Genomic DNA, 144,179 nt, shown 5'->3' on the forward strand with positions numbered 1-144,179 from the left:
AATTTTAGCAAAAGTCACTTATTAACTATTTAGGCAAAAAAAAAAATTATTTTAATTTGTTTAATTGACAATTGAGATTAAAAAAAAAAAAAGGAATCCATTATGTTAGGCAATTGTTAAAAAAATCATTTATTTTCTAAATATTTTTGTATTTTGTTAAAAATATATTTTTATTAAAAAATTTATTGACATGAATTTTTTTTTTTTGTATTTTGTTAAAAAAGTCACTATTAGATAATTTTAACATCATTTAATGGCTAATAATATATATATTTTATAATTCAGATTTTAAGTCGTTCAGATTGCTCGGTTTCTCTATTTATCTCAAATTTAATTCAAACATTATAATTTGTCCTCAATTCCGCTCTCAATTCAAAAATATATTACTAAAATCTTAAAAAAATTCGAATGGAATTGGATTGAGCCGTATCAAGTTACACCCTTATATGCATATCTGTCAAGCTATATATGTTTAAAATGCTTATTGATTAAAAGTGAATATAGAGTTTTGAAAGAAGTGTCAATTCAGAAGCCACTTTTGTATTTAAATACAAAATTTCGAATCGGTGTTACATATTCCAGTACTTCATCGCCAAACAAACACATGAAAAAGAAAAAGAAAAAGAAAAAAAAAACAATATTAACATGTCACGTTGGTATAGTCCAAAACAATAGATGGAAAAAAATGTAAGCCTTCTTGTTGAAGTTATTGTCAGCACTCAACCAAGTAGTTTGACTTTTCAAAAGTACTTTTTCTTCACATTCATGTCTTGGCTAGTTGGGACCTCAGATCAGATCTCTGAATATAAGTGGGTTAGCCAACATCTCTACCATTAATTTTTTTTGTTAACTTGATTAAAAGTTTTCTTTAATATCAAGTGTCCCAGCGAATGATTTTGGAGTTTCATTAGAATATCGGTCGACTGGCCAATACAATTTCTCCATAAATTTTTGTCTTGAGGTGGTCATCTGAGATAACATTTGGCGAGACATCCGGCAATGTTAATGAACAGTGATTTGATAAAAGGCACATTTATCTTTAGTTTGATGAAAGAAAAGTGAAATTCTCAATTTGATACCTATTTGATGCAACCGTTAGAGCAAGAAAAGAACTCATTTTTCATCAAATTCAAATTTAATGAAAGATTTGAGTAACCATTGAAGATGGTCATTGAGATGAATGATCTCATTCTCATATAAAATGACAATAAGAGGTGGAAGTGTATGCTACTCATAACTTAATATGCATACAATTTATGAAGCATGGGTTTTTTTTTTTTTTTTGATCGAGAAACTCAGCACCACAACTAAATAGAAATGGGAAAAAGGCACCTAACAAGACCCATAGGTGGTTGGGTAACCCAATTCGTGGGTAAGGAATTGTGAAAATAAGCAAAAGCCACCCAGTGTGCGGCACAATTTGCCATACGAGGACACCATTTAAAACCAAGTTGCCTGCTCGAGGCGAACGATCTAACATCACTAAGCATAGCCAGGAGCTTCCATGGAGGGACTCCTTCAGACACACAAAGATGAATAATAGATTTACTGTCACTTTCAATGTCAACTGCAGCAAGATCAAAAGCAGCAGCCATGAGACAGGCATACGAAATTGCAAGTAACTCGCCTTGAGCAACACATCATAAACGAGTCTTACACACCAAACCATCCACCAGGTGGCTCGTGTGATCGCAGAGAAGCACTGCAACTGTGCCTTTGCCGAGCCTCAAATCCACAGCAGCATCACAGTTAATTTTCCAGTGGCCACTTAGGGGAGGCACCCACGAAGACCCACTGCTACTCACCCCCGACAGTGCACTCTGAGAGAAGTGGGCATTGGACAAGTGGCCAAGAATTCAGCTTCATCCCTCTTTGCTTTCGCGATCACCCTCGCTAGGTCAACCAAACAGTGGTTGAACAGATGCTCATTTCAACTTTTCCAAATGATCCAACCCACCCAAACCGTTGAACATAACACTGATTTCCTCCAGTCAGAAGTCCCCAACGATTCAAAACATTTTCCAAACCAATCTCGAGCCGAAAAACTATCTCGATTATCGCATATGAGGGCAAGATCACACCCAAACCAAACTCTTCTGGACCAGTCACATTCAAACAAGAGATGCTCAAGTGATTCCGAAGATGATAAACACACAGGACAGCGAGCTGAGACCACACACCGACGAGAGAAAAGGTTTTGACAAGTAGCCAAGGCATTATGATAAATTTTCCATAAGCAATGCTTAAGTTTTGGAGGCAAGTGCAAGTTCCAAACTAACAGCCATACTTTCTCAAACCAACTTATGGAAGAAGATGGAACAGAGGATGCCAAGTGCGCTTGATTCACGGCTTCGCGGTACCTAGACTTTACCGTATAATAGCCCTTGGAGTCATGGTGCCAGAGAAGAGTATCATTTTTGTGCGTAACGAAAACTGGAATGGAGAGGATAGCCTCACAGTCTGCTCCAGACACTAGGCTTCGAAGCTTGCTTTCATCCTAGAACTTGCGAGAAGAGTCAATAGCCTCCTGCACCTTTAGCACCGAAATCCCTCTAGGCCTTTCGGACTGAACACGAAAGCCCAGGTTAGAGGGTATCCACTTATCATCCCAAAAGTTGATGGACTTACCATTCAGAACTTGCCACCGCAACCCGCCTGTGAAAATGGTCCTCCCCTGAAGTAAGCTAAGCCAAGCCCAAGAAGGTTGCGCCCCTCGCGAAGCATGACAAAAATCCGAATTTGGGTAGTAGATACCTTTGATAATTTTGGCACATAAAGAGTTCGGGAATTGAATTAATCTCCAACCTTGACGGGCAAGGAGAGCTCTATTGAACGCCCGAAAATCAAGAAAACCCAAGCCGCCCTTACGCTTTGACGTGCAAATTTTATCCCAGATAGTCCAGTGGATACCTCTCCCCTCCGGATCACCTTTCCACCAAAAATTATGAATGTAAGAACTCAGCTTATCACACAGTTTGTTAGGAAATAGAAAGCAAGCCATGGTATAGGTGGGCAGCGCTTGTGCAACCGATTTGATTAGGACTTCCTGTCCAGCTTGGGAAAGTAACTTTGCTTTCCACCCTTGCAGTTTGGACAAAACTTTCTCACACAAGAAATTGTAAGCTTCAGCTTTTGAACGTCCCCAGCACGACGGTAGGCCCAAGTATTTAGCATTGGCTTGCATCTGCGGAATGCCAAGGAGACCACAAACCTCCAGCCGGCGCGAGCGTGAGACATTGCCTGAGAACTGCACACCCGACTTATAAAAATTAACGGATTGTCTTGTTGCTTGCCCATAGATTTGTAACAAATTACCTATCTCCAAACACTCTGCTCGGTTGGACTTGACAAAAAGCACTGCGTCATCTGCAAAGAACAAATGTGACAAAGTAGGACAACCCCTTCGAATTTTCAAACCAGATAGGCGCCCATCATGAACACTACGGTCAATCAATTTCGAAAAAACATCCATAACAAGAATAAACAGATATGGGAAAAGAGGGTCCCCTTGGCAGAGTCCCCGCAAAGGCTTAAAACTAGTCCGTTTGGCCCCATTGACTATCACAGAAAAAGAAACCGTGGTTACACATTCCATCACCCATTGAATCCATTGAGAATGAAAGCCCATCTTACGCAGCAAGGCCCAAAGAAATCTCCAATCCACTCGATCATAAGCTTTGTGGAAATCAACCTTAATTGCCACATCCTCCACCTTTCCTTTATGAATTTTTAGAGTGTGGAAAGCCTCATGGGCGACAATAATGTTGTCCTGAATGAGCCTGCCTACCACAAAGGCCGACTGATTTGGTGAGACCACTTCACTTAGAACACCCTTCAGCCGATTGGCAAGAATCTTTGTGAGGCCACCACCGTTGGAAAGATGATAAAAGTGTCCTGGGAAATATCCCAATATCCCAATGCTGATGATATCCCACAGTATCCCAATGCTGATGATAAAAGTATCCTGGGAAGCCATCCGGGCCAGGAGCTTTTAGTGAACCAAGTTGAAAAGGCTGCTAATTTGATTTCCTCATCCAATACATCTTGAATCAACAAGGCATTCATTGTAGGAGAGATAACATTATGAACCACATCAAGAGCGGTCTCCATATCCCCCCCTACACTAGCGAAAAACAGATTCGAAAAGTAAGTGAACAAGTGAGAATTAATGTCCGACACCAACTGCAAAAGAGTGCCATCTTCACATTTCAGTTGCAAAATCTAGTTCCGTTGGCATCGTTGCTTGAGAGTAGCGTGGAAGAAAGTAGAATTTTGATCACCATAATTGAGCCAGCGCACACGAGATCGCTAATGTAAATACATTTCCTCCCTCTGCAAGGCCATTTCCAGCTCATGGTCCAACTGTTTGTGGCGCACCATAGTAGCTGTAGACACCCCATTTTTGACCGCCCTTAAGACTTGGGCGCTACTGATGGTTTACTCGGTGATGAAGGTGTGCAGGGCAAAGGTTGGGTTTCTTCGGCAAGGAGAGAGTCAAATCTCAACTTCATACCCCTTTTGGACCAAAAAAATCTTGATCGAAAGATTTTAGACCTTGAAACCCTCTCTTTCAAAATGTTTTGAAAATAAAGTTCCTACGATGTTCCGACGCTCGCATTTCGTTAAATGTTGCGCTTTTCGGTAAACCGAGCAAGGACGAAGTCAAAATGAATGAAAGAGAGTTTAAATCTTTGAAAAATCTTTCAAAACACCTTTTTTAGGGGTTTGGATTTGAAGAAAAGAAGAAAAGAGGGAAGAAACCTAGTTGGGGAAGAAAATGGGCATGAACCGTTAAGAGAGAAAGTCGAGCGGCCATCGCTAAATCAGGCTTATCTGTCTATACATTTGGGTTTAAGCTATGAGGCCACCACCATTGGAAATAAGACTTCCGGGGCTTCATTTTATGCACAAGAATCTCCTAAAGCCAAGTCCGGACGGGGGAGATATAGTTAGTTGAAGTAGGGCATCAATCCGGTTGGACCGAATCTACGCGGCTTCACCAAAACAGGCATAACTTTTTGCACAGTTAAAATTTTAATGCAAGGCTGGCGCCATTGGAAAGATAACTTATGGGGCTTCATCATAGGGGATGGCCAACCACCTTGGACCTTTTGACCTGGTCGGTCGACCACTTGAACTGGTCGTCCAGCTCTCTGCAGCTTTGTCTCTGTGAGTTGGTTCCAGCTGTACCAGCTGGAGGACACAGACTGGATCCTCCATACGTGTATGGAGGATCTTTGGCCTTGCTTCTTGGCTTCTTGGAGAAGCTTTGGTCTCCTTGGTCTATAAAGGAAGCCCTCCCTCTCCATTGCAAGGGTTCAGATTTTGTTGGAAGGCATACATATATCTATCTCCATATATCTCTATTTGGTGTTCTAAAGCCCCTTGTTCTTACACCATTGCATATCACCTCTTAGCCTAACACCTCCTCCATCAACCTAAGCACCATGGAGCTAGTTTTCAGACGTTGAAGGTGTGCTATTTTGGTCCAGAAGCTGCTGGTTCCTTTGGCTACAAGGGTAACACTCTCTTTCCCTTTTCTTAGCATTGTTTTGCTTCATCTTTTAGCCATACTTGCAAGCATATTTGGGCTTTGTCATAAACTGAAAAAAGTCTTATTTTGAGGTCCTTAACATGTTTGTTTCAGACCATTTTTCTGTTGGGGGTCATCTACCCCCTTGCATGCTTCATTTCATCTTGCTTTAAGCCATGCATTAGGGCCTTTGTGTTGAGCTTTGTTGGCCCTTTTGACCACTGAAATCCAATGGATTTTCAGTGGTTGTTATGTTGTTTTGAGCACCAAAATCAAAGAGGGGTGACCCTCTCACCCCTTGTCTTGTTTACTAGCATATTTGGCCTAACAAAGGACTCCTTATTTGCATGTTTCAAAGCCACATTTTAGGCCTTTTTTGGTTGGTTTTGTGACTTGCATAACCTCTGTCCAAAGGTGGTTTTTCCATTTTGGGTGTCCATCTTGCATGTGTAGAACAACCCTCTTTGTAGCCTATCAAAAGAGCCTATCATTCTTGCATGCATGGACCATATTTCAGTGGGTTTTTGGGGTTTATTTGGCATGTCATACCTCTGAATTTTTCTGGTTTGGTAGCCTCTTTATTGTCTCACATACTTGTAGTGCAAATCCCCTTTACTAGCTTACATCACATGCTATTTTGGTCTATGATTCTAGCACTTTTTGGCCATGCCTTAAACCAATTTTGTGCATATTTTTGACTGCTTTAGCGCTGTTTTTATGCCTCATGGTCGAATAATGCTTGCTATGCATGGTTGTAGTTCAATACCCTTGCCTAGCTTTGAGTTTTGGGGCCTATTGCATGCTTGTGTTGAGGTGTTTCCATGTTTTGGGGCCATTGTATATCATATTTCAGAGCTTATATGCATGCCATATTCTCATGTTTTCCACTCTTTAAATGCGTTTGAGAGTTGTGCATAAATGCCTCGTTTTTGGACCATTGCATGAGTTTCATTTCTATGCATGTTGAGCCATCATTTTAGGCCATTTTCCCGCTGTCTTGGACCTGCCTAGGCTCTATTTGGGGTTGGTTTTTCCATTTGTGCATTGCTTTGTGCACCTCTAATGTAATCCACTTCACTAGTTTCGGTATTCAGGCCATCTAGCATGCATTGTGTGAAGTGTTTGCATGATTTAGGACAATTGTGCATCATGTTTCAGAGCTAGAAAATGTGTGTTTGTATACCATATTTCATCCCTTGCCATGCTTTGATAAAGTTGAACATGGTGCCTTAGGATTGGCCCCTTGCATTGGTACATATTTGCATGTGTTTTGTTGCCTAATTCCATCATGTTTGGCCACTGATTTGAGTGTGGCTGAGGTCCACTCACATTGGTTTGCGTCCATATTGCATTATGTATGCCATATCATGTCCTGTGCATTGAGTATGCCATTGATAGTTCATAGTATTGCGCATGCTAGTTGCACCTTTGCATATCACTCCTTGCATGTTTGCGTGTCTTAGTTGCCTGTTGTTCAGGATTGCATGCTAGTTGTTGCATTGTGTTTGCATGCCATGCCATTCTAGTGGTTGCATAGTGTTTGGAGTAGGGTTTAGCCCAAACACGGGAAACGAGGTACGTTTCGTACTCAAAGTGACGAAACGTGCTTCAATTCTCGGTCGTCGACACTTTTGACTATCCATGTTTGGAGTAGGGTTTAGCCCAAACACGGGAAACGAGGTACGTTTCAGTATTTATTTTTTAGGAAATTGAATTTTTTTATTATGCGTGTTTTTTTTTTGTTTTTTTTTCACTAATTTTTTTTTTAATATTATAAGCATTTTTTTAATTTTTAAATATACCACACATAAATACACTTTAAAAATATAATATTTGTGAAAAAAATATATTTATAAAATTCACTAAATAGAATAAATATATATATATATATATATATATGAAAATTTAGTACGTTTTCATATTCTTGTGCATTTATTGATTTTTAATTTTTTTTTTTGGATAAATATTTTACTTTTTAGATACATCTAAATAAGGTGCATCTAAAAATATAAATATTAAAAATTACTTAAAATTTTAAAAATTCAGTAAAAACAAAAAAATAAGAAAAATAAAAAACTCAATTTTTAAAAAATTAAATCAAAAAAATCCAAATCAAACAATTTTTAAAAATTTAAAAATACATTTTTTAAAAAAAAATAACCAAACAGGATCTCAATTTTTTACCACCAAAATTTCCCAATGTTCGAATTTCCCACAAAACCCTATCTCTGTGATTTCGTTTTCCCTCTCTTTCTTTTCACGCTCAACTCTAATGCCTTTTCTTCGTGCGATTCATCATTTTCCTAAGTTCTCCCCACACCACCTTCACGTAACTCATCTTCGTGCGATTCGCCGATGAGTATGGAAACTATTTCCCGTCATCCATGGAAACTATTTGTCTCTAAGTCGGAATCACCAATTTCTGATCACTGAATCGCTCAAGTAGAACCTGCAAAGAAGCCGTTTCACTCCGTTTCAACCAAAAATCCCCAGTCTCAAAAATCCCTAATCTTTTGAACCAAAAACCCTATCAAAAATCCCCATCTCTTCTTACGTGCTTCTCTCTCTCTCTCTCGACTATAAGCAGCGGTAGACGATGGCGAGCATCGAATCGACTATGTCGAGCAACGGCAGCGAGCAGCGTAACGGCATCGAGCAAAAAGCATGTCAATACTCCCAAGTCCGATGACAAGACTGCCAAGGATGAACTCAAGAACTTTGATGCCGAGTTCGTCAAAGTCGATCAGGGCACTCTCTTCGATCTCATCCTGGTTTGATCTCTTTCTCCTTCATCTTTTCGATTTTTTTTTTATTTCTATTTGATTTTGACTTTTTATTTATTTATTTATTTATTTTTTGTTTTTGAATGTATATAGTTTTAAAATTAATTGCAAAATTGATCACTCAAAGCGATTTGGTTCTAGAAATTTTCATAGATTGTGAGGATGTCTTGTTCAGAAGTTATTTCAAAATTGAGTATTCATTTCCTGTTTATTGTTCATATGATTGAATGAATGTTTTTTTACTTACACAAAAGATAGTATAAGCTTGTTTATTTGCTTGTAAGGTTCTTGCCTTCTTGGATGATACTGTTAGGGTTGAGTTTCACTTGCCAATCATTATTATATTTCCCTCTAGCATTCATCCTGGAGATCAAATATCCTCTGACATGTATTTTGTATACTAGATACATTTCTTTACAAAATTAGAAACTGTGTGTGTGTTATTTGGTAAGGTTTAATGCAATACCAAAAACATGCTATCTTATGCAGTCAAAGCAGCTTCATTTTTTTTTAACTTTATAGTTTCATAGTTAACTCTTCAGTGCCTTTTTTTTTTTGTTCCTCTACTATCAAATTTATAATCTTGTATTGTTTTGGTTTGTTCTTGCTAATACCAACAATATAGGACATAATTTTCAGTTGATTGAACATTATATTTCGTGAATAGTTGTTGTTCCATTAACTCATCTTTGCTTGTTTATTGAAAAGCATTTCTTTTTGTTAGTGGTTACCTTACACAGGACGTGCTTCCAAAATAGTATGAATTCACTCTGTCACGCTGAACTCTATTATATGGAAACCAGGTATATTCCCATTCATCAACAGAATAGTATATGCAAATATATTTGATTTGTCAATGTTGTTCATATTGGAGATTAGTATATGTTTTGTGATTCCAATTTTGTTTGTGTAATGCAAATATATTTGATTTGTCGATGTTGTTGATATTGGAGATTAGTGTATGTTTTGTGATTCCAATTTTTACCCAATCTTCAACACTTCCACCCTTCACAAACTCCATGGAGAGAAATAGGCTCTCAGATAAGTAATTTTTGTTTTCTATTTCTTTCTTTTTCCCTTCCAAATTTAAAACTTCTATGCAATTTACTAATTGATTCTTAGGACTTTGATTCTACTCGTGTGACTATATAAATCCATTTGGTCTTTTTTGCATGATTTTGTAATTCTCCCAGAAAATTCTTGAGAAAAAAAAATGAAAGTCATCAGTAATGCTCTGAAAATAATGGTGTGTGATAGTCCTAAAATCTCATTTTCACATAAAACAAACAACAAATTAGCACAAGGATAAATATTAGAAAAATAAAAACTGAAAATAAAGATGGATCATCTTAGGTTGCTGTGTTTTATTGTGGTCGTTGTGGTTTTTTGTGTTGGCACTTGTGTGTTCTTTGTGTTGTGAGATTGCAATATCTTGAAAAAGGGTTTTCTTCTCAAATCATCATCAAAGACAAAAAAAAAAAAGTAAAGGTCTTGCAGTGGATACCGATTCAAATCAGGACATTTTGAGATATATGACATGTTTTCATATATGGATCGACTTGAAATAGCGGTAATCCAAGATTGCATTCATATACCGATTCAAAGGATCTCTTAATTGAACAAGAGATCTCTTATCTTCTAAGAGGTTCAATGTACTTAACCCTATTTATTATATACATTCAAAGTTATTGGGGGAAAGAAGGTAAATATTTCTATTCCTAGTGGTTTTTGATATTATACCAATAGTTTGTCCCTCTTGGTGGTTTTAGATTTATGGATTTTATTGATTCAAGTGTTCATTGATGTTAACTGTTTTTCTGATTTGTCACGATAGTTCCTAATTGTTTGTTGTGAATTTGTCTGTTTATTTGGTAGTAAAATTTATTTGGTCCTAAAGATAAGTAAATCATTTGTACTGAATTTGTTGACTTGCATAGACATGCATGAGTTATTTCCACTTCTCAAACATCCAAATGGTAGCAGATCAAAAAAAAAAAAAAAAAGAAAAAAAAAAGGTATTCAAACGGTGCCTTAACTCATATATGAGTTTGGAAACTCAATTCATGTTTCTACATAAATGATAAATAATATTTGAAGTCAATGACACAATATTTTTTGGAATTAATTGAAGAATATTTTTTGTGGAGTTGCCCTAACTGTCAATCTTATATAAACCCCCTATAAATTAGTAGTTAAGTTTCTTGTCTCTTGATTCATATGTAAGGAGTCATCAACATCCAAAATTTACCATTTTGTGAAACACTTGTGCTTAGTGATCAGTAAGTATCTTGTTGCAGAACAATTTCTAAAATTCATCAAGTTAATTAATTATTAATTTGCTATCCTTTCAGGACATTCGATGGTATAGATAAACATTATTGTTATTATGGTATAGATTGTTGGCTGATTATATCTGAAAGGTCGGTTCTTTCTTGATTTGATTTTTGTTTTCTGGTAATGTTTTTTAATCTCAAATTTGTATAAATGTGTATTGTTAGTTTTATTTTGTATTTTCACATAAGGATTGGTTCATTTTATAATTTTTTTTTTCGTGACTGACTTTTAATATTGGCACAATTTACTTTTATGTCATGTAGGCATGAACGAGTTCCAATTTATAGCGATCCCGGGTTTACCCTTGTTGTACAGTGATCCGGACATGTGTCCGTGGATGTTGGTAGTTGTTTATTATCTTGTTTGCATCCTCTTTACTTCATATTTGAGTTATAGGATGTGTTGGGCAGGTTTGTTTCAGGTTGGTTGTGTTTGGAAGCCTAGTGTTGCTGCCCAGATTTTTGGCCCTTCGCTCGAGCGAGGAGTTGGTCGCTCGAGCGAGAGTTGAGTTCGTGTCTGGTGGGTCGAGCCAGAGTGGCTTCGCTCAAGCGAGCGCTTGCACCTGGTTCTGGACCTGAGAGTTGCAATTCTTGGCTCGAGTGAGCTTTTCTTGGCTCGAGCGGTCTGGTTTGTTCTTCGCTCGAGCGAGAGGTCTGTCGCTCGAGCGTGCTTCTGGTTGCAGACCTGAGGATTTGAGTTGTTGGCTCGAGTGAGCATTCTTTCGCTCGAGCGCACTTCTGAGTTTTTGGCTCGAGCGACAAAGGCTTCGCTCGAGCGAGCGTGTTTTATATCAGCGGACAGTAGCGTTTTGAACATCACTTTTTCACTTTCTTTTTTTGATCAAACCCTAGATCCGAGACCCTCTCTCTCTAAACTTATATTCTCTCTAAGAATTGATCTCCCTAGAGTGTGAATCTAGCCTAGGGCCTTTGTTAAAAAGATAGAGGGCGTTGAGAGCTTTGTTTTAATCTGAAAAAGTTTGGATTTGGAGCACGTTGATCTTCGAGTCTTCATCTCCTTTTTGGCTCAAACTTCGAGGTAGGGATATCCTATTCCTCTCTATGAGTTTTGTCTTTAAATTTAAGTATTTTGAGATGTTGGGGTTGGTTTGATAATTTGGTAAAAGTTTAGGGCTTTTGTGCTATTTTACAAAAGTTGGAGTTTTACTCATAATAAACCTAGATGCATGTTTGGCATAGAGAAATGGAATGAATGTTGAATTATTGATGAAAATAGGACCTAAGGGTTGAAATGTTAATTATGGGAATTGACCTAATTACATTGTTTAATTAATTGGGATAATTGATTGAGAAGAATGAGGAAATGAAATGTTGATTGAATATCCATTGTGCATTTATTTTCTGTTTAGAAATAACTGCTTTGGGCTATCGGTGGAGGATAGTCGTGATTGTTGTAGACAATGCATGATGATTAGGCAAACTGAAACTAATCAATGAAGTGTGTCATGGAACTTGACGGTTGATAGAATACATTAACTATATGTATTGAGTGATTGTATATAGAACCAATGTGTTTGTATACGTTATGTGTAGAGGAGGAGATGGGGGATGTACTCCGCGGTTTAGGGGAAGATAGGGGATGTACCTCTAAACCGGATAGTGTTAGGAGAAGATAGGGGATGAACTCCGTAGATACAGCTCATATGCTTGTCTAGAGAAGTGAAGATAGAGCTTATATGCTTATCTTTGTGAAGTGTGGATATAGCTTATATGCTTATCTGTGGATATTGTGGTTATACATATCTGTTGTAGAATGTGGACATAGCTTATTTGCTTATCTGGGAATGTGGATATTGTTGTTATACATATTTGTTGAGAATGTGGATAGTGCTTATATGTCTATCCGTTGAAAAAGGGAAAAATGAAAGGAAACTTGGACTCATAAGTCGTATGACATAAATATGTGATTTATGTGAATGTATCAGTGTTGGCCATCTATCAATTGCTAATCTTTTAGTCATTGTTCATGGTTGGTTTAGTATATTTCTACTGGGCTGTGGCTCACCCTATATGGGAATATCATTTTCAGGTACAGGAAGCATGCCACCTCCAAAGACATAGCTTGGGAGGCTAGAGGCGGGTACACTTTTGTTGTTTTACTTTTGATGTAATACATGTAATTTCAAGCCAAGGGCTTAATGTGTATGAGTTAGTACTCTTTTGTTGTAACCAAGTGTTAACTTGGAAAGCTGTAAGCCCGTAGGGCATTTTGCTTTTGTTGTTAACATGTAATACTTATGTAATGGAATTCTGATAAATGGAAGAATGTGAAACTTTTACATATCAATGCATGTCTTATTTGTTGGGTTTAATGTTATTATTTTGAGGGCGTTACAACTTGGTATCAGAGCGTACCGGGTTCGAATACTTTGGGTACGTGGGAAGTGATTAGGATCACAATGGGTTTGTCTCGCTTGATAGAGACTTAGATGTAGTATCATATGCTGTGTGCTTACTTGATAACATGCTTATATGACTATGTGGGTATGGGATTTAGTTTCTAGGATGTTGTTTGGATCCTTGGGTTTCTGTGAGTCTTGTTGGAAAAGCACTTGATCAATGCTATTTCTAAGCGGAACTCTAGCAACGCCTCGGGACTATCATTATCCAGGAATGAAATTCGTAAGTGCTTATGTGTTTATGTGCTTACGTGGAGTGAATTACAGTTGTCCATGCATTAGGACGTGAGTGATTAGTTTCAGCACATTTGTGAGTGTGCTAATGTTCTGTGTTACCTTTATTAGGATGTCAGGACGAGGAAGAGGTGCTAGGCGTGGTAGACCTGCGAGGCAGGAGGTACCGTTACAGGGTGAGATTCCGGCAGTGTAGAAGGGAGTTGGCCAGGCCAATGTGGCCGAGCCAGTGGGTCAGCAGGCTATGGGTGCCTTGGCCAGAGAGATAGCAGGAGCTTTGGGTATTCTTAGAGCAGGGAATCAGGCAGCTGAGGCAGGGCCTTCTTTCTTGAAGAGGGAGTTCTTCCGGTCTAATCCGGATGAGTTTATCGGGGATCCGAAGGAGCCACTGAAGGCTGATGAGTGGCTAGAACAAATGAGTAAGACGTTCGAGATGCTTGGCATCGAAGACGGAGCACTGAAAGTGACCTTGGCATCCTTCCAACTGAAGGGAGATGCGGGTCAATGGTGGAAGTACGAGAAGGCTCGTGTTGGTGGTACTTGGGAGGCGTTTGTAAATGCTTTTCAGGAGAGGTTTTTGTCTGCAACAGCTAGGGAGAAGCTGAGGGATCAGTTTAGCCAGCTTAATCAGCAGGGCTTGTCAGTGGCCGAGTTTGAGGCTACCTTTACTAGTCTGTCCAGGTTCGCACCTGAACTGGTGGCGTCCGAGGAACGCCGCTGCTATGAGTTTGAGCGGAAGTTGAGGCGGGGCCTCAAGTTGAGGGTTGGTGGGTCTTACATCCGAGAGTATAGACACCTAGTGGACGCTGCAACTCATATGGAGCTCATGATGCAGGAGGAGGATGAGGGGCAGAGAGGCTCCAAGAGGAGCCAAGATGGTCTAGGTGATGGCAGGAGGCAGAGGGGTTCTAACCCTCAGCAGTCTCAGGGTGGTGTTGCTAGATCGACCTTCCCAGTGCCAAGTGCAGGCTCCGGGAGAGGTGGTCAGGGGGATTTCACCTGTTACAAGTGTGGCCAGTTGGGTCACAAGGTTTCTGTTTGCCCGCAGAAGGGTGGGGGTCAGAGAGCTGCTTCTTCTTCAGCTAGACCGCAGAGTCAGAGTTTGGGCAGGGGGCAGCCCTTGTCTTGTTATCAGTGTGGACAGCCTGGGCACCTGAAGAGGTTTTGCCCGCAGTTGAGTGCCACTTCGGGAGCGTCTGGTTCTAGGCAGACGCAGGGTTTTCAGCCAGCTCAGTCTGTGCAGGCCTCGAGGGCCAATCCGGGAGCTTCGTCATCCCAGTCTGTGCAGCAGTCTTTTGCTCCGAGAGGTGAGCAGGTAGACCAGGGGCCTACGGGACGCGTGTATGCTGTTACCGCGCAGGATTTAGTACCAGCTCCATCAGTAGTGAGAGGTACTTTTTTGTTTTGTAACTCGGTTGCAAATGTGTTGATAGACACGGGTGCATCTCATTCTTTTGTATCTGCTGCATTTGCATCTGTTTTGGAATTGGAGTTAGCACAGTTAGCATCTCCTATTTGTGTGGTATCGCCTTTGGGTGGTGAGCTGATCCTGAAACAGGGTGTTAGAGGATGTGATATAGAGGTCGCCGACTATAGGCTTCCTTTTCCGTTTGTTGACATGCCTATGAAGGGTTTTGATGTTATTTTGGGTATGGACTGGCTATCGTCATACCGGGCTGTTATCGATTGCTACCGCCAGAGGGTCGCGTTATGTACCTTGAGCGGGGAGTGGTTCCATTTCTTGGGAGACCGGGTTGGTAGTGTTTTGCCACCGGGGTATGATTCGCGAGGGCGAAGTGAGCTTAGTGGTCTACTTGCTAGCTTTGAGAGTAGTGAGTGTGATGAGACACAGATTGTGTTGCCGAGGGTGGTGTGTGAGTATTCGGATGTCTTTCCCGAAGATCTTGTTAGTTTGCCACCTTACCGTGAGATAGAGTTCTCTATTGATTTAGTGCCCGGCACAGCGCCGATTTCTATGGCACCTTACCGTTTTGCTCCAGCAGAGTTGGTTGAGTTGAAAGTTCAGCTCCAGGAATTGCTCGATAAGGGCTTTGTTCGCCCTAGTGTTTCGCCGTGGGGAGCGCCGGCCCTCTTTGTTAAAAAGAAAGATGGTGCTTTGAGATTGTGTATTGACTACCAGAAGTTGAATCGGGCTACAGTTAAGAATAAGTACCCTATGCCCCGTATAGATGATTTGTTTGACCAGTTGAAGGGTTCTCGTTGTTTCTCTAAGATAGACTTGAGATCGGGTTACCACCAGTTGAGGGTCAGGGAGGAAGATATTCTGAAAACGGCTTTCCGTACGCGGTATGGCCATTATGAGTTTCTGGTAATGCCATTTGGGCTTACCAATGCACCGGCAGTCTTTATGGACTTGATGAACCGGATCTTCCGGGAATTCTTGGATCGGTTTGTAGTCGTTTTTGTGGACGACATCCTTATCTATTCGCCTTCTGAGGAGGAGCACGAGGCACACTTGAGAGTAGTGATTGAGTTATTAGAGCCCATAGGCTGTATGCCAAGTTTGGGAAGTGTGAGTTCTGGCTGAGGGAAGTCAAATTCTTAGGCCACGTGGTATCCGGGGAAGGGGTGTCTGTTGATACATCCAAGGTTGAGGCAGTGCAAGATTGGGCACAGCCTAAGAGTGTGTTTGAGATCCACAGTTTTCTGGGATTAGCTGGGTATTACCGTCGGTTTGTGAAAGATTTCTCCAGGTTAGCGTCACCGTTGACTAGACTGACTCGGAAGGGAGTCAAGTTTGTGTGGAGTGAGACTTGTGAAAAGTCATTCCAAGAGCTGAAAGTTAGATTGACCACCGCTCCGGTGTTGATTATTCCGGAGAGAGGGTTGGGTCATGCGGTTTATTGTGATGCCTCACGAGAGGGTTTGGGTTGTGTGTTGATGCAGGAGGGGAAAGTGGTAGCTTATGGCTCACGTCAGTTGAAAATACACGAGAAGAATTACCCCACACACGACCTAGAGTTAGCAGCAGTGATCTTTGCCCTGAAAATCTGGAGGCACTACCTTTATGGTGAGAAGTTCGAGGTGTACTCGGACCACAAGAGTTTGAAGTATCTGTTTACACAGAAAGACTTGAATTTGAGGCAGAGGAGATGGATGGAGTTCATCGAGGATTATGATTTTGAGTTGCATTATCATCCGGGAAAGGCCAATGTTGTGGTCGATGCCCTTAGTAGGAAATCCATTAGTGATGTAGCTTGTATAGCCATCCGGGAATGGGAGATGTTGGGAGCACTTGGCGAGTTTGATTTGCTACTGGGCGAATCTGTTGAGGCTGCGGCCTTGTTTTTTGTTGTTGCACAGCCTACACTTGTGATTAGAGTGTTAGAGGCACAGAGAGGTGACCTTGAGGTAGAATCCCTCCGAGAGAAAATCTCCAGTGGGAAAGTTGAGAAGGGTTTGACAGTGTATCCCGACCTAAGTGTGAGATACCGAGACCGTTTGTTTGTACCGGAGTCTTGCCCTGAGGAAGTACTCCGAGAGTTTCACCATTCGCGCCTTGCGGTGCATCCGGGAGGTACTAAGATGTATCAGGATTTGGGTCGCCAGTTTTGGTGGGGAGGTATGAAGAGAGATGTGGCGGTTTTCGTATCGAAGTGCCTTACTTGCCAGCAAGTGAAGGCCGAGCATCAGAGGCCAGCGGGTTTATTGCAACCCTTGCCTATTGCCGAGTGGAAGTGGGAGCATATCACTATAGACTTCGTTGTAGGTCTTCCGAGGACGCAGCGGGGTAGTGATGCTATTTGGGTGGTTGTAGACCGGTTGACTAAGTCGGCGCACTTTATTCCTATGCGCGTGAGAGATTCGGTAGATCATCTTGCCGATTTGTATATTCGGGACGTAGTGAGATTGCACGGGGTCCCAGTGACGATCGTCTCAGATAGAGATCCTCGTTTTACTGCTAGGTTATGGCAGAGTTTGCAGAGTGCCTTGGGCACTAAGTTGACCTTTAGTACGGCTTATCATCCTCAGACTGACGGGCAGTCCGAGCGTACTATCCAGATCCTCGAGGATATGTGTAGACACCCCATTTTTGACCGTCCTCAAGACTTGGACGTCACCGTTTGAACACACGGTGATCTTCCATGTTTGTGTTCGTTTGGAGTTCCCGGAGGCCTCGGCTCGCGTGCCTTGCCTCAGGATCTCCGAACTCGACCGTTTAGTGTCTAGTTTTGCACCAAACACTCGCATCTTGCCCTTGAGAGGCAGGGTGGGGGCTTGTAGACCATCCCCACCCACCACCGGCAGTGGCTAGAGGCCACCGGCTGGTGTTTGCTGCCACCGGCAATTTTTATTGCCGGCCGGCACTTTTTGTTACCGGTCAGCACTTTTTAGTGCCGGCCGGCACTCTTTTTGGCCAAGATGGCATTTTGGGCCGACCGATTGCTGTTCATCTGCTTTTGTAGATATTTTTAGACAGCTGTCTTACTTTTGTATCCCTCCATACACGTGTATGGAGGGATCTCTCTCTTATGAAGCTTGTCTTGTAAGCTTTACAAGACAAGAAGCTTCTAAATAGAGGAGGTCTCTCTCTTGTTGCAAGGGTGGGAGATTTTAGACATTGGAGGGAGAGAAAAATACAGACCAAGCTCTGGTTTTAGGGTTAGGATTAGATACACATCCTATCTCTTTTTTTTTCCCTCTTGTGTGTGTAAAATAGTGTTTAGTTCATACTATTGCACACAAACACCTAGTGTTTCACCTTCCTTTGGCTCTTGAGGTTCTAAGGGACTGGTTTTGAAGTTTTGGTGTTGGATCCAAGCTAAAGGAGGCCATTGGAGCACCATTTGTGAAGAAGGCTTCAAGGGTGAGAATCTAGTCCCATTTTCCCCCATTTTTGCATTGATTTTCTACCTATCTTAGAGCTTTTTTTGTGCTTATTGTATAACATAAAAAAGTTCTTTTTTTAAGCCCTCTTTATTGTTTATTAAGAGTGTTTTGTTGTTTGAGGGTGGTTGACCCCCCTTAGGCCTTGAAAGGCCTCATTTTGGGCCATTTTGTGCTAGCTCCGGGATTTTGGTGTTGGGGTCTCTTCACCACTGAAATCTTGAGGGATTTCAGTGGTGAAGATGATGCCTTGAAGTCCCAAGAAGGAGAGGGCCACCCCCTCTCCTTGTTGTCCTTGAAAAGGGCATGTTTTGGCCTCTTGAGAGAGCCTATGCTTGAGTGTGTGTTGAACATGTTTAGGCTGTTTTTCATGCTTATATATCCATAATATAACATGATTTTAAGTTGGTTTTGGTACTCCATGCATGCTTAGCATAGTTGCCATGTAATGCCTTGTTTATGCCTTAATATGCCTTAGGTTGTTAGCCTTTGTGGGAGCATGTTTTAGGCTTAGTCTTGTGAAGATTATGTGCATATTTTGCCATGTTTTAGGTCTGTCCATAAGTGTTTAGGTTGATTTTGGCATGCTTGATATAGCTCCTTTGTATTTGGGCTTGTTGGCCTTGAGTATGTGCATGTGTAGCATGACATCTTTGCATCGATTTGGTGATTTGGGGTCATTTTATATGTTATTTCAGTCCCATTTCCATGCTTGTTTGATTGCCTTGCATGCATCTTTAATGCCTCTTAAGCTTGTGTAGCAATGCTCCATGTTTTGGTGTTTATGCATGCCTTTGTATTTGAGTCACTTAGATGCCATCTAAGTAGTCCTTTAGCTTTGTTTTAACATGCTAAACCTCTGATTTTGGTCCTTCCTTTCATGCCATGTTTGGTCTTGTTAAGTGTAGTTCAATGCCTCATTGATTTGCTTTGAACACTTAGGCCATTTGGTGCATGCTTGGCTTGATTTGTTGCTTGGTTTGGCACCATGTATTAGCATGATTTTCAGAGCTTATGTTGAATGCTTTTAGTCCATGAATGCCTCTTTCAAGTGTGCTTGAATGTTGCTTGCTTTGTGCCTAAGTGTTGGGTCTTAACATGTGTATGTGTGCATGTGTGTTTATCCTCCACCTTTGGACATTAATGGCTACTGTTTTAGGCCTACTTAGAGTTGCCTAATTCATGCATAAGTCTATCTTTGCATCCATTTGCATTACCATATGTATGCTTGTATGCTTGCATAAGCTTGTCACCATGCCATGTTGCATCCTTAGTTTGTATGCTTAGGTTGCATTGCATCTTGCATGCATGCCTTGTTCCTTGACTTGATGATAGGAATTGGGCCTTGTTTGGTTTGATTGGTTTGCATTGCATTTGAAATCAAAGTTGCATACTTGGTTCTTTGGGCCATCATGCATGGAAATGCGTGATTGGTGGTCCGAGAATCGAGGCACATGCCCCTTTGAGTCATTATCATGATAAGGGACATGATTGGTGCATATATGCCTTGAATTGTGCTGCCATGCTTTGCCTTGCCCTCTGTTGCTGTCATTTGCAGATTCTGCAGGAACATTCTGCCGACCGGCAGTGTAAGGTGCCGGCCGGCAACAATTTCTCTGCCGACAGCTTCATTTTGTGCCGATGGCTACACACCAGTGCCGGTGGTGATTCCACTCAGCCGGTGGCACTCCCCAGTGTCTAGGGATGCAGTCCTGAGGTTTTGACAGCCTCTAGAGGAGTGAAGGAAGGAAAACAGAGGCAGCTTGCGCATGGCGGCGCGTTTCCCGAGGCGGTTTATCTGCTTTTCTTAGTTAATTTAATTTGTTGATTAAATTAATTAATTTGTAATTATTAATTAGCTTGCGTAGTTAATTAATCTGTAATATTTATTTGGTCCCTCCGAGCGAGGGCAAATCTGTAATAAGTGTGTGTGGGTGGTGTGTATGTCTTCCAACCTCACTTCTTTCTTCCCTTTTATTTACCTGCTTACGATAGTAGATTAGGGCACGTTTAATTTAGCATGCCTTATGCTATGCATGTGTGCATCCATGCATTTGTATTGCATGCATTAGGCCCGGTACATCACGCTAACTGCATTTGTACTTCAAATTCTAAACTGAATATGTGATAGTTGTGCATTCTCATATGCCATGTTTAGGATAGCCGAGCCTATTCCAGCAACACTTTGTATGCGATGCATTAGGCACTTAACATGGACTTGGATCATGCATGTTTGCTAACGAGTTCTTTGTTTTGGCACGGAGTACGATGTAAGTATTTCCGCTTTAGCATATCGCATGAGTGTGAATGTTGCCATGACAGCATGATTAACATGTGGCTAGATGCTTATGTGTTATAAACTGCTTGGATGCCTGTGGGTGAAGGTTGGATTGTTTGAGTTGGAAGAACTCATTGAAATCCGTGTTTTAGCCTACTTGCGAGTAGCAAATCCAAAACATTTTTCGAAACAAACGGATATGCAATGCTTATTTCCAAATTAGGCAATCTAGTCTATACTTGTTTGCTGCACGCATAACATAGTAATTCTAGGCTAATAATTGGTTTAAGAACACATAACGTTTTCAAAAATAGATATCACGGTTAGTAGAGGCCGGTCTTCGGACCGGGCGAAAGGGGGTGCTCATAGCTGACCTTCCCCGATCGTACCCAAGCTACCGAGCCGAGACAACTCCGGTGATGACGGACATGTGGCCTTCGGCACCGAGTCAAGGTTTCCTAAATTTCCCCATTTTAAAAAAAAATATTTAGGTGGCGACTCTGTATCTGGCAAAGCAGTCCATGTTTGGCACTACTTTTTCAAAAATCTGTTTCTCAAAACGATTTGCCAGATTTGGACTCTTTGGTTCAGATTAAGAACCGTGACAAAAATCGAGTCCGAACTGTAGTAGCAAAGTCCCCCCTCCGCGGGCGCGTCTACAATATGCTTCGGGGTTGTGTCCTGGACTTCAGTGGGACGTGGGAGAGGCACTTGCCCTTGGTAGAGTTTGCCTACAACAACAGTTTTCAGTCTAGCATCGGTATGGCACCGTTTGAGGCCTTGTATGGCCGACCGTGTAGGTCTCCAGTTTTTTGGGCCGAGGTGGGTGATGCACCTTTGTTGGGTCCGGAGTTGGTTAGGGAGACGACGGAGAAAGTTGAGCTTATCCGTAGGAGGCTTGTTACAGCCCAGAGTCGACAAAAGAGTTATGTCGACCGTAGGAGGAGACCTTTGGCGTTTGAGGTAGGTGATCATGTCTTTCTGAAGATATCACCTAGGCGAGGTCTGATGAGGTTTGGGAAGAGTGGGAAGTTATCCCCTCGGTTTATTGGTCCTTTTGAGATCCTTGAGAGGATTGGTGAGGTTGCTTATCGGTTAGTCTTACCGCCGCAGTTGTCCGGAGTGCATGACGTGTTTCATGTGAGTATGCTTCGGAAGTATGAGCCAGATCCATCACATGTGTTGGATTGGACCGATTTAGAGGTAGATGAGGATGCCTCGTATGAGGAGAGACGGGTTCGGGTCTTGGATATGCGGGATCAGGTCCTGCGTGGCAAGACCATTCCTTTGGTGAAAGTCTTGTGGAAACATCACGGAGTGGAGGAAGCCACTTGGGAACGTGAGTTGGAAGTCCGAGAGAAATATCCAGACTTGTTTGTTGATATGTAATCTTGTATTTAAATTTTGAACTATTGTTGAACTTCAGAGCTTTTATATATGTCTTAAGTTGTGAAACATTGAAAATGTTTTGGTTTATTGGAAGGATGTTTTGGAACTTGCCTCATATGGAAGTTGAATGTGACACTATATGTGTTGAATGTATTGTTGAAATTGGAAAGATAATGCGTAATGTTAATGCATGTTGAAAGTACATATGTTGTTTACATATTGTGAAATACCTCTTGTTAAAGGGAGGGGGTGACCAGTAATGGGTCGAATTGTTGAATGTTAAAGTGTAACATTATTTAAAATGGAGGAAAACTTGTTTTGAAAACTTGTGCTTAATTTCGGGGACGAAATTCTTTAAGGGGGGGAGGTTATAGCGATCCCGGGTTTACCCTTGTTGTACAGTGATCCGGACATGTGTCCGTGGATGTTGGTAGTTGTTTATTATCTTGTTTGCATCCTCTTTACTTCATATTTGAGTTATAGGATGTGTTGGGCAAGTTTGTTTCAGGTTGGTTGTGTTTGGGAGCCTAGTGTTGCTGCCCAGATTTTTGGCCCTTCGCTCGAGCGAGGAGTTGGTCGCTCGAGCGAGAGTTGAGTTCGTGTCTGGTGGGTCGAGCCAGAGTGGCTTCGCTCGAGCGAGCGCTTGCACCTGGTTCTGGACCTGAGAGTTGCATTTCTTGGCTCGAGCGAGCTTTTCTTGGCTCGAGCGGTCTGGTTTGTTCTTCGCTCGAGCGAGAGGTCTGTCGCTCGAGCGTGCTTCCGGTTGCAGACCTGAGGATTTGAGTTGTTGGCTCGAGCGAGCATTCTTTCGCTCGAGCGCACTTCTGAGTTTTTGGCTCGAGCGAGAACTTCTTGGCTCGAGCGAGTGTTTTCTGTGTCTGGTCGCTCGAGCGACAAAGGCTTCACTCGAGCGAGCGTGTTTTATATCAGCAGACAGTAGCGTTTGAACATCACTTTTTCACTTTCTTTTTTTGATCAAACCCTAGATCCGAGACCCTCTCTCTCTAAACTTATATTCTCTCTAAGAATTGATCTCCCTAGAGTGTGAATCTAGCCTAGGGCCTTTGTTAAAAAGATAGAGGGCGTTGAGAGCTTTGTTTTAATCTGAAAAAGTTTGGATTTGGAGCACGTTGATCTTCGAGTCTTCATCTCCTTTTTGGCTCAAACTTCGAGGTAGGGATATCCTACTCCTCTCTATGAGTTTTGTCTTTAAATTTTAGTATTTTGAGATGTTGGGGTTGGTTTGGTAATTTGGTAAAAGTTTGGGGCTTTTGTGCTATTTTACAAAAGTTGGAGTTTTACTCATAATAAACCTAGATGCATGTTTGGCATAGAGAAATGGAATGAATGTTGAATTATTGATGAAAATAGGACCTAAGGGTTGAAATGTTAATTATGGGAATTGACCTAATTACATTGTTTAATTAATTGGGATAATTGATTGAGAAGAATGAGGAAATGAAATGTTGATTGAATATCCATTGTGCATTTATTTTCTGTTTAGAAATAACTGCTTTGGGCTATCGGTGGAGGATAGTCGTGATTGTTGTAGACAATGCATGATGATTAGGCAAACTGAAACTAATCAATGAAGTGTGTCATGGAAATTGACGGTTGATAGAATACATTAACTATATGTATTGAGTGATTGTATATAGAACCAATGTGTTTGTATACGTTATGTGTAGAGGAGGAGATGGGGGATGTACTCCGCAGTTTAGGGGAAGATAGGGGATGTACCTCTAAACCGGATAGTGTTGGGAGAAGATAGAGGATGAACTCCGTAGATACAGCTCATATGCTTGTCTAGAGAAGTGAAGATAGAGCTTATATGCTTATCTTTGTGAAGTGTGGATATAGCTTATATGCTTATCTGTGGATATTGTGGTTATACATATCTGTTGTAGAATGTGGACATAGCTTATTTGCTTATCTGGGAATGTGGATATTGTTGTTATACATATCTGTTGAGAATGTGGATAGTGCTTATATGTCTATCCGTTGAAAAAGGGAAAAATGAAAGGAAACTTGGACTCATAAGTCGTATGACATAAATATGTGATTTATGTGAATGTATCAGTGTTGGCCATCTATCAATTGCTAATCTTTTAGTCATTGTTCATGGTTGGTTTAGTATATTTCTATTGGGCTGTGGCTCACCCTATATGGGAATATCATTTTCAGGTACAGGAAGCATGCCACCTCCAAGGACATAGCTTGGGAGGCTAGAGGCGGGCACACTTTTGTTGTTTTACTTTTGATGTATTACATGTAATTTCATGCCAAGGGCTTAATGTGTATGAGTTAGTACTCTTTTGTTGTAACCAAGTGTTAACTTGGAAAGCTGTAAGCCCGTAGGGCATTTTGCTTTTGTTGTTAACATGTAATACTTATGTAATGGAATTCTGATAAATGGAAGAATGTGAAACTTTTACATATCAATGCATGTCTTATTTGTTGGGTTTAATGTTATTATTTTGAGGGCGTTACACAATTTATCAAAATGACCATAGTAAACAATAAGGGTACATACAGTCATATATAGCTAATAGTTCACTCGTGGTTTATGAATTTGCTTGGGAACTTTCATATCAATATTTTTCTTGTTATAAATATATTTTTCATTAAGAAAAATTTAAACACAAAGGTGGTTTGATAACCTATCTGGGGTTCGACTCTTTGTTTCTCTGTCTAACGATTTTTTTGTCCTCTCTTTGATTTCTATTTTGTTGTTTGATTCTTACTTTGGGGTTCAAAATTGTGGCTTTTCAAGTCAGATTTGTAACATTTTAAGCACTATTGAAAAATGAACCTTTCGACTCTTCATCTATACACTCAAAAACCACTAAACGACGTCGGTTTGGCATGAAATTTGGCACACACGACTGCCTAGGCACGAGAGACTCGTGGGAGAAGACGAGGCTCGAATCGGGTTCCCGGTTTAGGAGTTAGAACCGGATTTCACTCTAGGCAAATTAGTTCCTTAAGAAACTTAAATTCGAGGTGTTGAAACTCCAAAATCACCAAATGACGTCGATTTAGCACGAAACTTAGCACACATGACCGCCTAGGCACGAGAGACTTGTGGGAGAAGACGAGACTCCAATCGGGTTTCCGGTTTGGGAGTTAGAGCCGGATTTCCGTCTAGGGAAAATTATTTACTTAATTATCTTTGTAATTATATAGTAGTTAATTTTTTATGTTTTTTTGTAATTAAATTATTAACACATAATTATATTGTCATTAATTATTTTTACTTTTTGTTTTTAGATATTTCTCGAGTAGCAGTTTGTTTCTTGTGGAATACAGGCGTGTGAAGATTGCGATTTACTTTTGTTTCTGTTACCCAGGGAAGAATCATGATGGAAACTTTTGTTTTTGATTTACGTTATTTTGAATTGTGAAAAACATTATGTATTTGAACATTGTATATGTATTATGCAATATTATGTAGTGGGATAATTTTGCTAATGTGTTGTAATAAATGAATGCAAGAAAATTTTTATTATGGATGAATTGTTATTTTTATACTGGAATTTTTATATTATTATGTAATTATTAGTTTCTTTTTCAATTATTTTTTATTTAATACAGGTAATTTTCATATTTTTAATAATTTTATTGCAAGTTTTTTTTTTTTTAGACGGCACCACATTGCCGTCGCAAATGATATTGGCAGAGTTGAGACAAAAGCCTTTTGTGACGGTACTCTTTGCCGTCACAAATAATCTTTTAGAGACAGCATATCATGTTGTCTCAAATATTTTTTTAGCGACGACAGGTATCCGTCGCAATAACAATTCTTTAGCGACGGAATTTTTGCCGTCGCAAATAACACCTTTAGCGATGACAACATAGTGCCGTCTCAAAAAATGACAAATTTATAATGGCAATGGAATTTTGCCGTCGCAAAAAGGCAACTTTGCCGTCTCAAAAAAAAAGGCGACGGCAACGTGTTGTTGCTAAAACCTTTTTGCAACCCCCTTTGTTGTGACCCCCCACTTGCCGTCGCTAAAAGTCATCTGTCGTCGCAAAAAACCTTTTGAGACGGCAATTTGAGTATTTGCAATGACATTTTGCCGTCGCAAAAAAGTCAAATTTTTTGTAGTGAATTGAGAACTTTAGGTAAGAATTTCAATCCTTAAGTTTTGTGTTTGACTCACTCATGCTTGAATTCAAGAGAAGTTAGAGATTAAGAGCAAAATTGAACTTGAAAACAAGAATGGAGATCAATCCTTGCATTGTATGCATAATTCATGATTTTTGAGTTCTATTTTTGCAAATTCTTACATGCAAGTGCATATCTTTGCTCTCTCTTAAGAGCTTGCTATGATTCTCCATGAAAACACTCCATCTATTCATGTTTTGAAAACTTTGTACCTAAGAAATTGCATACATGTTATGTTTTCAACATTTCAAGTTTGATTTTGAACAATTGACATGCTTTTATGCCTTGATTTCGTGAAATGATCTTTAATTCTCCATGTTTTCCAAGTTTAGACAAGTTTTCTCAAGTTTTGGGGCCAAAAAAATGTGTTTTGTTGTGTTGAATTCAAGTTTTGAAGCTTAAACAACAATCTAGAAATTCTAGATTCTGCCTCTCTGCTTGAGCGACGGAACCTGTGCTCAAGGGATTACTTTTGTTTTTGTACTTTCCTTCGAATGACCAAAAGTTGGTTCGAGCATAAAATGCATGCTCCCAAAAATTTGCATGTTTTGCAGATCACTCGAGCGACCGTTGAGCATGCGTTGAGCTGGAAAAATCACACAACCAGTACTTTTGCAAAGTTTACAGACCGCTCGAGCGACCTCTCACATTTTTTAACCCCCACTCAAGCGAGGAAAGCTATGCTCGAGCGAGGATCCTGTCTTCAGCAATTTAACTAAGTGTTGAACATCATGTTTTGGCATTCTCATTGCATCCTAGGCATTCCTAGGCCATGATTAAGACGTAATAAGGAGGTTAAGACTTAGAAACACGCTAAGAATCAAAAGAGTTAAGTTAAGTACTATCCGAGTGTGTGTTTCAATATGTGTATATGTTATGTTTGTGTAGGTCACGCACCATAAGCCATTTGATTAGTCTGCTTTGTCTGTTTGCATCTGAAGCCATCTGTGAGTAATAACTCTGTAGAGTTATGTTTAACTTTAATTATTTTTTGATGATATGAAATGATCTGTTTTCTTAAATGCTATTTTGTGATAGAATGAATGATAGTCCAATATTTTGAAATGTATTCATGGCATCCTTAGCATCATATGATATGTGTCTCTTTATGGGTCATCGAAATGTCTTTATGGCGATCTCTTTATGGGTCATCGGAAAGCCTTAATGGCCGTCCCTTCATGGGTCATCGGAAATGTCTCTGTGCACATGAGTCATTGGAAAGCCTTCGTGGTCGTCCCTCTATGGGTCATCAGATTTGTTAACGCTAATGGATATACCACGTATGACCTTAAGAAATGTATGAATTGTTAAAATGAATATGACTATGTATATGAATTTGTTTCTGGTTTGAAATTTAATTATGTACAAGACATTGTTTATGATACGGACATCATTCATTAAAACCTTTACTCTGTTTTTATTCATTGGCCTTCCACTCACTATTTATCTTATGTATGTAGATGAGCAGGCGTGTGACCAGGCCTAAGTTGCTGCTTGGAGAGTTTTGGGTCAACCAGCTACTATGCCGCCCGGGGAGGTTCCCATATGAGAAGTCGGGTTTTATGAACTTTGTTACTTTCTTTGTTTTTTGTTTTTTTTTTCCCTATACACTGGGCTAGTCCATTTTGTTATTATCTATGTGGTGATACACGACTTATGAAACTTTTGATGTCATTTGTATATATTTAAGTTTAAATTCTCTATCTCATGTATGTCAGCACAGCTCTATGGACAATGTATTTTGTATATTTGCTTCCACAGCCCTTTATATTTTACGTTTTTCAGGTCAGAGGCCTTTGGTTATCCCAGGATTACTGGCCTGTTACGGCGCCAAACCTATAGGGGCGTGAAGGGACTAAATATGGAATGGGTCGGATCCAAGCCTTGGGCCGGCCTAATCCACTTAAGCCCAAATCCAAGTGGGTCAAATGAATATGTGGGCAAGCCACTTAAGCCTAACTCCATGATCAATAGTCTACCCAAGTCCTCAAGCACTTGGGCCCAACTCGCAGTGGAAAGGTTAGTCCAGCCGCGATACTAGGCTAGGCCGAGCTGCAGGGGTTAATATATGGACCGAACGGATGGGCCGAACCCATCGCTAGAACTAAACTTGGCCAAACCCATACAAAAGACATCCGAATGGGCCAGCCCATCTCTACAAACGGTCTTGTGAAAGGCCGAGCTGAGGGAACCTCTCAGAGAAACGTGGAAGCTATGAATGCATGCACATGGAGGATGCCACCTCAGCTAGTCCCCTATCCTTAGAATCACGAGAGCAGTTAACAAAGAGAATGTGATCTGTTATAAACATGGTTACAATGAGTATATTCATTCATTATCAACCACCATGTGGTCCCCTACCTTGAGCAATACTAGAGAAGACTTGGCAGCACCAAAGCTTCATGAAACTCTCTTGGACAACAAGTGTTCTATATAAACTCCACTCACTTCACATTGAAGGTAACCAAGTTGAGCAAAACTATACTCACTTAAACACGACTCTCTACACTTAGAGAGTACTTTCCATCTTCTCCGATCACTCATAGCCTTGACAGTGTTTTATGTTGCAGGTCCTTAGTTCTTGGACAGCCCATTCAGTTGTGGAGCTCCGATTCACTTTCATCTAGTACGGTATTCGGTACGCACAATTGGTGTGGTGAGCGTGGATCTTCATCTTTGAGCTTTGCATCTGATTCCGGCGATGGGAATTGAGGATATTCCACCCTCTGCATTAACTCTACAAATGGAGAAGCCAAAGGATAAGGGCTTGGCACTGCCTATAGTCCTAGAGGAATAGATTGGAAATAATAACCGGACTCTGGAATCTGTTGAGCATCGATAACCCTTTGCTAGTGGATCCTCTCACCATTTTCTACTGGAGAAAGACTACAGAGATCATGTCATCGATTCCATGGGAATGGAGATACAGGAACTAAAAGCACAGCTCAAGATGGTGATAGGCGACCCGATAGAGAAGAAGACTGGCGCAGAACCCTCTCATCTACACCGGAGAAGCCCATCTCTTGATCCACTAGTAAAGAAGGCCCCTAGAAATGAATTTGGACAACAAAGTTAGCTGATTCCGGTGCAAAGTGAGGTACCAGCAGCCACACTCGTGGTTCATGCCGGAAAAGGGCTAAAAGATAGAAAAAAGCTAGCCAACAAACAGAGTATCCTCCACATGATCTACGCACCTGGTTAACCGAGAACAGAGAGAATGAGCACTGACGGGAGCAACGAGCTCAGCACCTTGATAGAACAGTCCATCAAAGGGAACACCGAGTGCTTGATCGACTCGTCTCCTTCCTATTTTCTCCAAGTATTGAGGCAATAAAACCCCCCAAGAAATTCACTCCTCCCAAATTCACACCATACGATGGGAAATCAGATCCACTCACACACATTAGCCATTATTGGCAGATGATGTCTCTGTGGAACCGAAACGAGGCACTAATGTGCAAAGTCTTTCCATCTAGTCTAGGGGAGTCCGGACTCTGATGATTTGATCATCTCCCTGCTGAATCGATCTACGACTGGAAACAGCTGTCCGAAGAGTTCTTGGCCAGATTTGTTTCCAACACCAAAATCCCTACAAAGCCGGACACCTTGTTCGGCCTCTGAAAGGAGAAGGAGGAAACATTGCGTAATTATGCAAGAAGATATTGGAAGGAGTATAATGATTTGGAGGAAAATGTTTGCAACGAGCAAATGGCTATAATGTCTTTTAAGCATGGCTTACGTCTGAAAAGCAAGCTGACACAATCACTCACTAAACGCCCAGCAACAACACTAAAGGATTTACATGCCAGAATTAAGCAATATGATTGTCTTGAAGATGATCAGATCCCCATCGAGATAGCGTTGGCTGAACAGTCAATTCGGGGGAACAAAAGAAGAGCAGATCGAGGGAAACCTCGAGGAATTACAGTGAATGAAGTAAACAAATCTAAATCTCATGAAACAGTTGTTACAACCTTCAAAGAACCTATTTACCTTATTACGGAGAAGATCAAGAGAGAGCCATTCTCTACTTGGCCACCGAAGATGCTAGGAGACCCAGCTTGGCATAACCAAAAGCTCAGATGCATTTATCACCAAGACCAGGGGCATATGACTTAGAACTGCAAAGCTTTGAAGCAACACTTGGAGGATTTGGTAGCTGCTGGGAACCTCCGAGATTACATTGATCCGAATAAAGTGGTGACTGAACAAGGGAACCCCCCGCTAGAACCAAACATTGAACATCCACCTCGATTGATCATAAATGTAATTCATGGCACAACCAGCCACGAGCGTCAAGAGGTGCTACAAGAGGAAATTGTGAAAGCTATGCAGATTCAGCAAGTGATGTTAGTAGGCCCAGCACCGAAAAAGGTAAGAATAATGCCTCAGTCCCCTTTATGTACCGTTTCATTTACTGAGAAAGATTTAGAAAGGTGTTCAACATCCCCACACTGACACATTGATTATAACTGTGGGAATTGGAAAACGATCTAATGTGAAACCAGTCCTGGTGGACCAGGGAAGTGCAACAGACATATTGTATTATGACCTGTTCAAAAAGTTGGGCTTGTCCGAACAATATCTCACCCCAACGGCAACACCGTTGATCGACTTCAATTCCCAACCTGAATGGCCACTGGACAGGATAGTGCTACCAGTGGTAGCTGGAACAAAAACTCTTCAAATAGAATTCTTAGTGATCAACACTCCGTCCCCTTACAACGCAATCCTTGGTCGACCATGGATCCATTAAATGAAAGCAGTCCCCTCAACCTACCGCCAACTCCTTCGCTTCCCAACGGAGCACGGGGTGGAGCAAATTCCAGGGGATCAGGTTGCATCAAAGCATCGTTTCATGGCGGCCATAAAGGCTAAAGAACTCTACAATCGGGTACAAACAATCGAAGTAGCCGAACAACCGTTCCTGGAGGATGTCAAGGTAAACCTAGTAGAGAAGATGGTAGAAGACTTGGAGAAAGTCCTAGTGAAGGAAGATGATCCAGAAAAGTACTTTCTTATCGGTACCTCGCTACGCGCTGATGAAAAACTTCAGTTGCTGGATTTGCTGAGGGAAAATATAGAGGTATTCACATGGTCAGCATATGACACTCTGGGGCTAAATCCAGATTTTTGCTTGCCATAAACTCAACGTCAACCCTTCTGCTCAGCTTATACTGCAGAAGAGCCGAAGATCTTCAGTCGAGCACACCGAAGCAGTAATTACGGAGGTAGACAAGCTCCTAGCAGCAGGGGTAATCCGAGAAATCCAATACCCACAGTGGTTTTCTAACACAGTCGTAGTCAAAAAGAAAAATGGAAAGTGGAGAGTTTGTGTTGACTTCACTTGCTTTAACAGGGCTTGTCCAAAAGACAGTTTCCCTTTACCCCGCATAGACTAACTGGTAGACTCAATAGCATGACAAGAGTGTATGAGTTTTTTAGATGCCTACAACGGCTATCACTAGATACCACTATTCGGCCCAGATCAAAAAAAGACGACATTTATTACTCTAAGAGGCACCTATTGCTATAAAGTAATGCCATTCGGCCTTAAGAATGTCAGAGCAACTTACCAGCGAATGGTAACTCGAATGTTCAAAGAGTAGCTCGGCAGGACCATGGAAGCCTACATAGACGATATGGTAGTGAAAAGCAAGCTTGCAACAAAGCACCTCACAGACCTAAGAGAAGTTTTCAACATCCTGAAAATCCATCGGCTTCGCCTTAATGCCTCGAAATGCACTTTCAGGGTAGGAACAGAGAAGTTCTTGGGGTACATGGTAATGCACAGAGGAATTAAGGCAAATCCGGATCAAATCAAAGAAAAATACAAGAAAATCAAGATACCGACAAAGGCCAAAGAACTACAGAAACTAGGCGGAATGGCAGCAGCCTTGAATCGATTCATCAACAAATCATCAGATCGAATGAAGCCCTTCTTCCAGCTATTGAGGAAAAAGGTTGCGTTCGAATGGGGTCTTGAATGTACCAAAGCACTATAAGACCTCAAGCAATATCTCAGTACACCATCTCTCTTTTCCACTCCAGAACTAGGGAAAGAGCTGTACCTGTATATGGTAGTCTCAAACCATGTAGTGAGTGTAGTATTAATTCGAGAAGTTGAGAGGGAATAAAGACCAGTGTACTACATCAGCAAGACTCTCCTAGACACCGAAAGACGGTATCCACTATTGGAAAAGCTGGCTTATGCTTTGCTCATTGCATCAAGGAAGCTACAACATTAATTCCAAGGTCATATCATTAATGTCCTCACTGAATTCTCCCTCAGATCCGTCTTTGGCCAAGCTGATTTCTCGGGCCGAACTGCAAAATGGGCGGTCGAGCTTGGTGAGTTTGACGTACAGTATCTGCCTAGAACAGCAATAAAGGCCCAAGTCTTCGCAAATTTTGTCGCCAAATTCGCCCCCGCCTAGAGCATCAAACATCAAAACTCCAGCTCGGCACAAGTGCCACACACCACCGAACTAGGAAAACAATGTGCTTCAGACGCATGGAAACTCTTCATTGGTGACATCTGGCAGTTCTGCATTGACGGATCATCAAATAACCGAGGCTCGGAGGCAGGGATGGTACTCATATCTCCGGAAGGATTCATCTGGGAGCAAGCCCTTAGGCTTCGATGGAATGCCTCTAACAACGAGGCAGAATATGACGCACTGTTGGCTGGATTGCGTAGCGCCAAACACTTCAGTGCATATCAGCTCCTTGTTTTCAGTGATTCTCAGTTGGTCGTTAATAAACTCACTGGGGCCTACGAAGCAAGAGATGAAAGAATGGCCATGTATGCAGACAAAGCTAGGGAATTGCTTAAAAAATTCCAGTCCATACAAGTGGAACGAATCAGCCGAGACAGAAACAGTCATGCTGATGCTCTAGCCTACCTCAGTTCATCAGTAAATTCTAAAGATGCCAGAAAAATTAGGGTCGAGTTTGTGCCAGAACCAAGCATTGCGTCTTCAGAGCCAATCCTCTGCACTAACCTAGAGCCAAGCTGGATGGATCCAATACTTGTTTTTCTAAAAATTGGCACTCTCCCCGAAGACAAGAAAGAAGCCAACAGAGTTCGGTACATATCAGCTCGGTTTTGGATCTCACCATCTAGAAAGTTATACTGACGCTCCTACCTCGGCCCATATCTACTATGTGTGCATCCAAGTCTAGTCGAAAATGTTCTCTATAAAATTCGTGATTGGATTTGTGGAAGCCACGTTGGAGGAAGGTCACTGGCACACCGTGCCCTCACTCATGGGTACTGGTGGCCACAAATGCAGCATGACGTACAACAGTATGTTCAGAAGTATGACAAATGTCCAAGGTTTACTCCATAGATTCATCAACGTGCCAAAACTCTTACTCCACTTACTAGCCCATGGCTTTTTGCCTAGTGGGGTTTGGATATTGTTGGACCATTGGCATGAGGCACTGGAAATAGACGATTCTTCATCGCTGTAACCAACTATTTCACTAAGTGGGTAAAAGTTGAAGCCTTGGCTGTCGTAGTCCGTTTTGGCATTCCACGGGTACTAATTACAGACAATGGAACACAATTTGATGGGAAGATTTTCAGAAAGTTCTATGCCGATCTCAGAATCAAGTATCGTAACTCCTCCCCGGGCTAACCACAAAGTAATGGGCAGGCTGAAGCATCAAATAAAACCATCATCAACGGAGTGAAGAAGAGGCTTGAAAGTGCAAAAGGGAAGTGGGTTGAAGAGTTATCCCATGTGTTATGAGCCTACCGAACCACAGCATGACGCTATTGTAGATGCAAATGATGCAGATAATGAGGAAGCTATTGCACCAGCATTATACATGGCAGAAGGCCGAAGAGAAGCAGCACTGATCAGACTTGCAGCCCATCAACAGCAGCTCATCAAGAACTTTAACCAAAAAGTATTCCCCAAGCAATTCACACCTGGCGAATTAGTCTTGAGAAAAGTCATGGACCATAAAAGACTACCTGGTGAAGGCAAGCTAGGACCTAACTGGGAAGGCCCCTACAAGGTCATAATCGTTACTGGAAATGGAGCATACTACTTAGAAGACCTCAAGGGCAGAGCCATACCATGGCCCTGGAATCTAGCAAACCTCAAGAAGTATTATCAATAAAATTGTTCCCCAACTCATCTGTCAAACCATAGTGGCATTTGTTGATTGTTTAATAGGAGTGTATCCCCACTTTTATTGAAATCTTTGCTACAACACTTGTACAGCTTCATGAGCAGCACAAACTATTAATTAGCCCAGTCTTTGTAATTCAAGCCCTGGGGGCATGTTTCAAAATCACAATATTCAGCTTTGGTGTTTACCAAACGGAAATCAGCATTGGTTTTTACCAAGCCGAATTAGCTTTAATGTTTATAAACAGAATTAGCTTTGGTATTTACCAAATGGAATTAGCTTCGATGTTTATCAAACAGAATTAGCTTTGGTGTTTACCGAACGAAATTAGCTTTGATGTTTATCAAACGGAATTAGCTTTGGTGTCCACCAAACGGAATTAGCTTTGATGTTTATCAAATGGATTTAGCTTTGTTTTTAAACAAACAGACTAAGTTTCGGAACGACCGAACGGAATTTGGTTTTGGTTTGCATTCAAACATGCCAAGCAGAATTACTTGGTGGAGTTATGTTTGGCAACCAAAATGGAACTTAGCCAAGTGAGATTGCTTGGTGTAACACGCGCCCGCGAGGGGCCCTCGCTACAGTTCGGACTCGATTTGTGTCACGGTTCTTAATCTGAACCTAAAGAGTCCAAATCCGGAAAATCGTTTTGAGAAAACAGATTTTTAGAAAAGAAGTGCCAAACATGGACTGCTTTGCCAGATACAGAGTCGCCACCTAAATATTTTTTATGGGGCAATTTAGGAAACCCTTACTCGGTGCCAAAGGCCACGTGTCCGTCATCACCAAAGTTGCCTTGGCTCGGGAGCTAGGGTACGATTGGGAAAGGTCAGCTATGAGCACCCCTTCTCGCCCGATCTGAAGATTGGCCTCTACTAACCGTGATATCTTGTTTTGAAAGCATTATGTGTTCTTATTCCAGTTATTAGCCTAGAGTTATTATGTTATGCACACAGCAAACAAGTATAGACCAAATCGCCTAAATTGGAATAACACATTTCAAGTTTGTTTTGAAAAAAAGGTTTCTACTCTCAAGTAGGCTAAAATGCGGGTTTTGCCACCTTCGAGCGGGCTTTTAGAAAAACATGATTTTGCCACTATCTGGTGGGCTTAAAATTCACAGTTTTAATGCGTTATCCCAATTTCAAGCAATTCGACCTCCATCCACAGGCATTCAAGCAGTTATATCACATAAGCAGCTAGCCTCATGGTAATCATGCTGTTATGGCAACACTCACACGCATGCGGTATGCTAAAGCATAAATGCTTACCGAGTACTCCGAGCCAAAACAAAAACTAGTTAATAATCATATGCATGATCCTAGTTCATGTTAAGATGGCTAATGCAACACATGCGAGATGCAACTAAGATAGACTCGGCTAATCTACAATGACATGTGAAATGCTACAACTAGCACATATTCAATTTGGAATTGAAATACAAATGCAGTTAGAATGATGGGCCGAGCCCGGTGCATGCAAGACAAATGTATGAATGCACGCATGTATAGCATGAGGTCTGCTAATTTAAATATGCCCTAGTCTACCATCATAAGCGGGTAAATAAAAGGGAAGAAAGATATGGGGTTGGAAGGCATACACACACTCACGCACACTTATTACACAATTGCCCTCGCTCGGAGGGTCCAAAAGAATAATACAGTCCGAACAACAAATCAACTATCCTAGCTAATTAATTATTACAGACCCTTAATTAATTAACAAAATAAATGCAGAAAGAAGGTGGCCGCAGCCGTGCCTCGGAATGCGCGAATGATGCATGCTCGATCCATCTTGCCCGAAAATCCATAGCCATAGCACTACTGCCTCTTGCTTCTCTGAAAACTGCCAAAGTCCCAGGGTATCTTCAATGAGCATTGCATAACACCACCGGCTAAGTGAAATGACGACCGGCCATGGTAAAATGCCGTCGGCTTCTGATGATATTATCGGCCATTCGCTAATGGCCGGTCGGCACTAAATGTTGCCAGTCGGCAAAAACTTCCTACAGAAAACAGTTTTGACAGCAGCAGAGGACAGGTAGTGCATGGCATAGAATTTCAAGCACATGTAAGCATGGTCATGTTCCCTATCATGTATTGAACTCAGGGGAGCATGGTCCTTGATCCTTGGGCCATCAATTGCGCATGATAGCCTAAGGGACCAAACTTGCCATTCAATGTAAAATGCATGCAACAAACAAATGAGGACCAAGACCCTATCATGTCAAAGTCAAGGGCCTCGGTGACCGAGGGTTGAGATGTGTTTCATCACTTGTAGTATGAACACCTCTCACCCTCACACTAGGTTTGACACCCAAACTAAGCAATGCAATGCATGTTGTGCAAACATGGCTCAAAAATGCAACAAGAAGCTAAGATGCAAAACATGTCAAATGTGATGCAATGCAAACTATCATGCAAACAACATGGTAATGCCACTACCATGCAACACTACAAGCAATAGTACAATGCACACTAGATAGGCAAGTATGTTAAGAGGTGGGCATGCAACAATGCACAAACCATAAGGATACCACAACATGCAATGTCATGAGCATACTACAAGATGCAAATATATGATCCATGGACTTACACTAAGATGGAGGACCCTCAGCCACACCCCAAAATAGTGGCCAAAAGTGATGGAATGATGGGCAAATACTCATGCAAACTTGCATACCAAAGAGCATAAGGCTAAGGCATAAAAGAAGCCTTCTACCACAACTATCATAACCACGCATGGCATGAATGAAACAACCAAAAAAAAAAAAAAAAACAGAGTTTTAATGCATTAAAACACGCCCCAAAACCCTCATGAATGGCAACCCAAGTGACTTAAACATACAAGCATGCACAATGCCCATTGCAAGGCACAAAACTACAACACCTCAAGGCATAAAAGGATGATAAATGCTGTCATACAAGCATGATATAGGGACTGAAATAGCATGAGAGGTGACTCCAACTCATTTAAACAACCTAACCAAAGCATGCTAATGACTCATTTGCTCAAGGCCAAAGTTCTAGAATGCAAAGGAGCTATGCAAAACACGATGAACATGACAAAAACAGTGGCCAACAAACCTAAAGCATGACAAATCATGACCAAAAGCTTCAATAAGCTAAGCCAAATCATAAAGATATACTAGGCTAAACACATGGCACATTTCTAGGCAAGATAAGGAATTACAAAGCAAGTACAAGATACATGCTAAGGGCTACAAATCTGACCAAAGACAGAGATATAACATGACTAATATGCACCCAAAAACCTCTGAGATGGGACCAAAAACAACCAAGCATGCATGTTGCCCTTTTAAGCCAAAACAAAGGTAAAAGAAGGACAAAGGGGAGAGGGGTGTCCCTCCCCTACACAAGACTTCAAAATCACTCCATCACCACTGAAAATCCACTGGATTTCAGTGGTGAGAAGACCAACAGAACAAAGTAAACAAAACTTAAAGAAAAGGGCACCAAAATAGGCCAAAAGAGGCCTAAGGGGAGGAGTTCGACCCCCAATGCCAAAACACCCTTAATGAAAGATGTTAAGCACAAAAATACAAGACTTTTTCATGTTATACACAAAGCCTAAATCAGCATGCAAGACAGGTAGAAAACTAGTGCAAGATTGGGGAAACTAAAGCAAATGTCTCACCCTTGAAGAAACCTTGAAGAACAGATGATCCAGCCACTCTCTACTGATCAAAATCAGTCCAAAACCTCAACAAACAACCCTCAATGCCTCTCAATCTCGGAGCAAGGTGTAATGGTGTGTGTGTTAGTGCAAAAGTAAGGTCAAAATGCACTTTTAGGCTTCCAAACACACCCTAAGGATGAGAGAGAGGGAGATCTAGAGAGAGGGGATGATATATCAGATATATAGATATAGAAGCTCTGGTTTTTTGATTCAAAAGCTCTAACCCCAAACAAAGGGAGAGGATGAGTGCTTATATAGGCAAAGGCCAAGGTTCTAGGCTTCTCCAAGAAGCTAGATGAAAGGGACAAAGGGTTCTTGGCTTCTTGGAGAAGCTAAAACAGCTGGCCAAGCTTCCCCAAGAAGCTTGGCCAAAGGGTTCAAGCTTCTAGAAGGAAAGGGGGGGCAAAGGTTCACACCAGCCAAAAACTGCACGGGGAGGAGTGATGGTGCATTCCAGCTGGCACAGCTGGCATGCACCATGCCTCAATGGTGCAAAGGAGTCACACCGGCCAGCAAAAGAGGTCGCCGGCAAAATAAAGTGCCGGCCGGCCAAATATAGTGCCGACCGGCCATTGATTTTAAGAAACCATGGCCGGTGGCACCCATAAACAGCCGGTGATACTAGGGGAAGGTCGGTGGAATGTGGGGATGGCCAACAAGCCATTCCCCGCTCTTCAAGGCAAAAACACAAGTGTTTGGTGCCAAAACCAAAAACGGAACAGTCCAGTCGAGAGATCCTGAGGCAAGGCACGCAGCCAAGACTTTCAGGAACTCAAGACGAAACACCAACAAAGAGGATCACCGAGTGTTCCAATGGTGGCGTCCAAGTCTTGAGGACGGTCAAAAATGGGGTGTCTACACTTGGTAGAAACTGCACTAACAAACTTTTTTAATTAATCATTTCCTTTGTGAAAATGGCAGAATTTTCAACGTCACAAATGATTCTTTCTTAAGTACAAACACATCAACACTTCAATACTACTCCATACAAAACATAAGTTGCAATTGAATTGGGTAATTCTTTCAGGATCAAACTCCTAACATCAATCCTACTCAGCTCTAGGTGGGGGCAAACAATTATTTTTTTTCAAACCAACCTAGACCTGAGTAACACTTCACTTCTTTCTATATTTTCGTCTCATTTAAAGTTGAAACAAACTTACACAGTTCTGCTACAAAGCAAAGAGCTTCAATGCCAACCTTACTTAGCTCCAAGTGGAGGCAAACAATTGTTTTTCAAAACCAACTTGGACCTAAGTAAGACCTTTTCCTTTCATTACAAAACCAAGCACAATCGTACAACATATTCATTAACCAGACCGAGTAGTTATTCGACCCGGAGGTCCCAACAGTGCTCGGCCAGGGGCAAACAGTACAGACTACATTCAGACATAGAAACAATAAAGCATTAGTTTTCAAAATCAAAAGGAAAATTCCATCATCCAACAAAGGCACAGCTGGCTTCACAAACGACAACAAAAAAAAAAAGATGAAAATTGTATTGGCAAACATAAGGGGGCAACTCGTCAAGAAGCCTGAGCTCCAGTACATCAGAAAGCAAAAAGAAGAAAAATCAAAATGTGAAAAACTTCAAATCGTTTCAAAGATCATTTCAACCATCATCAGCTGGAGGAATTTCAGGAGCAGCATCCACAACCTTGTCTAAATCGTCTTGGGGAGGACAAGTAGAGGCAGTTCCAACTTCCTAGAAAGCAGGAACCTCCTTAACCATATCTACCATAGCTTCAGTTTCTAGGTCCTCACCCCTTTAACATCCACTATTTCATTGGCAGTGTTGCTCTCCAAAGTTTGGTTTGCAAAATCAGTCCCTGAAGAAATCTTTGCTAAAGGAGTAGCGGGAGTAGCAATAGCCTTTGAACTTAAGGACTTTGAGGGAGCAAGAATATCTTGAAATAGAGGAGACCCTTCAGGAATTTGAGCGGCGGTCAAGGCACCCGTCCAGCCCTTCAGAAATCTTGTCTCGCAATACCAGCACCTCTTCTCTGTGAGCGGCTCCAACTTCGTCCCAATCTTGCTGCCAGTGCTTAGCCTCCAAAGTTGAACGTTTAGTGGCCATCACTGCAATAGCCGCCTCTAGTTCAGCAATCTTACTATCAAGCTGGGCCTGAACACCAATAACAGTCTCCTTCGACTTTTCGGCAGAGGCGACAACCTTGTTTAGGCAAAACACCTCTCTCTCTGTGGCCCTTCAGCCCTCTTTCTCGGCCTCTAAATTTGCTGTCAACCTTTCAGCACCCATAGCGGCCTCCAGTACGGTCCGCTTCAATTCCTCAGTCCGGGTGATGGACAGATGCATCCTTTGAATACATTACAGCAAATAACAAGATATTAAAAACATGTAGCAAAAACCATCAAAGAGCACTAAAAGAAATACACAAACACTTACAGCGGTCATCATTTGAAGGGTCCCCTTCAGAATTGGAATATCACGAAGCCCGTTATGATCTGCCATGTCAACTAGCATCAACAGAGTTTTAGTCAAGTTGAAAACAAAGTCCCCAGAAGCGACAACCGAATCAGAAGTAGAAATGGGTCTGCTTGATGCAACATAGGCGGTTCCCACTTTTCAAATGACTCATCCTCAATGGGATCCTCAGAAGCCTCACCAATAATGGCCTTACTAGTCTCTCTTCATCTCTTTTTCGCCCTATTAGCAATTGAAGTAACAGGATCAGTAGCAGCACCAGAATGACCAGAGGCTCCTATCTCAAGCTTCATATCCATAAGACTCTTCGACTTGGCCTTGGCCGAAGAAATCCCCAAAGCTGAAAAAGAACCAAAGGCTTCCGCTTCAAGGTCCACCAGCACCCTTCTTTTGGCCATGTATCCTCCCTCTGTGAAGCTGGGGGCAGGAGAAAGGGTCCTCTCAACAGACAAGCTTTGACCACGACGATGATTGGTAACTAGAGGGGCATGAGGAGTATTAGTTTCAGTATCAGAATCAAGAAGGGAAGTAGCCAACCTAGCCTTTTTTTGGATTGTGATACGTAGGTTGCCTGATAATCCAACAGCTCAGGAGCAGATCTCTTCTTACACCTCAAAACGGCCTTAATCGCCTCTGTATTCTCACGGTTCGATCTGCATTGATAACTAGGGAAGCCTCTACAAAAGAAAGGGGAACAACATTTGCACAATGTTCAAACAAATAGACAGAGATACAAAAATACTAGGGCATTCGATTCAAACCTGGATAGCCATCTTTTTGTGGCATCCATTTGGACTGGAACTTGGTCCCAGTTGGGAACTCCCAATTACCACCCATTTACAGAAAATCATCATTGTGTTTGTCAGAATCAAGCAATCTGGTGACGATGTGACAATCGGCCGAACGTACATGAAGGTAATAGGTACTGTGATCCTTATTGTGAGAAAGAGTATAACAACCCAAGATGTCCCATATAGCCAGATTCAGGCCTAATCGTCTATTCAAAGCATATACACCATACATAACCCGGAACAGATTTACAGAAACCTACATAGGGATAAGTTGGACCTGATGCAGGAAATGGCGGACTAACGGCTCCAGAGGAAACTGAACGCCTCCCTCAATGATAGTAGCAATAGGAAAAGCAACAGTGTGTTTTGTGCCCATACGTTTGGCGTCGACCTTTGCTAACGAGAGGGTAACATCGTTAGTAATACCATAATCCTGACGGAACAAGGCCATGGCCTCAGGGGTGTCCACCAAGGCATGGAACTTACCCATTGTCTAGACCTAACAAAGAAAGAATGAGACTCGGCTAAGCAAGGAATAAGGGAATATCACCAATCGCCATAAATAGTGGCACAAGGGCCAATAAAGGCGATATCAACGGAAAAACAATAGGAAAAAGGAGTTTTAGATGAACGTACAGAGATTCAGCGAAGAAACAAGCAAAGGATGAGGGTCTTTGGAACTGGGACAAGAACGACAGAGTTTGTGACTCTTAGTAATGGCAACAAGCATCTGAGCAAAACACCGCAAGAACCAAGGAAGAAGGATGAAAGGGTTTTGGGATTTTGAAAACTTAGAAACAGACGAAGGGGTTTGAAGCGACGGCCCTAGGGTATTTATTACCCCCGAATGGCGCAATGCTATGAAATCACGTCATTCTGTATGGAATCAGCACACTTTCTCCGCACACCAATCCCACATCACCACATGTCCCAATGAAAAGACGCATGCAGAAGCGTATGAGAAAGGATCGAACTGCCACCAAAGCTGAGCTGGAGTAGATTAGAAGTGACGCAATGGTTGAGGTATAGATTAGTAGCTCCCCCCAAGGCTAACCTTAGCACGAGCTAGGGGGCAAATAAAAGGACTAAATATGAAATGGGTCGGATCCAAGCCTTAGGCCAGCCTAATCCACTTAAACCCAAATCCAAGTAGGTCAAATGAACATGTGGGCAAGTCAATTAAGCCCAACTCCATGATCAATTGTCTACCTAAGTCCTCAAGCACTTGGGCCCAACTTGCAGTGGAAAGGTCAGTCTAGCCACGATACTGGGCTGGGCTGCAGGGCTTATTATATGGACCGAACTGATGGGCCGAACCCATCGCCAGAACTAAAGTGGGCTGAACGCATACAAAAGATATCCGAATGGGCCAACCCATCTCTGCAAACGGTCTTGTAAAAGGCCGAGTTGAGGCACAATGGTACCGAGCTGAGGGAACCTCTCAGAGAAACGTGGAAGCTATGAATGCATGCACATGGAGGTTGCCACCTTAGCTGGTCCCCTATCCCTAGAATCACGGGAGCAGTTAACAAAGAGAATGTGATCTGTTATAAGCACGGTTGCAATGAGTATATACATTCATTATCAACCACCAGGTAGTCCCCTATCTTGAGCAATGCTAGCAGAGACTTGGTAGCACCAAAGCTTCATGAAACCATCTTGGACAACAAGTAAAGTGTTCTATATAAACTCCACTTTCACATTGAAGGTAACCAAGTTGAGCTAAACTATACTCACTTAAACACAACTCTCTACACTTGGAGAGTACTTTCCATCTTCTCCGATCACTCATTCCCACGCCGGAGGGGTCTTTCGGCCAACCCCAGCTGGGCAGCCTTGACAGTGTTCTGTGTTGCAGGTCCTCAATTCCTGGACAGTCCATTCAGTTGTGGAGCTTCGATTCACTTTCATCTAGTGCGGTATTCGGTACGTACGGGGCGGGTTTGGGTCGTGACAAGAATTGTACTTCTTTTTGGGCACAAATGTTTAAAGGGTTGTATTTCCCTAGAACAAATTTTTTGCTAGCAAATCAGAGGACAAGAGCTTCTTGGTCTTGGTCAAGTTTACTAAAAGAGCGAGACCTTATTCAGAAAGGGCTGAGATGGCAGATTCAATATGGTAAAGTTGCTCTGTTTTGGGCAGATCGATAGATACCTTCAGTAAAAGATTTCAAAGTAGTTGCTGCTAAATTTCTTGATTGTCAAGTTACCCACGTCTCAAACGTTATTGGCCCCATTCATAAATAATGGAAGCTAGAGTCTGTTAAGCATCTCCTCTCTAAAGAGGGCCTTCTTGCCATACAGACCATCCCAATATCTTTGGAGGAGAGAGAAGATAGACTAGTGTGGCATCCTAATTCTTCGGGTTCTTACACAATGAAATCTGGTTACAATCTAGCCAAATCCTCACTTGAATCTTTGAGCTCATGTCTTCCATCTACTTCATATATATATCCTTCCGAGTTTTGGAAAAATCTGTGGACGCTTGAAATAGCTCCTAAAGTACAACATTTTTGGTGGAGAGTTTGCAAGAATCTGTTGGCAACAAAAGGAAATCTAGCTAAAAGGAAGTGTTCTGCCTCTAACTTGTGTCCTATTTGTTTAAGGCTGTGTGGTTTGGTTGCAGCTTGAGCCTTCAAATTTACCAAGGATCTATCACAAATGTAGCACAGTGGTATGGTAGATGGTTAACTTCAGGGGCAAGTGCTAGGTTTGGGAAAAAAGCTTTAAGCAAAATAGCACTTGCTGGATGGTTCATTTGGAAAGCGAGGAATGATTTGGTTTTTAACCATGTACCAGTTAACCCTCCAGACAGTATTCATAAAACATCTTTTGCTCGGAATGAATATAATTCCCAACTCTTTGATGATTCTATTTTGATATCTGCTGGCCCATCCAACACAGATGGGGAAGTCTCAGGTTGGAAGCAACTTTGGTGGGAGATTTCAAAGCCAATTGTGACGCATCACTTTCCATGATTTCAGCTAGAGCCTGGTATGCAGCTATTTTGCGAGATTCTGCAGGTCACCTCATTGATGGCATCACTTGTTCTTCTTTCTCTACATCAGTATCTCAAGCGGAAGCATATGCAGTGCGGTTGGCTTGTCAGCTAGCCCAAGCACACAGCCTAGATGTAGTACAAATTGAAAGTGATAACCAAATGATCATCAAACTCTATGTTTCGGAAAAAGTTCCCCCTTGGGACAGTTTGGCTATTTTAGCAGATGTCCGTTGGATGGCACAAAATAGGAGATGGGATTTTGTCTGGACAAGGAGAGCAAACAACAAAGTAGCTCACTGGGTAGCTACTACTCATGCTCAGCAAATTCTTCCTACAAGCTAGGTTGGTAATCCTCCTCATGCTTTAGCTGTTTAACTGTCTATGGATGTATATGAGGCTTTTGACTGATTTTAATATATCATGAGTTAAAAAAAAAAACAAATTGTAGATGTCAACCTTATTTTTAGTCCTGCCACAAATTTCTAGTTCAATTTTTTTTTTTTTTTTTTAATTCCTCAAGTGAGATTTGCAATCCAATCTTGTTTGTTTATAATAAATTCAAGTAAGACTAAGCCCAAATTACCCACAAATTCCATCTTTAAAAAAAAAAAAAACTAGATTGGTTATATAATTTGTTAAAATTAAACTCTAAAATTATTATTAAGATCAAAACAAAATTATTTTTATGATGAAAGAGAGATGAGAATCGAGGTACCAATGCACTATTCCAATAATCTTTGCCATTTATGAGAGAGAAAATAAAATGTTAGAATTTTGTATTGTATTACTTGGGTTGGGTATATAGTATTTAGTGATATGATCTAACGATCTAGATAATTTTAAAGTATCACGTGACTGCATTACAAGAATACTTAATAATCACTCGTTAATTGGGGAGTCACTAATATAGTAAAAAAGTAAAAAAAACTATTATTAATAAGTCAATTATTTTCTCTATATTTTCATACATCTGTTTGTACAAAGTTAAAAAGGCAATTCAAAATAATTATTTTCCCAATAAATGAGATGTAGAAAAAACAAATATAAAATTATGATCCAAGACTCAAGCCGTAGTTCAAAAATAAAAAATTAAAAAAAAACTCAAGCAATGTTTGGTTTGTTTTTCAAAAAAAAAAATAATAAAAAATTAAATTTAAAAAAATGAAAAATAATTTGATAAAACAAATATCAATTTTTTTTTTGAAAAATTATTTCTAGCATTGCAAAATATAAAATTTTATAAAAATAATAAATATTTTTATTTTTTTATTTATTTTACTAAATTATTTTTACTTTTTAAAAAAAAAAAATCTGAAAATTAAACGAAACATGCCTTAATTTTATTTATTTATTTTTAACTAGAGCACAAACACAGTTGCGCTTACAGGATTTTGCAATTAGTTTTTCTAATTCACACTGAATTACAATTTATGTAAAGATTTCATTTGTCCCTTAAACTATCACACTCATGAACTTTAGAGTTAAACAATAATTTTAAAGATTAATTTACTTTGACCTAACTTATTAACAACCTTATAATTGTTTTAATGAAATACCATATGAACCTAGCCCAGTCCAAACATTAAATGGGCTTAAAAATTTATCCTAGCCCTATTTTGGGGGCCCAATACCCAGGCCCCAGCCCTATGATGAATAAATTTAGAATCAATTGAACTAGAGGAGGGATACATCAGAGACTAGATTGGATTCAAAATGAGTTTTTTGGGCCGTAGAGAGATGGTTCGAAATCACACAAATCACATCAACCCCCAAACAACCAACCTTATTAAAACAAAAATAAATAAATAAAATTGTTTCATATAAACAAATATTTATGAAGAAAATTATTAGTGAGATGCCAGAGATGATGTTGCTGAAGGTGGTTACCTGCGGAGCAGCCAGAGGATTGTTTGAGTTCACCATCGTTGGAGATTTCTAGTGAGAGTGACTGGATTTGATGGATAGAGGAAAAAGGAAATAAAAAAATGTTTTGAAAACAATCAAAAAAACATTATTTTATTTTTTTTAATGGCAAAAGTAATAGAAGTTTTGAACGTATCTTTCCTCTTTTCAAGACAAAAATGAATGAACTAGTAGGTATATAACAAGCACAACATTGTATATTAATAAGCTGACAAATAAAATTATGAGAGTGCAAAGTATGCTATATAATAAACTTTATTCATATCACTTGAATTTGTACATATCAACCAAAAACACATAGCCAAACACTACAGGAAATTACACTTTTGGAGACCAAATTTGGCGACTAAAAAAAATTTAGTCACCAAAAGTTGTGGAATTGGTGACCAAACATTATATTAGTCAGCAAAAGTACAAGATTTAGGTACTAATGTTTTTTAGCCGGAGTATATTGGTTATTGGCGACTAAAAAAAATGTAGTCATTAAAAATGTCACAATTGGTGACGAAAACAATTTTTAGTCACTAAATATGCCACAATTGGCGACAAAGCAAAAATTTTAGTCATTGTATAGTTACTTTTGGCTACTAAAATTATTTAGTGGCTGAATGAAAAACAAAAATTTACTTTTAATCTTTGACGACCGAAGGTTTGGTAGCCAAAAATTTATTTTCAGCGACCAACTAATATTTTAGTCACTGTATAATTAGTTTTGACTACTAAAATTATTTAGTCGCCAAATGAAAAAAAAAAATTAATTTTTATCTTTGGCAACCAACAGTTTGGTCGCCAAAAATGCATTTTCAGTGACTAAAAAATATTTTAGTAGCTGTATAATTAGTTTTGGCTACTAAAATTATTTAGTCATCGAATGAAAAACAAAAAATTTATTTTTATCTTTGACGAGCAAAATTTTGGTCGCCAAAACGTCAACTAAAAAAATTTTAGTCACTGTACAGTTAGTTTTTGGCTACTAAAATTATTTAGTCGCCAAATGAAAAACAAAATATTAATTTTTATCCCACCAAACATTTATTTTTAGTGAAAAACAATTTTTAGTCGCCAAAGAACTAAAATATTTGGGGGACACATTTCAAATTTTAAATGGATTTATAAAATTAATTAGCGACTAAAATGTTTAGTTGCGAATTGGAGGGATTTACATAATTTGTTTCCAAACCAAACCCTAAACAAACCAGTGCCTCTCTATCTCATCAGCGTCTCTCTCTTTTTCCCTCTTTGTCTCCGTCTCCGTCTCCGCCGCTCCTCTCCCCTCCCTCTCTGACTGCTGCTCCACCAGCCACGAAAAAGCTCTCCTCAGCCGAATAACTACCATAATTTTACTAAATATCTTTACTCGCCAAAGATACATAGTTTAGCTACTAAAAAAAAATCTAGTCGCCAAAGACAGCCACTTTAGCTACGAAAGAAAAATGGGTTGGCAATCATCAGCTACCATCTATAGTTTAGTCAGTATTTCTCTTACTTTTTCCAACTAATTGAGTTTTGGTCGTTCAAAACATGATTTTGGACGACTAACTTTTTTTTGGTCCCCAAATATACAATCTTTAGCTACTAAGAATAATTTAGTCGGTATTTTTATTTCACTTTTGGTGACTAATTGAATTTTAGTTGCTGAAACTAGGATTTTGGGCATCTAAAATTAAATTTAGTCCCTAAAATTATTAATTTATAGCTACTAAAAGTAATTTAGTTGGCATTTCTCTTACTTTTAGCTACTAAATTTTAGACAGCAATTGTAATTTAATTTTTGGAGGTAAGATTTTGAAAATTGGAGGGATTCCTAAATGAATTAGTGACTAAATTTTGAGGTGGTCGGGAATGGAAGCATAATCCATTCATTAAATAAACCCACGATTCTGTTTTATCTTCTCTCTCACGCCTTACTCTTCTGTGTCTTCTCTCTCACGTCTCACGCCTCTACCCTCCTCTCTGTTACTGTAGCACCATATCAGTTAGACGAGCACACCGCAAGGGTTACACAAGCACCACCGTTGCTTTGTCTCGGGTATTTATGTCCTCTATTTCGCCCCCCCTCTGTGTGTGTGTGTGTATGTGTGTGTGTGTGTCGCTGTCTCCATATCTATGTCTTCTTCCATTCGCATACACCTTCACGCCCAATCCCAAATCGACTCAGGCCCAAATCGATTTAATGCCATACAAAAATTATCCCTTCTCATAAAGATTTATATGTGTATGATATACATTTTGAAATTGTGCTCTCTAATGTTTGTGTTTTGAAGTTACATTTGTATGGCAGTCCACTTCATTTCTCTGTCTGTTACATTTGAGGGGGGTTCTGAAGTTTATTTTGTTTAGGCAGTGTTGTCTTGTCATAAAAAAGTGTTCTGTTGCGTAATTATGGTTTGGAAAGTTAGTATCATAAATAAATAGATAGGTATTGATGCTTTGGTTAACTAGTTATACATAAATTAAAGGATAGTTTCGTAAGTTTATAAGTTTATGGGATTTTTCTTAATGTTCTTGTTCTGCTTTGTTTGATTTCTATGGCTAAATCATCATTTCTCTATTATTATGTTAACTTATTATGTATTGGTTTACTCTTTTGTTTATTAAATTGATTTTTATGGCATGTTAATTTCCAATTATATTTGGTTATTATGAGTCTCTTGTTTTGGCTTTTAGATTTCTGGTTACTTGTTTTGATGTGATTTTATAGGGTGTTAATATTTTATGGGTCCCTTCCTTTCCCTTTCCTTCCCTTCCCTTCCCTTCCCTTCCCTTCAAATTTTTTTTTTTTTTTTTTTTATCAATTTTCTCAACTAATATCGAACTCTATAGAGGGAACTTTTATGTTTAAGGTGAAAGAAAATGTTTTTCTAGAAAATTTTGATATTATGTTTTGCTCTGCTGATTTTGTTTATGTATTAATTTGACTTGTTTAGTTTTTGGCCTCATTGTGAGGACCACAGGATGGAACCACCCATCTTTAGATGAAAAAGACTCATTATGAAATCTAGTGGCACACTAATGAAGTTAATTGCTGATGCATGGCTTAATCAATAAATTGTGGAATGAAACAGAAACAACATAGGAATCTCTGAGAAATGACTTAATTGTTTGAATGAAGTAAAGTAACAAAATATTTTGGAAAGATGGAAGAATTTGTAACGCCCTCAAAATAACAACATTAAACCCATCAGATAAGACATGCATTTACATATAAACTAACCACATTCTTTTATACATTGGGGTTCCATTACATAAGTATTACATGTTAACATCAAAACAAAATGCCCTACGGGCTTACAGCTTTCCAAGTTAACACTTGGTTACAACAAAATAGTACTAACTCGTTTACACATTAAGCCATTGGCTTGAAGTTACATGTAATACATCAAAAGTAAAACAACTACACTATGTCCACCTCTAGCCTCCCAAGCTATGTCCTTGGAGGTGGCATGCTTCCAGTACCTGAAAATGATATTCCCGTATAGGGTGAGCCACAGCCCAGTAGAAATACACTAAACCAACCATGAACAATGACTAAAATATTAGCAATTGATAGATGGCCCACACTGATACAATCACATAAATCACACATTTATGTCATACGACTTATGAGTCTTAAGTTACCTTTCATTTTCCCTTTTTCATCGGATAAGCATGCTAGCTCTATCATCATTTCCACAGATATGTATAAAAACTATATCCCACATTCAGATAAGCATATAAGCTATATCCACATTCTCAACAGATATGTATAACCACAATATCCACAGATAAGCATATAAGCTATATCCACACTTCACAAAGATAAGCATATAAGCTCTATCTTCACTACTAGACAAGCATATGAGCTGTATCTACGGAGTTCATCCCCTATCTTCTCCCAACACTATCCGGTTTAGAGGTACATCCCCTATCTTCCCCTAAACCGCGGAGTACATCCCCTATCTCCTCCTCTACACATAACGTATATAAACACATTGGTTCTATATACAATCACTCAATACATATAGTTAATGTATTCAATCAACCGTCAAGTTCCATGACACATTCACTTGATTAGTTTCAGTTTGCCTAATCAACATGCATTGTCTACAACAATCACGACTATCCTTCACCGATAGCCCAAAGCAGTTATTTCTAAACAGAGAATAAATGCACAAATGGATATTCAATCAACATTTCATTTCCTCATTTCTCACCATTAATTATCCCAATTAATCAAACAATGTAATTAGGCTATTTTTCATAATTACCATTTCAACCCTTAGGTCCCATTTTCAACAATGATTTATCATCAATTCCATTTCTCCATTCCAAACATACATCTAGGTTTATTATGAATAAAACCTCCACTTTTGTAAAATTACACAAAAGCCCCCAAACTTTCTCAAAATTACCAAACCAACCCCAACATCTCAAAATACCAAAATTTAAAGACAAAATCCATAGAGAGGAGTAGGATATCCCTACCTCAAATTCGGAGTCCCAAAGGAGAAGACGACAAAACCCAACGTGCTCCAAAACCCAAGATTTTCAGATTAAAAGGTAGCCCTTGACGATCAACAACTTTTTTGTAAAGGCCAAAGGTGAGCAAATCACTCCTACTAGATCAAAACCTAGAGAGAAGGTAGAGTCTAGAGTGAGAGGCTCAACAATGGTGTTTTTGGAAAAGTAGGAGAGAGAAGAGAAAGTGAAAAAGTGATTTGGAAAGTCACAATTTCGGGACTTTAACCCAGGTCTCCGCTCGAGCGTAAAACACCCCGCTCGAGCGTCCACTCACAGACTTCCGCTCGAGCGGCCAACCTCCCGCTCGAGCGCAGAATGCACTCGCCCAGCACTTTTGCAGAACCAGGCCTCCGCTCGAGCTTCCAACTCTACGCTCGAGCGTCACTCAGACAACCCCGCTCTAGCGGCCAATCCCACGCTCGAGCGTACAACGCTGCACAGGAAAAATACTGAATGGGTGTAATCTCCGCTCGAGCGCCAACACCTCCGCTCGAGCGGACAGGCCAAAAATCTGGGCAACTAGTTTTGGTTTCTAAACTCAACCAACCTGAAACAAAACCGCCCAACACATCCTATAACTCAAACACGAAGTAAAAAGGATGTAAACAAGATAATAAACAACTACTAACATCCACGGACACATGTCCGGATCTCTGTACAACAAGGGTAAACCCGGGATCGCTATAGAATTCATATACTTGATTATCATTACGGCATGCATTTGTTTTGTTCATATTATTCCTGCCCATATCCAAACACGATATGCTATTTACAAATACGATATGCTATAGAATAGAGAAACAAATACGATATGCTATTTACAATTTCATATTCCTAAAGTTTTAAGCTTTTGCCCTTTGTTTATCAAAGGTGCTTTTTGTCAATATTGAGACTTAAAATTGACTTCTTTTTTTTTTAAAAAAAAAAAGAAGCCCAAATGAACCTCTTGGGGGATAATTGCCTTGGAACACAACCAGATCTTTGTGCAGTGGTTATGAAAAGTTGGTGTATACAGTTATGTGATTTCAATTTCGGGGACGCTAAAATAGGTCAAAGTATTCAATTTTAGTCCACTACGTGTACCATGAACTGGCACAAGACAGACTGAAAAGCAAAGGGAAGGGAAGTTCCCTGTCCTTTCTAACCTTCTAATGCACACATTCATGTGGTCATTTAGAGTTTATTTAAGATGTAGTTTGGGTTTATGAAATTTTTCAACATAGTTTTTAAATAAATCACTGATTCCCTTCTATTGGTGGATCATAAATTCAATTCTAGTTCAAATTTTCTATAATGGATTTGTTATATCTATATATTGTATTTCAACCATAGTTCTATGTCAAAACTATGGTGCCTGAATTTCTCTATTACATGAGTAGACACAATGTCCACAAGTTATTGTAATTTACCATGCGATATTGATAAAGTTGGTGTCTTGATGGTGGCAAAGGGAGGGCTTTGATTTATATGTAGTCTACAAGTCTGTATAATGCATTATGTACTTATTTAGATTAGTTTAATAAATCAAATTATTGGGGATTTTCACTGAAAGTAGTCATCTTTTAGGTCTCATCAGTAAATCAACCATGATTAGGTGCAAACTTGCAAACTAGAGTGTGTTTAGGACTTGAATATCAGATCATCTCTTCACTTTTTCAAAACAAAATGAGTTAACATGTGTTGAACCATTTCTGCTAATCCATGATAAAGTAATTTTATTATCCAAATGAAGGAGAAAAAATATCTTCCATCACAGTAATTTCCAGTTAAGGACACTGCATGTGTGCCAAGAAAGAAGTTTAATCGTTTCAAACAGTAATAACGAGTTTCAAATAAAATTATGAATTTAACTAATTCAGATGCAAACCATTAAAGCATAAGGTGTTCCATTAAAATGAAATGACATGATTTGTTTTTAAAGGATGATTAATACTCCATGGAATTTCTCACTTTTGCAAATGATTTTAGGCACTTTTAACTTAGATTTAGATTTAGGGCTCCTGCAAACCCTAAATGGATTTGTTCTGTGCTTAGTTTCTGTAGTATGCATAATATTGGATTTAGTTCCATTTCTTTGCTGCATCATGTTTCTAATGTTTGATTGTAGAAAATAAAATTTACTTTGGGACTATCAATTTTTCGTTGAATGTGTTAAGGCTTCTATATATAATTTATGACGAAATTGGACACTTTATGAGCTGTCAAGGAATTGCCTTTTGTATTTTCTTAGAGTTCTTATGTGTCGGTTGATTTGTGTCAGTTGCTCAGGTATTAAATATTCTGGATCATTGTACATTGCCTCTAGTTGCTGTCCACAGCGATGCATGGTTACTTGCCGTGGCCTTCTATTTTGCTGCTAGATTTGGTTTTGATAAAGTGGTTTTCTTTCCTCTATTATGCTGTGGTGCCTTTGGAATTATAAGTTTTTAATCTGCTAGAATATTCAAATGTGCTGTGATCCATCATAACAGTGTATGAAAAAGTAAGCCTAAATGAAAAGGCATGTGAGTAGAAGCACATGTGACTGAGTTTTTGAATAACCATACTAAATGCAAAACCAAGTCAAGGAATACTATTTATATACATTGTATTTGAGTAGAAGCACTTACTCATTAGCCAAGTTAAACCTGTTTATCTTGCCATTATTCCATCTTCTTAATGTTTTCTCAGTAAGGTTGAGCCACTTGCTTATTATCAAACCAATGCTTATTTAGCATTCATGCACAACAAAAAATTGGTTTGGTCCACATCAGTTTTAGCTGGAGCAATCTTAAACCAAGTGCACTGCTGAAGTGTCTATTAGATGCTAAATGAGAGGAGACCTACAACATTTGGTGCTTATACCATTTCCACTTCAAAGCTTCTAACATCAATTACACCATCATATGCATCTCCACTCCATCTATAACTTTTTGGATGTTTATTTGGGAGATTTTCCACTACTGGCACCAAATGGAAACTTCATTTGCTTATGTTCTTCAGCCACATGTAATGGAAAACTAGGTGCAACTTGGTTGACTAGTTCATCTAAAAAAGAAAAAAAATTAGATATGCTCTGGCCATTAGTGTCTTAGTGCCTTGTAATGAATTAAGTTGCTCATCCCTCTATGCTCCTCAGCCTTGATGGTTCAAGCATATCGGAGATATCTGAGGTTCACATGTTGACATATAGCTCTACTTTGTTTGGTTTAGTGCAAGACATTAAATTTGTATGTAATTTAATTGCTTGTTTGGTTTTCACCTTTGCGTTACTAAAGCTACTGAGTAGGCTGTTTATGCACCTCATGTTCTGTTATATACTTGTTCAGTGAATTAATCTTGAATAAGTTCTATTCCTTTTGTCGTGATTTTTTTTTCTTTCTAATATTTCTAATATGCTTGTCGAATCAATGAATTGTGCTTTAGCTAATTCAATGACACTGATATTTATCTGATCAATAAATCAACCTTTTAGTCTTTCTAGCTACAAGACTTCCTCTGCCATCCCTTACTATTCTAGCAGAAAACCCAAACTTTCCATGGGTGTGTTTGGATTTTGGATTTGGATGGGAGATTTGTGGAGCGAAAAGAAAATAGGAGGGTAATGTGAATGAAATGTAAGTTAAATTTCTTTCACATTTCGCTTCATTTTTCTTTTGTCTCCACGAATCAGGTGTACGAGATAGAGACAAGGGAATTCTAATGATCTGAGATGTAATGACAGCTTCAAGCATAGAGTGTATTGCATTTTTTTCTTTGCCTTGAGGGGGTTAAATGTATGGAAGTTCATAACAATAGATAGCATATATATATATATATATATATTAATTGAAATTGTATTATTTGCATTGTATCTGTCCTTTTACAATGAATGAGCCTCTGTTTGTGAGCTGTGTTACTGATCTGTCTTAATTTATGTATGTAGCTTTCAGCTTTGCTTTAGTAATTGCTTTGAGGGTTGGACTGCTACTAGCTTCATCACTAGTTATTTTATTTTATTTTTATTTTATGGCCTTTACTTTTTTATGTTTTTGGTGTTTTTGTTAGTTGGGTTCTTGCAAAATTAACAACTGGATATTAATTTTGTTTAATCTTTTATTATGTATGGAATTATATTTTTGAGATTGGATTATATTTGGTTTGTATGAAATTTTTATTGGAAATATTAATTTGATGTTAAATATGATTTTTTTTTTTTTTTTTATGGTTGAAAGTGAAATGTGTGCATGTTGTGGAATGGTTGCTAACTGCATCAGTATGTGGATGATTTTATTTATACGCATGGTACAAATTGTATTAATAATGGAATAAATATAGGTGGTTAAGAAATTAATTATAAAAAAAATTACAAAATTTTTGGCGACTAAATATTTTGATAGCCAAAAATGCAAGCAAAGGTTTTTCATGACTAAATATTTAGTAGTAAAAAGAAACAAAAGACTTTTGGCGACCAAATAGTTAGTAGCTAAAAAAAATCAAGATGAGGGAAGACACTTTTGCCGGTTAAAGATTTTAGCCACAGAAGAACATGGCATCCGTTGGCAACTAAAATGTTTGGTCGTAAATCACCATGAAATGAAAATATCTTCACTTTTGGCGACTAAAATGTTTTGTCGTAAAAACTAACAGCGATTAAATATTTTGGTCGCTAAATGTATCATTATTAGTGACAAATGTTTTAGCGACTAAACATTTTAGTCGCTGAAAAAGAATTTCATTTTGATTTAATTACTTTTGACGACTAAATATTTGGTCACCAAAACGTTATGTTTGGCGACTAAGTTCGTTTTAGTAGCCAAAGATAAGATTATTAGCGACTAAAATGTTTTCGTGACTAAATATTTAGTCGTTGAAAGAGAATTTCATTTTGATTTATTTACTTTTGACGCTAAATATTTGGTCGCCAAAACGTTATGTTTGGCGACTAAGTAATTTTTAGTAGCCAAAGATAAGATAATTAGTGACCAACGTAAATTTAGTTGCCATTGACTATTGCCAACAAGGCTTTGGCGACCAACGGGGCAATGAATAACTTTAGTCGCCATTGACTTTTGCCGACTAAAAAACAATCATGGTTACTCATTCGCCCCACCAACCAAAGTCGAATAACATGCATCTTGGTGTCTGTATATCCTTTTTACTAGACTAGTGAAAATTGCTTCAAATCTCTAATTAGGCCACGCATCGACACACTTTTTTCAATCTTGTTATTCAAGTTGCATATTGGTATTTATTAAGGTAAATCACATTTTTTATGTTTCAAATGTTTTTTGGTTCTTTATTTGTGTTTCAACGTCCTTTTAGTGGTCATGGTCAAACACAGACTCAAGATGGGCAAATACACTTTGGTTTAAGTTTCAAATCATAATTTCACCCTTATATTTGAATGTCATGTTTGATTTAAGTTTTCAAAAAATGATTCCAAGGTCGCATTTGAATATACATTCCAATGCATGTTTGGCAGAGTAGAGTTTTTGAATTTTGAATTTGTGGATTGGGTCTACCCGGTTGCTTGCCCAGACATTCCTGGACGTCCGACTGGTCAACCGAAACATTTTTTATTTGCAATTGCAACCTGTTATTTGAAAACAAAAAATTTAGGGTCCGTTTGTTTGGTTTAGTTTTAGAATTATAATTTGAGTATGGAGTTGTGTTTTGAGTTTTTAAATCATGATTTGAAAAGAAAAAATTTGTTTGGTTATGAGTTTTGAAAATAGTTTTGGAATGATTTGTAATTTTTTTTATTTTTTATTGATTGATATATAGAATGTGAGAGGAAAGAGGAGAGATGAGAGAAAAAAACAATGATTGCTTGATTGATTAATAAATAATAAAAAAAAGATAAGATAGGAGTTTTGAAAAGAATTTTAAGTTGTATTTTAAAAATATATTTGGTTAACATATTGCATCCAAATCATAATTTAAAAACAAAATTGAGTTTTGAAAAATAAATGAAACGTTACCTTATATTTGTTTTTGATATTTTTAAATATGAAAATTATTTTTTTAGACCGTTTTTAAACAAAACAATTAAAAAAAATTCCCAACCAAATATACAATCAGAAATAATTATAAAGCACTAGCTGAATATTTTTTTTAATATTTTAAAGAAAAAATATTTTTGATTTTTTAAAATTTTTTAAATAAAAAATTATTTTTTTCAATAATAATTTTTTTGAATTAAATTTTAAAAAGAGTTTGGTTATGAGCTTTGAATAGAATGTTGAGTTATGTGTTTGGTTATGAATTATAAGTTTTTGAATTAATTTTTGAAAACTCTTTTCAAAACTCATAATCAAACAAATTTTCTCATTTCAAAAATTCCAAATTCAATTCAAAACTCATTTAAAAACTCATAACCAAATAAATTTTTTCTTTTCAAATTATGATTCAACAACTCACAAACTCAAAATATAATTCCACTCTCAAATCATGATTTTAAAATTAAACCAAACGCTATCTAGGATTTTCAATATAGTTGATATTAACAAGTACTCTTATGCATTATTTAGGCTTGTTTTAGAAAGTTCGTTAAAAGTTAGTTTTTTTGACTTTTTTTGAAAAAATATGTAAAAAAATATAGAGAGATGATGTGATCAAAAATAAGTTAAAAGCTAAAAATTGACTTTCAGACAAGTTCCCAAATGAAGCTGTAATATCGGAATTAGTAAAAAAAGTATCTTAAAAACAAATAAAAAAGTGTTTTAAAATGAGTGAAAAATATTATAAAACTAACAAAAAAAAGTTTATTGAGTTCTACATTTATTTTGTCTTTTTCTTATGATAGTAAGGCAGATTATTATTAATTTTTTATGTTTTTTTTAGTGTCCCTAAGATACTTGTTAGACCCTTTCTAAAAATGCATCAAACGAGGCGCTACAAATTTTTTCAAAAAATACTTTTGGAGACAAAAATATGTAATTTGAAAATATTTTTTACAAAGGAAAAATTTATAAGTCTGATTTCTTTGCCATAATTTTTTTTTACAACAATTTTGTTGTGTACTTCAACAAATTACATAATTTAACGGTTTAAGTTAAAACTAAAATAACATTAAAACAACGTAGTTTTGCTTTAATTTGAAGCATAGGTTGTTAAATTACCACAAGAAGACTATTATAAAGAAAAATTATTCGAAATCTATAACGTGCATATAGTTATGTATGATATAGTTATGTATAGTTATGCATGTTATTGGGCTGCTGCTACTAGTTATGTTTAATATAGTTATGTATGATACAGTTGCTATGAAAGAAATAATTATAACTTTATTATCAAGTATGGCCCCCTCTAGTTATAATTTTTGCAATTGTTGCTCCACTACAACAAATATAGATAAAGATCACACTTTTTTGGCGTGATGTATGTTTTTTAATCACACATTTTAAGTTTTATTAAAGTGTGGTCTTTAGGAGTGTGATTAAAAATGGTCATTTTTAATCACACTTTTTAAGTGTCATTAAAAAATGCTTTCATCACATCTTTTAAGTGTGATTAATAATATTTAGATCACACCTTTTAAGTGTGATTAAAAATATTTAGATCACACCTTTTAAGTGTGGTTAAAAACATTTAGATCACACTTTTTAAGTGTGATTAAAAACTTTAGTTCACACCTTTTAAGTGTGATTAAAAACATTTAGATCACACCTTTTAAGTGTGATTAATAACTAATAAAACCTGTCATAAATTTTTTTTTTTGACATATTTAAAGAATAATCAATATTATTTTTGCATGCGCATTTGAATAATGTAATACACACTATATATTATATTTTGAATCACAACCATATATCGAATGAAATAATATCATATATTTCATAAATGAAAGTTAAATGTTTAAAAGTATATACAAAGAAATTAATAAAAAAAAATTAACTGTGATTACATACATTAAAAAATAAAAAATAAAAAACTTGAAAAAAGTAAGTTCTTGAATTCTTTGACCATATTTTGCATCTCTCCAAGAAATTTCTGACCTGAAAAATAAAAAAACAAATTAATTTAAAAACTGCCAGAAGCATATGAATAAACTTACTAATTAATTTATAAACTTACATTTAGATCACACCAAAAATAATGTAATTTATCCAGTTGTTAAACTGCCCCCAATCCTTTCCCCACAGCCACCAAAAATGACATAATTATTTTGATTCTCCACACAAATATCAGTAAAACAACACCACAAAAGAAGACAATATGCAACAATGCAGAAAGGATCACATAAATGATAAAATGGAGTATTATATAGACAATCAAAATCATATGATATCAACATATAACTCACTAAAAACTATAAAACAAATAAGGATCAATAAAGCTTATTGGTCTTAAAAATAGAAACCACATAGCCTGAATAATTACAAATTGGTATGGGAGCAATCCAAGTAGAGGAAATAATAAGAGCCCAGCACACTAAATTAAAAAGAAACAACTTGCATACAACCCCCTTATCTAAACCTTCAGCTCCCTAATTTAATAACTTGAGATGAAGCACATCTTTATAGGAATAGGATCAGCCACAAATAGATACTTTAAAGATTGTAACTGTCAAAAATACGAGAATTATATGATTTTCAACCATGACAAAATACTCTATTGAAATAGCAAATTCTCCACGATTAAAGTCTGTCCATGTAAGTGACAAACAATAACAGGTCCTCACTATCCAGCACTTCTCTCTGTGCATGTCAATGAAATCCATCACATACAACATATAAAAGCAATTCGCAAAAATTGAAGTAGGAGACTTGTAATTATCAATTCATTCAATTAGTATATCTTAACTCTTATATGAACCCAATTTTCTGTTGGACCATGACATTATTTGCTGAAATCATATTTTTTTAGGCAGAAAAAGTAGCTCATACGGAGCTCATCAACGATATCATATCTTAGATTCTGCACCATGCACCTCAAATACAACTTAGGCCCATTTGTGAAACCAACTTTGGAAGTATACCAATGTCAAGAATTAACAATTATCTTGCTATGTTTTAACAGTCTTAGACCATGCAACCTTACCCTTCAGTGGGGGCAGGATGGTTAAAATAGTATCCAAATTCACATGTTTTGAGTTCCTATGCGGCCTTGACAAATTCACACTGCAGCTATGATGTGGTCAAATAGCTATACCTCTGGATGATTTGTTATGACATCAATTGGTCCAACAGTTTAAAGTATAGAAATACTGAAGCTCAAATTCCAGCAAAATTATAGTTTGCTTTTGAATTTGAGCCCTATCAAATTCTCGTCAGATCAATACAGCCAGTGCCTAGCCTTAACACTGAACAGATTTTAGGTAGGCATGCCAAACCAACCATTTAAATAACTTATCTCAAAAGAAGAAAAATAGACATTCAAAGACTTTAATATATATATATATATATATATATATACATCTAGAACTTATTATTTGTGTTAATTTTCAGTTCAATGAGTTAAGAAGGCAACCTGAATCAAAACCTATTATGTTCAAAAGTGAGTAGAAGATTACTTGAATGCAGCCCACCCAAAAATAAAGGTCAAACTACATGCTTACTTCAGGCAGTTCTGCAGGTATAAAATAGTATTGCCAGCTAAACATAAATTCAATCCCACAATAGACACTGCTACTGCCATTTACATAAATCTAGTACATCACAAAAGTGACCAAAATGGCAATTGGGCTTCATTGTTCAAGGCCTACACAAAATGCATTTACACCCAAAAGGTTGAAATAATGAACTAGCATAAATGACCTTACCTTTTCGTCAACAGAGTACTAAGTGCATTTGAAATAAAACCTGAATATTTGGATCCCCTAGTATGTCTGCAAATAGTTTTAACATTTCAGTCAGTTCACTGAACAATAGTAATACATATATCATAATCAAAGTCTGAAAAGGATGTATTTTACCGATCATAGAAACAAGGATAAATAGAGTGAAGATAACAACATTATAACCATAACAAGGGTATCCATCTTTCAAACAGCATAATGTTGAAATTTCATCCAATGTCACCTCATGCTGCTACATAGAATATGTTCAGTCAGGACATCATTTCATCAGGTTAATCCCTATGTGAAAGTAGAAAAGATAAGGTAGATGGTAAAAATCTGGCATCTAGAACAGTAGTAGATTTGTAGTGACAGTACTGGGGGTACATTGAATCCACATAAAAATATGGTTGCTCTACTTAGAAAGTGTCTCTAGATTTATGATCAATAGTTGCCTTCTTCCACAACTTGTGTTAATCCTCTAACCTCAATTGGAGACATCTACCATTTGTCACTAGTTAGGAAATAATAGGTGACCCACAGAAACAGGGGCAGAATAATAACTTCTAATAAAGACAAAACAGAGGGAGATCCTGAATTTTTGTGCAAAAAAACTTATAAGGGATGAACTATGACAATGTTTAACTCAAGGAAATTGAAAAGGAAAAAAACATTAGATTATTGATTTCATTAGCAAAAGAGAGGCTTGAGTAATTGAGCGAGTCATCACTACACATGTCCCAAACTTACTATAAATGTATGTTGTTGTTTGCAGCAGCATAGCTTTCCTTAACAACTCTCCCAGCAATAGTTCTCTTTCCAAACCTGTTTGGATATAAACCTGTTCGGAATTAGCTCCTTCATTTACCGAGCAAATATGATTTACAAACTACGATGGAAATCAAGAGATTCATATACAGAAGGAAAACAAGAGCTGAAACCAGTGAGTTACTTCTTGTATACTTTCTGTGTAAACAAAACAACATCTTCTTTGCAGACATCACCTGAAAAGAGAATCAAAGAAGCTTTAAATTTTCAAAACCACCTTGAAGTGAACAAAAATAGTGCTCTCAAAAGAAATGTACGTAAATAAACCTTTACCAGTACAATTGATGGCAAAGGATGATCTAGGATAGAGTGTTTCAGCATTTCCATCTTTTATCCTGAGGGTTAAAAATCATACAATAAGGATACTCTTATGCAAAAATAGTATAAAGCTACAAAAGATATTAATACCCTTGTAGAAGCCAAAATAAATCATCAAGGCATGAATGATTTCAAACTTTCTTAAGCTAGAATAATTTAATAATAAAACAAAAAAGTGATCTAAAACTCAAGATATGCACTTGTAGAAAATGACAATATTATTTGAGAAACAAGACATTTAATAAAAGATTAGATACTAAGCACGACACAACAAAGAGAGTAGGGGTAATATGTATACATCCACTCACTTATAGATCAATGTATTGTGCTAGTCTAAAACAATGCAGTCTACACCATTCAAGTTTTTTCGGTGTCACTTATAGATCCACTCACTTCTCTCAAATTATTTCCCAGCAAAATACACATTAAACTCCCCTTGCTATTTTTTTGCTTCTTCAAAATCTTTGCTAATTGAATCTAGGTGTGAAATGATATACATAAAACTATGACAAACTCTAGTTCTATCAAACCTTATGAACAAAGTTTCCTTATATATGCCTAAAACACAAAATTATGAAACACCAAACATAAGCAGAATTAAAGCAATTATAGCAATTATAGTCCATTTCATTCCATATTACACCAAACATAAGCAAAATTATGAAAATCAGATTCCAAAGTAGCAAAACCAAACAATACCAAACAATGTCATTGAAATCTCAAGTTCATTTTATTTGATACAAGACACCAAAAACACTAGTTGAAATTGTAAAATGAAGATCTCTCTTTTATGACCAAACTTGTGGAACAAAAGTGAAAAATAAACAAATAACATAACAGAGCAAAATTAAAGCAATTATAGCAATTATAGCAATTATAGTCCATTTCTAAACCTTTTTTTCTCCTATTTTGTCAATCTTTATTTTGGACCTTTTTAATAAAATATTGAATTCCTTTAAACAGATTCAGATTAATAAAATATTAAACAGATTCAATATTCAATATAAAACGGATTCAATAATAAAATATAAAATACAGTCACAGATTCAATTAAACAGATTGAATGTAAACAAATTCAGTTTGAATGTAAACAGACACAGACTAACAGACACATATTCATGAAATTAACTGGGCAGTGAGTGTTCAGCTGAAGCATAATCATAAAAGAAAATTTATTTGCTTACCAAGTTGCCCAACTCTGAGACTAGTTTCTTTACTGTAGGCTTGAATTGCTAAATGACTAATCTCTGGTCACAAAACCTTGTGTGGAAGAATGAAGATGAGTACAAAATCAGCATTTCTGTGTAATATTTTTTCAACATTCAAACTATAGGAAATTCAAAACAAAAAAATAGAGAAATAAAAAAATATAGCAAATTCAAGCAGAGGAAGATTGAAAATTGAGGAAGGTAGCTGGAGTTTGATATAAGCCTCTAATCTGGGCTGGTAATACTTATTTGAACATTGCGTGACTTTTTCATGACCAATATGGCATGGAGGGCAACAAATCCACTAAGATTTGGCCTGTTCATTGTCTTTCCAAATATATAATGAACTTATTTTTTTGGGGAGCCATCAGTGATCAAGTCTTCTAAAAGTCAGTGGTCAAGTTTCCCTAAATGTTTTAAATATGAAAGCACTCAACAAAATAGTTTTCTAACTATAGTTAATCATGTTGCAGGTTTTTCTTCAAGTTATGGAGTGCTTACTCAATCGTTTTAGTCAGTCAGCATTTATCAATTCTGTTCTGGATACTACTTTTCTCTGTTATTTTCATCACTATTGGCGAGAACTTTCTTAAACATTTAATAACAGACAGATTCATGCATATTATTCCACCTATTATTAAATTCATACCGAAATTAACAGACAGATTCATACCAAAATTATTCCACCTATTTTTTCTGAATTCCACCTAGTTGGTCAATCTGAATTCCAAACAAAACAATTAATAACAGACACAATTAGATGCCAAAACAGATTCAATAACAGACACAATATGAATTCCACAATTAGAGACCAAAATTATTCCACCTATTTTTTCTGATTTCAGATTTAATAACAGACACAACACAATTAATAAAACAAAGAGATTCAACTAAGACACAACTAAGATCAAAACAGATTCATATTTACATTCCAAATAGAGGCCAAAATAGATTCATATTTACAGATTAATAACAGATTCATATTTACATTCCAAATAGAGGCCAAAACAAACACAGAGAGTGAGTGTGAGAGTCGATCGGTGTGCCAAAACAAACACAGATTAACAGACAGATTCATATTTACCTGTGTGTGAGTCGATCGGTGCAGAGATGCAAAACCAGAGAGTGAGTGTGAGACTGATGAGATGAGAGAGTGAGGGAGCCGATTAGGTCAGATCAGAGATATATAGATATATATATATAAAACAAAAAAAAAATCAACAATCGGGAGAGAGAGAGAGACAAAGATTGAGAGAGATAGTTTACCTGTGAGTAGATCGGTTGTCACGCCCTCAAAAATATAAACCCATCAAATATATATATCATCAACATGCAATGTTAAAAAGGAAACAATTCATCAGAGTCTTACTAACTAAAAGCATTACATGTAACATCAAATTAAATGCCCTACAGGCTTACATCTTTCCGAGCCAACACTTGGACACAAAAGTATGAGTTCTAACTCAAATACAAGTAAAGCCCTAGGCTTGAGTGTTTACATGTACTAACAAATAAAAACAAATAACTGAAATTAGTCTTCAAAATCCAAGTCCTTCCAAGCTAAGTCCTTGGAGGTAGCTTATCACCTGAACCTGAAAATGATGTTCCCATATAGGGTGAGCCACAGCCCAGTACAAATATACTAAACCAAATATAAGCATTGAATAAAGCAATAGCATTCAATAGATGGTTAACCAAGATAATCAATTACATCATTATACAGTCTCATGACACTAATGTCTAAGACACGTTTTACTTTCCAACATTATCAATATGACTCAGAACCTGGCCAAACTTACAACAGTGAACTATATATATATATATATACAATATTCACATTCCTCCAATGTCAACAAACAAATGAGACTCAGGCTCAAATCAAAACACTTCATACTTCCAGTTTGATACACATTTTACTGTTGTATCAATAAAAACACTTCAATATAAATAAGCACACATAAAAGTGATGCTAATGGAGTCCATCCCCTATCTCCTCCCAAACAAAATCCGGTTTAGAGGTCCATCCCCTATCTTCCCCTAAACCGTGGAGTACATCCCCTATCTCCTCCCACACAAAACAATGTATGTAAACACATAACATATACAACACACAATCAATACACATAATGTCTGTATTAATTCAACAGTCAAAATTGATGACTTAATCAATGATTAGTTTCAGTTATCCCTAATCCACATGCAGTGTCTACAACAATCACGACTATCCTCCACCGATAGCCCAAAACAGTTATTTCTAGACTTGGAAATAAATATATCAACAATTCAATAGGCGAGTGATTTAAATTATCCAACTACACCATTTAATCAATAATTTCCCCAATTTCATGAATTTCACCCAAATTCCCCAATTCCCTTAAATTAAATATACAAATTAATTAATTTATACAACTAGGGTTTTTCCCAAAATTATCAAAGTAACCCCAACATATCGATATACCAAAACTTAGAACAAAACTTATAAAATGGGGTAGGAAATCCCTACCTCGAAGAAAATAACCCAAATGGAGAAGACGGAGATGAAGACCCAAATTCCAAAGTGTTCCAAACCACCAAACGTTCAGATTAAATGGAAGCCCCAGACTCACTCTATCTTTTTAATAAAGCAACTAGGGTAGAAACACCCTAAAAGGTGATGAAACCTAAGAGAGAAGGTGAGTAGAGGGAGAGAGAACTCGGAACTAGGGTTTTAGGATCAAAATGATGTGAAAAAAACGTTTTAAAAACCGCTGCTGTGTATATAAACCCGACAGGCTCGCTCGAGCGAACACTTGGTCGCTCGAGCGACCAGACACACGAAACCCTCGCTCGAGCGAAGAAAATCTCGCTCGAGCCAAGAATGCAATGCTTCAGGTTTGCAATCCAGAAGCATGCTCGAGCGATAGAATGCTCGCTCGAGCGAAGAAACACTGCTCTCAGGTCTATACTAAATGCAATAGCTCGATCGAGCGAAGAAAAGCTGGCTCGAGCCACCAGACAAAAAATACAACCCTCGCTCGAGCGACCAAGACCTGGCTCGAGCGACCAACCCAAAAACTGGACAGCAACACTTGGTTTACGAACCCAACCAACCTGAAACAAACCTGCCCAACACATCCTATAACTCCAAATGAGAAAATAAAGGACTACGACAACAATAATACAATGACAGAATAAACGGAACCTAAGTCCGGATACAATAATCAAATGGGAAAAAGACCGGGGTCGCTATAACCTCCCCCCCTTAAAAGAATTTCGTCCCCCAAATTAAGCATAAGTTTTTGAAAATAGTTTTTTTTTTTTTTTTTTTTTAAATTCCAACAACATAACGTCACAACAATGAACAACTTGACCCGATACCGGTCCTTTCATCTCTTATCAAGAGGCATCTCATAATATATATAAAACAACAAATACTTCAACCTGCATCAGTATTATGCCTTTTTTTTTTTTTTTTTTTTTTTTAAAACAGTTCTCAATATCATATTCAATTTCATGATAGAACTCTAATTCAACAATATATATTCAACATATGCAACGTTACCATAAACTTCCATAATGAGCCAAGTTTCCATGTACTTCCATTAAACCAAAACATTTACAATGTTCTTAAAGTTCATTAAAATTACGAAATTTCGACACATGATTACACATCACCAAACAAGTCCGGATATTTCTCGCGGACTTCCAATTCACGTTCCCAAGTGGCTTCCTCCACTCCGTGATGCTTCCACAGAACTTTGACTAAAGGGATGGTTTTGCCTCGTAAAACTTGATCCCGCCTATCCAAGACTCGAATCGGTCTCTCCTCATACGAGACATCCTCATCAACCATTAAATCGGTCCAATCCAACACATGTGATGGATCCGGCTCATACTTCCGAAGCATACTCACATGAAATACGTCATGTACTCCGGACAACTGCGGTGGCAAAGCTAAACGATAGGCAGCCTCGCCAATCCTCTCAAGGATCTCAAAAGGACCAATGAATCGAGGGGACAACTTCCCGCTCTTCCCAAACCTCATCAATCCCCGTGTAACGCCCTCAAAATAATAACAATAAACCCATCAGATAAGACATGAATTACATTTAAACTAACCGCATTCCTTTCATTCATTAGAATTCCAAGACATAAGTATTACATGTTTAACCTCATAACAAAATGCCCTACGGGCTTACAGCTTTCCAAGTTAACACTTGGTTACAACAAAGAGTTCTAACTCGTTTACACATTAAGCCCTTGGCTTGAAATTACATGTAATACATCAAAGTAAAACGACAAAACTATGCCCGCCACAAGCCTCCCAGCTATGTCCTTGGAGGTGGCATGCTTCCTGTACCTGAAATTGATATTCCCATATAGGGTGAGCCACAGCCCAGTAGAAATACACTAAACCAACCATGGACAATGACTAAAACATTAGCAATTGATAGTTGGTCAACACTGATACAATCACATAAATTACATATTTATGTCAACGACTTACAAGTCCCAATTACTTTTCATTTTCCCTTTTTCAACAGATAAGCTTGCTAGCTCTACCATCATTTCCACAGATATGTATAAAAACTATATCTCACATTCAGATAAGCATAAAAGCTATATCCACATTCTCAACAGATATGTATATCAACAATATCCACAGATAAGCATACAAGCTGTATCCACACTCTACAACAGATATGTATATCAACAATATCCACAGATAAGCATACAAGCTGTATCCACACTTCACTTCACAAAGATAAGCATATGAGCTCTATCTTCACTTCTCTAGACAAGCATATGAGCTCTGTCTACGGAGTACATCCCCTATCTCCTCCAAATACCTATCCGGTTTAGAGGTACATCCCCTATCTTCCCCTAAACCGCGGAGTACATCCCCTATCTCCTCCTCTACACATAACGTATATAAACACATTGGTTCTATATACAATCACACAATACACACAATTAATGTATTCTATCAACCGTCAAGTTCCATGACACATTCCATTGATTAGTTTCCGTTTACCTAATCATCATGCATTGTCTACAACAATCTCGACTATCCTCCACCGATAGCCCAAAGCAGTTATTTCTAAAACAGAAAATAAATGCACAAATGGATATTCAATCAACATTTCATTTCCTCATTTCTCACCAATTAATTATCCCAATTAATTAAACAATGTAATTAGGCCATTTTCCATAATTACCATTTCAACCCTTAGGTCCCATTTTCATCAATGACTCAACAATCATTCCATTTTTTTTATGCCAAACATGTATCTAGGTTTATTATAAATAAAACCCCAACTTTTGTAAAATTACACAAAAGCCCCAAACTTTCACAAAATTACCAAACCAAGCCCAACATCTCAAAATACCAAAATTTAAAGACAAAACCCATAGAGAGGAGTAGGATATCCCTACCTCAAATTCGGAGTCCCAAAGGAGAAGACGACAAAACCCAACGTGCTCCAAAACCCGAGATTTTCAGATTAAAATGAAGCCCTCGACGATCAACAACTTTTTTGTAAAGGCCAAAGGTGAGTAAATCACTCCTACTAGATCAAAACCTAGAGAGAAGGTAGAGTCTAGAGTGAGAGGCTCAACAATGGTGATTTTGGAAAAGTAAGAGAGAGAAGAGAAAGTGAAAAAGTGATTTGAAAAGTCACAACTTCGGGTCTTAAACCCAGTCTTCCGCTCGAGCGTAAAACACCCCGCTCGAGCGGCCACTCACAGACTTCCGCTCGAGCGGCCAACCTCCCGCTCGAGCGCAGAATGCACTCGCTCAGCACTTTTGCAGAACCAGGCCTCCGCTCGAGCTCCCAACCCTACGCTCGAGCTCACAACACTGCACAACAAGATACTGGATGGATGTATTCCCCGCTCGAGCGCCAACACCTCCGCTCGAGCGGACAAGCCAAAAATCTGGGCAACTAGTTTTGGTTTCTAAACTCAACCAACCTGTAACCAACCCGCCCAACACATCCTATAACTCAAATACAAAGTAAGAAAGGGTGTAAACAAGATAATAAACAACTACCAACATCCACGGACACATGTCCGGATCACGGTATAACAAGGGTAAACCCGGGATCGCTATAACCTCCCCCCCTTACAGAATTTCGTCCCCGAAATTAAACACAAGTTTTCAAAAACAAGTTTTCCTCCATTTTAAACAATGTTACATTTTAACATTCAACAATTCGACCCATTACCGGTCATCCCATCCCTTTAACAAGAGACATATCACAATATGTAAACAACATATGTACTTCCAACATGCATCATCATTATGCACTATCTTTTCAATTTCAACAATATATTCAACAGATATAATGTCACTTTCAACTTCCATAAGAGGCAAGTTCCAAAACATACTTCCAATAACCAAAACATTTTCAATGTTTCACAACTTAAGGCATATATAAAAGCTCTTAAGTTCAACAAAATGTAAAATTTAAATACAAGATCACACATCAACAAACAAGTCCGGATATTTCTCACGGACTTCCAACTCACGTTCCCAAGTGGCTTCCTCCACTCCGTGATGTTTCCACAAGACTTTCACCAAAGGAATGGTCTTACCACGCAGGACCTGATCCCGCCTATCCAAGACCCGTACCGGTCTCTCCTCATACGAGGCATCCTCATCTACCTCTAAATCAGTCCAATCCAACACATGCGATGGATCTGGCTCATACTTCCGAAGCATACTCACATGAAACACATCATGCACTCCGGACAACTGCGGCGGTAAGGCTAACCGATAAGCAACCTCACCTATCCTCTCAAGGATCTCAAAAGGACCAATAAACCGAGGGGACAACTTCCCACTCTTCCCAAACCTCATCAGACCTCGCCTAGGTGATATCTTCAGAAAGACATGATCACCTACCTCAAACGCCAAAGGCCTCCTCCTACGATCGGCATAACTCTTTTGTCGACTCTGGGCTGTAACAAGCCTCCTACGGATAAGCTCAACTTTCTCCGTCGTCTCCCTAACCAACTCCGGACCCAACAAAGGTGCATCACCCACCTCGGCCCAACAAACTGGAGACCTACACGGTCGGCCATACAAGGCCTCAAACGGTGCCATACCGATGCTAGACTGAAAACTGTTGTTGTAGGCAAACTCTACCAATGGCAAGTGCCCCTCCCACGTCCCACTGAAGTCCAGGACACAACCCCGAAGCATATCCTCGAGGATCTGAATAGTACGCTCGGACTGCCCGTCAGTCTGAGGATGATAAGCCGTACTAAAGGTCAACTTAGTGCCCAAGGCACTCTGCAAACTCTGCCACAACCTAGCAGTAAAACGAGGATCTCTATCTGAGACGATCGTCACTGGGACCCCATGCAATCGCACTACGTCCCGAACATACAAGTCGGCAAGATGATCTACCGAATCTCTCACGCGCATAGGAATAAAGTGCGCCGACTTAGTCAACCGGTCTACAACCACCCAAATAGCATCACTACCCCGCTGAGTCCTCGGAAGACCCACAACGAAGTCCATAGTGACATGCTCCTACTTCCACTCGGCAATAGGCAAGGGTTGCAACAAACCCGCTGGCCTCTGATGCTCGGCCTTCACTTGCTGGCAAGTAAGGCACTTCGATACGAAAACAGCCACATCTCTCTTCATACCCCGCCACCAAAATTGGCGACCCAAATCCCGATACATCTTAGTACCTCCCGGATGCACCGCAAGGCGCGAATGGTGAAACTCTCGGAGTACTTCCTCACGGCAAGCCTCCGGTACAAACAAACGGTCTCGGTATCTCACACTCAGGTCGGGATACACCGTCAAACCCTTCTCAACTTTCCCACTGGGGATCTTCTCTCGGAGGGATTCTACCTCAAGGTCACCTCTCTGTGCCTCTAACACTCTAGTCACAAGTGTAGGCTGCACCACAACAGAAAACAAGGCCGCAGCCTCAACAGATTCGCCCAGTAGCAAATCAAACTCGCCAAGTGTTCCCAACATCACCCATTCCCGGATGGCTATACAAGCTACATCACTAATGGTTTTCCTACTAAGGGCATCGGCCACAACATTGGCCTTTCCCGGATGATAATGCAACTCAAAATCATAATCCTCGATGAACTCCATCCACCTCCTCTGCCTCAGATTCAAGTCTCTCTGTGTAAACAGATACTTCAAACTCTTATGATCCGAGAATACCTCGAACCTCTCACCATAAAGGTAGTGCCTCCAGATTTTCAAGGCAAAGATCACAGCTGCTAATTCTAGGTCGTGTGTGGGGTAATTCTTCTCGTGTATTTTCAACTGACGTGAGCCATAAGCTACCACTTTCCTCTCTTGCATCAACACACAACCCAAACCCTCTCGTGAGGCATCACAATAAACCGCATAACCCAACCCTCTCTCTGGAATAATCAACACCGGAGCGGTGGTCAATCTAATTTTCAACTCTTGGAACGACTTTTCACAAGTCTCACTCCACACAAACTTGACTCCCTTCCGAGTCAGTCTAGTCAACGGTGAGGCTATCCTGGAGAAATCTTTCACAAACCGACGGTAATACCCAGCTAATCCCAGAAAACTGCGGATCTCAAACACACTCTTAGGCTGTGCCCAATCTTGCACTGCCTCAACCTTGGATGTATCAACAGACACCCCTTCCCCGGATACCACGTGGCCTAAGAATTTGACTTCCCTCAGCCAGAACTCACACTTCCCAAACTTGGCATACAGCCTATGGGCTCTAAGTAACTCGAGCACCACTCTCAAGTGTGCCTCGTGCTCCTCCTCAGAAGACGAATAGATAAGGATATCGTCCACGAAAACAACCACAAATCGGTCTAAGAACTCTCGGAAAATCCGGTTCATCAAGTCCATAAAGACTGCCGGTGCATTGGTAAGTCCGAATGGCATCACCAAAAACTCGTAATGGCCATACCGCGTACGGAATGCCGTCTTAGGAATATCTTCCTCCCTGACCCTCAACTGATGGTAACCCGATCTCAAGTCTATCTTAGAGAAACAACGGGAACCCTTCAACTGGTCAAACAAATCATCTATACGGGGCATAGGATACTTATTTTTAACCGTAGCCCGATTCAACTTCCGGTAGTCAATACACAATCTCAAGGCACCATCTTTCTTTTTAACAAAGAGGGCCGGTGCTCCCCACGGTGAAACACTAGGGCGAACAAAGCCCTTATCTAGCAATTCCTGGAGCTGAACTTTCAACTCAACCAACTCTGCTGGAGCAAAACGGTAAGGTGCCGTAGAAATCGGCGCCGTACCAGGCACTAAATCAATAGAGAACTCTATCTCTCGGTGAGGTGGCAAACTAACAAGATCTTCGGGAAAGACATCCGAATACTCACAAACCACCCTCGGTAATACATGCTGGGTCTCACCACTCTCACCACTCTCAAAGCTAGCAAGTAGACTACTAAGCTCACTTCGCCCTCGCGAATCATACCCCGGTGGCAAAACACTACCAACCCGGTCTCCCAAGAAATGGAACCACTCCCCGCTCAAGGTACATAACGTGACCCTCTGGCGGTAGCAATCAATAACAGCCCGGTATGACGATAACCAGTCCATACCCAAAATAACATCAAAACCCTTCATGGGCATGACAACAAACGGAAAAGGAAGCCTATAATCGGCGACCTCTATATCACATCCTCTAACACCCTGTTTCAGGATCAACTCACCACCCAAAGGCGATACCACACAAATAGGAGATGCTAACTGTGCTAACTCCAATTCCAAAACAGATGCAAATGCAGCAGATACAAAAGAATGAGATGCACCCGTGTCTATCAACACACTAGCAACTGAGTTGCAAAACAGAAAAGTACCTCTCACTACTGATGGAGCTGGTACTAAATCCTGCGAGGTAACAGCATACACGCGCCCCGTAGGCCCCTGGTCTACCTGCTCAACTCTCGGAGCAAAAGACTGCTGCACAGACTGGGATAACGAAGCTCCCGGATTGGCCCTCGAGGCCTGCACAGACTGAGCTGGCTGAAAACCCTGCGTCTGCCTAGAACCAGACGCTCCCGAAGTGGCACTCAACTGCGGACAAAACCTCTTCATGTGCCCAGGTTGTCCACACTGAAAACAAGTCAAGAGCTGCCCCCTGCCTAAACTCTGACTCTGCGGTCTAGCTGAAGAAGAAACAGCTTTCTGACCCCCACCCTTCTGCGGGCAAACAGAAACCTTGTGACCCAGCTGGCCACACTTGTAACAAGTGAATTCTCCCTGACTGCCTCTCCCCGAGCCTACACTAGGCACTGGAAAGGTCGATCTAGAGACTGCACCCTGCGACTGCTGAGGGTTAGAACCCCTCTGCCTCCTGCCATCACTCTGACTATCCTGGCTCCTCTTGGAGCCTCTCTGACCCTCATCCTCCTCCTGCATCATAAGCTCCATATGAGCTGCAGCGTCCACTAGGTGTCTATACTCTCGAATATAAGACCCACCAATTCTCAACTTGAGGCCCCGCCTCAACTTCCGCTCAAACTCATAGCAACGGCGTTCCTCAGACGCCACCAGTTCAGGTGCAAACCTAGACAGACTGGTAAAAGTAGCCTCAAACTCGGCCACTGACAAGCCCTGCTGATTAAGCCGGCTAAACTGATCCCTCAGCTTCTCCCTAGCTGCTGCTGATAAAAAACCTCTCCTGAAAAGCATTCACAAACGCCTCCCAAGTACCACCAACACGAGCTTTCTCGTACTTCCACCATTGACCCGCATCTCCCTTCAGTTGGAAGGATGCCAAGGTCACTTTCAGTGCTCCGTCCTCAATGCCAAGCATCTCAAACGTCTTCGTTGTCTGTTCGAGCCATTCATCTGCCTTAAGCGGCTCTTTAGGATCCCCGATAAACTCGTCCGGATTACACCGGAAGAACTCCCTCTTCAAGAAGGAAGGCCCTGTCTCAGCTGCCTGATTCCCAGCTCTAAGAATACCTAAAGCTCCTGCTATCTCTCTGGCCAAGGCACCCATAGCCTGCTGACCTACTGGCTCGGCCACATTGGCCTGCCCAACTCCCTCCTGCACTGCCGGAATCTCACCCTGTAATGGTACTTCCTGCCTCGCAGGTCTACCACGCTTAGCACCTCTTCCTCGTCCTGACATCCTAATAAAGGCAACACAGAACGTTAGCACATTCATAGGTGTGCCGAAACTAATCATTCACGTCCTAATGCATGGACAACTGTAATTCACTCCACATAAGCACATAAACACATAAGCACTTACGAACTTCATTTCCGGATAATGATAGTCCCGAGACGTTACTAGAGTTCCGGTTAGAAACAGCATTGATCAAGTGCTTTTCCAACAAGACTCCCAGAAACTCAAGGATCCAATCAATATCCTAGAAATTAAATCCCATACCCACATAGTCACATAAGCATGTTATCAAATAGGCACATAGCATACGATACCACATCTAAGTCTCTATCAAGCGAGACAAACCCATTGTGATCCTAATCACTTCCCACGTACCCAAAGTATTCGAACCCGGTACGCTCTGATACCAAGTTGTAACGCCCTCAAAATAATAACAATAAACCCATCAGATAAGACATGAATTACATTTAAACTAACCGCATTCCTTTCATTCATTAGAATTCCAAGACATAAGTATTACATGTTTAACCTCATAACAAAATGCCCTACGGGCTTACAGCTTTCCAAGTTAACACTTGGTTACAACAAAGAGTTCTAACTCGTTTACACATTAAGCCCTTGGCTTGAAATTACATGTAATACATCAAAGTAAAACGACAAAACTATGCCCGCCACAAGCCTCCCAGCTATGTCCTTGGAGGTGGCATGCTTCCTGTACCTGAAATTGATATTCCCATATAGGGTGAGCCACAGCCCAGTAGAAATACACTAAACCAACCATGGACAATGACTAAAACATTAGCAATTGATAGTTGGTCAACACTGATACAATCACATAAATTACATATTTATGTCAACGACTTACAAGTCCCAATTACTTTTCATTTTCCCTTTTTCAACAGATAAGCTTGCTAGCTCTACCATCATTTCCACAGATATGTATAAAAACTATATCTCACATTCAGATAAGCATAAAAGCTATATCCACATTCTCAACAGATATGTATATCAACAATATCCACAGATAAGCATACAAGCTGTATCCACACTCTACAACAGATATGTATATCAACAATATCCACAGATAAGCATACAAGCTGTATCCACACTTCACTTCACAAAGATAAGCATATGAGCTCTATCTTCACTTCTCTAGACAAGCATATGAGCTCTGTCTACGGAGTACATCCCCTATCTCCTCCAAATACCTATCCGGTTTAGAGGTACATCCCCTATCTTCCCCTAAACCGCGGAGTACATCCCCTATCTCCTCCTCTACACATAACGTATATAAACACATTGGTTCTATATACAATCACACAATACACACAATTAATGTATTCTATCAACCGTCAAGTTCCATGACACATTCCATTGATTAGTTTCCGTTTACCTAATCATCATGCATTGTCTACAACAATCTCGACTATCCTCCACCGATAGCCCAAAGCAGTTATTTCTAAAACAGAAAATAAATGCACAAATGGATATTCAATCAACATTTCATTTCCTCATTTCTCACCAATTAATTATCCCAATTAATTAAACAATGTAATTAGGCCATTTTCCATAATTACCATTTCAACCCTTAGGTCCCATTTTCATCAATGACTCAACAATCATTCCATTTTTTTTATGCCAAACATGTATCTAGGTTTATTATAAATAAAACCCCAACTTTTGTAAAATTACACAAAAGCCCCAAACTTTCACAAAATTACCAAACCAAGCCCAACATCTCAAAATACCAAAATTTAAAGACAAAACCCATAGAGAGGAGTAGGATATCCCTACCTCAAATTCGGAGTCCCAAAGGAGAAGACGACAAAACCCAACGTGCTCCAAAACCCGAGATTTTCAGATTAAAATGAAGCCCTCGACGATCAACAACTTTTTTGTAAAGGCCAAAGGTGAGTAAATCACTCCTACTAGATCAAAACCTAGAGAGAAGGTAGAGTCTAGAGTGAGAGGCTCAACAATGGTGATTTTGGAAAAGTAAGAGAGAGAAGAGAAAGTGAAAAAGTGATTTGAAAAGTCACAACTTCGGGTCTTAAACCCAGTCTTCCGCTCGAGCGTAAAACACCCCGCTCGAGCGGCCACTCACAGACTTCCGCTCGAGCGGCCAACCTCCCGCTCGAGCGCAGAATGCACTCGCTCAGCACTTTTGCAGAACCAGGCCTCCGCTCGAGCTCTAGGTGATATTTTCAGAAAGACATGATCTCCCATGTCAAACACCAAAGGTCTCCTCCTACGGTCGGCATAAGATTTCTGACGACTTTGTGCTGTAACAAGCCTCTTACGGATAAGCTCAACTTTCTCCGTCGTTTCCCTCACCAACTCCGGACCCAACAGAGGTGCATCACCCACCTCGGCCCAACAAACAGGAGATCTACACGGTCGGCCATACAAGGCCTCAAATGGTGCCATACCGATACTAGACTGGAAACTATTGTTGTAGGCAAACTCCACCAACGGCAAGTGCCTCTCCCACGACCCACTAAAGTCTAGAACACAACCCCGAAGCATATCCTCAAGGATCTGAATAGTACGCTCGGACTGCCCGTCAGTTTGAGGATGATAAGCCGTGCTAAAGGTCAACTTAGTGCCTAAGGCACTCTGCAAACTCTGCGACAACCTGGCAGTAAAACGAGGATCTCTATCTGAAACGATCGTCACTGGAACCCCGTCTAACCTCACTATGTCACGAATATATAAATCGGCCAGATAATCGACTGAATCTCTAACACGCATAGGAATAAAGTGCGCCGACTTAGTCAACCGGTCTACAACCACCCAAATAGCATCACTACCCCGCTGAGTCCTCGGAAGACCCACAACGAAGTCCATAGTGACGTGTTCCCACTTCCACTCGACAATAGGCAAGGGTTGTAACAAACCCGCTGGCCTCTGATGTTCGGCCTTCACTTGCTGACAAATAAGGCACTTAGATACGAAAGCTGCCACATCTCTCTTCATACCCCGCCACCAGAACTGGCGACCCAAATCTCGATACATCTTAGTGCCTCCCGGATGCACCGCAAGGCGTGAATGATGAAACTCTCGGAGTACCTCCTCTCGGCAAGACTCTGGCACAAACAGACGGTCTCGGTATCTGACACTCAGGTCGGAATACACCGTCAAACCCTTCTCAACCTTCCCATCGGAAATCTTCTCACGGAGAGATTCTACCTCAAGGTCACCTCTCTGAGCCTCTAACACTCGAGTCACAAGTGTAGGCTGTGCAACAACAGAAAACAAGGCCGCAGCCTCAACGGATTCGCCCAGAAGTAAATCAAACTCCCCAAGTGCACCCAACATCTCCCATTCTCGGATGGCTATACTAGCTATGTCACCAACAGGTTTCCTGCTAAGGGCATCAGCCACCACATTGGCCTTTCCCGGGTGATAATGTAAGTCAAAGTCATAATCCTCAATGAATTCCATCCACCTCCTCTGCCTCAAGTTCAAGTCTTTCTGTGTAAACAAATATTTCAGACTCTTATGATCCGAGAATACCTCAAATCTCTCACCATAAAGACAATGCCTCCAAATCTTCAAGGCAAATATCACAGCTGCTAACTCTAGATCATGCGTAGGGTAATTCTGCTCGTGAGTTTTCAACTGACGCGAGCCATAGGCAATCACTTTCCCCTCCTGCATCAACACACAACCCAGACCCTCTCGTGAGGCGTCACAATAGACTGCATAACCCAACCCTCTCTCTGGAATAATCAAGACTGGAGCGGTGGTCAGTCTAACTTTCAACTCCTGGAACGACTTTTCACAAGTCTCACTCCATACAAATTTGACTCATTTCCGAGTCAATCTAGTCAAAGGCGAAGCTAATCTGGAGAAATCTTTCACAAACCGACGATAATACCCAGCTAACCCCAGAAAACTGCGGATCTCAAACACACTCTTAGGCTGTGCCCAATCTTGCACTACCTCAGTCTTGGATGTATCAACAGACACTCCTTCACCAGAAACTACATGGCCTAAAAACTTGACCTCTTCTAGCCAGAACTCACACTTCCCAAACTTAGCATAAAGCTTATGGGCTCTAAGTAACTCAAGCACCACTCTCAAGTGTTCCTTGTGCTTCTCCTCAGAAGGTGAATAGATAAGGATGTCGTCCACGAAGACGACTACAAAACGATTTAAAAATTCCCGGAATATCCGGTTAATCAAATCCATAAAAACTGCCGGTGCATTGGTGAGCCCAAATGGCATCACCAAAAACTCATAATGGCCATACCGCGTACGGAATGCCGTCTTCGGAATATCCTCCTCCCTGACTCTAAACTGATGATAACCCGATCTCAAGTCTATCTTCGAGAAACAACGGGAACCCTTCAACTGATCGAACAGATCATCTATACGAGGCATAGGGTACTTATTCTTAACCGTAGCCCGATTCAATTTCCGGTAATCTATACAAAGTCTCAAAGCACCACCTTTCTTTTTAACAAAAAGGGCCGGTGCTCCCCACGGCGAAACACTAGGACGTATATAACCCTTGTCTAGTAACTCCTGGAGCTGAATCTTCAACTCAACTAACTCTGCTGGCGCAAAACGATAAGGTGCCATAGAAATCGGCGCCGTGCCGGGCACTAGGTCAATAGAGAACTCAATCTCCCGATGCGGTGGCAAACCAATAAGATCCTCGGGAAAGACGTCCGAGTACTCACAAACCACCCGTGGCAACACAATCTGGGTCTCATCACACTCACTACTTAAAAAGCTAGCAAGTCGACCACTAAGCTCACTCCGCCCTCGCGAATCATACCCCGGTGGCAAAACACTACCAACCCGGTCCCCTAGAAAATGAAAACACTCCCCGCTCACGGTACAACATGTGACCCTCTGGCGGTAGCAATCAATAACTGCCCGGTATGACGATAACCAGTCCATACCCAAAATAACATCGAAGCCCTTCATGGGCATAACTACAAAAGGAAACGGAAGTCTATGATAGTCAACCTCTATATCACAACCCCTAACACCTTGTTTCAAAATCAATTCACCCCCAAGAGGTGACACTACACAAATAGGAGATGCTAACTGTGCTAACTCCAACTCCAAAACAGATGCAAATGCAGCAGACACAAAGGAATGAGATGCACTCGTATCAATCAAAACACTAGCAACCGAGTTGTAAAACAAGAAGGTACCTCTCACAACTGATGGTGCCGGCACAAGATCCTGCGTGGTAACAGCGTACACGCGCCCAGACGACCTCTGATCAACTGGCTCACCCCTAGGAGCATAAGATTGCTGCACCGACTGGGACGATGAAGCCCCCTGATTGGCCCTCGAGGCCTGACCCGACTGAGCTGGCTGCTGACCCTGAATCTGCCTCATACCAGATGCACCAGGTGTGCCACCCAACTGCGGGCAATACCTCTTCATATACCCTGGCTGACCACACTAATAACATGAGAGTGGCTGGCCTCTACCCTGACTCTGGCTCTGAGATCAAGCCGAAGATGATGCTGCTCTCTGCACTCCTCCCCTCTGAAGACAAACTGGAGACTTGTGGCCCAGCTGACCACACTTGAAACAGGTAATGTCTCCCTGACTGCCTTTCCCCGAACTAGCACTTGGCACAAGAAAAGTGGATCTAGAAAAGCTACTGAGACTGCTGAGGATTAAAACCCTTCTGTCTCCTACCATCACTCTGACCATCCTGACTCCTCTTGGAGCCCTTCTGTCCTTCCTCCTCCTCCTGCATCATGATTTCCATGTGGGCCGCAACATCAACCATACGCCCATAATCCCGAATCATAGTTCCCCCAACTCTCAGCTTGAGGCCACGCCTCAACTTCTTCTCAAACTCGATACAACGGCGTTCCTCAGACGCGACCAACTCAGGTGCAAACCTGGACAAGCTAGTAAATGCAGCCTCAAACTCGACCACTGAAGAACTCGACTGCTTAAGCTGACAAAACTGGTCTCTCAGCTTCTCCCTGACTGCTGGAGATAAGAACTTCTCCTGGAAAGCATTCACAAATGCCTCCCACGTACCTCCAACACGAGCCTTAGTGAACTTCCACCACTAACCCGTATCCCTCTTCAGTTGGAAAGATGCCAAGGTCACTTTCAACCCCTCGTCTTCGATGCCAAGCATCTCAAACGTCTTCGTTGTCTGTTCGAGCCATTCATCTACCTTAAGCGGCTCTTTAGGATCACCCACAAATTTATCCGGATTAGACCGAAAGAACTCCCTCTTCAGGAAGGAAGGTCCTGCATCCGCAACAACATCCCGAGCTTGATTCTCAGCTCTGAGAATGCCTACTGACTCCCTGAATGCCCCTGCTATCTCTCGGGCTAGAGCGCCCATAGCCTGCTGGCCTACTGTCTCGGCCACATTGGCCTGGCCAATTCCCTCCTGAACTGCCGGAATCTCCTCTGGCACAGGCACTTCCTGCCTACCCGGCCTACCACGCCTACCGCGTCCTCGTCCTCGTCCTGACATCCTAATAAAGGAAACAAAGACGTTAGCACATTAATAAATGTGCTGAAGCTAAACACCCACGTTCTAATGCATTGGACAACAATAATTCATTCCACGTAAGCACATAATCACATAAGCACCTACGAATTTCATTCCTGGATAATGATAGTCCCAATGCGTTACTATAGTTCCGGTTGGAAGCAGCAGTGATCAAGTGCCTTTCCAACAAGACTACTAGAAACTCAAGGGTCCAATCAACATCCTAGAAACTACATTCCATACCCACATACTCACATAAACATGTTATCACATAAGCATATAACATTACACTAAGTCTCTATCAAACGAGACGAACCCATTGTGATACTAATCACTTCCCACGTACCCAAAGTATTCAAACCCGGTACGCTCTGATACCAAGTTGTCACGCCCTCAAAAATATCAACCCATCAAATATATATATCATCAACATGCAATGTTAAGAAGGAAACAATTCATCAGAGTCTTACTAACTAAAAGCATTACATGTAACATCAAATTAAATGCCCTACAGGCTTACATCTTTCCGAGCCAACACTTGGACACAAAAGTATGAGTTCTAACTCAAATACAAGTAAAGCCCTAGGCTTGAGTGTTTACATGTACTAACAAATAAAAACAAATAACTGAAATTAGTCTTCAAAATCCAAGTCCTTCCAAGCTAAGTCCTTGGAGGTAGCTTATCACCTGAACCTGAAAATGATGTTCCCATTTAGGGTGAGCCACAGCCCAGTAGAAATATACTAAACCAAATATAAGCATTGAATAAAGCAATAGCATTCAATAGATGGTTAACCAAGATAATCAATTACATCATTATACAGTCTTATGACACTAATGTCTAAGACACGTTTTACTTTCCAACATTATCAATATGACTCAGAACCTGGCCAAACTTACAACAATGAACTATATATATATATACAATATTCACATTCTTCCAATGTCAACAAACAAATGAGACTCAGGCTCAAATCAAAACACTTCATACTTCCAGTTTGATACACATTTTAGTGATGTATCAATAAAAACACTTCAATATAAATAAGCACACATAAAAGTGATGCTAATGGAGTCCATCCCCTATCTCCTCCCAAACAAAATCCGGTTTAGAGGTCCATTCCCTATCTTCCCCTAAACCGTGGAGTACATCCCCTATCTCCTCCCACACAAAACAATGTATGTAAACACATAACATATACAACACACAATCAATACACATAATGTCGGTATTAATTCAACAGTCAAAATTGATGACTTAATCAATGATTAGTTTCAGTTATCCCTAATCCACATGCAATGTCTACAACAATCACGACTATCCTCCACCGATAGCCCAAAACAGTTATTTCTAGACTTGGAAATAAATATATCAACAATTCAATAGGCGAGTGATTTAAATTATCCAACTACACCATTTAATCAATAATTTCCCCAATTTCATGAATTTCACCCAAATTCCCCAATTCCCTTAAATTAAATATACAAATTAATTAATTTATACAACTAGGGTTTTTCCCAAAATTATCAAAGTAACCCCAACATATCGATATACCAAAACTTAGAACAAAACTTATAAAATGGAGAAGGAAATCCCTACCTCGAAGAAAATAACCCAAATGGAGAAGACGGAGATGAAGACCCAAATTCCAAAGTATTCCAAACCACCAAACGTTCAGATTAAATGGAAGCCCTCGACTCACTCTATCTTTTTAATAAAGCAACTAGAGTAGAAACACCCTAAAAGGTGATGAAACCTAAGAGAGAAGGTGAGTAGAGGGAGAGAGAACTCGGAACTAGGGTTTTAGGATCAAAATGATGTGAAAAAAACGTTTTAAAAACCGCTGCTGTGTATATAAACCCGACAGGCTCGCTCGAGCGAACACTTGGTCGCTCGAGCGACCAGACACACGAAACCCTCGCTCGAGCGAAGAAAATCTCGCTCGAGCCAAGAATGCAATGCTTCAGGTCTGCAACCCAGAAGCACGCTCGAGCGATAGAATGCTCGCTCGAGCGAAGAAACACTGCTCTCAGGTCTATACTAAACGCAATAGCTCGATCAAGCGAAGAAAAGCTGGCTCGAGCCACCAGACACAAAATACAACCCTCGCTCGAGCGACCAAGACCTGGCTCGAGCGACCAACCCAAAAACTGGACAGCAACACTTGGTTTACGAACCCAACCAACCTGAAACAAACCTGCCCAACACATCCTATAACTCCAAATGAGAAAATAAAGGACTACGACAACAATAATACAATGACAGAATAAACGGAACCTAAGTCCGGATACAATAATCAAATGGGAAAAAGACCGGGGTCGCTATATCGGTTGTGCGATGATGATCGGTGCGATGAGATGAACAACGAGAGAGTGAGAGGGTGATCGGTGCAAAAATGAGAGAGTAAGAGAGACAGTGATGTTGAGATTAGGGATTTTGGTTTTGCGCCCGAGGGGTGGGGGGGGGATGGCAAAAAAATAAGCGGGAATGAAAAAAAAAAGAGTGGGAGACGGGGGGTGGAGAAAAAAAAATCAAAATCTTTTTTTTTGGGGGTCACAAATAAAATAATACCGTTTAACTCTTTTTTTTTTTTTGGTGACGCGGGTTGCTGTCGTTAAAAAAATTTATTTTTTGTTAAAATAAATTTTTTTATAGTTAATGAAAAAAATTTCATTTTTTCTTAGTTACTAAGATTGAAAATTTATTTGTTTCATTTTTATTTTAATTAAAAAAAATATTATTATTATTTTTTATTTGGTAGAAGTATGGGTAATATTTTAATAAAAAATATTTTCCATTAAAATAAAAGTTTATTTTCTTTGGTCAATGAAAAATATTTTTCTACGGCCTATTTTTTTTGGTTAGTAAAAATCATGAACTATTTTTTTGTGGTAGAGGAAAGGGAGCGACATTAGTGGTGGAGGTGGTGGATAAGAGATGATGGTGGTGGTGGCGGTGATGGCGAAAAATATTAGTGGTAAAGTTGTGGTAGTGGTAGTGTAGATGGAGTGGCAGGGGTGAAGGAGAGGTAATGGTAGTAGTAGTGGCAGTAGTAGTAGTGGTGGTAGTGGAGTGGTGGCGATGGTAGTAGTAATGGTAGTCGTAGAGGTGAAGTGGCGGCAGTGGAAGTAGTGGTGGTGGTGGTGGAATGACGTTTGCAGTAGTGGTGAAGGTGGTAGAGGAGATGGGTGGTGAGAGAGAGAAAGATGAGTGAGAGACGGATAGAAGAGATAGAGAGAGAGAATAGAGCGGGAATGGAAAACAAAAACCGGCGGGAATAAAAAATAATTTTTTTTGTTAGAAATGAAATTTAAATAAAAAATAATGTCGTTTAACAAAATAACGGGAGTTGCCGTCGTAAAAAAAAAATATTTTTTTTTAAAATATATATTTTTTTGTAGTTAATGATTTTTTTTTTTTTTTTGGTAGAGGATATAGCGATCCCGGTTGTCGCTTTACTGTTCTGTTGTGTTCCGGACTCGGTTCCGTGAAGTTGGTAGTGGTATCTATCTTGTTGCCGTCCTTTAATTCCCCTTGATTGAGTTTTAGGATGTTTTGAGCAGGGTTGTTACAGGTTGGTTAGGCCTTGGTTTCAATTCCTTGTTGTCCAGTTTTTAGGCATTCCGCTCGAGCGGGTCTTCTAGCGCTCGAGCGGGGATTGCACACCTCCAGTATTTCGTGTTCCTGCAAAACTTCTGCAGATGTGATTTTTACGCTCGAGCGGGTTTGTTTACACTCGAGCAGTTGCGCTCGAGTGGGTTTGGTAGCGCTCGTGCGGGTAGTACTTTCTGGGTATAAGTTCTGGGCGGTGGAAATCTGCGCTCGAGCGGACTGGTTTTCACGCTCGAGCGAAAATGCTGTCTTGGCGCTCGAGCAGGCCTTACTGCGCTCGAGCGTGTCCAGATTTTTGTCCTTGGCGCTCGAGCGTTGTGTTCTCCGCTCGAGCGGGTCATACGTATATGAGTTATCCGCTGAGTGATTTTAAATCACTTTTTACTTTCCTTTCTCTCTCCTACTTTTTCTAAAAGCCATTTTGAGAGCTCCTCTCTCTAAAATCTTGCCTTCTCTCTAGATTTTGATCTAGCTAGGGTGAGTTCCTCACCTTCGGCCTTTGTAAAAGTTGGTTTGATCGTCGAGGGCGTCGTTTTGATCCGAGAATCTTGGTCTTTGGAGCACTTTGGTTTTGATCTCTTCTCCATCCGAGCTCTAACTTCGAGGTAGGGATATCCTACTCTTCTTTATGAGCTTTGTCTTTAAATTTATGCATTTTGATATGTTGGGGGTTGTTGGGTGATTTTGAGAGAGTTTGGGCCTTTGTGTAATTTTTACAAAAGTTGGGGTTTTGGCTATATAAAACCTAGATGCATGTTTGGCATGAAAAGGTGAAATTAATGTTGAAACACTTGTGAAAATGGAACCTAAGGGTTGTAATGTTAATTATGGAGTATGTCCTAATTGCATTGGTTAATTAATTTGTATAATTAATTATGAGAAATGAGGAATTGATTTTGGAAAGGCTTGGGATTAAAGGGGTGTAGTTGGATTATTAATCGCTCACGTAGTTGAAATGTTGATTATATATCCATTGTTGCATTTATTTTCGGTATAGAAATAACTGCTTTGGGCTATCGGTGGAGGATAGTCTTGATTGTTGTAGACAATGCATGATGATTAGGCAAACTGAAACTAATCATTGGAATGTGTCATTGAGTATGACGGTTGAAAGAATACATTAAATTATGTGTTGTGTGATGATGTGTATAATTATTGTTTATATGCATTGTGTTGTGTTGGAGGAGATAGGGGATGTACTCCACGGTTTAGGGGAAGATAGGGGATGGACCTCTAAACCGGATGTTGTTGGGAGGAGATAGGGGATGGACTCCATAAATAGAGCTCATATGCTTATCTAGTAATGTGTTGACAGAGCTCATATGCTTGTCATTGGAAGTGTGATAGTGCTTTTATGCATATCTGTGGAAGTGATGATATAGCTTGTATGCTTATCTGTTGGTGTGTGTGATATAGCTAGTATGCTTATCTGTTATGAAATGGGAAAGTGCTTAATATGAGTTATTGTCTCATATAAGTTGTTTGGCCAGGTTCTGAGCCATGGTTATAAATTGAGAATTGAAAGGAATTGAAAAATGGATTGTAACATGGACTTGTATGTCATGAAACCGTAAAGTGTGATAAGGGAAAGTATCAGTGTTGCTCATCTACCAACTGCTAATCTTTCAGCCATTGTTCATATTTGGTTTAGTATATCTCTACTGGGTTGTGGCTCACCCTATATGGGAATATCATTTTCAGGTACAGGTAGCATGCCACCTCCAAGGACTTAGCTTGGGAGGCTAGAGGCGGACACACTTTTGTTGTCTTATTCTTTTGATGTATTACATGTAAATTCAAGCCAAGGGCTTAATATGTAATTGAGTTAGTACTCTCTTTTGTAACCAAGTGTTAACTTGGAAAGCTGTAAGCCCGTAGGGCATTTGCTTTTATTGTTAACATGTAATACTTTTGTAATGAAGTACTCTGATGAATAGAAGAATGTGAAGCTTTTGTATATCAATGCATGTCTATATTAATGGGTTTAATGTTGTTATTTTGAGGGCGTTACAACTTGGTATCAAAGCGTACCAGGTTCGAATACTTTGGTTACATGGGAAGTGTTTAGGATCATAATGGGTTTGTCTCACTTGATAGAGACTTAGATGTAGAGTCATATGCTATGTGCTTAATTGATAACATGCTTATGTGACTATGTGGGTATGGGATTTAATTTCTAGGATGTTGATTGAATCCTTGGGTTTCTGTGAGTCTTGTTGGAAAGGCACTTGATCAATGCTGTTTCTAACCGGAACTCTAGTAACGCCTCAGGACTATCATTATCCGAAAATGAATTCGTAAGTGCTTATGTGTTTATGTGCTTACGTGGAATGAATTACGGTTGTCCATGCATTAGGACGTGAGTGTTTAGTTTTGGCACATTTGTGAATGTGCTAACGTTCTGTATTACCTTTATTAGGATGTCAGGACGAGGAAGAGGTGCTAGGCGTGGTAGGCCTGCGAGGCAGGAAGTGCCCTTACCAGATGATATTCCGGCAGTGCAGGAGGGAGTTGGTCAGGCCAATGTGGCCGAGCCAGCGGGTCAGCAGGCTATGAGTGCCTTGGTACGAGAGATAGCAGGAGCTTTGGGTATTCTCAGAGCAGGAAATCAGGCAGCTGAGGCAAGGCCTTCATTCTTGAAGAAGGAGTTCTTCCGGTCTAATCCGGACGAGTTTGTTGGAGATCCAAAGGAACCACTGAAGGCTGACGAGTGGTTAGAACAAATGAGTAAGACGTTCGAGATGCTTGGCATCGAGGACGGATCTTTGAAAGTGACCTTGGCATCCTTCCAGTTGAAGGGAGATGCGGGTCAATGGTGGAAGTACGAGAAGGCTCGTGTTGGTGGTACATAGGAGGCGTTTGTAAATGCTTTCCAAGAGAGGTTCTTATCTACAGTGGCTAGGGAGAAGCTGAGGGATCAGTTTAGCCGGCTTAATCAGCAGGGTATGTCTGTAGCAGAGTTTGAGGCCACTTTTACTAGTTTGTCCAGGTTTGCACCTGAGTTGGTGGCGTCCGAAGAACGTCGTTGCTATGAGTTTGAGCAGAAGTTGAGGCGGGGCCTCAAGTTGAGGGTTGGTGGGTCTTACATCCGAGAGTATAGACATTTAGTGGATGCTGCAGCTTACATGGAGCTTATGATGCAGGAGGAAGACGAGAAGAAACATAGAGGCTCCAAGCGGGGCCAGGAGGGTCAGGGTGATGGCAGGAGACAGAGGGGTTATAACCCTCAGCAGTCTCAGGGTGGAGTTGCTAGATCGACCTTTCCGGTGCCGAGTGCAGGCTCGGGGAGAGGCAGTCAGGGAGGCTTGACTTGTTTTGCGTGTGGCCAGCTGGGTCACAAGTCTTCGGTTTGCTCGCAGAAGGGAGGGGGTCAGCGAGCTGTTTCTTCATCAGCTAGATCTCAGGGCCAGAGTCAGGGCAGGGGCCAGCCCTTGTCTTGCTATCAGTGTGGTCAGCCTGGGCACCTGAAGAGGTATTGCCCGCAGTTGAGTGCTACTTCGGGAGCGTCTGGTTCTAGGCAAACGCAGAGTTATCAGCCAGCTCAGTCTGTGCAGGCCTCGAGGGCCAATCCGGGAGCTTCGTCATCCCAGTCAGTGCTGCAGTCGTACGCTCCGAGGGGTGAGCAAGTAGATCAGGGGCCTACAGGGCGCGTATATGCTGTTACCGCGCAGGATCTAGTACCGGCTCCATCCGTAGTGAGAGGTACTTTTCTGTTTTGCAACTCGGTTGCTAGTGTGTTGATTGACACGGGTGCATCTCATTCTTTTGTATCTGCTGCATTTGCATCTGTTTTGGAATTGGAGTTGGCACAGTTAGCATCTCCTATTTGTGTGGTATCGCCTATTGGTGGTGAGTTGATCTTGAAACAAGGTGTTAGAGGTTGTGATATAGAGGTCGCCGACCATTGGCTTCCTTTTCCATTTGTAGTTATGCCCATGAAGGGTTTTGATGTTATTTTGGGTATGGACTGGCTATCGTCATACCGGGCTGTTATTGATTGCTATCGCCAGAGGGTTACGTTATGTACCTTGAGCGGGAGTGGTTCCATTTCTTGGGAGACCGGGTTGGTAGTGTTTTGCCGCCGGGGTATGATTCGCGAGGGCGGAGTGAGCTTAGTGGTCTACTTGCTAGCTTTGAGAGTGGTGAGTGTGGTGAGACCCAGCTTGTGTTGCCGAGGGTGGTTTGTGAGTATTCAGATGTCTTTCCCGAAGACCTGGTTAGTTTGCCACCTCACCGAGAGATAGAGTTCTCTATTGATCTAGTGCTCGGCACGGCGCCGATTTCTATGGCACCGCGCCGATTTCTATGGCACCTTACCGTTTTGCCACAGCAGAGTTGGTTGAGTTGAAAGTTCAGCTCCAAGAATTGCTAGATAAGGGTTTTGTTCGCCCTAGTGTTTCACCGTGGGGAGCACCGGCCCTCTTTGCTAAAAAGAAAGATGGTGCCTTAAGATTGTGTATCGACTACGGAAAGTTGAATCGGGCTATGGTCAAGAATAAGTACCCTATGCCCCGTATAGATGATTTGTTTGACCAGTTAAAGGGTTCCCATTGTTTCTCTAAGATAAACTTGAGATCGGGTTACCACCAGTTGAGGGTCAGGGAGGAGGATATTCCCAAGACGGCATTCCGTACGCGGTATGGCCATTATGAGTTTTTGGTGATGCCATTTGGGCTTACCAATGCACCGGCAGTCTTTATGGACTTGATGAACCGGATCTTTCGGGAATTCGTAGACCGTTTTGTAGTCATTTTCGTGGACGACATCCTAATTTATTCACCTTCAGAGGAGGAGCACGAGGCACACTTGAGAGTGGTGCTTGAGTTGCTTAGAGCCCATAGGCTGTATGCCAAGTTTGGCAAGTGTGAGTTCTGGCTGAGGGAAGTCAAATTCTTAGGCCACGTGGTATCTGGAGAAGGGGTGTCTGTTGATGCATCCAAGGTTGAGGTAGTGCAAGATTGGGCACAGCCTAAGAGTGTGTTTGAGATCCACAGTTTTCTGGGATTAGCTGGGTATTACCGTCGGTTTGTGAAAGATTTCTCCAGGCTAGCTTCGCCGTTGACTAGATTGACTCGGAAGGGAGTCAAATTTGTGTGGAGTGAGACTTGTGAAAAGTCGTTCCAAGAGTTGAAGATTAGATTGACCACCGCTTCGGTTTTGATTATTCCAGAGAGAGGGTTGGGTTACGTGGTTTATTGTGATGCCTCACGAGAGGGTTTGGGTTGTGTGTTGATGCAAGAGGGAAAAGTGGTAGCTTATGGCTCACGTCAGTTGAAAATTCATGAGAAGAATTACCCTACACACGACCTAGAGTTAGCAGCAGTGATATTTGCCTTGAAGATTTGGAGGCACTACCTTTATGGTGAGAGGTTCGAGGTGTTCTCGGACCACAAGAGTTTGAAGTATCTGTTTACACAGAGAGATTTGAATTTGAGGCAGAGGAGATGGATGGAGTTCATTGAGGACTATGATTTTGAGTTGTACTATCATCCGGGGAAGGCCAATGTTGTGGCCGATGCCCTTAGTAGGAAATCCATTAGTCATATAGCTTGTATAGCCATCCGGGAATGGGGAATGTTGGGTGCACTTGGCGAGTTCGATTTGCATCTGGGCGAATCTGTTGAGGCTGCAGCCTTGTTTTCTATTGCTGCGCTGCCTACACTTGTGACTCGAGTGTTAGAGGCACAGAGAGGTGACCTTGAGGTAGAGTCCTTCCGAGAGAAGATCTCTAGTGGGAAAGTCGAGAAGGGTTTGACGGTGTATCCCGACCTGAGTGTGAGATACCGAGACCGTTTGTTTGTGCCGGAGTCTTGCCGAGAGGAAGTACTCCGAGAGTTCCATCATTCACGTCTTGCGGTGCATCCGGGAGGTACTAAGATGTATCGGGATTTGGGTCGCCAGTTTTGGTGGCGGGGCAAGAAGAGAGACGTGGCAGTTTTCGTATCTAAGTGCCTTACTTGCCAGCAAGTGAAGGCCGAGCATTAGAGGCCAGCAGGTTTATTGCAACTCTTGCCTATTGCTGAATGGAAGTGGGAGCATGTCACTATGGACTTCGTTGTAGGTCTTCCGAGGACTCAGCGGGGTAGTGACGCTATTTGGGTGGTTGTAGACCGGTTGACTAAGTTGGCGCACTTCATTCCTACGCGCGTGAGAGATTCGGTAGATCATCTCGCAGACTTGTATATTCGGGACATAGTGAGATTGCACGGGGTCCCAGTGACGATCGTCTCAGATAGAGATCCTCGTTTTACTGCTAGGTTATGGCAGAGTTTGCAGAGTGCCTTGGGTACTAAGTTGACCTTCAGTACGGCTTATCACCCTCAGACTGATGGGCAGTCCAAGTGTACTATTCAGATCCTTGAGGATATGCTTCGGGGTTGTGTCCTTGACTTTAGTGGGACATGGGAGAGGCACTTGCCATTGGTGGAGTTTGCCTACAACAACAGCTTTCAGTCTAGTATCGGTATGGCACCGTTTGAGGCCTTGTACGGCCGACCGTGTAGGTCTCCAGTGTGTTGGGCCGAGGTGGGTGATGCACCTTTGTTGGGTCCGGAGTTGGTTAGAGAGACGACGGAGAAAGTTGAGCTTATCCGTAGGAGGCTTGTTACAACCCAGAGTCGTCAGAAATCTTATGCTGACCGTAGGAGGAGGCCTTTGGCATTTGAGATAGGTGATCATGTCTTTCTGAAAATATCACCTAGACGGGGGTTGATGAGGATTGGGAAGAGGGGGAAGTTATCCCCTCGGTTTATTGGTCCCTTTGAGATCCTTGAGAGGGTTGGCGAGGTTGCTTATCGTTTAGCCTTATCGCCACAGTTGTCTGGAGTTCATGACGTGTTTCATGTGAGTATGCTTCGAAAGTATGAGCCGGATCCATCGCATGTATTAGATTGGACCGACTTAGAGGTAGATAAGGATGCCTCGTATGAGGAGAGACCGGTTTGGGTCTTGGATAGGCGGGATCAAGTCCTACGTGGCAAGACCAACCCTTTTGTTAAGGTTTTGTGGAAACATCACGGAGTGGAGGAAGCCACTTAGGAACGTGAGTTGGAGGTCCGTGAGAAATATTCGGACTTGTTTGTTGATGAGTAATCTTGTATTTAAATTTTGTAATGTTGTTGGACTTAAGAGCTTTATATATGTCTTAAGTTGTAAAACATTGGTAATGTTTTGGTTTAACGGAAGTATGTTGTAGAACTTGCCTTGGTATGGGAGTTGATTATGATATTGCATATGTTGGCTATATTGTAGAATTGGAGTTATATCATGTATATTGATTATGATATGAACTGTGAACCATGTATGTTGGAAATTGTTGGAAATGGAAGAAAATTGCATGTTGATAATGCGCATGTAATATATGTTGTGAAATGCCTCTTGAAAAGAGATGGGATTGACCGGTAATGGGTCGGATTTTTTAATATTATCTTGTAATATTGTTGAGATTGGAGAAAACCTGTTTTTGAAAAAATTGTGTTTAATTTCGGGGACGAAATTCTTTAAGGGGGGGAGGTTATAGCGATCCCGGTTGTCCCTTTACTGTTCTGTTGTGTTTCGGACTCGGTTCCGTGAAGTTGGTAGTGGTATCTATCTTGTTGCCGTCCTTTAATTCCCTTTGATTGAGTTTTAGGATGTTTTGAGCAGGGTTGTTACAGGTTGGTTAGGCCTTGGTTTCAATTCCTTGTTGTCCAGTTTTTAGGCGATCCGCTTGAGCGGGTCTTCTTGCGCTCGAGCGGGGATTGCACACCTCCAATATTTCGTGTTCCTGCAAAACTTCTGCAGATGTGATTTTTACGCTCGAGCGGTTGCGCTCGAGCGGGTTTGGTAGCGCTCGAGCGGGTAGTACTTTCTGGGTATAAGTTCTGGGCGGTGGAAATCTACGCTCGAGCGGACTGGTTTTCACGCTCGAGCGGAAATGCTTTATCCTTGTGTCTTGGCGCTCGAGCAGGCCTTACTGTGCTCGAGCGTGTCCAGATTTTTGCCCTTGGCGCTCGAGCGTTGTGTTCTCCGCTCGAGCGGGTCATACGTATATGAGTTATCCGCTGAGTGATTTTAAATCACTTTTTACTTTCCTTTCTCTCTCCTACTTTTTCTAAAAGCCATTTTGAGAGCTCCTCTCTCTAAAATCTTGCATTCTCTCTAGATTTTGATCTAGCTAGGGTGAGTTCCTCACCTTCGGCCTTTGTAAAAGTTGTGTTGATCGTCGAGGGCGTCGTTTTGATCCGAGAATCTTGGTCTTTGGAGCACTTTGGTTTTGATCTCTTCTCCATCCGAGCTCTAACTTCGAGGTAAGGATATCCTACTCTTCTTTATGAGCTTTGTCTTTAAATTTATGCATTTTGATATGTTGGGGGTTGTTGGGTGATTTTGAGAGAGTTTGGGCCTTTGTGTAATTTTTACAAAAGTTGGGGTTTTGGCTATATAAAACCTAGATGCATGTTTGGCATGAAAAGGTGAAATTAATGTTGAAACACTTGTGAAAATGGAACCTAAGGGTTGTAATGTTAATTATGGAATATGTCCTAATTGCATTGGTTAATTGATTTGTATAATTAATTATGAGAAATGAGGAATTGATTTTGGAAAGGCTTGGGATTAAAGGGGTGTAGTTGGATTATTTATCGCTCACCTAGTTGAAATGTTGATTATATATCCATTGTTGCATCTATTTTCTGTATAGAAATGACTACTTTGGGCTATCGGTGGAGGATAGTCTTGATTGTTGTAGACAATGCATGATGATTAGGCAAACTGAAACTAATCATTGGAATGTGTCATTGAGTATGACGGTTGAAAGAATACATTAAATTATGTGTTGTGTGATGATGTGTATAATTATTGTTTATATGCATTGTGTTGTGTTGGAGGAGATAGGGGATGTACTCCACGGTTTAGGGGAAGATAGGGGATGGACCTCTAAACCGGATGTTGTTGGGAGGAGATAGGGGATGGACTCCATAGATAGAGCTCATATGCTTATCTAGTAATGTGTTGACAGAGCTCATATGCTTGTCATTGGAAGTGTGATAGTGCTTTTATGCATATCTGTGGAAGTGATGATATGGCTTGTATGCTTATCTGTTGGTGTGTGTGATATAGCTAGTACGCTTATCTGTTTTGAAATGGGAAAGTGCTTAATATGAGTTATTGTCTCATATAAGTTGTTTGGCCAGGTTCTGAGCCATGGTTATAAATTGAGAATTGAAAAGAATTGAAAAATGGATTGTAACATGGACTTGTATGTCATGAAACCGTAAAGTGTGATAAGGGAAAGTATCAGTGTTGCCCATCTATCAACTGCTAATCTTTCAGCCATTGTTCATATTTGGTTTAGTATATCTCTACTGGGCTGTGGCTCACCCTATATGGGAATATCATTTTCAGGTACAGGTAGCATGCCACCTTCAAGGACTTAGCTTGGGAGGCTAGAGGCGGACACACTTTTGTTGTCTTGTTTCTTTTGATGTATTACATGTAAATTCAAGCCAAGGGCTTAATATGTAATTGAGTTAGTACTCTCTTTTGTAACCAAGTGTTAACTTGGAAAGCTGTAAGCCCGTAGGGCATTTGCTTTTATTGTTAACAAGTAATACTTTTGTAATGAAGTACTCTGATGAATAGAAGAATGTGAAGCTTTCGTATATCAATGCATGTCTATATTAATGGGTTTAATGTTGTTATTTTGAGGGCGTTACAGAGGATAGAGAGTGGCAGTAGTGGTGAAGGTGGTGGATAAGAGATGATGGTGGTGGTGGTGGTGGTGGTGGTGGTGGTAGCGGCGAAGGAGATTAATGGTGAAGTTGTGGTAGTGGTAGAGTAGATGAGGTGGCAAGGGTGAATGAGAGGTAATGGTAGTAGTAGTGGCAGTAGTGGTGAAGGTGGTGGATAAGAGATGATGGTGGTGGCGGTGGTGGTGGTGGTGGCGAAAGAGATGAGTGGTGAAGTTGTGGTAGTGGTAAAGTAGATGAAGTGGCAAGGGTGAATGAGAGGTAATGGTAGTAATAGTAGCAGTAGTGGTAGTGGTGGCAATGGTAGTAGCAATGGTAGTCGTAGAGGTGAAGTGGCGACAGTGGTAGTAATGGTGGTAGTGGAATGGCGTTTGCAGTAGTGGTGAAGGTGGTAAAGGAGATGGGTGGTAAGAGAGAGAAAAATGAGTGAGAGACAGATAGAGGAGAGAGAGAGAGAGAGACAAAGACAGAGTGATGCGCGAGAGAGAGACAAAGTGGTCGCTAAAAGTGAATTTTCTTGTAGTGGATAGATAAATCGAGATGGAGCTCAGTAAATAAAGAAGATAGAAGGGAGCGAGTGAGCAACGTGAACATAGTGGGAGAGAAAGAGAGAGAGAAAGAGAAGAGAGAGAGAGAGACAAAAAGATAGAGAGTGAGAGACAGAAAAAGATAGAGAGAGAAGAGAGATGAACGAGAGAGAGAGATAGAGAGAAGAGAGATGAGCGATAGAGACATAGAGAGAAAGAGAGATGAACGAGAGAGAGAGAAGAGAGATGAGCGAGAGAGACAGAGAAAGATGAGAGAGATAGAGAGAAGAAAGATGAGCGAAAGAGACAGAGAGAGAAAAGAGATGAGAGAAGAGATAGATGAGTGAGAGACACAGAGAGAGAGAGAGACAGATAGACAGAAAGAAAAGAGTGATGAGTGAGAGAGAGAAAGAGAAGAGGGAGAGGAAGATGAAAAAATTGGTGAAAAGATATAGACAAAGAGAGAGGGAGAGAAAAAAGAGCGAAAAGAGATAAGAGAGAGAGAGACAGAGAGAGATGAGCGAGAGAGATAAAGAGAAGAGAGATAGAGAAGAGAGACAGAGAGAGACGAGAGAGATAGACAGAGAGAAAGAGAGAGACAGACAGACAGACAGACAGAGAAGAGTAATGAGTGAGAGAGAGAGAGAGAGAGAGAGAGAGAAGAGAGACAGAGACAGAGAGATAGAAAGATGAAAAAATGGGTGAAAAAGTTCCGTGTCTAAAGCCTCATTTTCTAGTAGTGAGTCATCTCTATCATTCATGGGTAGAATAGAGGCGCAGATTTGGGAATTGTATATTTTATATAAAAATTAAATTGAAATATTTTATACAATCACACCTATTTAGGGAGTGTGATTAAAAAGTAGTAATGTATATATAATCACACTTTAATTAAAATGTGTGATTAAAAAATATATATATAATCACACTTATTTAAAAAGTGTGATTAAAAAGTAGTAGTGTATATATAATCACACTTTAATTAGAAGATGTGATTAAAAAATATATAAATAATCACACTTTAATTAGAATGTGTGGTTAAAAAATATCTATATAATCACACCTATTTAAAAAGTGTGATTAAAAAGTAGTAGTGTATATATAATCACGCTTTAATTAGAAGGTGTGATTAAAAAATATATAAATAATCACACTTTAATTAGAATGTGTGGTTAAAAAATATCTATATAATCACACCTATTTAAAAAGTGTGATTAAAAAGTAGTAGTGTATATATAATCACGCTTTAATTAGAAGGTGTGATTAAAAAATATATAAATAATCACACTTTAATTACAATGTGTGGTTAAAAAATATCTATATAATCACACCTATTTAAAAAGTGTGATTAAAAAGTAGTAGTGTATATATAATCATACTTTAATTAGAAGGTGTGATTAAAAAATATATAAATAATCACACTTTAATTAGAATGCGTGGTTAAAAAATATCTATATAATCACACCTATTTAAAAAGTGTGATTAAAAAGTAGTAGTATATATATAATCACACTTTAATTAGAAGGTGTGATTAAAAAATATATAAATAATCACATTTTAATTAGAATGTGTGATTAAAAATATATATATATATATATATAATTACACTTGTTTAAAAATTGTGATTAATAAGTAGTAGTGTATATAAAATCACACTTTAATTAGAAGGTGTGATTAAAAAAATATATATATAATCGCACTTAACTGAAAAATGACGTAAAAAATAAATATTATCATACTCAATCAAATTAAGTGTGATTAAAATATCAATCTAATTTTTTTATCACACTTCCAATAAAAGTGAGATCTTTTTTTTTTTGGTCAAAGTGTGATCTTTAACTATTTTTGTAGTAGTGCTCCTTCCATAGATCATTTATGCATCCAAAGATCACTTCCTAAATAAGACAACATGTTTCGGCTAGTACTTGCACTTGCATATCTATTAACACACACACACACACACACACACACTTGCACAAATATGCCAGTTAATGATTGACTGTTTTTCTTCTCTCATTTTTCAGAGCATTGAACAAGTACAAGGTGTCCTGAATCTTATTGACCTTGTTGGTAGTTAGCATCTCTCTGTGAGTGGATTTTCTGGTGACCGGCTGAAGGAAACTCATGTATGTAATTTAGAGAGGGCAAAAAAGCTAATGGACTTTGTTTTAAACTTGTCATTGATCAATACAGACTGCTACCAGATCCTCCCTTTTGTTGGTGGCTAATGGCTGTTGCTTGTTGGTCTGCTGCAGCTGTTGCTCTGTTGCTGCTGCCGCCCTGGTGGCTGATGCTTGCTGGGCTGCTGCTACTGCAATGTTGCTATGAGGCGGCTGCTAGTAGATGTTGGTCTGCTGGATAAGTTTGTGGGTGATTTCGTGCCGTTTTGCCTATCTTTGTTTGTTTCGTGTTTTCATTTTGTTATCTGTTGTGTCTAATGTGGGTTCACAATTTGGATGTATTTGGGTATTTTAGTGAGTTTACCTTTTTAGGTTTTATACACTGCTTCTAAAAGCAGTATCAACAGTGTTTTTTTGCTTGCACATCAACTTTAGGTGATTTCATATCAATGTTATTAGTTTTTAATAGTGGTGCCTGAGGGATGCCTCTTGTAAATCTGTAAATCTTATAAAAATATATAAATTATTTTCAATTTTTTTGTTGGTAAATGTGTCGCCAAAAGTTTATTTTTGCCCACTCATATTGTGTTGCTAGAAGTGTTTTTTTTGCCAATCGTTGCCAAAAGTAAACCTTTATCGACAAACAAATCGTCGGCAAATGGCAATATTTACCGACGTAAATGTGTTGCTAAAAGTTTACATTTGCCCCCTCATATTGTGTTGCTAAAAGTATATTTTTTGCCAATGCTAATTTGTCGTTGCCAAAAATAAAGCTTTATCGACAAACAAATCGTAGGCAAATGGCAACATTTACCGATGTAAATGTGTCACCAAAAGTTTACTTTTGCCGACGCATATTTTGTTGCTAAAAGTATATTTTTTGCCCATACAAATTTGTGTCGCGAAAAGTGCCACACAATCATCATATTTGAATTACTTTTACCGACGCAAGGTAAATTGCCGACGATGGATGAAGGCTTTTATCAACGACTATGTTCGTTGCTAAAGGCATTACTTTTACCAACACAATGATAATTTCGTTGGCAAAAACTTTTGCCTACTCGTTGCCGACGTAACTTTGTGTGTCAGCAAAACTCTTTGCTGACAAATTTTCCCTTTTAGCAACATATTTTGTTGCGTTGCGAAAAATGTAATTTCTTGTAGTGCTAAAGCTATATTTGATTTATGAATTTGGGAAGAGACTTGGAAAAACAAACGAAAAATATGTATAAAATGTAGGTGAAATGTAATTATATTTTACACACATTTCACTCACTTTTTATCTTTCCCTTTCCGAATCCTTTGGAGAATTCATGAACCAAACATAACTTAAAAATGGAATACACTATAAAAAATGTTATGTCATTTTGTAGTATTAGTTACCAATAAGTGAATCTACGGTGTGGGCACTTAAAATGAAAATTATAAATCATTATAATTATGACATGAACATTACAGTAATATTGGGGCTATTGAGAAGTGAAATTTTAGTATTTTTTTAGTTAAAATTCACAAAAAAATAAAATAGATTAAAATAGCCAATAAGACAAAATGTTACATCAAATCCATAACCATTTCACTTTTTCTCTTACAAATATCACATCCAACTACAAAAAAATCCAATCATCTTCTCAAACACAAGATTTTAACCTATTAAAATAAGCTACTAAAATAACAACTTCCTAAACACCCACATTGTTAATGTAATGTAACGCACTCAGAATAATACATAATACCCAACATTTTAGACATGCATTGATACAAAAGAAATCAACCATTTATATTCATCAGAGTCATTCTTACAACTGTATTATATGTTAACAACAAAAGCAAATGCCCTATGGGCTTACAGCTTTCCAAGTTAACACTTGGTCACAAAAAAAAGAGTACTAACTCAATACATATTAAGCCCTTGGCTTGAATTTACATGTAATACATCAAAATAAACAAAAAGGAGTCTTCAACTCTCATCAACATCCAAGCTATGTCCTTGGAGGTGGCATACTACCTGTACCTGAAAATAATGTCCTATAAAGGGTGAGCCAACGCCCAGTAGAGATATGCTAAACACAGTATGAGCAATGACTAAGATATTAGCAATTGATAAATGTTCAGTTTTCATAAACCAATTCATAACCCATTTCTCAGTTTCACAATTTACAACAACGGCTCAGAACCTGGCCAGCCACTTATATGAGACAATGACTCACATTAAACATTTCCCATTTTTACAATAGATAAACATACTAGTTGTATCAACATCTCAACAGATAAGCATACAAGCTATATCCACATTTCATCAGATATGCATATTAGCTATATCAACACTTCCAATGACAAGCATATGAGCTGTATCAACACTTCTAAAGATAAGCATATGAGCTATATCAACACATTTTCTGACAAGCATATGAGCTATATCAGTGGAGTCCATCCCCTATCTCCTCCCAAACGACATCCGGTTTAGAGGTCCATCCTCTATCTTCTCCTAAACCGTGGAGTACATCTCCTATCTCCTCCCACATACACAATGTATATACACATAGGTCATATACACAATCAATCAATACATAACGTCAATGTATTCTGTCAACCGTCACACTCTATGACATATCCAATTGATTAGTTTTAGTTTGCCTAATCATCATGCATTGTCTACAACAATCAAAACTACCCTCCACCGGTAGCCCAAGCAATTATTTCTAAACAGATAATGAAAGCTCCAACAGATAAAATATCAATTTTTTCAAAAGTGAGCGATTTATAAATCCAACTCCACTATTCAACCATATAATGAGTCAATTTAATTATTCCCAACTCAATTCCATATAACCATCATTTTCTCAAATTGATCATACAAATTAATTTATACAACCAATTAGGATTTTCTACCCATTTCCCAATATTGACCCAATGGCCTGTATATCAACAACCAACAACAACATCACTATTTTGAAACCCAAAACACATATTATGAGCCCAAAATCACAAAACCCTCTTTAACACATTTTGAAACCCTATGTCCCAAAATTTACCCAACTACAACACTTTATCAAAACAACGAAAATCTATGTCAAAGATCATAAGAGTGAGTAGGAATCCCTACCTCAAATTCGGAGCTCAAGGAAAGAAGGTGAGGAAACTCGACGTGCTCCAAAACTCAATATTTTCAGATCAATGGATAGCCCTCGACGATCAACCCAACTCTTGTGAAGGCCAAAGGTGAGGAAAACACTCTAGCTAGATCAATACTTAGAGAGAAGTTGTGGTTTTAGAGAGAGGAGCTCTCAAATGGCCTTTTGGAAATGTAAGAGAGAGAGAGAGAGAGAGAATGCAAAAAGTGATTTTAAAATGCCCAGCTGCCAACTGATATACGACATTCCCGCTCGAGCGGAGAACACAACGCTCGAGTGTCAAGAACAAAAATCTGGACACGCTCGAGCTCAAGAAGGCCCGCTCGAGTGCCAAGACACAAGAATAAAGGACATCTACTCGAGCGCGAAAACCAGTCCGCTCGAGCGTAGATTTCCCCCTCCCAGAACTTACACCAAAAAGGTACTAACCGCTCAAGCGCCAGAGTACCCACTCGAGCGCCACCAATCGAGCGTAAAGAAACCCACTCGAGCGTAAAAGTCACACCTGCAGAAGTTTTGCAGGGACACAAAAATCTGGGAGTGTGCAATATCCGCTCGAGTGCAAAAAGACCCGCTCGAGCGGAACGACCAAAAACCCGGCAACAAGATTTCAGACCAAGGTTCAACCCACCTGTTCAAAACAAGCCCAACACATCCTATAACTCAAACAAACGGAATTAAAGGATGACAACAAGATAGATACAACACTCAACTCCACGGAACTGAGTCCGAAATACAACAGAACAGTCAAGGGACAACCGGGATCGCTATAACCTCCCCCCCCTTAAAGAATTTTGTCCCCGAAATTAAACACAAGTTTTTCAAAAACAAGTTTTCTCTATTCTCAACAGTATTACAACATAATTTTGAACAACCCGACCCATTACCGGTCAATCCCATCTCTTCTTAAGAGGTAAAACACAATATTCATAACAACCCGCATTATCAACATGCATTCTTTTGAAATCTACCAATTTCAACCTGTTTCTCACAATTTCTTAACACATGCAACATTAAAATTATGCTTGCATTTCCACAATATACTTAACATACACAATGTTAAAACAAACTTCTATTAACCAAAACATTCACAATGTTTTACCACTTAAGACATATACAATGCTCTTAAAGTTCAACAATATTACAGAATTTCATTACAAAATTACACATCAATAAACATGTTCGGATACTTCTCACGGACTTCCAACTCACGTTCCAAAGTGGCTTCCTCCACTCCGTGATGTTTCCACAAAACCTTTACCAAGGGAATGGTCTTGCCTCGCAAGACTTGATCCCGCCTATCCAAGACCCGAACCGGTCTCTCCTCATACGAGGCATCCTCATCTACCTCCAAGTCGGTCCAATCTAACACATGGGATGGATCCGGCTCATGCTTCTGAAGCATACTAACATGAAAGACGTCATGAACCCCGGACAACTGCGGTGGCAAAGCCAAACGATAAGTAACTTCCCCAATCCTCTCGAGGATCTCAAAGGGACCAATAAACGAAGGGGATAACTTCCCACTCTTCCCGAACGTCATCAAACCCCGCTTAGGTGATATTTTCAAGAAGACATGATCACCTACCTCAAACGCCAAAGGCCTCCTCCTACAGTCGGCATAACTCTTTTGCGACTCTGGGCTGTAACAAGCCTCCTACGGATAAGCTGAACTTTCTCCGTCGTCTCCCTAACCAACTCCGGGCCCAACAAAGGTGCATCGCCCACCTCGGCCCAACACACTGGAGACCTACACGGTCGGCCATACAAGGCCTCAAACGGTGCCATACCAATGCTAGACTGAAAACTGTTGTTGTAGGCAAACTCCACCAAGGGCAAGTGCCTCTCCCACGTCCCACTAAAGTCAAGGACACAACCTCGAAGCATATCCTTAAGGATCTGCATAGTACGCTCTGACTGCCCATCAGTCTGAGGGTGATAAGCCGTACTAAAGGTCAACCTAGTGCCCAAGGCACTCTGCAAACTCTGCCACAACCTAGTAGTAAAACGAGGATTTCTATCTGAGACGATCGTCACTGGGACCCCGTGCAATCTCACTATGTCCTGAATATACAAGTCGGCAAGATGATCTACCGAATCTCTCACACGCATAGGAATGAAATGCACCGACTTAGTCAACCGGTCTACAACCACCCAAATAGCATCACTACCCCGCTGAGTCCTCGGAAGAACTACAACAAAGTCCATAGTGACATGCTCCCACTTCCACTCGGCAATAGGCAAGGGTTGCAACAAACCCGTTGGCCTCTGATGCTTGGCCTTCACTTGCTGGCAAGTAAGGCACTTCGATACGAAAACAGCCACATCTCTCTTCATACCCCGCCACCAAAACTGGTGACCCAAATCCCGATACATCTTAGTGCCTCCCGGATGCACCGCAAGACGTGAATGATGGAACTCTCGGAGTACTTCCTCTTGGCAAGACTCCGGCACAAATAAACGGTCTCGGTATCTCACACTCTGGTCGGGATACACCGTCAAACCCTACTCAACTTTCCCATTGGAGATCTTCTCTCGGAAGGACTCCACCTCAAGGTCACTTCTCTATGCCTCTAACACTCGAGTCACAAGTGTAGGCTGCGCAAAAACAGAAAACATGGCCGCAGCCTCAACAGATTCGCCTAGAAGCAAATCAAACTCGCCAAGCGCACCCAACATCTCCCATTCCTGGATAGCTATACAAGCTACATCACTAATGGATTTCCTACTAAGGGCATCGGCCACAACATTAGCCTTTCCCGGGTGATAGTGCAACTCAAAATCATAGTCCTCAATAAACTCCATCCATATCCTCTGCCTCAAATTCAAGTCTCTCTGTGTAAACAGATACTTCAAACTCTTGTGGTCCAAGAACACCTCGAACCTCTCACCATAAAGGTAGTGCCTCCAAATCTTCATGGCAAAGATCACTGCTGCTAACTCTAGGCCATGTATAGGGTAGTTCTTCTCGTGTATTTTCAACTGACGTGGGCCATAAGCTACCACTTTCCCCTCTTGCATCAACACACAACCCAAACCGCTTCGTGAGACATCACAATAAATTGCGTAACCCGACCCTCTCTCCGGAATAATCAAAATCGGAGCGGTGGTCAATCTAACCTTCAACTCTTGGAACGACTTTTCACAAGTCTCACTCCATACAAACTTGACCCCTTTTCGCGTCAATCTAGTCAACGGCGAAGCTAGTCTGGAGAAATCTTTCACAAACCGACGGTAATACCCAGCTAATCCCAGAAAACTGCGGATCTCAAACACACTCTTAGGCTGTGCCCAGTCTTGCACTGCCTCTACCTTGGATGTATCAACAGACACCCCTTCCCCGGATACCACATGGCCTAAGAATTTCACCTCTCCTAGCCAGAACTCACACTTCCCAAACTTGGCATATAGCCTATGGGCTCTAAGTAACTCAAGCACCACTCTCAAGTGTTCCTCATGCTCCTCCTCAGAAGGTGAATAGATAAGGATGTCGTCCACGAAAACGACTACAAAACGGTCTAAGAATTCTCGGAAGATCCGGTTCATCAAATCCATAAAGACTGCCGGTGCATTGGTAAGCTCGAATGGCATCACCAGAAACTCATAATGGCCATACCGCGTACGGAATGCCGTTTTAGGAATATCCACCTCCCTGACCTTCAACTGGTGGTAACCCGATCTCAAGTCTATCTTAGAGAAACAACGGGAACCCTTCAACTGGTCAAACAGATCATCTATACGGGGCATAGGGTACTTATTCTTGACCATAGCCCGATTCAACTTCCGATAGTCTATACACAATCTCAAGGCGCCATCTTTCTTTTTAGCAAAGAGGGCCGGTGCTCCCCACGGCGAAACACTGTGGCGAACAAAACCCTTATCTAGCAATTCCTGGAGCTGAATCTTCAACTCACTCAACTCGGCTAGGGCAAAACGATAAGGTGCCATAGAAATGGGCGCTGTGCCGGGCACTAAATCAATAGAGAACTCTATCTCTCAGTGAGGTGGCAAACTAACGAGATCCTCGGGAAAAACATCCGAATACTCACAAACCACCCTCGACAAAACAATCTGGGTCTCATCACACTCACCACTTTCAAAGCTAGCAAGTAGAGCACTAAGCTCATTCCGCCCTCGCGGATCATACATCGATGGCAACACACTACCAACCCGATCCCCCAAGAAATGAAAACACTCCCGCTCAAGGTACAAACCGTGACCCTCTGGCGGTAGCAATCAATAACAGCCCGGTATGACGATAGCCAGTCCATACCCAAAATAACATCAAAACCCTTCCTGGGCATGACAACAAAAGGAAAAGGAAGCCTATGGTCGGCGACCTCTATATCACAACCTCTAACACCTTGTTTCAGGATCAACTCACCACCAACAGGCGATACTACACATATAAGAGATGCTAACTGTGCCAACTCCAATTCCGAAACAGATGCAAATACAGCAGACACAAAAGAATGAGACGCACCCGTATCAATCAACACACTAGCCACCGAATTGCAAAACAGAAAAGTACCTCTCACTACTGATGGAGCCGGTACTAGGTCCTGCGCGGTAACAACATACACGCGCCCTGTAGGCCCCTGATCTACCTACTCACCTCTAGGAGCGAAAGACTGCTGCACTGACTGGGATGACGAAGCTCCCGGATTGGCCCTCGAGGCCTGCACAGACTGAGCTGGCTGATAACCCTACCTCTGCCTGGAACCAGACGCGCCCGAAGTGGCACTCAACTGTGGGCAAAACCTCTTCAGGTGCCCAGGCTGACCACACTGATAGTAAGAGGAAGGCTGGCCCCTGCCCTGACTCTGGCCATGAGGTCTAGCTAAAGAAGAAGCAACTCTCTAACCCCCCTCCATTTTGCGGGCAAACCGAAGACTTGTGACCCAGCCGGCCACACGCAAAACAAGTCAAGCCTCCCTGACTACCTCTCCCAGAGCCCGCACCCGACACTGGAAAGGTCGATCTGGCCAAACCACCCTGAGACTGTTGAGGGTTAGAACCCCTCTGTCTCCTGCCGTCACCCTGACCATCCTGGCTCCTGTTGGAGCCTCTCTGCCCCTCGTCTTCCTCCTGCATCATAATCTCCATATGAGCAGCAGCATCTACTAAACGTCTATACTCCCGGATAAACGACCCTCCAACCCTCAGCTTGAGCCCACGCCTCAACTTCCGCTCAAACTCAAAGCAACGGCGTTCCTCGGACGCCACCAGTTCAGGTGCAAACCTGGATAGACTAGTAAAAGTAGTCTCAAACTCGACCACTGACAAGCCCTGCTGTTTAAGCTGGCAAAACTGTTCCCTCAGCTTCTCCCTTGCAGCTGAAGATAAAAACTTCTCTTGGAAAGCATTCACAAACGCCTCCCATGCACCACGAACACTGCCCTTCTCGTACTTCCACCATTAACCCACATCTCCCTTCAGCTGGAAGGATGCCAAGGTCACCTTCAAAGTCCCGTCCTCGATGCCCAGCATCTCGAATGTCTTCTTCATCTGTTCCAACCACTCATCAGCCTTAAGTGGCTCCTTTGGATCCCCAACAAACTCGTCCGGGTTAGACCAGAAGAATTCCCTCTTCAAGAAAGAAGGCCCTGCCTCAACAACCTGATTCTCAGCTCTGAGAATACCCAAAGCTCCTGCTATCTCTCGGGCCAAGGCGCCCATAGCCTGCTAACCCGCTGGCTCGGCCACGTTGGCCTGACCAACTCCCTCCTGCATTGCCGGAACGTCATCCGGTAAAGGTACCTCCTGCCTACCATGCCTGCCACGCCTACCACGTACTCGTCCTGACATCCTAATAAAGGTAACCAAGACTATTAGCACATTCACAAATGTGCCGAAGCTACAACACTCGCGTCCTAATGCATGGACAACTGTAATTCACTCCACGTAAGCACATAAACACATAAGCACTTACGAAATTCATTTCCGAATAATGATAGTCCCGAGGCGTTACTAGAGTTCCAGTTAGAAACAGCATTGATCAAGTGCTTTTCCAACAAGACTCCCAGAAACCCAAGGATCCAATCAACATCCTAGAAATTAAATTCCATACCCACATAGTCACATAAGCATGTTATCAATTAAGCACATAGCATGTGACACTACATCTAAGTCTCTATCAAGCGAGACAAACCCATTGTGATCCTAATCACTTCCCACGTACCCAAAGTATTTGAACCTGGTACGCTCTGATACCAAGTTGTAACGCCCTCAGAATAATACATAATACCCAACATTTTAGACATGCACTGACACAAAAGAAATCAACCATTTCTATTCATCAGAGTCATTCTAACAACTGTATTACATGTTAACAACAAAAGCAAATGCCCTATGGGCTTACAGCTTTCCAAGTTAACACTTGGTCACAAAAAGAAGAGTACTAACTCAATACATATTAAGCCCTTGGCTTGAATTTACATGTAATACATCAAAATAAACAAAAAGGAGTCTTCAACTCTCATCAACATCCAAGCTATGTCCTTGGAGGTGGCATACTACCTGTACCTGAAAATAATGTCCCATAAAGGGTGAGCCAACGCCTAGTAGAGATATGTTAAACACAGTATAAGCAATGACTAAGATATTAGCAATTGATAAATGTTCAGTTTTCATAAACCAATTCATAACCCATTTCTCAGTTTCACAATTTACAACAACGGCTCAGAACCTGGCCAGCCACTTATATGAGACAATGACTCATTAAACATTTCCCATTTTTACAATAGATAAACATACTAGTTGTATCAACATCTCAACAGATAAGCATACAAGCTGTATCCACATTTCATCAGATATGCATATTAGCTATATCAACACTTCCAATGACAAGCATATGAGCTTTATCAACACTTCCAAAGATAAGCATATGAGCTATATTAACACATTTTTTGACAAGCATATGAGCTATATCAGTGGAGTCCATCCCCTATCTCCTCCCAAACGACATCCGGTTTAGAGGTCCATCCCCTATCTTCCCCTAAACCGTGGAGTACATCCCCTATCTCCACCCACATACACAATGTATATACACATAGGTCATATACACAATCAATCAATACATAACGTCAATGTATTCTGTCAACCGTCATACTCTATGACATATCCAATTGATTAGTTTTAGTTTGCCTAATCATCATACATTGTCTACAACAATCAAAACTACCCGCCACCAGTAGCCCAAGCAATTATTTCTAAACAGATAATAAAAGCTCCAACAGATAAAATATCAATGTTTTCAAAAGTGAGCAATTTATAAATCGAACTCCACTATTCAACCATATAATGAGTCAATTTCATTATTCCCAACTCAATTCCATATAACCATCATTTTCTCAAATTAATCATACAAATTAATTTATATAACCAATTAGGGTTTTCTACCCCATTTCCCAATATTGACCCAATGGCCTATATATCAACAACCAACAACAAACACATATTATGAGCCCAAAATCACAAAACCCTCTTTAACACATTTTGAAACCCGAAGTCCCAAAATTTACCCAACTACAACACTTTATCAAAACAACTAAAATCTATGTCAATGATCATAAGGGTGAGTAGGAATCTCTACCTCAAATTCGAAGCGCAAGGAAAGAAGGTGAGGAAACTCGACGTGCTCCAAAACTCAATATTTTCGGATCAATGGATAGCCCTCGACGATCAACCCAACTCTTGTGAAGGCCAAAGGTGAGGAAAACACTCTAGCTAGATCAATACTTAGAGAGAAGTTGTGGTTTTAAAGATAGGAGCTCTCAAATGGCCTTTTGGAAAAGTAAGAGAGAGAGAGAATGCAAAAAGTGATTTTAAAATGCCCAGCTGCCAACTGATATACGACATTCCCGCTCGAGCGTCAAGAACAAAAATCTGGACATGCTCGAGCTCAAGAAGGCCCGCTCGAGCGCCAAGACACAAGAATAAAGCACATCCGCTCGAGCGCGAAAATCAGTCCGCTCGAGTGTAGATTTCCCCTTCCCAGAACTTACACCAAAAAGGTACTACCTGCTCGAGCGCCAGAGTACCCGCTCGAGCGTAAAGAAACCCGCTCGAGCGTAAAAATCACACCTGCAGAAGTTTTGCAGGGACACAAAAATCTGGGAGTGTGTAATATCCGCTCGAGCGCAAAAATACCCGCTCGAGCGGAACGACAAAAAACCCGGCAACAAGATTTCAGACTAAGGTTCAACCCACCTATTCGAAACAAGCCCAACACATCCTATAACTCAAACAAACAGAATTAAAGGATGACAACAAGATAGATACAACACTCAACTCCACGGAACTGAGTCCGGAATACAACAGAACAGTCAAGGGACAACCGGGATCGCTATATGTAAAATGTTAAAAATCACTGACTCTAAAAAATGTTTATACTGTTCAACTAATGGGCGCACCTATCAAACTATCTCATGTGAGACATTTGGTCATTTGTTTGGAAGAAAATTTGGTATCCTTAGCATTACCCATAAATAAATAAATAAAATGAATAAAATTAAGGAAAACTACATACAAATGGGAGAATGAAATTTTTTTTATCAACCTATGGAGGAGTGCAGGTGACATTTGTACACCACATCCTTTCATTTGCAATCCCACCACACAGACACACTTACGCCTCCCATATGTTTTTAATTGTTTTTTCTTTCTTTTTTTACCTGCATATAGTGCCCCTAAAACTAAAAAGGCTTAGGAATATGTTCCATTATTTTATATTCAATAATTCATATTAATTTTATAGTATATTTTTACAATAATGTTTGTTATTTATTTTAAAAAATATATATATAATAAAATTATGTAATTATAATTATTAGATTGATTTAATTTTTTTATATATAAATAATCTATACATAAACACACACATACAAAAAAATAAAAATAAAAAATCAATGTAATACATGTGATAGACTTGGTTTGAATCCAATGGTAAATTAGACTCTATCAGATTCTCTTCGATACACTAAGAGCTCGTTTGGGAAGAAAAAGCCCAGGATTACTTTTTGGCTAAAATAGCTACAAAAAAATAAAATAGACTAAAAAGCTAATAAGAGCTCGTTTGGCATAAAAAAGCTCTAGGCTTTTTGACTCAAATAACCACAAAAAAACAAAATAGGTTTTTTAGCCCAATAAGACAAAACATCATATCCAAACCATAATTATTTAATTTTTTCTCACAAAAGTCAAAAAAGTTAAAAAGCCTATCCCAAACGAGACTTTTTAACCCCAAGCTAAAATAACCAAAAAGCCAAAAAGCTAAAAAGTCAACCCACATCCCAAACGAAAAACTTTACCAATTTGGTTGTGGATTATATATACAAGTTCTAATTTGTTCTGTTAATAACAGGGTGAATAGATTTCAATCAAAAGAAGGTAGAGGCAGAGAGGATAGTGATGCTCACTTGGTTTCAACAATACTAGGGAGACCATGGCACTTCCAAAGCAATAACACTAGCCAATCAAAAGGGCATCTTTGTGTTGTTTGGTTGGAAGATTTTAGAGCCGTGGCTCGCTGCTCATCTTAATTGCCTTAGCTGTCGAAGCCCCGTTTTGTCCTAACTAATGTCAACTTTTATGTAGTTTTCGATTTACTAGAATGAATTTCGGACATCAATTGAATGACTAGTCCTTGTTATGTTGTGAATGGTAATTCTGAATTTTATTAACATACATTGTCCTTTTATGTCCATGGTTGTTGCAATTAAAGTGATATGAAGAGAAAATTAAGATGGGATTCCCATTGATCTAATTTCGTTTGAGTATACTCTGGGTTTTTTTTGGAAACATTTTCAAATGAAATTGTGTCCATGGGATGTGAGTTGTTTTTTGACTTTTTGACTATTTGACTATTTTAGCATGGGGTTAAAAAGTCTCACCTGGGATGATTTTTTTGAGTTTTTTGACTTTTGTGAGATAAAAAATAAAATAATTATGATTTGGATGTGATATTTTATATTATTAATTTTTTAATTTATTTAATCTTTTTGTAACTATTTTAAGTCTGTAACCTTATGTCAAACGAGTGCTAAGATATCAAGATTCAGAACTTGTCACGCCCTCAAAATAAGACATATTTCATTCATTCATAAGATCCATAAAGTATAAAAGAAATATTATATTCCATACATCAGAGTATTCTTTACAAAAAATATTACATGTTGACAACAAAAGTAAATGTCATACGGGCTTGCAACTTTCCAAGTTAACACTTGGTTACAACAAAAGAGGGTCAGAAGCCCTTTAAAAATAAAACCCTTTAAAAATAAAGCCCTCGGCTTGGAAACAAAAACATGTAACATAAAAACAAAGCAACCAAAAAATAGTGGCTTCAACCCCGAGACCTCCCAAGCTATGACTTTGGAGGCGGCATGTTACCTGTGCCTGAAAATGGTGTCCCATATAGGGTGAGCCAAAGCCCAGTAGAGATATGCTAAACCAAATATGAGAAATAACTAAAACATTAGCATTTGATAAATGTTCAACACAGGTAAACCAACGTGCATCTTTCCCATAACCAATCAACATTTACGACTGTATTTCAATCCAATTCCTTTTATTTATCCAAACCAAGCCAAAATGAGACTACAACTCATATAATTAACACTTCAATCATCAACAATTTAAAATGAGACTACAACTCATAATATTAACACTTCAATCATCAACGTCATTCAAACGTGTTTAAGATTTCGAGACTTCCACCCTGGACACTCCGGCCAACTTAGTTATCACTGGAGTCCATCCCCTATCTCCTCCCGAACCATGGAGTACATCCCCTATCTTCTTCCAAACAAGATACATATGCAATGTATTTAAACACTTTATCATATACAATGATCAATTAGCACACATAATCAATGTGTTAACCCAACCATCTTATTCAATGACATAATTCCAGTGATTAGTTTCAATTTCCCTAATCATCATGTAGTGTCTACAACAATCAAGACTATCCTTCACTGATAGCCCAAAACAGTTATTTCTAACCAGATAAATAAATCTATCAAACAAATAATTTATTACATTTTTCATAGGTGAGTGATTCATCGACTCAACTACACCATTTAATCACACTTTTCCCTGATTTCATAATTTCACACTTAATTCCATTATTTCTACAAATAATCCAATTTATCCCAAAATAGGGCATTATTCCCCATTTCCCAAATATTGACTCCAAGGTCCAAATCTCACCATTTTATATAAATATCCCCATTTCATGAACCCATATACACATATGTAGATTTAGATGGAAAACCCCTCTTTCCCATTTTCAAACTCAAACCCTAACCTTACCCAAAATCACCAAAACCCACCATTTATACAAAATGACTAAAGTTTATGTTAAAACTCATAATAAGGAGTAGTTTATCCCTACCTCAAATGGAGAAGCTCAAAAGAAGAGAAGAGAAACTTGAAAGTGCTCCAATCCCAAGCTTTTTCGGATCAAAACGAAGCCCAAACCAAGCTCTAACCATTTTACAAAGAGACTAGAGTAGAAAACCCTTAGAACCAAGTGTATTTGTAGAGAGAGAGAGAGAGAGTTTAGAGAGAGAGGTAGCCAGATCTAGGGTTTGGGATAAAAAGGAGATGAAAAAGTGATGCATAAACCCGCTGCTGCGAACTGATATATACAAGGCTCACTCGAGCGAAGGAGTGGTCACTCGAGCGACCAGACACAGCAATAACCTTGCTTGAGCGCAAGAAGCGTCGCTCGAGCGAACAATGTGAAGCTTCAGGTTTGCAACCCAGACGTACGCTCGAGCGAAGGAGTCGTCGCTCGAGCGAAGAAACACAAAACATAGTGCTTGCTCACTCGAGTGCAAGAAAGCTCGCTTGAGCGAAGAATACCAACCTTCAGGTCTAAAAGAGACGCGGACGCACGCTCGAGCACAAAACCACTCCCTCGAACGAAGAAGCAAATACCCAGGCCTCGCTCGAGCGCAAAAAACCTCGCTTGAGCGAAGAAGCCAAATTCTAGGCAACAACCATTTGTTCTAACTCACAACCAACCTGTTCCAAACTCACCTAACACATCCCAAAACTCAAATACAAGGAATTAAAGGATGGAGAAGAGATATATACAACAATACTCAACCATGGAACTCAAGTTCGGAACACTATAAGTAACGGGGAAAACCGGGATTGCTATAAAACTTTCAGTTGGGACATAAATAAAGTGCAATGCAAAGAATTTTTGTGTCTCTGGCAAGGATCTTTTTCAAAGGACAGGATGCTCTTACGTGGATGCTTGTGTCATAAATTTTATCTTCGGTTCTGTATTTTGTTCCTGTGTATTTGTAGTTGCATTGTTTATGTTGTCAAGTTGGCTTAATAGTGACACTCTCGTGGTTAGCCTTGCAAGTGATGTGTGGATTGAGAGGGCAAGTTTCTGAAATTTTTTAATGTAGGCCATGCTAGGTCGAGCCCTAAATCCACCAACCAAGATGAAACAGTGTAAACCAACTCAAAGCTAATTTCGACTTATGATTTTAGGCTAGTTTGTTTCAAAAAATGTAGAAAAAAAAAAAAAAGTGATTGTAGTAGTGATGATGACTACAGTGGTAGAAGTGGTCGTAGTGGTAGTGGCTATAGTGTTCGACGTAGTGATGGTAGTGGTAGATTTAGTTGAAAAAAATTTAAAAACAAAAGAATTTTCCTTGCAAATAAATTCATTTTTTTGTTGGCCATTTGTTTCCCTACTTAATCTTTCCATAGTTGTCTCATCTTTCTCAGTGACCATTGCAGCTGCTTAGGCTTTGTTTGGCAATGGAGTTTTTTTAACTAAATTAGTCACAAAAAGATAAAGTAGATTAAAAATCTAATAAAATAAAATGTTATATCTGAATCATAATTATTTCACTTTTTTTCTCATAAAAGGTAAAAAAACTAATCCAAATAAACTTTTTAACTGAAGCTAAAATAACTAAAAAGTTAAAATACCAACTAAAAAACTAATTGCCAAATGGCAACTAAATCATATGACTAAAGGAAGAACTTCCACCAACATGACCGTTAGTCAACTTACATTATTTTAACTATTAATGTTATAAGGTCATTTTAAAGATAAATTATAATCCTCTTGCCTCATGAAACCTACCTAATAGTTTTTTTTTTTTTTTTTTTGATAACTGAGTATTCAGGTCAGCATGTTTTTAGGACGCACACTTCGACTAATCTCGAAATCCTGAGCAGATCGACCAGGAAAAAACGTAGTGGCCCTTGAAAAAACTAACTAAGAGTGAGAATCGAATTCAAAACGTCCAGAATTTACGGCTTGACCTAAAATTTTTCTCTCCCAACCAATTGGGCTACACTTCCATATTCTAGATTCGTGCTCATTAAATTTTGGACCTACTTTGTTAATGGTTGGTGTCACCTTGACTTTTGTTATGTGAGCTATGAAGTCAGATCATCACCCATGGGCCGTGGTTCACCATTGAGCTGCATAAATGCATGTTGACCCAATTGCTCACTCTAAAAAACCAAGCCTTTACATGAAATAAACTAAAGAACTTCTTGTAATAATGTGTTTCTTACTATTCCAACAGCACAATTGCTTGTTCATATTGAAAAAATAATAATAATAAAATTTAAACTTTATTATTATTATTATTATTATTATTATTGTTAGCTATAAAGGATGGGTACTTTGAAAAAAATATCGTACCCGTACTAAATACTTACCGGCATATGATACCTCTTATGGTACTTCTGCATACGTACCGGATACACGAAACACGTACCCAATTTTTTTTTTCTTAGTTTTTAACCTACCCAGACGTACCTAGTATATATCCAAACTGTACCGTAACGCAGTTGAAACAATATTTTCTTCTATTACAGAGATAAAACTCCTTTAGCTAGATTTCTTTTTTATTTTTTGTTTTATGCGTAGTATGATTTTAAAATATAATTATGGTTTGTAAGTTATTTAATATATTTACATTTAATTTTGATTAATACATTTACTTTTGGCATTAAATGTTAATTGTAGGTTAGACCTTAACAAATTAAACTATTTAATTAATTTTTACATTATTCTAAACTAAAAATAAATATTTTTTTATAAGCGCACCGAGTCGTACCCCTATCTTATTTTTTTTTTGAATTTTACTGTATTGACGTACCTGTATCGTACTAATACCAATACTCGTATCTATACCCGTGCTTCATAAATTGTCAGCATATTAAACTATGAGTAGCATACCCTTCCACCTCTTACTGTCATTTTATATGAGAATGAGATCATTCATCTCAACAACCATCTTCAATAGTTATTCAAATCTTTTATTAAATTTGAATTTGATGAAAATTGAGTTCTTTTCCTACTCTAATGGTTGCATCAAATAGGTATCAAATTGATAATTTCACTTTTCTTTCATCAAACTAAAGATAAATGTGCCTTTTATCAAATTACTGTTCATTACCGTTGCCAGATGTCCCGCTAGATGTTCTCTCAGATGATTACCTCAAGGCAAAAATTTATGAAAAAATTGCACTAGCCAGTCGACCGATATTCTGATGCAACTTCAAAATTATTCACCGGAACACTTGATATTAAAGAAAACTTTAATTCAAATTTAATAAAAAAATTAATGCACCATTAGAGATGTTCTGAAAAGGCTAGCCCACCTATATTCAGAGATCTGATCTGAGGTCCCAGCTAGGCAAGACAAAATGTGAAGAAAAAGTACTTTTTGTAAAGTCAAACTACTTGGTTGAGTGCTGACAACAATTTCAACAAGGCTTACATTTTTTTTCTATATATTGTTTTGGACTATACCAACGTGACATGATAATATTGTTTGTTTGTTTGTTTGTTTGTTTTTTTTTTCATGTGTTTGTTTGGCGATGAAGTACTGGAAGCCACTTTTGTATCCAACAATGAAGCTGAGTATGAGGCGTGCATTGCTGGTTTAGAAGCTGCCCTGGAACTAGGGGCAAAAAGGTTGGACGTCATCGGGGATTCGAATTTGGTTGTGTCTCAAGCCAACAGAGATTGGCAGGTTAAAGAAGAGAAAATGAAGGTTTATCATCAGGTCTTCGACATGCTGATTCCGAGGTTTGAGAGTTAATGTTTACCCATCTGCTAAGAGAAAACAACCGATTTGTTGATGAACTAGCAACTCTATCTTCCATGGTAGACATTCCATTAGGAGTTAGGATGCGTCCAATTATTATTGAGCAAAAGTACGCGCCGGCCTATGAAGCCATTGCTGCGATAGATGAGGCTTCAGACAAGAACCCCTGGTATTATGCTATCTGGAATTTCCTAGAAAATGAGGCATATCTGCCAGGAGCAAATGCTAAGGACAAAAGGGGATTACGGCATTTGGCCATTCAGTTCATTATCTGCAGAGGCAAACTGTACAAAAAAGGCCATCTGGGAATGCATAAGCTATGCGCCAAGGAAGAAGAATCAAAGCGCCTTATGAAGGTCATTCATGGAGAAGAGTGTGGAGCCCACATAAATGGTGTAATGCTCGCCCGAAAAATCCTTAGACAAGGTTACTATTGGTCAACCATAGAAGAGGATTGTATTGGTTTTGTTCGGCACTGTCACAAAATGCTAGATTCATGCCAATCGCATGAACATTCTGCCATTGAATCTCTATAATATGACATCACCATGGCCATTCTCTGTTTGGGGGATAGACGTTATCGGTGCAGTTTCGCCAAAAGGGTTAAATGGGCATGAATTCATTCTAGTAGCAATCGATTACTTCACAAAATGGGTGGAAGCCTAGTCTTACTCTGTACTGAAAGCATCACATGTGGCTAAGTTCATCAAAAACATCATACGTCGGTATGAGGTGCCAAATGAAATTATCTCTGATAACGGAACACACTTCAAGAAAGAGGTGATAGATTTGCTCGAAAAATATAATGTGGCTTTCCATAAGTCATCAACCTACAGGCCGCAGACTAATGGGGCTATTTAAGCTGCTGACAAAAATATCAAGAGAATTTTGCAGAAGATGGTGGAAACCTATAGAGTCTGGCTAGATAAATTGCCATTTGCACTCTGGGGCTACAGAACCTCAATCCAAACATCTACAGGGGCGACCCCCTATTCTCTTATGTACGGGATGGAGGTTGTTTTGCCGATCGAAATTGAAATGCCCACGCTACGAATTATGGCTGAGTGTCAGATAGCAGAGGCAGATTGGCAGCAAAGTAGGTTTGAGGAATTGATGCTTTTGATGAAAGAAGACTAAGAGCATTGTATCATGTCCAACGCTACCAACGTCGAATTGCTAGGGCTTTTAATAAGAAGGTTAAGTCCTGGAATCTCAAGGAAGGGGACATGGTGCTGAAAGACAACCAAGCTCCTATTCATGACCCTAGGGGCAAGTTCAAACCTAACTGAATTGATCCCTACATCATCAAGTCAATCTAGTCAGGAGGGGTGGTTATTCTTATGGACTTGGATGGTCTGGAGTTCTCGCAACCAATCAACATAGACAAGTTGAATAAATATTACCCCTGAGAGGCTCGCTGGGCCGAAAACTCGAAAGGGCAACCTAGGCAAAATTTAGAGCATGAAAAATTAGAAAAAAATAAAAACTGAGCTCGCTGAAAACCCGAAAGGGTGGCTTTGGCAAAAGTTAGAGAGTAAAATGAGAGAGTTAATACTCGAGTGAACCTGAACCGAACTACGTAAGGCCTGATTTCCATTTTTGGGATACGTAGGCAACTTCATCCTGAAGTTCGGCCGTAACTATCTCCAGTTCAATTGTCCTATCCGTTTTCCTAATCAAGTCATCCTTTTTCATCATCTATTAGTTCGGTTGTGCTCCGTATTTTGGGCAGAAAAGCTGATTATAGAACAGCAGTAACGATACGTAGCCAGGGGCAGTTATGATTTCTTTTGATTAAGGATTGTACATCTTAAGGACCGATTCTATGTTTGTCAAGTGGTGATCGCTTCCGAAAATGGTTTTGGAAAGTTTTAATAAAAGTTGATTTTGTTCGAAATTTTACCCTCTTACAACTTGGACCATTTTGGGACCGAAAGGAAAATTTTTAGTACTCGCAACTTTAATTTTATTGATTTCAACATAAGTACATTCTCCAAACTCTTTGATTCAAATCAAAGCTGCTTTTTACATCTTAAACTAGAAAAGAAAATATCAAAGTAGTAAAACTATAGGCACAGTTGAGTCAGGTGGCTCTATGCCAAAGATGGTCCAACCTCTGCCTCTTTTTCAAGCCAAGCCAAACACTCCTCAGACAGGATGTAACTGAAACTAATGGCAGGGGCCAGAATCTCTCTCGTCCTTCAGGCCGTGAAATACTGGAGCAAGTGTGAAGCACGAAATGGAAATGAAGCTGTATATTCCACTCCCTCATCTGGTCGTATCTGATCATGCCCAAGCTGGCGTCGGAACTGGAAAGGAAAATAGAACACAATGTGTAAGGGCAATTAACTCTACACCTGACTATCGGGACATGCTGTAGCTCATCTCGGCTAAATTAAACTAGGGGCAATGCTAAGATATATCAGCTATGGATCGGCTGCACATCCAATCACACTATAAACCCTCTGAAGGAAAATCTATTAGCCGTTGGCAAAAGAAGTAAGCCCTGGCTGAGTATTTGGGGCAAGGTTCCACTACCTACAATTTATTCATCGACCATACCTAGAAAGGGATGAAAAATAAGAGAGATTACAAAATAGAGAAATGCGCGTTGAGGGAAAGCTAAGAAAAGGGTTTTGAAAGAAAAATAGAGAATGAGTGATGAGTGATGTAAGAATTATGAATTAGAAGGGTGGAAAATAATACCTAGAGAAGTAGTGGACTCCCTGCAAAGCGAGTAGTCTCTCCCCGACGAAAAGCATCAAAACTCATCAAAGTTTCGGCCACTACTACACCTATGCAGCTCTTGCCCTCTTTCAAGCCTTGGGTCACTTCGATCAACTGGATGTTGGCTCCGCCAAAACTATGGGCAATTAGGAGTTGCGCAAGTAGGCATAAACAGAGAGCATGTTGTAGACGTCCCCGAACATCCCGGGGGAAATCCCCCGTTTTGTTCATTATGGGCCCACTACAGTTCGGACTCAAATTGTCACGGTTCTAAATCTGAACCAAAGAGTCCAAATTCGACAAAACGTTTTGAGAAAAATAAATTTTTAGAAAAGAAGTGCCAAACATGGACTGCTTTGCCAGATACAGAGTCGCCACCTAAATATTTTTTTATGGGGGGATTTAGGAAACCCTGACTCATTTGCCTAAGGCCACGTGTCTGTCATCACCAAAGTTGCCTCGGCTCGGGAACTTGGGTACGATTGGGGAAGGTCAGCTATGAGCACCCCCGCTCGCCCGATCAAAGATCGGCCTCTACTAAACATGTCACGACCCGAACCCGACCCCATGGGTTAAGGACGTAACCGGCCAGTAATCCTAAGATTACCTAAGGCCTCAAACCAAAACAGACTTAAGACATCAGAGTAAAGGGGCCAAACGGAAGCAATAAATAAAAACTTTGTCCATAGAGCCGTGCTTACATGCACATCAACAGACCATATTCAGTTACGTTAATAACCCACATCAAAAGTACGGTTTCACAAAATTCATTACAGACAGGATCAACCAAAACGAGTCAACCTATGACAGACTATTTACAGATATACATAAAGTCCTTGCCGGCAAGACAAAACATAATTACATAGCAAAAAGGCAAGGGTAGGTCTCAAGAGTGAGACGCAAGGCTGACTTCCTCAAAACTCGGATTTTTCCTAGTGGACTTCACTGGGGCTGGGTTTGGACTTCCCTTGGCTCACCTACAAACACATGAATGGGCGTGAGCGATAACCCAGTGAATAACATCAAATGCAGAAATTACACAACAATGTAGAACAACATGTTCCAAACAGCCTTGGGCCCAATTCATGCTTCTAATTAGCAAATATATTTGATTATACGAAATGCAAATCAAGTAACTGTAGTTCCAACATTCTGGCCTTTGGCCCATTCGGGTTTCCATTCATGGCAAAACGGCCTTCGGCCCATGCATTTCTGTCAAAATGGCCTTCGGCCCACTCGTTCATGTCAAACGGCATTCGGCCTACTCATTCATGTAAAAATGGCCTTCGGCCCACTCACATGTGTCAAAACGACCTTTGGTCCATTCATTTACATCAGGACGACCTTTGGTCGGTTCATTTATATCAGAACGACCTTTGGTCCATTCGTTCACATCAAAACGACCTTCGGTCCATTCATTTACTTCAGGACGACCTTTGGTCCGTTCATTTATATCAGGACGACCTTTGGTCCATTCGTTCACATCAAAACGACCTTCGGTCCATTCATTTACATCAGGACGACCTTTGGTCCGTTCATTTATATCAGGACGACCTTTGGTCCATTCGTTCACATCAAAACGGACGACCTTTGGTCCATTCGTTCACATCAAAACGACCTTCGGTCCATTCATTTACATCAGGACGACCTTTGGTCCGTTCATTTATATCAGGACGACCTTTGGTCCATTCGTTCACATCAAAACGACCTTCGGTCCATTCATTCATATCAAAACGACCTTCAGTCCATTCATTTATATCAAAACGACCTTCGGTCCATTCATTTATATCAAAACGACCTTTGGTCCATTCATTCATTCCTGTCAGACTTTTGTCCACAATCCCAATTAATAGCTCATAAAGTTTATAAGGGAATAAACAATTGGACATTGACAATCAATTTCGGGTTCTGTGGCCGATAAGGCCCTCAATATAATTTCCAAAGCAGGCTATTCAAACAGATATTCCTACAATGAACAGATAAAACTTCAAAATCATATATATATTCACATAATGGCACACAAAATCATGCTAAACACCTACCCATAAACAAATTAAGGGCCAATTAGCATAATACAGAACAAGGATGTCACAAAACATGATATCTAGTTTTGAAAACATTATGCATTCTTATTCCGGTTATTAGCCTAATCTTTACTATGTGATACGCACAACACAAAAGTATAGACTGGATCGCCTAGTTTGGAACAAAGCATCGCATATCCGTTTGTTTGGAAAATGGTTTGAAATTTGCTACTCTTGAGTAGGCTAAAACATGGATTTTCAATGAGTTGTTCCAACTCAAACAATCCAACCTTCACCCACAGGCATTCAGGCAGATATATCACATAAGCACATAGCCACATGGTAAGTATGCTGTCATGTTAACATTCACACTCATGCGAGATGCTAAAGCATAAATACTTACAGCGTACTCCGAGCCAAAACAAGAAACTTGTTAGTAATCAAATGTATGATCCAAGTCCACGTTAAGTGGCTAATGCAACACATACAGAATGCAACTAGAATAGGCTTGGCTAATCTAAGGATGGGATGTGAAATGAAACAAGTAACACGTATTCAAGTTAGATTTGAAATATTATGCAGTTAGCATGATGTGCCGAGTCCGGTGCGTGCAAGACAAATGAATGGATGCACACATGCATAGCATAAGGTATGCTAAATTAAAACATGCCCTAATACTAACCATCAAGGAAGGTAAGTAAAAGGGAGAAAGAAGTGGGGGTTGGAAGACATGCACACACGCACCCACACTTATTACAAATTCACCCTCGCTCGGAGGGACCAAAGAAATATTACACAACCAAATGAATACTACTAAATTAATTATTACAGAACTTCTAATTAATTAACGAATTAAATGCAGAAGGAAGGCGACCGCAGCCCTGCCTCGGAATGCGTGGATGATGCGTGCTTGACTCGCCTTGCTCGGAAACCCGTACCATGCCACTGTTGGCTCTGTTTACACTGCCTTGCTCCTCTGAAAATTATGAAAATCTTGAGGTTGCTTCTGAACTGCTCCTTGAGCATTGTGGAATGCCATCGGCCAGGGAATCAGATCATCGGCCATGGGAATATGCTCATTGGCTAAATATTGGGCCATCGGCTGGACACTGATGGTCGGTCGGCACTACAAATGGCCGGCCGGCTGTCTCTTCCTGCAGAATCCTGCAGTTGACAGCAGTAAAGGGCAAGCAGTGTATGGCATGGAATTTTCAAGCAAATGTGAGCATGGCCACACCCCCTACCATGCAATGGACTCAAGGGAGCGTGGCTCTCGACCCTCGAGCCATCAATTACGCATTTCGACGCATGATGGCCTAAGAGGCCAAGTTTTCCATTCAATGTGAATGCATGCAACAAAACACATGAATGCCAATAACCTATCATGTTGAGATCAAGGGCATCGGCGACTGAGTAGTGAGACGTGTTTCGTCACTTCAAGTACGAACATGCCTTATTCCTCAAGTTTGGTTTGACACCCCAAACCAAACAAGATGCAATGCATGTATGCCATATACAATGCAAAGTGATACAACTCATGCAAGGCAATATGAGCATGCTAAACTAATGCAACATGACACTACTTACTCATGCAAGCTAAACTAATGCAATATGAACATGTCAAGCATACAACAAGACTATGTGATGCACTCAGCTAAACAATATGCAAGCATGCAAATAAGATATAATGCAAGCATGCAACTAATGTAATGCAACATGCATCATGCTAAGCATGCATCTATATACGAGAGTGGTCTTAAACTGAAATGGGAGGCCTCAGCCATGCCCCAAAACAGTGGCCATAAGTTGTGGAAATGGTGAACAAATGCTCATGCAAACATGCATACCAATGGTCCTAAGACCTAGGCATAAAAAGGAGCATCCTACTACGACTATCATGACCATTCATGGCATGGACTAAGCAACCAAAAACAGAGTTTCTATGCATCAAAATATACCCCAAAACTCACTGATATGGTAGCCCCAAAGACTTAAACACATAAGCATGCACAATGGCTTATATATGGAGCATATGATCACATCTCTTCAAAGCGTTGAAAGGATAACAAAATGCAAACATGTAAGCATAAAACATGGACTGAAATGACCTAATAAGTGATTCCAAATCACTGAAATAGCCAAGATAATGCATGCTAATGACTCACACACCCGATGCCAACATGCTAGAATGCAAAGAGACTATGCAAATCATGAAAGGCATGGCCAAATCAACACCCAACAGACCTTAAGCATGATGAAACATGACCAAAAGCTTCACAAAGCTAGGCAAAAACATGCAAGCATGATGGTCTAATGGCAAGATGCACTTCTAGGAAAAATGGGGGAATGCAAGGCAAGTGTATAATGCATGAAATGGACCATTAATCCAACCAAAAACAGAGGCATATTATAACCTAACAACACCCAAAAACCTCTAAAATGGAGCCAAAGACAACTAAGCATACATGCTACCCTTTGTGAGCCAAAAATGCAAACAAAAGAGAGATAAAGGGAGAGGGGTGTCCCTCCCCTATGCAAGACTTCAAGACCCCTTCTTCACCACTGAAAATCCACTGGATTTCAGTGGTGAGAAGGTCAATACACAAAAGTCCCCAAAGCTTAACAAAGAGAGCACAAAAAGGGCCAAACAAGGCCTAAGAGGGGGAGGTCGACCCCCAACACCAAAATGACCTTAATGAAAGATCTTAAGCATGTAAATACAAGACTTTTTTCAGTTATACACAAATCTTAAATCAGTGTGCAAGATAGGTCAAAGACAAGTGCAAGATTGGGGAAAATAAAGCAAAAGTGTTACCCTTGAAGAACACTTCAAGAATAGCAAGTGCAGCCACCTTCTTATGATCAAAACCAGCTCAAAACTTGAAGAAAAAACCCTTAACACTTCCAAATTCGAAGTAAGGTGTAATACAATGTGTTCTAGTGCAAAACTAAGAACAAACTACACTTTTAAGCCCTCAAACACACACAAATCAAGAGAGAGAGGGAGATATAGAGAGAGAGGGTGATATATATTAGAGATATATGTAATTAGGTTTGGTTTTGCTGAACCTCCTCAAAGGAGAGGGAAAGCTCCCTTATATAGGCAAGGCAAAGGCTCAAAGCTTCTAAGGGAAGCTAACAAAGGGGTCAAGGCTTCTTAAAGAAGCCAAGGCAAAGGGGCCAAGGCTTCCTAAGGAAGCTGAGAGAAGGTTCAAGCTTCTTGAGGAAGCTAAGACAAAGATCCAAGCTTCCTCAAGAAGCTAGACCAAAAGGGTGCAAAAGGTGCAAGTTCCTCCATACACGTGTATGGAGGATAGGTTCGTGCACTCCGGCTGGCACAGCTGGCATGCATAATGCCTGAAAGAGGCAAAAAAGTGGTACCGGCCAGAAAAGGAGTCCACCGGCCAAATAAATGGTCGGCCGACCTCACAAAGTGCCGACCGGCCATCACCAATGGCCGGTTGCAAGAACACATGGATGATGGCCTCAAGCCATGGCTGGTGAGGCGTAGGGATGGCTAACAAGCCATTCCCTACCTCTCAAAGAAAAAACTAACAAGTGTTTGGTCCAACCAAGCACAAGACAACCGAGTTGAGAGATCCTGAGGCAAGGCGCGCAGCCAAGACCTCCGGAAACTCAAAACAAACACGAACATGGATGATCACCGAGTGTTCAAATGGTGACGTCCAAGTCTTGAGGACGGTCAAAAATGGCGGGTCTACAGTTGCCCCTCTTTGACAGAACTCGAAAGTCATAACAATGATGGGAGTGAGTGTCAAAGCCCAGAAATGACCCATTTTCGACAAGTCCGAAGACTTAAACAAAGCATACAAGCTACAGACAAAGATATGTGCCTGAAGGCAGGGGCAAAATGCAAGACAATGCACAAAGCCGAGCATAACTTATGATCATGCAAAGAATGCTGTAACGAAGCATATACATACAATAAATGCAACAGTTTTAAGCAATCTAACACGAATCTAACTACATTACAATGCAGAAAGGATGTAAGAGAATTATGTAATTCTCGCTATGTTTCACGCGGAGAATACAATACCTGTGCGGTCCGTCTGGTCGTGCCAGCTTCAAATGAACCGTACATACAATATCGTGCCTGAAAGCGAAAGAAAGCTTAACAGGTACGATATCGTTAGCAACATGCATAACAATGCAATTGAAAGTGCGTGACAATACAAGTCAAGTAGGATGCATAACAATGCGTTTTGGGGTAGACATAACAATCCTATGAAGACATAAACACATGTAAGTGAAGAACACGTGACAACGTGGACAATGTGTGAAGATGTAGACACATGTAAGTAAAGCATACGCGACAACGCATACAATGTGTATAAAAGGGAACTTGAATACATGTAAGTAAAGCATTACGTGACAACGCATGCATTGTGTATAAAAGGGAACTTGAACACATGTAAGTAAAGCATTACACGACAACGCATGCAATGTGTATAAGAGGGAACTTGAACACATGTAAGTAAAGCGTGACGTGACAACGCATGCAATGTGTGTAAAAGGGAATTTGAACACATGTAAGTAAAGCATTACGCGACAACGCATGGAATATGTATAAAAGAAACTTGAACACATGTAAGTAAAGCATAGCGCGACAACGCATGCAATGTGTATAACAGGAAACTTGAACCCATGTAAGTAAAGCATAACGCGACAACGCATGCAATGTGTATAAAAGGGGACTTGAACACATGTAAGTAAAGCATAACGCGACAACGCATGCAATGTGTATAAAAGGGGACTTGAACACATGTAAGTAAAGCATAACGCGACAACGCATGCAATGTGTATAAAAAGGATGCGTAACTTATGTGACAATTATGGCCAGAACAAATCAATGTAATACAACATAATTGAAGCGATTTGTGGAATTCGCAAGATAGAGAAAGAATTCCCCTCGCACGCAACGAACATCGTTCATAGAAGGCACGGCTCGAGGTCGACACGAAGATCTACTGAGGTTTTAAGAATGCAATTCCCAGCATTGTCTCGAGTAAAAAAGGTGCCAAACCACATAACTGACCTGAACAAAAGGCGTGGGAAGTATATCGACCACGAGGGGAGGTTATTGGTATCAATCTCGATACTCTGCTTCCTTTCTCCCCTTTTGCTTTACTTTTCTTTGTACTGGTAGTTTAAGCACATTGCACTGCCTCAAGCAGATTTTACTTTTTCAAGACTGTGTATGATGGAAATGAAACAGCTATTTTGTGCGAAAGGTGTTACATTTGTACTTTTTATGCATCGTATCGCGTGGCATCACATAACAATGTGAATGAAATTGAACTTTTAAGAATGAAGTGTTTGCCTCGTAATAATCAGGTAGGGAACTGACTTACAACTGATAAGCAAAACAAAGAAACTCGATAAGCTAACCAAGTGCGAGTACAACTCGATAAGCAAAGCAAAGACCTAAAGAGAGTGAAATACAACTCGATACGCAAATATACAACAACTCGATATGCCAATAGGCGTGACTCCGCAAAATCAATTACTAAAGACACTGGAAGTGGAACCAGCCACAAATTTCAGCATTTTCAGCAGATGGAAAACTCTGAGGATAGGAGGGAAGGCCATCGGCCAAATAAAGAGGTCACTGGCCATAACAAATGGCCACCGGCCATTATCACTAGCCGACCGGCCAAACATGGTGGTCGGTCGGCACTATGTATGGCCGATCGGTCAAAAATGGTAAGAACCACCAGAATGTTGACCCCTGTCCTCCACCCACACCTTATCCTCTACAAAAGGCCTCAGCTTCGTAATTTTCCTCAATCCAACACTGATTTGCTCCAAATGGAAGAGTTTCTTGCCCAAAATCTTACATCTTGGATTGCTAACTTGGATGGCTCCAAAAAGTTGAATTTCCGGGGCTTTGGCGTAAATGCACTATTCACGCTGAGTCGTACCCCGCTGCACTTTCCATTCCTTCATGCCGTGGTGAGGTTTTGGAACCCGGTAACACATGTCTTTAGCTTTGGTGGGCAAGAGGTGTGTCCTACATTCGAAGATTTCCAAGCTTTGATGGAATCTGAGGGTAATGAAGAAGTCTTGCCCCAGCTTCGTTTTGGCCACACCCAAGCCTTAGGGCAAATGTGTGGACTTGCTATGCGCGACGCTCGATCTTTGATTTGTGACGGAATGCTGGATATTCCGAGTTTGATTTGTCGATTTTCTGATGCAGGTGACCGTGGTGACCATCATTGGCAAGGCTTTCGGCGACATGCCCTTTGTTTGTGCATGCTATCTCATTTCTTGTTTATCTCAGGCTCCGGAGGGTCTAGTGTCCGGTTGATTGAGGTTGTCCATGGTTTGAAGGAGGGCAAGAGCTGCATTGCCATGATATTGGCTGAAACATTAATGGGCTTGGACGCTTTCCATCGCCGAGAAATGACTAGATTTGCGGGGAGTCCACTACTGCTGCAGGTAATGTTTCCCACCCGATCTCACATATGTATTGCTCACATCACTCGGCCCTAAGGCTCGGTTTTTCTCACAAAACCCTTTTCTCACTTTTGTGTTCTCGTACATCTCTCTATTCTTTATTCTCTCATTTTTCATCCCTTCCCAAGTGTGGTTGATGGATAAGTTGCAGATTATGGACTTTTGCCTAGCATATTCAGCTCGCGGCTACTTCTTCCGGCAACGCCTAGTCGATGCCCTTGATGAGGGATGGTGGTTCGATTAGATGTGCAGCTTGTCCGCGGACGGCATTGCTTGGTGGTGTCAATGGCTCAATTTGCCGGCAATGGGCTACAGCATGCCCGGCAGACTAGGATTCAGTTGATTGGCTTAACTCACTCTGTGTTCTACTTCCCATTCCGGTTCCAGCGCCAGTTCGGCCATGACCAGATTTCCCCACCAGGGGGAATAGAGTACCCAGCTGCATTCCCAGTCCAAGGTGCGCAGCTTGCTCGGTACGCCACAGCGTGGAGGACTAGAGAACTCCTGGCCCCCGCTCCCACTATCAGTTGCACTTTGTCTGATGAGTGCATAGATTGGCTCAATGAAGAGGCACAGATTAGGCCCAGCTTGGCATCAGAGGCTTCGACCAGCTCTGGGAGAGGGCGTAGGAATACCAGACTTATCTATGCCCCAGATTTATTGCTTTATTAGTACTTTCAAGTTTTCTTTATGAATGCAATAAAAAGCAACTTCAATTTGTATGCAGGAGCAGGAGAACTCTGTATTGAAATCAATGAAATTGAAGGCTGTGGGTACTGAAAATTTTCTGTTTTAGTCCAAAAATGGTCTAAGTTGTAAAAAGATTAATTTGAGCAAAATCAACTTTTATTAAAACTTTTCAAAACCATTTTCGATATGGATCAGAACTGAACACGCCTGAAATCTGTCACCGGGATGCACAACCTCGGATCCTAGCAACTGGAAAGTTGCCCCTAGTCTGAATAGTACCGCGGCACTGTACGGAAACGGAAAGTTGCCCCTAGTCAGAAAAGCACTGCACCGGAGATCATAACCGAACTCTTGAATGCTGAATAGACAAAGATGGCCGAGATGATCAAATGGACGAAGTTGATCGGGAAAAAGTTTATGGCTGAACTTCAGGATGAAGTTGCCTACGTATCCCAAAGATGGGAATCAAGCCTTATGTAGTTCAGGATCGGGTTCACTCGAGTATTTTCACTCTCCTTTTACGCTCTAACTTTTGCCAAGGCCGCCCTTTGCGGGTTTTCAACCTTGCGAGCTCAGTTTTTATAATTTTGAATTTTTCAATGCTCTAACTTTTGCGTAGGTCGCCCTTCCGGGTTTTCGGCCTAACGAGCCTCTCAGGGGTAATATTTCTTCAACTTGTCCATATTGATCGGTTGTGAGAACTCTAGGCCATCTAGGTCCATCAGAACCATAGCTCCACCTGACCAGATAGACTTAACGATATAAGGGCCAGTCCAATTGGGTCTGAACTTGCCCCTGGGGTCATGGATGGGAGCCCGGTTGTCCTTGAGCACCAAATCTCCTTCCTTCAAATTCTGGGACTTAACTTTTTTGTTGAAAGCCCGGGCAATTCTGCGCTGATAACCTTGAGCATGGTACAGTGCTTTCAGTCTGCGCTCGTCGAAGAGCATGAGTTCCTCAAATTACTCTGCTGGCAATCTGCCTCGGCTATCTGACACTCGGCCAGCACTCTCAAAGACGGAACCTCAATTTCAATAGGTAGAACAGCCTCTATCCCATGAACCAATGAATACGGAGTCGCTCCAGTAGATGTTCTAATTGAAGTCCGGTAGCCCCACAGAGCAAACGGCAGCTTATCTGGCTAGTCCCGGTAGGTTTCCATCATCTTTTGCAGTATGTGTTTGATATTCTTGTTGGCGGCCTCAACCGCTCCATTGGTCTGCGGCCGGTATGTGGATGACTTATGAAAAGCCACGTTGTATTTTTCCAACAAGTCAATCACTTCCTTCTTGAAGTGGGAACCGTTATCTGAAATTATCTCATTCGGGACCCCATAGCGACAGATGATGTTGTTCGTAATAAACTTTGCAACGTGCGAAGCTTTCAACACCGCATAAGACTAGGCCTCAACCCACTTTGTGAAGTAGTCTATTGCAACTAGAATGAACTCGTGTCCATTGGATCCTTTTGGAGTGACAGCTCCGATCACATCAATCCCCCAAACTGAAAATGGCCGTGGCGAACTCATATTGTACAGCTTTGACGGCGGGATGTTCATGCGGTTTGCATGGATCTAACATTTGTGGCATCGCCGAACAAAGTCGATACAATCCTCCTCCATGGTAGACCAGTAGTAACCCTGCCTGAGGATCTTCCGAGCCAACATCACCCCGTTCATGTGTGCACCACATTCCCCTCCATGGATGGCCTCCATCAGGGGCTTTGATTCTTCGGCTTCAACGCACAGCTTATGCATTCCCAAATGACCTCTTTTATACAATTTACCTCTGTAGATGATGAACTGAACGTCCATTCTTCTGATTGCCCTTTTATCCTTGGCATTTACCCCTGGTGAATATGCTTCTTTCTCCAGGAAATTCCAAATATCGTAATACTAGGGGTTCTCATCTTGAACCTCATCTATAGCGGCAATCGACTCGTAAGCCGACACAAATTTCTGTTCAATAATGACTGGACGAATCCGGACTCCAAACGGGATATCTATCATGGAAAATAGAGTTGCTAGTGAATCTGCGAACCTATTGTTTTCTCTTAGTAGATGAGTGAAGTTTAGCTTCTCAAATCGAGGAACCAGCAGGTCCAAGGTCTGATGGTACATTATCATCTTTTCTTCTTTGACCTTCCAATCCCCTTTAGCTTGAGATACAACAAGGTTTGAGTCCCCAATAACGTCCAACCGTCTTGCCCCTAGTTCCAATGCTGTTTCTAGACCGGCAATGCATGCCTCATATTCTGCTTCGTTGTTCGAGACTTTGAATCGGAGTTTAAATGCTAAAGGGATACGGGAATGGTCGGGTGCTATCAGCAACATCTCTATCCCATAACCATACTGGTTTGACGCTCCGTCAAAGTACATCGTCCAAGTTTCATCTTCGATATGCAAGATGGCCTCATCTGGGAATAAATACTTAACTGCTTCACCTCCTTCCACGGGGTGATTGGCTAAGAATTCTGCTACTGCCATTCCCTTGACTGACTTGCGCGTCACATATTTCAGATTGAATTCAGAAAGCAACAGCAACCAACGAGCTAGCCTACCTGTAAGCGCCAGTTTCTCAAAAAGATATTTGATGGGATCTAGTCGTGAGACCAACATTACAGAGTGAGCTAACAGGTAGTGCCGCAGCTTCCTGGTAGCCCATACCAAAGCTAGGCAAGCCTTCTCCAACGGTGTGTAGCGAGTCTCATACTCTAGCATCTTCTTGCTTAGATAGTAGACGGCTCTTTCCACTTTGTCCTCTGATTCTTGCGCGAGCATACAACCCATTGTAGTCTTGGTTATTGAAAGATACAAAATCAACGGCTTTCCCGGCTCAGGCGGTGACAACACAGGTGGGTTCTGTAAGTATTCCTTAATCTATTCAAAAGCAGCTTGGCATCGGCTGTCCCATTGGAATTTCTTTCCTTTCTTTAGGAGGCCAAAAAGTGGTTCACAAGTCAAGGTTAATTTTGAGATAAACCTTCTTATGAATTGCACTTTACCCAGAAAGCTTCGCACCTCCTTTTCAGTCCTTGGTTGTGGCATTTCTAAGATGGCCTTGATTTTGGAAGGGTCGACTTTGATACCTCTCTGTGTAATCAGAAACCCCAGCATTTTTCCTGCTGTAATGCCAAACGTACACTTCTGAGGATTCAGCCACAACAGAACTTTTGCAAAGCGGTGTAGTGGCCCTCTCTTTCTTTGGACTTGACAATCATGTCATCCATGTACACCTCTACTTCTTTGTGGATCATGTCGTGTAATATTGTGGTCGCGGCCCGTTGATATGCAGCTCCAACATTCTTCAACCCAAACGACATTACTCTGTAGCAGTATGTCCCCCACAGGGTGGTGAAAGCAATCTTCTCCCGGTCTTCGGGTGCCATTACAATCTGATTATAGCCTGAGAAGCCATCCATGAACGAAAGCAAAGCATGCCCCGCTATGAAGTCTACTAACTCATCGATATGTGGTAAAGGAAAGTCGTCCTTCGGACTAGCTCTGTTCAAATCCCTGAAATCCACACATACCCGGATCTTGCCATCCTTCTTCAGTACCGGAACGATGTTGGCCAACCAAGTTGGATATTCGGATACCAGCAGGAACCCTGCGTCAATTAGCTTGGTGACCTCTTCCTTAATCTTGAGGGCCCAGTCCGGGCGGATCCTTCTGAGTTTCTGTTTGATGGGTCGGGCCTCGGGGTCAAGAGGGATCCGGTGCTGTACAATCTCAGGATCGATTCCAGGCATGTCTTCGTAGGACCACGCGAAAACATCTTTGAAATCTTTTAGTAAAGCGACTAAGCGCTCGCGTTCCTCTGAAGACAATGTGGACCCGATCTGGACCAGCCGCGGGTCCTTCTTAGTACCAATATTCACAGTAGTGATTTCATCCATTAAGGGTTTAACAAATCTCTCCTGCTCTTTCTCAATTAAGCGTTGCAAAACCAGAGGAATTTCTTCCTCGTCGTTTCCATCAAAGTTTTGAAAGTCTGAGTCAATGCAATAAATCAAGGGCACAGAAAAGTACTCAGAAACCACAGCCACATCATTCTTATTAAGCAGATCCAAATCGTCCGATTCTTCGGTTACAACAGACTCAAAAGAGAAAGAAAAAGACGACCTAGATAGGACTGTTGCATCCGAGTCGTCACCCTTAGGAATACCGGACTCAGACTCAGTCGAGCTGGAACCTGATTCCGACTCACAAGACTCGGTGGAATCAGATTCTGGCTCACTACCTGACCCGGTGCTGCTTGACAAAAATCCCTCCTCGTACTGCCAAATGAGAGAGGGTGCGACGGACGCATCCAAAATGTTTGCTGGTAGGTCTGCAGCCATTTCATTCCCGATCATGGACACCGAGAAGTTATCCCCCAAGCAATTCTGTTCGATTGGAGGATCTGAAAGTAGACAAGCCAGTGCTACCCCCATTTCAATTTCAACTTCCTCAGACTCCACTTTCTTACTCTGTTCAATCTCAGCTAATGGGTCCGTCTGCTCTTCGGCAACGTCATCCCTGGATAACTGCATGTCGAAGAAGATCTCAAACCCCGGCACACGCTTCCTCTCCGCGTTCAACCATGGCTCTGGGAAGCCACAAAATGGAAAGTCCTCCCCCTTCCCGGACGAAGCGTCCGTTTAGGGTACCCTGGATGGGTCAGTGCATTAACTCAAAAGGCTTCCCTGCCCTTTTTTCTTTGGCTCTCCCGACAATCTCCCTGCCTTTTCTCACCCAATCCTCTTTGGTGGGAAGATAACCCAAGCCAAAGGTGTGTGGGTTGTGTGGCACTTCGGCCAACGCTGCAACGCCCTTTCGGCCGCTCTTTCCCAATCCCATCCTGGGGATGTGCGGAAGCTTGTTCAAGAGGTATACTGATTGAGCGCTGACATACACCCCCTCATTAACAGCCATGATGTTCTGCACAACCCGAGCCTCAGCTAAGGTAAAACCCGATAAGAACACATCCTCCATACCATGTTCGATTTCCAAAACCGGCATAGATACTTCTGGCGGTGGATGGATCGTGGTATATGAGTACGGTGTGTCAAATGAGCGGTGAATGATTGCAGTGTGAGGGCCGTGGCCAGTATATGAGATACAATGTATCGGTGCCATGAGTGGTATATGAGTACGGTGTGTCAAATGTAGTATGGAGCAGATTATAGAGGGTTTTAGAAAGGAGGTTGAAAGAACTTACCAGAATACCATAAATGCTGAGCAGGTCCATGCTCCTCTATAGCATCCCCATCACCAAAACCGACAGCTCCAGAGCCTGCCCAGTGTAGTCTATTAAAGCCTGCAAAAGTGTTGAGGTAATTAGTAATCTGCGGGATATCAATGGAAATGAAATGAATGAACAGAATGCAAAGTATAACATATACCGGGGTCGAGCCTCGAACTCTGACGAGCTCATGATCAGCCGGGGGAGGAGCGATGGGTATCTGATAAGTCTCTTTAGCCCCTCCTCGGCATGTCATGGTAGTGGGCAGGTCTGGCCACTCCGCCCTCTGTCCCCTCCGGAAGCCCCTCCTGCCATGGGTTTGGGTCGCCCTAGGTGCTCCCACTCCTCCCATTGGAGCTGCAACTCTCTCTCTCTCACCTCGGCGAACACTGGCCAGAGGCAGCATGACATATGTCTCAATAAAGATGGTGTAGTCACCCTCAAGCCTAAAGAAGTCAGCATTCCAACCGATCGTGTAATCAGTCATCTCCTGCGGGGTGTATGTCGCTATATGCCTCATGTGTGAGAGAGGTGGCATCGGGACTATCTGCTCAGGCAAACCGAGACTGTGACGCCCCGATTCTACACTATTGGTTGCAGTCAAGGGAGAGTCACTAATGAGTCCTATGGTCAATAACCAAGTAAGATCCCAGATTACCGGAGGAGTCAAATTAGCCTCCCTTCTAAGTCCAGCTTTCTTAGGCAGCGCACTACCCTTTTGACAGATCTTAAAAGGTATTAACACATGGTCTCATAAGTAACGATAAGGTTCAAACATAGAATAGAAATACATGACAATCACGATATATATATATATAACTCAAAAGATGGTTCCAATTACATTACATTCCAGAAGAAAGCTTAAGTCTTCAAGCAAGTCTTCACAAAACATCCAAAAAGAAACTTCTAATTTTTTTTCTAGGATAGCCAAAAGTCTTCAAAAGTTTTAGGCTCGTCATCCCCAGCTATGAGTTCCGCTTCATTACCTGGCATGATACACCGTGAGCTTTAATTGCTCAGTAAACACACACACCCTACCTCTTTTTCCCAGTCCAATACACAATCACAACTATAACATCAAGTAATAAAGCATGATACCTCAATAAATAAATTAAGGGTTAAGTTAGATGTCAGCAAACTAGAAATCCCCCAAAGAGATTTCGTCCTCCCAACCACAAGAATCAGACGCGGATTATTCGGTATGCCCCCTCTTTTGCTGCTTTGTTGCAGACCTAACCTCGGATGCCTACCAACGATTATGTACCGTGTAGCGCCAACCGCAGGGCCTCAAAAGAGACGGTAAAATAGGGCCTTGTCCGAATCCCTCCTTACACCAAACCACCTAGGGTCCGAATACAACCGCTCCGTTCAAGGGTTCCGAAAACCACTTGCGCAAGACTTTAACTTTCAAATAGGGAACGCATCCCAACAATTCATATATCACATTTCTCATCTTTTTATTTGTCAAGTGTCCGAAAACCCAATACCCTCCCAATTAGGTTTCCCGTTGAGTTAAATATTTTATAACAAGGTTAGTCCAACTTATAAGACAACAATATCCATATAAGCATGCATTCTTAAGATGAGAAAGGTAAATAACATAGCCACAACACATATAATATCATGCCAAGATATGATCATAAGCTAATAAGAAATCTCATGAACTCAAGGGTATAAAACGTCCACACATCATAAAATTTCTAGATTTAGCGTCGCATAAAGATTAAAATGAAAGGTCTATTTTAGATCGTTTACTGGACTTGACCTTCTTATGGTTCATAGGGAATTTGATCTAGTTTCTAGAACATTTTTCATAAATGGGGTTGCTTTTTCAGAATTTAAGTTATTTAGAAAATATTCCAGCGCTGTCCAGGTTCTGTCCAGATCCGTTGACCGTTACGAAAAATTGATTTTCTTGCAAACCGCTTAATGTTTTTCGATGAAACCAATTTTATTTGAAAGATAACACCCTAAGTAAGGTTTTGACGTAAAATAGGGGTCCAGAATAATTGTATACATTTTTCTAGAATTTCTGGAAGTGGGCTGCAAAAACAGATTTTATGGTACTTTGCCCAAAACAAGAAGATTTATGAGAAAGGGGTTCCACCAAGGGAAAGTTTCATTTCTTTTGTGAAGAAATATGCTAACTATCACATGTTTAACTCAGAAATTTTTTTTGAAGGAGTGCCCTTGAAAAGTTGAGAGATTGGTACAAAAAGAAGATGGTTTTGTGCCAAAATGGGGGAAATACGAGAGAGATGGAATCAATACTCAACCCTTAGCATTTTTAACATTAGAACTTAGTAGTAACAGATCTGAAAACATTATTTAGAACCTTTAGAAACATGCATTAGAAAAAGGAAATGAAAGGGAAGGTCGTGTTTGTGGCTTACTTGCTTCTTTGCACAAGAAGGCCCTCTTCTTCCTCCTTCTTCTCTAGACTTCTCTTTCTTGCTCTCCTCCCTCTCTCTAACCGAATGTGTATGTGGGTGTGGTGTTGTGCTTGCCAAGCTTAGGGGAGGTTGGTATTATAGTCAATTTTGGTGTAAAAAGTCCTAGAAGCCCATTAGTTGGAAATGGATGGAAAGGTTAGGATTTGTTTGAAGTTTTAAAGGAAATAGGGATGATTTGGGAGGCTTACTCAAGGATTTGGAAATACTTAGTTAAAATGGAACTAGTTTAGGAACTAGCATTCCTAGGTCTAGGGTACTAGGTTGTGTTTCTTTCTAGAATTTCATGATGATATACATTGAAAATTGTTTCCTCTCTGCCTCCTAGAAAGGCCGGCCACAGGGAAGGGTGAAGGGTCAATTTTTTTTTTATTAATTTTGGCCCTAGGGCACTTCCCTCAAGGTGTATATATATATATATATATTACAAGATTGATGGTACTTCAAGGTACAAGGTACAAGTACTAGTTTTTGGGGCAAGTTTTGAATTTAATTAAAGGGTGAGGGCTTGGAGTTAAATACATGTAGCTTATGTAGAATTAATTTAGGTTTGGGATCCTAATCCAGTTAGGGAAATTCCTGTTTCAATAAAAATAAAAATAGTAATGCTAACCGACAAGATTCGAATTAATTCAAGTAATCGAGGGGCTTTAAGAAAATAATTTAACATTAGGGTTTTTAAAGTGAATACATATTTCGGGGGCTTCACAACCTATCCCCGTTAGAAAAATTTCGTCCTCAAAATTCAACTACATACTGCCTTCGAAAAGCTCGGGGTGGTTTGCCTTCACCCAATCCTGGCGTTCCCAAGTAGATTCCTCAGCTCCCCGATGACGCCATAGCACTTTTACCAAGTGAACCGTCTTGCCTCTATGGTTCTTTTCTCGACGATCTTGTATTGGTACCGGTCCTTCTTTAAACGTAACATCTTTGTCAAGACTGATCTCTTCCCATTTGAGGACGTGTGTCTGGTTAGCGATGTATTTTCTCAACATAGATACATGGAAGACGTTATGTGTCCCTGCTAAGTGCGGGGGTATAGCTAATCTGTATGCTACTTCGCCCACCCTTTCCAATACCTCAAAAGGTCCAATATATCGTGGCGACAGCTTCCCCTTTCTCCCAAAACATACGACTCCACGCCTGGGTTACACCTTTAGGAACACGTGGCTGCCTACTTCAAACATCAATGGTCTTCTCCTCCTGTCTGCATAATTCTTTTGACGGTCTAGGGCAGTCTTTAACCGTTGTCGGATCAGTTTGACCTTCTCAGTTGTTTCTAGAACAAGTTCGGGTCCTATCAGATTTGCATCACCCACTTCCGTCCAACAAATCGTCGATCTGCAAGGTCGTCCATATAATGCTTCAAAAGGCGCCATACCGATGCTAGTTTGAAAGGCGAATTCAATTAGGGGTAGGTGTCGCTCCCAACTTCCTTGAAAATCCATTGCGCAAGCTCTTAGCATATCTTCGAGTGTCTGGATAGTGCGCTCAGATTGTCCATCTGTCTGCGGGTGAAAGGCAGTGCTAAAACATAACTCAGTACCAAGAGCTTCCTGCAGGCTTCCCCAAAATCGAGAGGTGAATCGTGGATCACGATCTGACACAATAGATACTGGAATTCCATGTAGTCGAACGATCTCCCCAATGTAGAGTCTGCACATAGACTCTAAAGTGTCGGTCATCTTATAGGGTAAGAAATGCGCTGACTTGGTGAGGCGGTCCACTATTACCCATATAGCATCGCGCCCTCTAGGTGACCTAGGCAATCCTATCACAAAGTCCATTGTCACGTACTCCCACTTCCATTCAGCTATCGGTAGAGGTTGCAACATTCCCCCTGGTTTCTGATGTTCCGCTTTCACTTGTTGGCAGGTCAGACATTTTGCTACAAATTTAGCCACTTCCTTCTTCATTCCATTCCACCAATACTACCTCTTCAAATCTTGGTACATTTTAGTCCCTCCTGGATATACCGCGAATGCAGAATGATGACATTCCTTCAGTACCATTTCTCTAAGTAACTCGTCACTTGGTAGAAATAATCTACCTTGGTATCTTAAACTCCCATCGGGGTGGATTACCCAATCGGGCATGGGCTCTCCTGATTCCAGACGTCCCTTGATGTAGGCTACCTCTTGATCGTGCTTTTGGGCCTCCATGACCTCATTCATCAACTTAGGCATCACCTTCTGTGCACTAAGATATGCTCTTGTATCTTGAGATTCTACTTGGATCCTGAACTCATTGAGTGTCTTAAGCATATCCCATTCCTTAACGGAGATCTGAGCCATCATCCCTCTACTCTTGTGACTTAGAGCATCTGCTACTACATTGGCCTTACCGGGGTGATATGAGAGAGTGAACTGGAAATCCTCAAGATACTCCATCTATCGTCTTTGTCTCAAGTTAAGGTCCTTCTGTGTGAATAGATATTTCAGACTCTTGTGATCTGTGAAAATCTCAAATTGTTCCCCATACAGGTAATGTCGCCACTGCTTTAGGGCAAAAACTACGGCTGCTAACTCCAAGTCATGCGTGGGGTAGTTGTGCTTGTGAGGTTTTAACTGCCTGGATCCATACGCGACTACCTTTCCATTTTGCATGAATACGCAACCTAATCCTTCTTTAGACGCATCGCAATACACAGTGTACCCCTCTTCTTGTTCTGGGATGGTCAAAATTGGTGCAACAGTTAACCTTTTCTTTAGCTCTTGGAAGGATTTTTCGCAAGCGTCGTCCCACTCGTACTTTATGCCCTTTTGTGTCAAACGAGTGTAGACGTCCCCGAACGTCCCGAGAGGGATATCCCGTTCTGTTCATTTGGGCCCACTACAGTTTAGCACACAAATTGTCACGGTTCTAAAATCTAAACCAAAGAGTCCAAATCCAGCAAATCGTTTTTGAAAACAAATTTTTAGAAAACATGGACTGCTTTGCCAGATACAGAGTCGCCACCTAAATATTTTATTTTGGGGGAATTTAGGAAACCCTAACTCGTTTGCCTAAGGCCACATGTCCATCATCAGCAAAGTTGCCTCGGCTCGGGAACTCGGGTACGATTGGGAAAGTTCACTTCGTGAGCACCCCCGCTCGCCCGATCAAAGATCGGCCTCTACTAACCACGATATCTAGTTTTGAAAACATTATATGTTCTTATTCCGGTTATTAGCCTAATCTTTACTATGTGATGTGCACAACACAAAAGTATAGGCTAGATCGCCTAATTTGGAACAAAGCATCGCATATCCGTTTGTTTGGAAAATGGTCTGAAATTTGCTACTCTCGAGTAGGCTAAAACACAGATTTTCAATGAGTTATTCCAACTCAAACAATCTAACCTTCACCCACAGGCATTCAGGCAGATATATCACATAAGCACATAGCCACATGGTAAGTATGCTGTCATGTTAACATTCACACTCATTCGAGATGCTAAAGCATAAATACTTGTAGCGTACTCCGAGCCAAAATAAGAAACTTGTTAGCAATCAAATATGTGATCCAAGTCCATGTTAAGTGGCTAATGCATCGCATACAAAGTGCAATCTAGAATAGGCTCGACCAATCCTGAGATGGCATATGGAATGCAACAAGTAACACGTATTCAAGTTAGATTTGAAATACTATGCAGTTGGCATGATGTGCCGAGCTCGGTGCATGCAAGACAAATGAATGGATGCACGCATGCATAGCATAAGGTATGCTAAATTAAATATGACCTAATACTAACCATCAAAAGCAGGTAAGTAAAAGGGAGAAAGAAGTGGGGGTTGGAAGACATGCACACACGCACCCACACTTATTACACATTCGCCCTCGCTCGGAAGGACCAAAAGGATATACAAATTAATTGACCTACAAGCTAATTAATTAAATTATACAACACTTCACTAATTAACGAATCAATTAAGCTACTAAAAGTAGTAAAGGGCCTCGGGAAGAGGGATGCATGCATGCTCAGATTGGCTTTGCTCGAAAATCCAATTCCATACGCAAGCTGCCTCTGTTTACCCTGCTCTACTCCTCTGAAAATTGCACAATTCCCAAGGAACACTCTCTGAACACTGTGGAGGGTCACCGGCCAAGGGGGAACATCATCGGCCATGGTAGGGTGGTCACCGACCATTGGTTGAACTCTCGGCCATCAATATTTGGTCGACCAGCCATATTTGTCTGCAGAAACCTGTTTTGACAGCAGCAGAGGGCAAAACAAGGCATGGCAATGCATTTCAAGCAATGTTTGCACCAACCACACTCCTTATCATATTCATGACTCAAAGGAGCTTGGTACTCGGCCCTCGGACCATCAATCGTGCATTTCAATGCGTGATGGCCAAAGATGTCGAGTTGTGCAATTTGATATCAAATGTAATGCGCACTAAACACCCAATGAATCCTAACCTCTATCATGGTCAATCAAGAGGCGAGAAATGCATGCAAGATGCAACCTAAGCATGCAAGCCTAGCATGCCATATGAATATGCAAACAAGCAATGATGCTACCAAGGCAACTAGCATATTACAAGATGCAAGGACAAGCATGCAAACAAGTGTATGACTTCATTCAATCATGTGACAACATGTGAGGCATAACACATGCAAGTATGCAAGACAACTTAACATAAGATGCATGCCAAATGTAATGCCACTTAAACATGCAACAACACATGATAAGCCAAGTATGCAATCAACACACAAGGTGAGCATGCCATAACATGCGACGGATGGTCTTATACCAATTTGGGCAGCTCTCAAATAAGCCCAAAACAATGGCCAAATGCCAAGGAAATGAAGGCAAAATGACATACAAACAGGCATGCGCACATGGTTCAACACTTAGGCATTAAAGAGAAACTTTTAAGCACACTTAAAAGGGGATAATCATAGACTAATGGCATGCATACTAATCTCTGAAATCATTTTATAAAAGGTGCCAAACCATGTAAACAAGACAAGCTAAGCATTCAACGATGTCCAAAACTCAAGGCAAGCCAAGGGGCTTAAACCATGGCCATGCCAACCAAGCCTCACAAGGCTACGAGGACTTAGAATAGTCCCAAGGTAGGCCTAAACAAAGCTAAGGACACACCTAAATAGCATCTAAGTGGCCTACACATGGAAGCATACAAAAGAGACCAAACATGGAGCACAAGACTACAACCTTCTAAAGCATTAAAGGAGCATCAAATGCAATCATACAAGCATACCATGAGGACTGAAATGATGCTATAAGTGCTGCCAAACCACTAAAACAAGCTAAGCAATGCATGCCCAACACTCACACACCCAAGGCTAACAAGCCAAAATGCAAGGTGGCTATACAAAGCATGTCATGGTCGACCAAAACAACCAAAAACAGACCTTAGGCACATCAAAACATGCACAAAAGCTTCACAAAGCTAATCCAAAACAAGTGAGCATGGTAGTCTAAATGCTAGGCACATGTTAAGGCAATTCATGGCATTACAAGACAAGTATGCAAGGCAAGCATGGTGTGTCTAAACCAAGTAAAAACAGTGCTATATCATGAAAAAATAAGGGCAAATAACACTTAAGACATGGCCAACATGAACTTAAAAATGGTGCTCACACATGAGGCTAAAATGACACTTTTTGAAGGCAACAAGGAGAGGGGATGGCCCTCACCTTCTTAGGACCTTAAAGCACCATGAGGCCAAGACAAGGTGGTCCCAGAGCTCACCAAAAATAGCACAAAATGGGGGCCAAACAAGGCCTAAGAGAGGTCAAACAACCCCAAACACCAAAGCAACCTTAAACAACTATTTTAAGCACTTAAGAACAAGACTTTTATTAGTTATACACAAAGTCTAAAAATAGATGCAAGGATGGATAAAAGTCTATGCAAAAAGGGAGTATTTAAAGGGAAAGTTCTTACCCTTGTAGACCCCTTCAAGAACAATGCTCCAGCAACCTTTCTTAGGTCAAAACCAATTCAAGAACCTTGAAAACAACTCCTTAGCACCTCAGCAGCGAAAGGAAAGTGTAACACTAGGTGTTTGTGTACAAAACGATGAACAAAACACCTTAAAGGCTCTTTGACACACACAAATGTAGAGAGAGAGGGTGAGATATAGAGAGAGAGTGATATATATATCCTATATATCACTGAATCTCTGAGCTTTTCCAACCCTTGAAATGGAAGGAGAGGCTCCCTTATATAGACAAGGCAAAGGCCTAAGCTTCCAAGAGCAGCTAAACAAAGGGGTCAAGGCTTCTTAAAGAAGCTAAGGCAAAGGGGCCAAGGCTTCCTTAGGAAGCTGAGACAGGTGTCTAAGCTTCTTGAGGAAGCTAAGACAAAGGTCCAAGCTTCCCCAAGAAGCTAGACCAAAAGGGTGCAAAGGGTGCAATTCCTCTATACACCTGTATGGAGGACAAATCCGTGCACTCCAGCTGGCACAGCTGGCATGCATAATGCCTGAAAAAGGCAAAAAGGTGGTACCGGCTAGAAAAGGAGTCCCTCGGCCAAATAAATGGTCGGCCGACCACACAAAGTGCCGACCGGCCATCACCAATGGCCGGTCGCAAGAAGACACGGCCGGTGGCCTCAAGCCATGGCCGGTGAGGCGTGGGGATGGCCAACAAGCCATTCCCTGCCCCTCAAAAGCAAAACACAAGTATTTGGTGCAAAACCAAACACAAGACAGGCAAGTCGAGAGGTCTTGAGACAAGGCGCGTGGCCGAGACCTCCGAGAACTCAAGATGAACACAAACATGGATGATCACCGAGTGTTCAAACGGTGACATCCAAGTCTTGAGGACGGTCAAAAATAGGGTGTCTACAACGAGTCATTGGTTTAGCTACTTTGGAGAAATCTTGGATGAATCTCCGGTAATAATCAGTCAATCCTAAGAAGCTGCGGATTTCTGACACGGTCTTTGGTTGCCTCCAATCTAATACTGCCTCCACCTTGGTTGGATCCACCGCAATCCCATTCTCTAATACCACATGCCCTAAGAACTTTACTTCATTCAACCAGAACTCACATTTACTTGCGTTGGCATATAGTCGATTATCTCTATGAACTTGAAGGACAGTCCTTAAATGCTGCTCATGCTCTTTTTCTGACCTTGAATATACCAAGATGTCATCAATGAACACTACTACAAACTGGTCAAGGTATGGTCTAAAAATCTTATTCATTAGGCTCATGAATACTGCCGGTGCATTGGTGTAGACACCCCATTTTTTACTGTCCTCAAGACTTGGACGTCACTGTTTGAACACCAGGTGATAATCCATGTTCGTGTTCGTCTTGAGTTCTCGGAGGTTTCCGTCGTGCGCCTTGCCTCAAGACCTCTCGACTTGTTTGTTTTGTGCTTGGTTGTACACCAATCACTTGTGTTTTTGCTTCTGAGAGCAGGGAATGGCTTGTTGGCCATCCCCACACCTCACCGGCCTTGGCTTGAGGCCACTAGCTCTGTTTTCTTGCTACCGGCCAAATATTTTGGTCGGTCAGCAATGTTTTTGGTCGGCCAGCCATTTTTGTTGGTCAATCGGCCATATTTTCCAACCGACCCCTTTCCATCTGCTTTTGGCAGATATTTTATGCCAGCCGTCACAGCTGGCATCCACAATACACCCTCTCCATACACGTGTATGGAGGGATTTGCTCCCCTATGTTAGTTTCTCCAAGAAGCTTAGGAATTGGATTCCTATAAGAGGAGGCCCTCTCCTCCCTTTCCAGGGGTTGAAGAACTCTGATATATAGCTTATCTCTCTCTCTATATATATATATATAGTTATGTGTGTATTAGTGTTCTAAAGGGGTTCTTTGTTCTTAGTTTTGCACTAAGACACCTAGTGTTACACTATAACTTGATTGCTGAGGTTTTAAGAGGTGGATTTCAGAGTTTTGAGTTGGTTTTTGATCAAAAGGAAGTGCTGGGATTGGTGTTCTTGACGTGTTCTTCAAGGGTGAGAACTTACCTTTTTATTCCCCATTTTTGCTTAAGGTTTTAGACCTATTTGCATATTGTTTTGAGCTTAGTGTATAACTGATAAAAGTTCTGTATTTTTATGCTTAAGATGTTTTATTCAGGGCACTTTTGGGTTGGGGGTTGTTTACACCCTCTTAGGCTTTGTTTGGCCTCTTTTTGTGCCTTTCTCTTTGGGCTTTGGAACCCCCTTATTTCGACCTTCTCACCACTGAAATCCAGAGGATTTTCAGTGGTGGAGAAGTCGTTTTGAAGTCATGTATAGAGGAGGGACACCCCTCTCCCTTTGTGTCCCATTTGCTTGTGTTTAAGGCTTATAAAGGTAACATACTTGCTTAGCTTGATTTGGCTTCATTTCAGTGGATATTTGGTGTTAGTTTAGCATGTTATACCTCTGTTTCATGTTGGTTTGATGGCCTATTGCATGCATCATGCACTTGCTTTGTAATCCCGTCTATTGTGATAATATGTATCATGCATTTAGACCATCATGCATGCATGTTTTAGCTTGACTTCATGAAGCTTTTAGCTATGTTGTGACATGCTTAAGTTCTTTTTTTGGTCTTTTGGGTCATGCTTGCCATGCTTTGTGTAGCCACTTTGCATTTTAGCTTGCTAGGTTTGGGTGTGTGAGTCATGAGCATGCTTCATTTGGGCTATTTCAGTGATTTGGAATCACTTATCATGCTATTTTAGTCCATGTTTCATGCTTGTATAATTGCATTTTCCATCCATTCAATGCTTTGGGGAGGTGTTGTTTCATGCTCCATGTTTGGACCATTGCATGTCCCTCCATGATTAGGTCTTTGGGAGACCTTCTCATTGGGTTTTGGGGATTATTTTGACATGTTTTAACTCTGACTTTATTGGTCTAAGTCATGCCATGTTCGGTTGTTAGAGGTGTAGTGCATTTGCCTTTTTGGCCTTGTATACGTCTTGTTTTGTGCTCACCTTTCTAGCATGTTTTGGCTTCATTTCATATTTGTTTTGGCTTCATTTTGGTCTACCTCGGGACTGTTTTGGGTCACCTTGGCCCTTTGGGGCTTAGTTGACATAGTCATGGTTCAAGTCCCTTGACTAGCATTGAGCATTGGTTCAAGTCCCTTCATTTGTGCATGTGATTTGGCATCATTCTTCACTTAATTTCAGAGCTCATTGCATTGTCATGTTCTCATGTTTATCCCATTTTGCTCGTGGTTGAGGATTATGCATCATTGCCTAGCTTATGGATTCATGAATGTGCATGTATATCTTTTTTTGGTACCTTGATTTGGGTGTTTTTGGCCGCTGTTTTGGGGCATGGTTGAGGTCTCGTATTCCGGTTTAAGCCCATCCTTGTATATAGTTGCATGTTTGACATGTTGCATCTTGTTACATGCTTGCTAGTTTACACTTTGTTACATGCTTATGCAAGTTGCATTTAGTAGGCACACTCATGTTGCATTACATTATTTGCATACTTGCATTATATCATGTTTGCATGTTTAGTATATCACATGATATTTAGCTAATTGCAATACACAACATTGTCGTATACTTGGTTCCATCCCATTGCATTTGCATACTTGCATTTGGCATGCTTAGGTTCCATCCCATTGCATTTGGCATGCTTACATTGCATTACCTTGTACTGCATTTACATATCGCATTGTATTTAGCATACATGCATTACATGGTGTTTGGTTTGGGGTGTCAAACCAAACGTGAGGAATGAGGGACATTCGTACTTAAAGTGATGAAACGTGCCTCAATCTTCGGTCTCCGTCACTCTTGATCCAACATGATAGAGTGTGTGGCATCCATTTGTTTTGTGCATCCATTTTACATTGATATGCACACTTGGCTCCTTTGGCCATCATGCGTTGAAATGCGTGATTGGTGGCCTGAGGGTCAAGAGCCATACTCCCTTGAGTTCATAGCATGATAGGGAGGGTGGTCGTGCATACATTTGGCTTGCAAATTTCACGCCATGCACTGTCTGTCCTCTGTTGCAGCAAAACCAGTATTCTGCAGGAAGAAATGGCCGGTCGGCCACTTTCAGTGCCGGCCGACTATCAATACCCAGCCGGTGGTCCCATTTTTGGCCAATGACCATATTTCCATGGCCGGTGGTGTTTTCTCTCGGCCGGTGGCATCCCAAAGTGTTCAGGGAGTGGTTCAGAAGTAACCTTAGGATTTTCACAATTATCAGAGGTGCAGAACAGTGCAAACAAAGGC

At 40.6% G+C, this 144,179-nt stretch overlaps 1 protein-coding gene across 1 annotated transcript; it reads right to left on the bottom strand.

Annotated features, from left to right (window-relative positions):
* Positions 1 to 135,934: 135,934 nt before the first annotated feature.
* On the bottom strand, positions 135,935 to 136,393 carry LOC145793781 (uncharacterized). The gene has a single exon (XM_082876652.1). It carries the CDS (start codon positions 136,391 to 136,393, stop codon positions 135,935 to 135,937), a length of 459 nt encoding a protein of 152 aa, XP_082732778.1.
* Positions 136,394 to 144,179: the final 7,786 nt, after the last annotated feature.

This window comes from Camellia sinensis, chromosome 6 (genome assembly GCF_055761805.1).
Source record: "Camellia sinensis isolate YWXY chromosome 6, ASM5576180v1, whole genome shotgun sequence".
Lineage (NCBI taxonomy): Eukaryota > Viridiplantae > Streptophyta > Magnoliopsida > Ericales > Theaceae > Camellia > Camellia sinensis.

Bases quoted from the DNA above. Each gene is read 5' to 3' on its own strand.
- LOC145793781 (XM_082876652.1), bottom strand. From the start codon at position 136,393: ATGGAGTATCTTGAGGATTTCCAGTTCACTCTCTCATATCACCCCGGT.